We start from the raw sequence: 120,495 nt of genomic DNA on the forward strand, positions 1-120,495 counted from the left end.
TTGTACTTATATTTATCATCGATGAAGGTTTTGTACTTATATTTATCATCATTTTAATAATAATAATAATAATAATAATAATAATAATAATAATAATAATAATAATAATAATACACAGCCAAAAGAAGCAGTGAGAAAGTGAACCTTTTTCCAATCCAAAATAGCTGCACGATGCTGGGCCCCAAGCAATAAATTTATACCAGTCGTTGATGCTATTTTGCTGGAAGCATATGTTCCCAAATCTTTCGGTGCATTCCACCAGTCTTTCTCTTGCTGGCTTAAAAAATATCCCAATAAATATATCCCAAAAGTAAATAAAAGACGCTAATTAGATTAATTAAAAGCAAAAAGTAAATTACAAGCCAATTACTGCAAGTCCCATTATACACTGCATCTGACATGACCTGACCTGACACATCAAACGGATGCCAGTCCTCAAACGAAACCAAGGAAGAGCGTTCTCTTCACATCTGATGGGTTGACCGGAGGAAGAAGCTTCTGTCGACATTGACTCCGTGTGGCTTCTAGTATAAACGAACAGAAGCTTCACTGTCACTCCGCTTGGATACGCATTCGACGCGGGCTGGCTTTCGTGTTTAATACGAGTTGGGTAACGTCATTGCCTTCGCCCTTTAACAGGCGCCGCCTTATATGGCGTCTCCTCTCCTCGGTCATCCACGTCGTCGTGCGCACCAGTTGGATTAGACGCGGTGCATATCTGGCTCGCATGGAGAAGAAGAAGACGGCGGTGGTGGTGGGTTCGCCCAGAGCGAGGTCTTGCACCCGGCCGTGGAGATGGGCCAAGACGCTCTTCTTCCTGGCCACCATGTTGGCCTCCCTCCTCCTCGTCTGCGCTCCGCCGCTCCTCGTCGTCCTGCTCGACCTCCTCCTCCCGCCGGCTCTGCTCTCCAAATCTTCCCTCTCCGCTTCGTCTCTCTGCGAGCAGCTCGAGAGCTTCGTCTTCCGATCCTCCTTGGTCGACGTGCCGATCGTTTCCGCAGTCAGATCCTTCCTCATCCTGTGTAAGCACCAGTGGAGGCCCTCTCAGGATCGATCGCCAACGATTTCCATCTCCTGATCGCTGTTATGTTACCTGCTGCAGGTGCTTTCCTCGTCTGCGACGGGAGCCGGGGAGTCTACCTGGGGATCACCGTCATCTGCAGCTCCGCGTCGATGGCGTACGTTCTGCTCAAGGCTTTCAGCATGTACTCAGTGGCGGGAGCGCCGCGGCCGATCCTCGAAATCGCCGCCGGCAAGGACGCTGCCGTGATCCAAGCGTTGTTCTTGGGATCCTTAGCTCTGGCCGTCGCTCACATGGCGGTGGCGTACCGGACCAGCTGCAGGGAGCGGCGCAAGCTGCTCGTCTACAGAATCGATGTCGAAGCGGTATGCTTTCGTTTCCCCATCTCTCGTTAAGTTCTTGATCTATACCGGATTGATCATGCATGCTTTGGGAATTACAGATCATTATAGTATGTGAATTCTCTCAATTGAGGCAATCGGTAGGCATTCCCACAGTTTCCTTCACCTTCCCCATTTCTTGTCAACCCTCCTCATGTTGACCGTCGGTTCTCATCGATTTAGTCATTCATTTTTCTGACGCTGATTTCCTCGTTGACTGGTCACAGAAGTGATCCGACCAGAACAGAGCTTTCTAGAATGAAGTTATGAACGGCTACCAGCGTAGGAACGTTAACATTTCTTTCTATTTCTAAAATATATATATTTCAATCAAATGAAATATATATATATATATATATTATTGATTACGTGTAATTTACCTTCAGAAGGGGGTTAGTTAATTCATCAAGTGCGGTTGTTCGAGAGAGATAAGGTCTGAATGAGAAGAGGTCGCTTGTCCTGACTCAAACAGGAAACACAGTCCTTGGCCCTCTCGTATAGCATGGATCTCCATGGCAACAACAAAACAGTGTGGGCCACAAATTTTCTGTGAGAGACGAGCGTGTGTCGTGTCTTAGTCCAAACACCAATGTAGTATTTTCATTTTCTGTGCATCGCTTAGTGCTGTATGATGACACAACTCTTTATATTGAATTGGCAATTTGGCATCTTAACTAATGCATTCTAAGACCACCTATTTGTCTGAGAAGGTGAGAGCTCAATTCAGATCAACTCTGTGCTTTGCAGGTCAAGGGAAAAGGTGGGCTAATTAAAGGAGACATCAAACTATGAGGATGCTTATGGACATCATATAATTTAGTGCAATTTATGATCCATACATACTTCTACTGAGAAAGACATCCCTTTCGAAGAATAGGGTTTCTTCCATGATAACTCTCTGTATACATACATACACATGCTTTTGTGCTTGCATGTGTCGCATATGAAAGCAGCGTGTCAACCTCTGCTTTCTTCTTCTCTTATTTTGAGCTCTCCATGAGTAAATGTACATATTCTCCGATTTATTCTGCTCGTTTCTTAAAACAGCATTAAGATTTGATCAACGAAATAAAATGAAAATGAACAGAGGAGAAGCATATTTGCATGGAAATATTTTTTATGTTTAATTACCCTCCATTTATCTTGCTTTCTAACAGCACTGTTAATTATTGAATACAAAACCATTGTTTTTTTTATTAAAAATATAAAAGATCATATCATATCATTCCAATCACACTATCACACAATATGAGAACCATATCTGTTTATCAAGATATCCATTAATATATTATTATATAAATGATAGATCTAAGTTATGAACATCATATATATTATTATTACATATACTAAAATTATATTTTATTTATTTAAAAAATATGATGGCCACATAGATAATTATGAGAATATAATTATTAGAAGGCCTTGTCTAAGACTTCAGCAGAGGATGAAAATAAATATGAGAACTAAAAGGTATTTTATATAAATAAATATGAATTTGATTTTCTCATGTGTTAGGGATTAGAGCTCAAAACTTCCCTTCATTTTTAAATTATAACAATACATTTATGAACCTTTAATTTATTTTATTGACACAAATTTATAGAATAACAATAAAATAACATACTAAAAAATTAACATAAAATTTAACCTCATTCTATATATATACACTAAATTCTTCATTATATGATCAATTATAAGACCTTTGAATTATCCTCACTCAGACATAACTTCTCTTATATATAGTTTTATATAAATCTTAAAGAATTTACATATTCCTTTTACCTTTTCTAGAAACTTTATGGAATACTCTCTTTAGATACTTTAAAGAGAAAACATAGGGGCATCCAAAATATTCTTCACTTTTTAATTTTTTAATCAAAGTCTAGATATATATGAGATATTTATATAAGAACTAAATTTTAGAAATTCAAAAATAATTATCAATTCCAAAATTATATTTTTAAAAATTTTGTACTTCTTAAAAAGAAAATATTTTTGCTTCATGCTCTAATCTTCTTTATTTATCTTTAATAAATCTTTAATAATCAAAATTTTTAGGCTCTAATACCACTTTGCTAGAGATAGAGAAAAAATTCAAACTATAAGAAAAATCATAGAGATTAATAACAAAATAACATATCTAAAAGTTGATGTAAGATTTAATGTGATTTTACTATTCACTATTTATATTTATAGAGAAAATTAAAATTTTCACCATATTTAATTAATTATAAGATACTTGAGTTATCTCACAACTTCGTTTGTTCTAGAAAATTTTATACATTTCTAGAACACCAAATTATTTTTCATTTCTTATTCCTTCCTCACTAAAATATAGATATATATAAGATATTTATAGAAGAATTGTGTCTTAATTACTAGAGTAATTCCTTCTTTAGTAAGGATTCCTCTTCATCCTAGGATTTTTATGCTTCAAGAATCCCAAAATAATTATTTTCCTAATACTTTTCTTTTATATTATATATTTATATTTATATTTAATTTTATAATTAAAATATAATAATTTATACACTATTAATCTAACATAAACTTGAGATACCGAATAAATATTTATTTACACCTTAATATATTGTATTTGGGGTGATCTTATGGGGTGATACGGTGAAGAAAAACTATTACTTGGTTACTCAAAATCTTTAGAATAACTTTGGGGCTTTTACCATTAATTTGTAATCTTTAAGCGAGATTGGACATTAGTTGCAATCAATCCAATAACTAAGCATTAGAAGAATAATAAGTCACCAAAATTGTATATTTGTTGAAAGGGGCCAAATCTAACTAAACCAATCCACCAATTACATCTTTTCTTTCAAGAGATGTGATTTGGGCATTGTTTCCACCAAGAACAACTCTTTATTAGTCACTGGTTTTCTACAATTCCAAATCTCCATAAGCATGGATTCCATTCAAGACAGGTCTTCCATCTCTAATGGAATCTATGCTTAAGGCCAAATCTTGATCTGATGAGGGCTTTGCAGACTTGCTTTTGCTTACCATTACTATTCATGTGAAGTTGATTTATGTTTTTGATTGCTATTTCTCATGAATTGTCACACTCATGTCATTTTCTTGCAAGCTCCATGAGCTTTATAATTATCACTATTTCTCTCCTTGATGACAACTAATTAACCACTACCCAAATGTCTCTTTTATTGATCTATATAGAACTCCTAAAAGGAAAAAAAAAATATTATTATCTCCTTTTTCATCAAAAAAAATAATTGTATAATTGATTATATCATCCTTTCGAATAAGAATGATCAAATGATTATGTTTGTGTCGAAATTGAAAATATATTGCAATTAGAATCAGATTTATTAATTTGTTTTGACCAGTTCTTCAAGATCAATTTTTTTAAATTAATATTGAAGTTGATCATAATATAATATACAGTAATGGTTTAAAATATTTACTCAAATAACAAATTTATATTAAAATTTATTATAGTGATTCAGAAATTCGGGTATAGTTACTGAAAAATACTATAGCTTTATATTTCTCATATTTAAAGTAATTTAAATCTCATCATATCCTCACTCATCAATCAAAACACAACCTTTTAGCTTACTGCAAAATACATTGATAATTTGTATTATATTATGAAATTGTTGTTTATAAAAAATTCTTTATAAATAAAAAGGTTATATATAAATAGCTTTCTTTTTATAAAACAAATCTAATTTTTTTAATTTACTCATTTGATGATTTCAAGAGTGAGTATGAAATTATATAATAAAGCTTTATAGACCATAATTTATATAATTATGATCTACAAAGGCATCATGTCGTGGAAAAGTTGATAATCTATTATAAATAATAATAATAATAATAATAATTTCAGTTTCCGAGGTAAGGCTAATTAATAAAGGATTAATGTTCATATTCTTCCTCCTTTTAAGTATGTCCATAATTCCGTCTTTGATCACTCGAATCCCCATGAACGGATATTGGACCGCATTGGCACGAGCCAAACCGGATCAGGCCGATTGGTTTATGCAATGAACCGATTCGATCACGAGTCGCTCGCTTATCGCGGAGCATATCGTATTTGTGATTCAATTGATTCGAGCTGCAGTAAGCCGGACCGGGCCGTCCGCGCCGGTCTGGTTCTGGTTCGTCCGGACCATGAGCGACGCCGGTGTCCAGGTACAGTGGCGGTCCGGCGTGAGCTCCCACCGTCATGGCGGTGGGTGTCCCGGGCGGATGGATCTCACGCCAAGGTTAAGGTTAGGCGGAGGCATCAGGCGTGGAGGATGATGCGACAGGAATGGATAGCTCCAGCTCAACAGATCTGAAGATTCCACCCCCCGTCGAAATGGCCCCACCGTCGGTCGACGTCTCCCTTCCACTGACGCTGCATCCACCTGATAATAAGCTCCTCCCACTCCTCCTCACCCCCGCTAACTACTGTAGTTCTGATACATCCTCCTCACCTTATTAACCTTACACTACTGATGATTGCATCACGCATCACCTCTCGGTTATCATGATTGCGTTCGGCATCTCTGCAAACTTAGAAAGACCAGCAGTTTCTCAAAAGAAGAAGGTGAGCTTTCGAGATATGATGGATGTCTTACTGTATGCGTGTGTGGCTCACACATCTGAATAGATTCCCGACGTACGTGTTGTAGAGCATGCATGGGATGTAGCCCACATAAAATGCCTTCCCTTCATTAGCTTACACTGGCAAAAGACAAGCCACCTCTCCCATCATGTTCAATTATCATAGATATTAGAACTGTGGCCACTCCAAGCTTACACAGCCTCATTCCTGTCCTCACTTACCAAGTTCGCTGGTCATACTAATTAAAAGGTAGTCGAACTAAAGCAGAGGATGGTGTTGACCATGCTGATGTTGAAGAGACGAAAGTAAAACGCGTCTAGAGTTAATGTATAAAGAGAGATATATAGAGAGAGAGAGGATTGCAAGGGGAGGTAATGAATGGTAAGGGCAGAAGACAAGTGTTTAAGATAAAGAAAATGGGGTACGAGGTCGGGCGTGGAAAGAGAAGGACGAAGGAGGAGGACCACCAACAACAAGTAAAATAGTGTGAATGAGAGGGAGGGGAAGGAAAAGGAAGAAGAAATAAGAAGAGTAGAACATAAGAGGAAGATGCGGTCCCAAGCTTTGTCTGGTCCCCATTCCAATGGGCGTTTTAATGGGAATTAGTTGGAAATGGAGGACCACATCCCCTTTGGGTCGGCGCCAGCCCTTGTTTCCGGAATATTTCTCAGGCGCATCTATTCCACCCTTACTCTTCTCTTCTCTCTCTCCATCTACCTCGGTGTCTGACACTAGCTTTGGTGTAGACTAGGGGATGGAAGAGTGGCAGCTCAGAGACAGACCTGCAAGTCTGTAAGACCCAATCAAAGCATCAGTTCTCATTCAGACGAGAGCAGCAGCCCAACAGAAGCCCATCTGAAAAGTTGTGGCCCCCTGCTGTGGGCGAGACTGGGAGACTGCAAGCGAGAAGGAAAGAAAGAAAGAGAGCTTCCCCCCACTTTGGAGAAGTCGGGATTCGTGCCAATCCGAGATCAGCCACTCTTTCTGGCCAGGAAAAGATGCAATAATTGCAGCCGGTGTTGGGCGTTGCTGCTCTTAAGTCCACATACGCATACGGCAAGCTGAGACAGATAGAAGAGAGAGAGATAAGGTGGGGGAGCTGAGAGAGCATGGCCATGCGGCGGCTGGTAGGGTGTTGAAGGAGAGCAAGGACGGGGACCCTTTATACTTATGCTCTCTGCTTGAGAAGCTGTGATATATGATGGCTTCTTTCTAGTTGTTTCTCTTTCTCTTTGATCTCTTCCCCTTCTTATTCTCTTCTAAAGACGAGTCTACGGAAGGGGAAGATTTGATGCGGAGAGGATTTGCTTTCTTCGGGCTTTGGAAGCGCTCCTGATGCTAATATATAAATATACTCTAAAGGTTTTGACTTGCTTTGGATATCTGAGTACCGCTTCATCCTTCGGCTCTCTCTGCGCCTCCATCTCCGATCCTGGTTTCTCACCGTGTGATGTCATCATGCTCGTCGGAAAAGCCCTCCTCTTCCGTGTCTCTTGGATAACATAAGCGTGACTTGTGCTCTATACGATCGGTAAGCGCTGCTCTACTGCAAATATTCGCAGATCAGTATGTTCTTTCTTGTTGTTCTCCTTGATCTCGATCGGCATAGCTATGGTGTAAAGATAAAAGAGCTTTGACTTTCACTGCAGGATCCATTTCTTGACATACGCATAGGTCATCTAAGAAGCAGATTAGGTCAAGTTCTCTTCTGGGGCGGTAGAGGATGGGTGAGTCGCAGCATCACCAGCAAGCCTTGGGTTACACCAATTTTTCCCCCACGGCCGACCCAGTACTGATGCACAGCTTTCAACCAAGCCAGGAGCTCTACAGCTTACAGGCGGGGATGGAGATGCTCGGAGTACCCTCCAAGCCCCAGCAGAACACCGACGCCTGGAGAGCCTTCTTCCCCGTGGCCGGCAGTTCGTCCAACGCAGCTTCCAGCTTCCCGCAAACGCTGAATGAGAATCTCATGGTTACACCCGAGAGGGTGGGCGTGAGTCAATGGCATCCTCGGAATCGGATGCTGGTGGACGAATCCTCGGCAAGGTTTCTATTCCCATCATGCCAAGGGAATGGGCAGTCCAGTAGCGGATTGTCCTTGTCCTTAAACCATGCTGAAACTTCCAACTCCGGCTACGATCAGCCACCCTTCGATCACCATGGTTTAACCAGTTCTCGAGACACTCAGTTGCTTCAGAAACCTGCAGATCATCATCTCCAAGATGGCAGGTTCTTTCAGTCGTCGACTTCGCAGTCAGCTCTGATCAATCCCTACCAGCAATCGCAGCAACCGCTGAAGAGCACCAAGTACTTGATCCCAGCAAGAGAGCTGCTAAACGAGTTCTGCAGTCTGGAAACTGCAGTCATCGGTTCATCAAAGGACAAGGCCAGCAAAACTAAGCCGTGGGAGGAAGGAGGCACTTCTTCTTCCTCCATCTCATTCAACCAGTCTCTCTACTCTTTAGACATTCATGAGCTCCAGGGAAGGAAGGCCAAGTTGCTGTCCATGCTAGAAGAGGTCAGTAATTTTTCTCTAGTTTGTCATCATCGATCAAGCATTCATGATTGGAGTTCCAACATATGAGCAAGATTGATTTGCCCCACGTTTTGCTGTCTTACACCATACAAGAGGGACTGATTGATTGGTAGATAAGACTGTGCATGAGAGAAAGCCATGTCCCTGTAAGTGTAAAGGAGGAGGAGGAGGAGGAGGAGTGGGGGAATGACTGCCACTTGATCTGGGGGATCCAATTGATTGGTTTGGCAGGCAACTTGTTGAATCTGGATTCAATTATGCGGGACTGCGCAACTACCATTAAAGCGGTGCTGCGCCCCCGCAGGGACAGGTTGATATTTCCGGGAGTTCCATTTACTTTGGGATAACTCTATTCCTTTCCCTTAGGCATCTAGGCCTGCAGGTTCTCCATCCCTGTGTATTTAATGGAACCCACCATATCTCTCCTCTTGACCTTCGACTTGGGAGAAACCCCCTTTTCCATTTAGTTCCTTCCTCGACATATACTAATCATCACATGGTTCTTCGTATGCAGTACCTCACATTCTCACAAGTACCATGCCATTGTATCTATCCCGCAGCCTACACTGCCACAGTTCAGAACATAATAGAAACGCATACATAACCACTGCGTTATTCCTTCCAACTTTTTAAGTGTTCTCTGATTCGTTCAGCGTGTGGTAATAATAGGTGGACAAGAGGTACCGAAGATACCGAGAGCAAATGAGAGCTGTGGTCTTATCGTTCGAGGCGGTGGCGGGAGAAGGAGCGGCGACGGTGTACTCAGCTCTGGCAGCTAAGGTGATGTCGAGGCACTTCAGGTGTCTGAGGGATGGAATCGTGGGACAGATCGATGCGATAAAGAAGGCGATGGGAGAGAAGGACGCAGTTGCACCGGGTACCTCGAGAGGCGAGACGCCGAGGCTCAAGCTCATCGACCAGTGCATTCGACAGCAGAGGGCGTTTCAGCAGGCCGGGATGATGGAGAGCCACCCATGGCGGCCGCAGAGGGGCCTTCCTGAGCGCTCGGTGTCGATTCTGCGTGCCTGGCTCTTCGAGCACTTTCTTCATCCGTAACTCTCTCTTTCTCTCTCTCTCCCTCTCCCCTCTTCTGCGCTTCTCTTGAACACACTCAAATCACAAGTCAAAGAAACGTATGCATATATTGCACCCTAACGAGCAATGTCACATACTATATATAATATCTCATTTGATTTGAACCTACACATCCCTTTTTTTGAATGGTAATGAAACCACCACCACAGGCATTGTCAGCGAGAAGGGGGAAAAATAAAAGGATTTTTTGAGGGAAGGAAAAAAGAAAAAGGAAAAGAAGCAACATCTACCTGTGATTATAATCTGAGTCTTATACATGCAACATTGCTTGACTACAGGTACCCTAGTGATGTTGATAAGCATATATTAGCCCGGCAAACTGGACTCTCCAGGAGTCAGGCATGCAAACCCTAACATCCTTTTCAGAATGATATATGTATGTGCAACTCCTCGATTCTTTTCTGTGGCGATGATCAACATGTTGCTTTTGGTTTCTACCAACAGGTGTCCAATTGGTTCATAAACGCTAGGGTGAGGTTGTGGAAGCCAATGGTGGAGGAGATGTACTTGGAAGAGACGAAGGAGCAGGAGAACCAGACATCGCAAGAAGACAACTACAACAGCAGTGACAATGTTAATCGTAATCTTATCTATAACTCTTGCCAGGTGGATAATGTGGAAGACCGGAAGCCAGCACCGGGGCAGCTCCTTACAGAACCCGACTCGCTCTCCTGGGTCATCAGCAACTCCGACGGGAGAGAGCGTGCCGGAAGCAAGAGTTCTCAGAATCCAAACGCCAGCGACAACTTTGGTGTGGTAGATCTGGACTTCACCTCCTACAACCAGTGCAGCCACCCGAGCTTCGGCAGCGGCGTGTCCCTAACGCTTGGCCTGCAGCAACACAACGGCGGAGGCATGGGCCTGTCGTTCTCGCCGCCGGCGCCTCAGCCGTCTCTCCTCTTCTCCAGAGAACAGATGGAGGAGTGCCACCCGAGCCAGCTCCCTATCGTGGATGCCGACGCGCAGAACAGTGCCTACAGGAACCTGGTGGGAGCTCAGTTGCTGCGGCACTTCGCGGGGTAGAATGGTTCTTCGTGGAGGTCAAGGATGAGGATCCGACATGGAAACGGTAGATACGTAGTACAACCGTAGGTCGTCTTGTGCTGTTAATTCTTGCGTCCTTGGTGAATGGCGAGGATATCTGAAGGGTGCGTGCATGGATTGGGGTGGATATATAAGCTGTCAATTTTCTGGAGGGCTGCAGGAATGTTAATTTACTGTACGATGTTGCCATTTGATACAGATTTAAACTAGCTAGGAGTTTTATTTCATCAAATGGTCCTCTATATTTCTAATATACATATATATATATATATATTATTTATCTTCACTTTTTATTTTATTGCAATACACGATCAAGTTGATAGATTTACCCTTGGATTTTAGTTTATTTTATTAGACAAATGAGAATCTAGCAAGAAATGGGTTTCCTGGAAAATACTAAGATTAGTCTTACCTAAAAATATATCTAGATGAGGTAGATTATGTTTGTTGTTTATGGTATCTTATGATGTGCATTTGTGCTATAGAATAAGTTGATAGGAACTACTGTGTAATGGAAGATTAAATGGAACCGACAAGATTATTCTTTTCTTATAGTAGTTGTTTGATCCTTAGTATCACATAAGAGATGAGATATCATGTCATAATCATCTTCGGCACCATTTTTCTTTTTTGCACTTATTGGACTGTCCAGCCTATGTTAAACATGTTAGTTCTAAGATAATTGGATAGGTCTTGGACCTATATACGTTACCTACAACTCTTCAGCCTCCCTCAAAGGAAGACAAAGAATTGGAGAGGGAGTCACATATTACATCAAGAATATATTAACTTATTATTTATAATTACATGTTATTATTTGGTTCAAAGTTTGGTAATTCCTAAAGAAACCTCTAAGTTTTCTTTTTTTTAATCAAATGTATATTTTTTTTACTTTATTCTAGTAAATTACTTTTATTCTCTAAAAGATTATATTATCCTTTGTCGATTGTCTCATCATGATTATCTTTTTTATATTTTAAAAATTACCTTCATAATAAATATGATCATTATGTCGACATATGTTATATCATAGTGATGATCCCCATTATAATGGCCCTTGGAATCATCGAGATCTCTCTACCCCAACTTTCTCAACTTGTTCTCGTTTGTTTGTGTCTCCATCCAAGTTGATGAGAATTTTCTCTTTTGAAGAATAATAAATAATGTATAGAAGTAAATAAAAAGAAGATGCTTTATAGAAATAAAAAAAAAACTTAGGATTTTTATTTTGAGAATTTGCCCTTCAAAATCTCACGCTTTAGCTTAGAAAATGATGCACATTAATAATTCATAAAATGATAAAGTTACAACTTCTAATTTCACAAGGAATCTCAGTTAAACTATGAAAACAACCATACAAAAGATAAAAATGAAGTTTAAATTAATATTTTATAAAAAAATATATAAATATTTTATATATTCTGTCTTGATGTATCAAATGAATCCCAAAAATAGTACGGTTACATACATTGGTAGAGATGCAATATTCCACATTGTAAGGATAAGTACGAAGACTGCTGTAGTTGGGATAAGAATAGTTGCAATGCAACTGGTGATTCCTGTGTTAATGTCATTCATCTCTTCATGATATCTTCATTCGTAAGTTTTTATAGGTTTTCCTATATAAAATTCTAAACAAAATTTTCAGATTTTATAATTAGACTAATTAAAAAATTCAAGACCAAACCCATCAACTCGACTATTATAATTTACAGTCGAAAAATATTATCTTCTTCACAAATGAGATATTGAATTATAGATTATCACCTTTGAGACTCTAATATCATACAAAAAAAAAAGGGGAGAAATCATATGTAAACAAAACTCTTTCTCAAATAATATTAACAAGGTACTATTATTAATCCAAGATCAAATTAAAAAAAAGAGGAAACTAAGATGAAAAAAGAAATTATAATAGATTTTTTAAAAAGAAAAACACTGACTTTAACCCTATAAACTTAAACACTTAGATGGATCTACATATATAAATATTATTTATTTATAAATATAGAATAATAATTTAAATTAAGAGATCCTTATCAAATAAATTGTATCTAATTAAATTATTTAAAAATAAAAAATTAAAATTTTAAAAATTAATAACTTAAATCTTAGAAACACGAACTTATATTATTTCAACAAAGATAACTACTAAGGTACAATGAAAGATTCAACCTCGTAGAGTTCAATCCGATTCTTAATCGATGAATAATATGAGTTAGACGCTTCTTTTGTAACTCTCGGAATTTTTTCATACTAATTCTGTTTCATGCCTAATTTCATATGGAATCTAAAAGTGACTCTATTTTATTATATTTTATTTATATCTTAATTTCATTCATTTAATATCCCTGCTGTCATGGACATAACATAGACTTGCTTTGATTTAATGGATGGCAGTGAGGGAGAGAGACATTGCAAAGAGAGGACAGATTGAACTCCAACTTTGTTTGGTGTTAGGGGAGCAATGAGATGTAATTTGGGATCAGAGTTTGAAAAGAGAGAATAAATGAAGATTGCAGGGTGAGGAGAGAGATGTGAAAGCTGATAACAGTACTAATTACTGTGCTTTCCATCATGATTGGTTGAAGCACATGCCCTCCTAAATAAGCCTGGAAGAGAAATGAACCTTACAGCGATGGTTTCCTTTTGCTACTCTCTCTCCCGTCACAAGTTCTACTGCCTCAAGCTGTGATGCAGCGAACCATTCTAAACATCTATGTAAAAAGTGTTGGATTTGATAAGTATTTTAGGATTTAGGAGTAAATATCTTAGAAAAATAAGAAAAATCTAATTTATATCTTCTGTAAAAGTTTTATATGCTTTTAAATTTTGATGAGGTGTTTATGGATTTTTAAAGATGGTGAAACTCTCTAAGATATCTAGAGAGGATAAGACTCTAAAATGGGAAAAAAAACTATAAATTCTTTCGGATTATATAAAAGAGTATATAAGAATTTAGGACATAAGCATGAAATTATCGAACGGTATTAATCTTATAATATGTTCTTTAATTGTTAATCTTATAATATGTTTTTGTTTTTTTTTCATTTCGAGATCTCTCCTTCAAATAAAAACATGGAAATCCAATCCAAAAGTGTTTTTTTTCTCTCTCCATACGTTAACGAAGGCAGGGGCGGCCTCTGCTCGCTGCATTGACACGAGAGCAAAAGGCAACAGCAAAGTATGCAAAGATTGCAAGAGATGCGGCAGGGAACAATGGCTCCAATCATCATTTGCAGCACCACCTTGAGACCAATCTTGCTGGGTCAATGGCGAAAATAGGGGCACCAACGACCATTTTGAGCTCCTTCAAGCATTCTCTGACCATCACCTGGCCGTTGACGGTTGCACGGTGATGCCTTCATATACGAGTGGCAAAAGCAGAGGATGAAGTAAATGAACCGATGGAAGCAAACCATAATTGCCGCCGGTGAACATCTTGATGCTGCTCAAGTCTTTCTTCTTCTTTATTTACCATAGCAAAGCTTCGTACGCAGAGGAGAGGACAAACGCATGCACTACTTGTGACATACCAATCGATTCAAAGAGAGGCTATCCGAGGGTAAAGGCTACCCTGCACATGGCTAGGTAGCATTCATCCAAAGTTCGTATCACAAACAGGAGACAAACACTGCATGGGTAGATTTGCTGTGATTTAGGAGGATCCTCTAACCAGAATATGGAGTTCTTCTTGTCGATGCTCGCAAAGATGAGCATCCGATGTATGTGTTACTTGGTTCTGATTGAAGAAGAAAACGAAACGGGAGGTTGCTATCCAAACTGCACTCACTTCCTATACTGCACAACGCAATGCCAGAGATGGACTTGGCTTAGACAGGAAGGATGGGCAATCACATCCGCCAATGGTTGACATCAGATTGAAATGGCAGTAGCCAATGCGCGAATTTGTTGTGCTCCTGATCAGCAAGAATTCTCGCAGGCAGCGGCGGCGGCCGTGATCCTGAGCACCGGCGGCTGTTGATCGGGCTCCCCGTTCCTCCGCCAGAAGGCCCGCCGCCACCACACCTCGAAGCCCCTCTGGATGTTGGGGCAGTCGTCGCCGGCGTTGAGGAACCGGTCGAACCAAGCGAGCAGGATCTCCTGCTGCGTGGCCAGCGGCAGCGTGAGAATGGTGTTGGCGAGGCCGTCCTCGATCAGGTGGCGGTCGAGGCCCTTGCATGCCCTCCGCATCCACCCGAAGTCCTCGTAGAATGGCTCCAGCCAGGTTCGCAGCAGCAGGCATCGCGCCTCCTTGGACACCAGAATCTGACCCTTCCCAACCGCGACGAACAGCCGTGCCGTCACCCGGCTCACCTCGTACCGGTGAATGGCCGGCACCCTGGGGTGCATCTCCGAGAGCTCCGCCTGGCACGCCCACGTCCGCAGGAAATCGTCGGCGATCTGCCGGTCGATGAGGATGTCGAGGATCCAGTGGAGGTTGTCCGCCTGCCGCGCGATCTGAGCGGCCTCGATAAGGTCGGACGCGGCGGCGAGGGCGAAGTGGTGGCGGAGCGAGCGGAGGCAGCCATCACAGGCGGAGTAGAGGGACTCCTTGCTGAGGTCTCCGCCCCTGTTGGCGCCCCCACCGCCGCCCATTCCGCCACACTGTGAGGCGGTGTTGTTCTCGCGGAGCATCTTGGAGACCAGGCCCTTCATCTCCCGTCTCGCCTTCTCGTCCTTGCCCTCTAACACCACCTGGATTAGCCGGACGAGGATTTCCTCGCCTCCATTTCCGCCGTTGGGCTCCTCGGCGTCGCATGTCGCCATTTCAAGGGACACCCGCTTGAGCACCTCCTCTGCGCCCGAGCTATCCAGGTGGAGCTGAGATAGAAGCGAGGCCACCTTCTCCTCCTCGTCCTCCGCCCAGGGGGCGGCTTCCAAGTACTCGAGGCAAGATAGAACCCCCGCATCAAAAGCGATCGACGCTGAAACCTAAGGAAAATGGCTGAAACCGTGAAATGTAGGAAGCAGCAGCAGCGGCAAAAACAGAGAGGGAGGGTCAAAGGCGGCACCTTTAGAATGCCGAGGACCTTGGAGACGTCCTCCCGCATAAGGCGCCGGCGCAGATCCTTGCAATACATCAGGCGGAGGGTCTCCACATAGACCTCGACGTCGTCGCAGTCAGAGATCTCCACGATGTGCGGAAGGGAGCGCTGCTGCTTGGACCAACGGTCCGAGAGCTTGGCGGCAAAGAAGCGGCTGTGCGCGACAAGGATGTTGCGGTGGACGTTGAGGGAGACGGTGAGGCCGTCCTTGGAGCTGAGGGTGAGGCGGACGTCCCCGGACTCCGCGTCGTTGAGCTGGTTCCCGGGGCTGCAGCTACCGATGATCTCAGCCACGCGCTCCTGGAGAAGGAGCTGGCGGTCCTGGGCTGAGGCGGCCGCTAAGGCAGCGCCGGCGCGGCCGGGGAGTGGCAGCTGAGGGGGGACGGCGGGGCGGGGGTGGTAGTCCTGCTCGTTCGCCATCATGTCGAAGAGGGTTGGGCTGGAGCGGGTCTTGTCGAGGGGCGGCGGTGGCGGAGGGGACATGGGATTCAGAAGACCCGCGTTGAGGGCAGAGTTAAACTTGCTGTAGCTGGAGGGGTACGGGGGGTAGGGGGAGGAGAACGCAGCAGCAGCGGAAGCGGCGGGGGAGGCGGCAGGAGAGGCATCCATGGGCAAGGGCGAGGGGGAGGCAGACGGGGGAACCTCGGCGATCAGAACGGCCTCGGCCTGGTCCTGCGGGACCACCGCGGGGACGCGGCGGGCGTGAGGCGGTGAGGCAGCGACTGAGGAGGAGGTGGCGCAGCACCAGGGCCCGTCGGAAGAGACGACGTGGGGGGGGAGAGTCTCCCGGCGCTTCCGGCGCTTGGCGTTCGTGTTCGATCTGCGGTTAGGCTGCTGCGGCCGTGGCTGTGTCCCTGGTTGTGGTGGTGGTTGTTGTTGGGTGTGGGTTTTGAGGCGGTGGGAGGAAGTAGCCATCAATGAGGGTGAGGGTGGGGGGGCACTTTGATTAACTCGTCCTCGCCCCTCACCGCGGTTGTCGTGTTTTGATGTGAGCAAATGAAATGGGACCGTTGTCTCCGGGAAACGAGAATATTAATAGTAATACACACACCCCTATGTGATCAATTCAGCGATACGGTGCATAGCCTGCACTAAACGTGCCTGTAATGACCGGAGACCCTCGGAGGATCAAGGATCACAGGGAAGAGCAATGAATGCAAGCGGAGGTAGGGAGGAGCGAAGGGACGCATCTTGGGTGGGTCACGGCGGTGGTGGCCTGTGGCTGCCGCTCCATCATGTGCGTGCGGTACGTGCCCCTGCTCTGGCTCTTTGTCAGGCAACCCGGTGGAGTTTCCATGATTAACCGGACATGCCCTCCGCCACACTCAGATCACAGCTCCAGTAGGAGCATCCAAGAGAAGAAGAACAGACAGAGCACAAGGGGAATGCAAAAGAAACATCTACCATTCTATGTGCAAGTGCCTGCACCCACTTTCCAACTAGACATCGTGCTAGTGAATCACCAATCACTCAGGACGATGATTAAGTTATTCCTTAATGGCGTGGCATGCATTTAGGGATCAGACGTAGACAACGCACAGAAGCTCAATTATGTATTCATCCTAGAAATGCTGGAGTCGTCACTGCTCCAACTTGTAGCAGTCAAAATTGCACCGGGAAGAAGAAACAGAAGCTGTTTCAGTATTAATAATGGCAACTGATCCAATCGTTGAGGTCCTCCAATGCCATTCTAATCCGTAGATTACATCTGCCATCCATGTGAGGGGGGGGGACCCTGTCGAGTTGGCCTCTGCTCTTTTTGCCCTTTGTTTACAGACGCGGACGTCCTTGTTTGAGTGCAAGCACTTCTTTCTCCCTCTCGAGGAATTGCGGCAGCGGCGCCGAGGCATCAGGAGCGAGCCATGCCATGCACACCCCACCGACGAGGATAGGCGTGCAGTCGCTACCTTTTCCGCTTTCCACTTTTTGTGCTTTGCCTGCGACTGAATCAATGCTGCAAAAGCACCGCCAAGACTCGTCTCTCCCCAGTAACTCTCACTCCTACCGCTTCTTCTATGAGTGCCTCGTTTGGTGTTGTTTAGCTGAGACCGATGCGTCCAAAGGTGGCCGGAATACCATGGTTGCTGGATCACGAACAACAAGAAAGCAAACTAGTAAACAGACTCCTCCTCCGACAACATGTTGTGAAGATGTCATCATCATCTACCGAATGGTCTCTCCATGGTACTTGCAAAACCATGATCTTAAGGAACTGGTAATGTTACAGTAGCCTCAACAATAATAAAGCCCATTCACAAGGGACCGATGCATAATAATACTACTTTAAAGTGTCTCTTTCACTTCATTTTCTTGGCTTTTTCTTTCTCTTCTTTCCGAATCCCAACACAACAAGTGGGATGGAGCAGTCCATGGAAAAAGTAATTTGCCTGATGCATCCAAGGCAAATCTTCTGAAATGATGACTATTCTGCGGAACTACATCTTTAACCTATGCGTTGTGCAGGAAGAAAGTACATATTAATTCATTTTAGATATATTAGTTTACTGTATAAAATATTTGGCAACATAAATGCAATCAATACTTTCTAACTTAAACTCCGATAGGAAAGTAGTCGCAATTCTCTTATAATGCTCTTTAGGCAAGCTTGCGCATGAATAGATCAAGTAGAAGACGCCTCTGGCGATGATCTGGTAGGCAGCGGGTGCGTAGGAGAGGGACGGACGAGGAGGAGCTGGACTTGGAGACGGGGAAGCGATGAGTCAGCAACATTGAGGTTGGTGGCATGGGGGATCATGGCGTGGCTGACGCTTAAGAGGTCTGCGACATAGGGGAGGAGCTCGGGTTTTGGCTCTTGGGCGGTGTTTGATCGAGGAAGAAGGAAAGCTAAGAGCAAAGACGAGAGAGGAGAGAGGAAGAGGAGAAGAGAAGGTCGAGAGTGGAGAGTGGGCTCCTGTGTTGGTGCTTTGGGATGTGAGTGATAGAAAAGAAGCGGAGCATAGGAGCAAGAAGAAGTTTGAGTTCGTGGATGATTTTATTAGAAAAAAGAATAAGAAATTATGGAAGAAGCTTAATTGTATTCACATATTTTTTTTCCTATTTATGTAAGTTAGAACGGAGAATTTTCCTCAACAGATTAGAGGATTAGCGCACAGATAGATAGCTCCGACATTGTCACAATATATTATAGGAGTAGAGTTAATGTTGAGTTATTTGAATAGATTTATAACCCAATTGAGTTCTGACAGTGGCGATGATTTGATATTCAGTTTCAATTGTAGACCGTACGATTGTCTTTTGCTTCTTAGAACTTTAACTAATTAGATTAGTGTCAAGAAAGACAATATACCCCGATGTGGATGTTTGATTATCAAAGTTGTCTGTCCAATCAGCATTGATAAAGGCATGAAGCTGAAGTTGAGAGTATTTACAAAGAAAGACATCACGATCGAGAGTCTTTTTAAGATATCGAAGGACTCGTTTGATCGCAGACCAATGCATAGCCTCTGTATAAATTATGATAATTTGTTAATTGCAAATGAGATGTCGGGACGAGTGAGAGCTAAATACTGTGGGAAACAAACGACTTGCCGATATTGAGTGGGTTCCGTAGTAGAACTTCCATTAGATAATTTGATAGAGCCCCTAGCAGATAGAGGAGTTGTATCCATATTTGCATCCTGCATATTTGTTTTAGATAATAAATCTTGAATGTATTTTCTTTGTGATAGAAAGAGATTGGAAGATATGAATGTAGCCTATACATCTAGAAAGTTGTTCAGGAGTTTTAGATATTTAAGTGAGAATCGATATTATGTGTTATTTTGAATTTGATATTGTAAGCATATGAATATGTAACTAAACTTATTGAAGATGCCATGTTTGTTTATTTAATTATATTACTTGAAGGGTATAAATATGTGATTAATGCAATATTCATTCCGAATCATGATTTAGACACATGAAAAAAAAAAACAATCTAGATTTTACAAAGAGAGATATTTTTAATTATAAACTATTTGATGGATATTTTTGCTAGTGATAAGTGGTTCAGAATTCCAACAATAAAAGGAAATATGCTACCGCACAAGTCTCTCTCTTCACTCTCCAAAAACCTTTCATTTCGGGACTCATTTTAGGTTACCGTAAGAAGAATCTTATTGAAGAACATGGTGTTGAGGTCCAACTCCAATTCGAGGATCATGGAGTAATTCTCACAGTCGGAGGCCAACAATTGATTTCTAGATCACAACATGATGTACAAGTTATTTATTTAAACTTAAACCTTACATTCTAATGAGATAATTTATGAGATTGTAGTGTTGTACCGTTTTGACCTTTTTTTATAATTTTTTATGAGTGGAAGTGTGGATCACATGTGTATAATCACGTGGACAAAGGTGTTCAAAGTGATAAGTTGAATTATGATGATAAAACATGCACTTGAAATGGTTGAGTACAATGTTTTATTTATATATATATATGTGGGAAGGAAGGATTTTCTTCAATTGTCCAGCGAGATTTTCTCATGTAGTTGAGAAAATCTTATTTGCTATTATGTTTCCGTAAGATTGAACTATACTTTGGATCAGTGTTACAAGATTCTTGTACATAATTTTATTATATTAGTTCTTTTCTTTAGTGTGAAACTATTAATGTGATTTTAATTTGAATTGTGAAGCCAACCTAGATTGTATTCGAGTCCATCGCAAACCTTGTGTTGAGGTACGGATTCGACGATGAATCCTATAAAACTAGGCTAAGTGCATATTCAACAATAGTCTTTTCAATACCTATATTGATAATAGTGAAGAGTATATATTTTTTCAATCAAAGATTTAGGTGAGCCAATATAGCTTATGTCTTTTATATAGTTAGCTTTAGTAACTAATATAGATAATCCTAGCATTCCTCAGCTCCTCCTGTCATATAGGTAATACGTAAGAAAAAGCTTGGGAACCATCTACACTCTATGGTCGTCAGTAGGAGGTCACATCACCTGGCTGCTCAAAATAGGCTTGTGAAATCCACTCTTCATTGATCCTATAGTTGAAAAAGAAAATCTAATTCCGCATTAATGGTCGACTACATAACTCGACCTCATCTGCATTCCCTTCCAAACGAATGATGAAGGAATCATACTTTACCTGACCCAAAGAGGCAAGGAAGTTAGATCAAAGGTATCATCCTGATAGTCCCCAAGCACTATCCTCAGGGGCACATGTCAGCAAGTCACCCGCATTAAATGCCTCCTTCATATAGGATAAAAGGAGCCTTGACAAAGATCCGTCTGCTCCACCTAATGCCTGAGTATAAAAGCTAAGCCCCATGCTAAGCCGAGGCAAGCAAGCAAAAAAAAATCTTTATTCTCTTATTTACACTACTAATTCTATTATCTTCATCTTTCTTCCTTTTTCATACTTAAGTATTGGAGAGGTCAACCCATAACACCCACAGTGTTGAGCTATTATGCATGATTATCGGTGTAGCCCAAAGGCACAATCAGGAGGCTACATAGCAAAAGAGATCATCAAGATTTCCTACCAAGCTTTATCACTCGAAGACCGAGTCGTTCTTAGTGTACTATCTCTCTCTATAAATTCATTCGCTCTTTCCGCATTGTTTGCTCTTGATGTCAACCAAGAGGAGTCAATTAGATTGACTTATTAATCATCAGTTTCTGTGTGTTAACAATAACCATCGCTACCTAATGAGAAGTTATTCCACGTCACCGCCAGGTGTTACGTGAACATGAGAAATCACCTAAAGTAGCATGCATCGTGGTTTATAACGTGACTCATCCAATGTGTTAGTCAAAAAAAAGTATTTATATGGGTATCGGGTTAATAGTGATATCACATTTAAAGTGTCGAAATGTCAAATTTCTCATATTATCTGACAACTCTTAGGTACACAAAGAAACCGCTTGAAAAATACAATAGTATATTAAATATTAATATCCATATTTTTTTAAAATTAAATATAGGAACAAATTAATGGGGGCAATATAAGCACCTAAATTTTTATTCTTATTTCTCAATTCAGAAAATTCCATCATTAACACATTGTTGTACTCGCATGACTTGCTACCCAATAAGTGTATCTAACATAAAAGTTATTTTGCAGCCACTAAGACTATTTCCCATATTAAATGAATAAATAAAGAATAATATAATTATTTTAATTAAAATATTAAAATAAAAAAAATAAGTTTATACCTTGATCGACATCCATCCTGTTCTCCTATTTAAATAAGAAAGACTCCTCGTTTATTTTAGTGATGATCGGGAAGAATCGAATGATATGAAGTATCATGAGAGAAGAAGGTGGTATCATGACCCTTGGTGAGTGCTCCATCATTTCTTTTAGTTTATTCGATATTTTTTTTGAATTTTAGATATTAAATTAAAATTTTATTTTCAAAAATCAAGATGCATGATATATATTTTAGAATTTACAATGTTATTAAATTATCTTGAATGAATTACAAATAACAAATTTTCTAAGAATCATGCCTAAGTTAGATTATTTTTTAAGAGTGATTTTTTTTCTCAAAATATGACAAATATTTAATTAATTTTATAATGTTCATGTTTTCTTATATTTAATTTAATTGATTTTTGTTATTGATTTAATTATTTTAAATTTTGAACCATGATTTGTAAGCTATAATTAACGAACTTCATGAAGTACTGTTTAAAAATTGATTTAATTACGTATTGAATAAATTATTTACTGTTTATGTTTCCTTAGACTAAACTAAAATACTTATTATTGTTGATTTAATTCTTTTTACATACAATAAATTAGACTAAACCCGTATCGAGTCGTCCGACTAGACGAATCAAAGAGTTAGGCCCAATGTTGTCTATCCGATCAAATTAAATCAATTCGGTTTGATCAGTTCAAGTCGGTCGGTCTAAATGATTAGTTATATCTAGCTTAAACAAATTTAGGGTGTTTGCTGGTTTAAACTAATTTCAAACCAATCAATTTGATTTGAACTTGGTTCAGTATGATTTCTACATGAAGTGAAATTAAATTAGAGAAGGAGATGAGAAGAGTTTCTGTTTGTTGTGATTGAGCTCTTGTTTCTTTGTTGTTTCCAGGTGACATGTGGTTTTCATTCTGCGTTGCGTTGCTCTTACCGACAGCGCTCCACCGCATTGTTTTGGTTGTCGACGACTTGTGGAAGCCCATCGTTTGGATATCCCACGCGCTCGGCCTCGACAAACTCTTCGACATAATCGGTGTCACCATAGTCATAGGCATCGTCGACCTCTTCGGCACTGTCGACCCCTGGCCTGACCATAGCATCGCAGATGATAGCTATGGTAACGGCCAGCAGCTACAGGCGACATCAGCGACGCTAGAAATGGAGGAGGCGCTTCTCGTGATGCGGTACGAGGAACTATCGGGAATAGTCCGGTACGCCGATGACGATTGCACCGTGTGCCTGTGCAAGTTCGAGCACGGGGACGAAGTGCGACTGCTAACCAACTGCCGCCACGTCTACCACCGCCAGTGCCTTGACAAGTGGGTGGAGCTTCGCCGACGAACCTGTCCGCTTTGCCGGACTCCACTTATCCCAGTGGAGAAGCGAGACGTCTTGGACTACCATGATAGGGCGGGCTTCCAATGACTCCTGTAGCGAAAATTGCCTTCGTGTTATCGTCTTTGACGCCGAGTCCAACATTTGACACTGTCTATCAATCCGTCTCTTCTTCTTAGGCAGCTTCGAGAAGTCGTAAAGTAATTTGGTGTATTGTCCGTATAGAAGTCATCCATGGTTTGATAAAATAGACGAAAAACAAAATTGATGGTTGGTTTCATAGACTTAAACGATGACATTGTTTTGATAATTGGTTCCTTGAGCACGAAAAAGGAGTATGAATAGTCTCACATTACTACGATTAAAGAGTATATCACATGTATTAGGTTTGTTCAAGAACTTAACCCAACTCCTCCTATTCATGATGCTTATTTCACTAAATAAAATTAAATGTTTGAAAAGATACCTCATTAATCACATAATAGATGCACCAACCGTAATTATTATTTTTATCATTATTTATTTTATTTTATTTATTTGAAGATAATTTTTGTGCTTTATGAGGATTATTAAAGTATTATGTGAAATATCAAAATTACTAAATTACCTTTCTCATTTGTTACAAATTTTTATGTATCCGCCACTGTATTGTCACAAATACATAGTTCTTAATCTAATGCTTACATATGCCCATATTTTTCGATTTTATTTATGGTTTACACATGTAGAGGGCTTGTAATATTTTGATTGATTTTTGTGATCGTTTCAGACTTATAAACACATGTTGTATGCAGTTATCACACAGAGGTAAAACTATCCAGAAGTAAGCTAACTAGACAGTCATTTTGGTGGTTTTCTAGCTCTATAGAATGATATGAAGTATCAGCCAATATAGCACCGAAGAGCTACCCGAGTGGCATATGATTGGATGAGCCTTTGAGGTAGCCTCCAGGACCTGTTTATGTTTATTGTCTTATTCCATAGTAGTGTCATGTGAGCATTTGTGAAGATTTTTGACCGTGACAAACTATCTTGGACCCTTTGTTGCACGACCGTTCAAAGCTTGAGAAATCTATAGCTTATATTGTCTATCAAATCTTTAGTAAAATGTTTGTTTGTAAATCTCGAATTAAATATTTTTTCTAACATATCTTCTCTTTTTGTAGGTTTTTAAGGAATCATAAAAGATTTCGAGGAGGTTGACCTTTACGGATAGACACACAAGAGTGACAAAGTAGAATAAATTTATTTCATTCTATAGTAAAGATAATTATATATTCATTTATTTGAAATCACATAACTAAAAATTTTCTGACATTGCTTATGTGCTTGAGTTCGTACTAGAAACGAATTAGCTTGCACACTTTTTTTTGTCTCCTGTTCAAACACCATGAAACATTTGGATTGATCCATATAAATCTCATTAAAGAAAAATAGTATTCATATCCATTTAATAAACTAAGAGTTTATTGATGGAAACAAAAACAAATAAAACTCGGATGGGATGATAGTAATTTGTATGTGTCAAAATAATTAATATCAGACTTAAACCTTTGAGCTACGAGTCTAGTCTTAATTTTTTTAATTATATAATTAGTCTTAATCTTCTTTTTGAACATCCACTTGCACTTAAGAGTTTGTTGTCCGGTGATAAATTAGTAAAAATCCAAATATGATTATTAATAATTAATTTTATTTTACTATTTATCAACTTCTTTTAGAAAAGGAGAATCGGGAGAGCTTATGACCTCTTGGAATAAACTATAGATAACATTATCATCACTATAATTCCTTTATATCCTAGTTCTCTTACTCCTTCTGGGTTCAAGATAATAGGTATGTCTTAAAGGAGTTCAAAATAGGAGAAGAATCATTTGCAGGTGGGCAATCTAGATTTGAAAGGAAAGATGCATTTAAAGAATAAATCATGTTTAGATTCAAACAAAACGTCATTTGAAGTTTTAGACATTTCAGAGTTCATATTTATAGTTGTTGCTATCTAATGAATATTCTACAAAGACAACATTTATAATTTTAGGACTTGTCTATTTCCTTAAGCTCAAGAATACTCACCCAATTATTTAAACTGGTTTTGGATGATTCTAAACTGGTTCAAGCCAATTATAACCCAATTAATTTGATTTGAACCTGGCTTTGTATGTTTTCTACGTGAAATTTGATCGGCTCAAGTAACTTTAGAGCCATGATTATAGATCTTGAAGAGAGAAGGAGAGGATAAGAGTTTCTGTCTGGAATGATTGATTCATCTTCATTAGTTGTTCTTACCATCAACGCACCTTGCATTGCTTTGTTCCTTGACGAGAGTCCATCGTCCGGGCATTCGCCCTGCTCGCTGAACTCTTCAGCGAGATCGACGTCGCCAAACTCTTAGGCGTCGCCGAGCTCTTCGGCGCCGAACCACTTCGCCTGATGACCCCAGCCGCATGGATAGACATGGTAAACCAGTAATTGAAGCCGGCATCAACGATGCTAGTTATGGAGAAGGCACTTCCAGTGATGATAACGGTACGAGGAGCTGCCGGAACGCCGGCGACGACTGCGCTGTGTGCCCGTGCGAGCTCGATAACTGGTCAACAGCCACGGCCTCCACCGCCCGTGCGTCAAGGTGGGTGGGGCTAAGTCGGCGTACGTGCTCGCTTCACCGGACTCCGCTTGTCCCAACGGAGAAGCCCGATGCGGCTTCCAATGGCACCTCTTATTATTACGAAAATGACTTCACTTTATCGTCTTCGACGTCGAGTCCAAAATCTGATCCTATCTATCAATCCTTCTCTTCTTTTTAGACAGTATCAAGAAGTCGCAGATAACTCCAAAGAAATTTTGTAGAGAAGTCATCCATGGTTTGACAAAATAGACTAAAAAAAAGATTGATGTTTGGTTTCAGAGACTTGGATGATGACATTGTCCGTTTCCTGTGCTGACAACAAGAAGTTTAGAAAGAGAGTTCAGATCTTATTTCAAGTCTCACTCGCCCACTTTCGTTGTGTTAATGGTCTCCAATTGATCAAAGGTAGACAAAGGCTTGGACTTTATTGAAACCTCTGTTGCCATTACATGCTTACTTTGCTACATCTGAACTTGTGAACTCCTTCAAGACGAACCTTGGGAAACTTTGATCTTTCGGTCGTCGTTAAACCTGCATACGAAAGTTTTTGTCGAGCTTTGTCACCATTAGCGAAGCAGACAAAGAATGATGGTTAACAAATCAATTAACGAAGATGAGGATGCGGCTGCAGTTGATGGCCGTCCAGGAGGAAAGCTAGAAATAGACAGAGTCTTCGTGATACTCTGTTTGATCCCTGTGGACTCTGCTCCTGTTTGCTGCTTCATGATAGCAGCCCACCAACGTACATAAATGTACACTGGATCAACGAACGAATCTCTAAAGGAGTTTTCTCGTGGGGAGACAAGCCAGCTAAGGGATGCCATGGTTCAGCAATGATTCTGTCTATAAACATTCGAGATTTGAGCCCCTCCATGAAGAAAAGAATCAAGGATGGACTGGTTTGGTGACTACTACTATCTGGCCTGTGTGACCTCGTGCGGGAAGCCGAAGCAGTGGACACGAAATGCTAGAGCTGCGCTGTGATGGTGGGAGGTTTTGGAGCCATGTTTCGATGCATCGGTTGGCATCTATCGCACATGCACATGCACATGCAAGCTTTCGGCAACAATATGCACATACAAATTGGCCACTTGCTCCATGCTAAAGTCTAAGAACATGGCTAATTGATGGCTCCACTTGCTCCAACGCTTACTCTTTATCATTCGAAGGAAAGCATCATCTTCCAAGCTCATTTATGAGACCACAGCCCCAGAGCGTGAGAGGATTGTCTTCACCAGGTCATCGAGCCAGCAAGCCATGTGCATATAGCTGCCGAAAGCTTCCACAAAGGGAGACGCCAACTGATGCATTAACATATCCAATACCTTCATACCGTCAACATATCCAGGTTCGTCTGCCCGCACGAGCTCAAATGGCATAGACTAATTAGGAAACCAATTCCTGCTTTATTCTTTTCTTCATCGAGGAGCAACCATGACTGACTTTAGGTCATGTCTTGTTTGTTTATAGACAGAATCTTTGGTAAATCACGCACCTTTGGCAGGCTTGTCTCTCAGCCAGAAAATTCCTGTTGAGGTTCCTCCATTGATCCAGAAAACACTATATAAATAGACCACATGTGGAATCCGCAAACTGGAACGAAGTCCAAAAGGATCGCACAAAGTTTCAGAAGTCCATCTGCTTACCTCCTGTAGAAGTCCATATGAGGAATAAGTCTGCTGCTGTCTTGGTCTCTGCTCTCGCCAATGGTGGGAGATCAGATGAGAGAAGGCCTATACCAAAGCGGGGGCAGATCAAGTCTCGAATAGCCACGACCGCGATGAACTCCGTCGCGTCTGCGCTGTGGAGGGTCATCCACAGCAGCCGCATCCTCCTCGGCAATCCATTTTGAAGGGAAAGCAGAATCAGAAGTTGAGCCGGTATGACGAGTGTCAATCTTATAGCATCGATGCAGATGGAAGCTCGGAGTTCGTTTTGTTCATGTAAAAATGTTAGGAATCCTTAGAAGCGTAAATCCCCATGGCGTGAATAAATATCACTGTGTATTTGAGGAAATCTTTGGTTAGTAGAATAGATTTAGTGCTTCTGTAGCAAATGTTGTTGTTTCATCAGCCACATTTAGAAATTATGTGGTGATGAACAACAAAGAGTTCCTCTTTGACAGGAGCTGCAGTTTCTACCACTGTTTGAGAGATAATGCAGGAGCTGCTCATCGGTAATTCATCATATTTCACATGCGCATTGCTCTCCAAGAAGCAATAATAGAACTAATTCTGCATAGGCATTGAATGGGAATTTACAGACCAGAACTTATTCCTCACAAACTCCATTCAATCACACAACAGTGTCAGATTAACTGAAAGATGGTAACCTAGGCATAAAGTCCATTATAATTCAAGGGATTAACAATGAATTGGGTAAAACCAACCTTTAAGTAAAAAGTTTAAAGATTTTTTCGGAGTTTTGACAAGTTCCCAAAACCATCTCCCCCACGTTTGACGACCTTCAAAGACCTGATGATTACACTTAAGACTTCTGATGTTTTAAACACATTGTTAAAGAACAACATCACTCGTATGTTTAATCAACTGATACTGCTACTTAAACTACAAGAAGCCTCATGCCATTATTCATTTTATCATCAGAGTCTGTAAGATATTTGGGGAGCCTTTGATTCTTCCATTTTTCATAGTATACCAATATTTGGAAATATGCAGTTCAAATGCGCAGCTATAAACTAAACATACCAGCGAGCAAATGCCCAACAAGTTCATTTCTTTGTCCATTCTACAAGTTCAAGCATCGACACTACACATGACGATGTGAGATGGTATCCAGTCCCTGCCACTCTAATCATCCCCATTACTGCTTAACATCTCCAGGAATGAGAGAACAACCAAAGGGCCAAGAACAGGTGGAAGCCGTGGCTTGTTGAATGCCACAAGTGGTTCAGCCTTTTCGTTCATTACGCGATATAATCCACCAAGCTCCTCATTTTCTTGCTTATTTGGCACAGATATGGTCATCGTTCCTGCTCGCAAGATGTCTCTAGTTTATAAAAGCATGTAAAAATGGAAAAGAAGAATGAACATGAAGTATTTAAAAGAACAGGTTGCAATTACTCCATGCTCCCTTCATGGGATAGATTCGCCTGAGAATACATTTAACTGGTAGTTCAGTGAGAACCCTCATTTAGGTTTTGGACCTTTTGGCTATTTGCAGTGTTGCAAGTAATCCTGCAAAAGAAAGTTCATTGGCTATCCTTGCGAGGCATGACAGAAAACAATATACTAAAGCCTGATAATTCTTTACATGGAAAATGAAAGTGAAAAAGAAAACAATTTCCCTAAGAAAGGATAGTGTATCATAAAATATGCTTCTAACAGGCTGCTTCAATAAGATATTTTGCAAGAAAAAGGAAGAGAAAGGAAAAGAAAGGCTCTGCCTCTAGTTCTAATTCTCAGAGAATTGGTACCTTAGAGAAGTCAGATGGGTGAGTATTGGTAATTTACAGCCAATTGCTGCTCAGGATTAGTACAAACACCCAGCTTACCACAATATACATGGATTTTTAGAGTTCTTTACCAAGGATGCACATGGATTTTCGTCGAGCAACCAATAACGTGCAAAAATTAATGCTCCCTTTATTGTTTACAGAAATTTCAGCCAAATCCTACCCAAATGTAATTAATCATATGCCATCTTTCACCTATCACTTGCTGATGATTCTGTGTTGTTGTTTTGATCATAGGGCCTTATGATCACATCAAGACACACATAATCCCTAATTTGGAAAAGAACAAACGAGACAAACTATCTAGTAGTACAATCTCGCAACCTATCATTTGGGAATACTGCTAAAGATTGATCAGCAACATGTTCAAGTAATCGCTTAGTTAGTTGACAGGAAAAGGATTCAACCAAAATCTTATACATGGTCCTTCCGAATGCAACTTCCTCATTCCAAATTCTCGTTAACTTTCTGCCGATGACCACTAGTTGGCAATACACCTAAAGGGGCACCTCGATTGCCGTAAGAGCAGGAACGCAGCAATCCCTTCTGACCTTCATATCGGTAAGCATCGAACGTTTATTGACTCCCAACAACGCGACTTATCTCTATCGTGCCAATGTCTACAAGACTGCAAGATCTAAATGTTTTCAAGGTAAAGAACAAAAGCAAAAGAAGAGCTTACCGGATCGAAGAGGCAATTCGGCTTTCGAAGGAGAAGGAAGAGGAAGAAGACGAGGTGGCTGATAAACCGTCATCGTGGAGCAGACTTGAAAGCTCCCGAAACTTCCGGATTCGTTTGAAGGCTCACTGGACCGGGCTATGGAGCAATAATAGGACGATCAGGCCGGGTCGGGCCAAGCCGGGGCGGTGGATCGTGTCGACCCGGCACTTGGCGAAGCCAAGGCTCTCAAGTCGCTGGCTTGTTAAGCTGTGCTGAACCTACGCCAATCAACTTGCTCGACGCAACCGAACCCGCACTGTAGACTCGAGGTCGCACCGAACCGAGCCACGACTTGGGTTAGTTCTAAACTCGGATCAAGGCGAGCTACAAGCGGTAGACTGGCTAGGCCTGCATAGGTCCAACGAACGGTCTAACTTGGCTCAGACCTAAGTCTATTAAATTTCAAATTCAACTTAAACATTTAGAATAATTTAATTAAAAATAAAAAATAATTAGTAACATCACAAAACCATTGTTCATAAATTAAACATCAATAACTAGTATTTTTAAATTTAAAATTTTAGTAAATCGTGAATAATTTAAATCGATTCATTTAAACGTATTATAAGTTAGAGAAAATATATCAGAATAGATATATAATCAATAAGATAGATTGAAAATTATTGTTATGAATTAAAAATATTAATAAAGTCAATACTTCCAAATTAATAAATATAATTACTCAAAAAATTTAGAATAAATAAATAAAGTTCTAGAATATGTGAAAAACTTAGAAGACGGAGATATCAAAATATAATTAAAAAATCATTAGAATCAAAATGATAATAACAATTAATCTGGATTTTCATGGAATAAATCTAAATACCACAACAAATAATTCTAAAAATTATAGAATGATTTCTAAAAGTTATAAGCTTTTAATTATAAAAATATGAATTTATATTATAATAAAAAAATAAAGAATCGGAGAACCTGACGATTGCCTCACATCTCTTCAGTAGGATCCAAGTCTTGCTCTGAGAGGCTCTGCCAACGGAGGAGTCTTAATAGATTTAAGACTCATAATTTGAAAAATAATCTTTAATTAATTAAATAATATTTAATTTCTTAACTTAGTTATTTTAGGTTTAAAACTCTTTTTTAATCATCCTATCATCAAATTCAATTAAATAAATTAAATATTTTATTTGAGATAAAATAAATTTCTTAATTTCTTAATTAATTTTAAAATTACTCCTATTTTAAGATTTTTAATGACTACACTTCCTCACCATCCCGTGCGGCCGTCACGACGGGCCGGTTCGATTTCTCCTCTCTCTTTCCTCTTCGGTCAACTCGGAAAGGAGGCATTCACCACCATTATCATCATCCCGACCGCCTCCGCAGCCGCCATGGCTGCGGTTTCGGCGCTCTGCTGCGACTGAAGTGGTTGGTCAGCGGAGTGAAGGGCAGCAGGCCGCGGCTCCGAGTAGCTGCCGATATCTTGCCTAACACAATAGCAACGCCGGTATTGTGACCGGAGATGTTTGAGGAAATCCTCCTTTTCGGCCTTCTTGATAATAATAAAAGATCAAATTTCCTCTAATCATCAATCATCACAAATAGGACGGAGAGCAAACCTATCACTCAAATCTATGCCAAACCTGCGAAGAATACGACAAATACTCGTCCTTGATGGATGTACTCTTTGGCACCACCAAGGAAAAGGATGTCTTGGGCCATACGAAGTAGCAAGCAAGCAGGCATCACATGTGCCAAAGTGGGTTGGGTTGATGCCGGAGGCGAGGATTGGGCTCGTACGCCATCGACCAACGTATGTCGCCATCAAACCCATCCTCTATGGCGGGCGACCTGACGACAAGCAAACGATCATAGCATGAGGGAAGCAGTGGCATGGGGCGGGCCACAAATCGACGCCCCACAAGACGAAAGCAGCAGCAACACCACCACCACCACAAAAAGAATCGAGCCTTTGTGTCCACTGTGAGGCGAGGGAGCGGCGCGGAACAAGTAATTAAATTGACACGAAGCCACGAAATCGGCACACGCCCTCGTTCTTCCACGCTTACGACCGCAGCCACCCGTACGGTATCAACCAGAATTCTTCTTTATGGTCCATGGTAATCCGCCGCTCGACGGTGGATCTGGAATCGGGATCGGCGCCGCCGCCGGTGGCATCTTCTCGGTTCACCACCGCCAGCAGCAGAGTAGGAACCTGGGCGTGGCGGTCCCGGGCCTCGTCGGCTACCCGGCCGTCATGTCGTCCGAGGACGCCGCCAAGAAGGTCCGCAAGCCCTACACCGTAACCAAGTCCAGGGAGAGCTGGACTGAGCAAGAGCACGACAAGTTCATCGAGGCTCTCCAGCTGTGAGTCCTCCTCTTTCTCTCTCTCGTTGGCTTCTTGCGGTTCTTTCCGTGATTTGGTTTCATGTCCCTCGATCTTTTTCTTGCTGCTATCTTGATTTGGGACATCAAATTCTCGTTTTGAAATTGGGCGGAGTGGATTAAGATCAATTATTAGATGGTTTGTTTCTTGAATCCTTCATTTGTTTCTGCTAGCGCCTAATAATATAAAAGGATGGAACTTTCAAGAAATGGAACATTTAGTTGTATAACACTATAATAAGATTAAGCCTCTGGCATACTCTACAACATCCAGCTGTTGGCAATCTAGGTGCATAATTCTGATGCTTCTATCGAGGAAAACGAGAGTATTCATTCCTTTTTCCTTTTCAAGTTACTAGAATCACATCTGTTTCTTCATCCTAGCACAAAGTCAGCTGTTATAATATTTATAGTGGCCGGCCAAATGCTCTCTCCAATTGAATGTCGTTATATCTATCATATTTAATGATATACGGGGACATCGCAATGAATTACAATTGAAATTACACCTACGATTGTTAATTATGGCTCCCAAGTCGAATTGGAGGGATCTAATGTGATGATGCCAGTTTCTGTTCTTTGCATCATTTATAAGGGGGTCTTAGCTAAATGAGAGCATGGGCATACTTGAAAATTTTCCAGAATAAATTTTGGTGAAAAGAAGCTTATGGAATTTTCCTTCTTTTCCTGACTTGAGTTCATTTATGATCCTCGAGTTATTCGTTTGAGGTTTTGGTTGTTAAGCTCAATCATAGCAGGTTATAGTTGGCAAACACCATTTATGGAATCCCGGATTTCCGAAATCATGGACATTGAAGTATGTGGTTCACAACCGACCTTTTTTTTGAACAATTACTCAAGTCAGGGCTGATAAATCAACCTATGTTATCTTGGAGATCTTTGTGTATGTATGTACATATGTCTGTGTTGTAAATATTAGCAAATTGTAAATGGAGGACTTTGAAAAATACCATGTTTTGAACTTAATGGTAGGTGAAGTTTTAAACATCTTGATGACTTGAATATCTGTGAAATGATTGCATTTGACACCATCATACATGATATTTAACTGCACCGACTTCTACATGATATAACTCTAAATTGAGGGAAACCCACTTTGGTGGTCGTATTCTTCCCTTTTATGGAGAAACAACTCCTACATAGTTTGCAATATGGCGTGAAGTTACTCTTTATGACTTGTCTTCTGGCTTTCTGATTGGTGCAGTTTCGATCGTGATTGGAAAAAAATAGAAGCATTCGTTGGCTCAAAGACAGTTATCCAGGTAATTTAATGGATAATATTTTTGAGGAAGTATTGCGAGTTGATAGGTCCAAAATAATGCTACTTACGGGACAAAGTGAGGCTTGACAATGATTCTGTTAATATGCAACTTATATGCTTCAGCGTATTAGTGATTCTGTATACTTCATTTCATTGTGGGTAAGAGATGAACAATTCTCTCTTTGAATAAAATTAACTCTTGGAGGCTTGATACTTCTTTTTTCCATTATTTCTTGCTTGCTGTCTATATGTTCATGTGTGTATACTTCAATATGTTATGAGGGGATGCTATTTAAGTCTTAAGGTGTGAAATACATTCCCAGTGACACTTGTGCCACCATGAATTAGGCAAATAAGAGCAATGTAACATTTTATGGAATTACATGCTTAAAGAAGCATTACAATTATCTAGGAACACGAAAGAAAGGTTAAATGAATACTATATGCATTGCTCAACCAGGAAGGAATGATCTTGCAACAGACTTTTTTAAACAACAATTAGTCAGAGTTTATCTTCAGTAAGTTATAATTGATCTGTCTTGTTTATTTGGAAATGACTGTAGGAATTTACATTAAAAAAAAGAAAAAAGAATAAAGCTACATCAGTTTGCTCCATATCTTTCTGTTTCTCTCTTTGTTAATAATCATTAGTGTGTTTGATCTTTTTTATTTTCCATATACAACAACCCTCCCAGACCTTGTGTTGCCAGGACTCATGCATTGGCTGTAAAACTACACAGAAATTATTTATGCCCTGAATACTCGATTCATGACAATTTTTCTCTATGTTTTTATTATTCTTTCTTCAGACATAATAATAAGTGTGTTTGATCTTTTTTTTTCCATATCTTTTTCTTTAGTCCTTGTGTTGCCAGAATATCATGCATTGGCTGTAAAACTACCTGGAAATTTTTTATGCCCTGAATACTCGATTGCTGACAAATTTTCTATATGTTTTTATTATTCTTTCTTTGGACATAATAATAAGTGTGTTTGATCTTTTTTGTTCCATATCTTTTTCTAATAATTTTTCTATCCATGACAATTTTGCTCCAGATCTTTTCTGTTTTTCTCTTTGTTAATAATCATAAGTGTGTTTGATCTTTTCTTTTTTCATATACAACAACCCTCCTGGATCTTGTGTTGCCAGAATCTCATGCATTGGCTGTAAAACTACCCAGAAATTTTTTATACTCTGAATACTTGATCCATGACAATTTTTCTCTGTGTCTAATTTTACCCAAGGAAATTTTGTTTTTCCTTGGTATCTTCATTATATTGTTTCTGACATTTTGGGCCTACGTAAAGCATTAAACGTGACACAGATAGAGCATGCCAATAGGGAATCAATCAGTTAGCTGACAAGGCTGCTGGGCTTGGCAGGTCTTTTTTTCCCCATTTTTTTGTGATGGGGCAGATCCCAGATCTGCTCGATACATTTTGAATGACTAAGTAATACAGTTTTCTTTGAGATTCAAAAAAAAAAAAAATCCTCAAGGCTTTCTCTCCCCTATGGGTCTCCCACAAGAATCCCTTTCAAAGCATGCTCCTACATGGCAACTGTTAGGCTATTTCCTGGGAAAAATCCCCTTTCATCAGTTTTAAGTCAACCCTTTATTCAATGTTTAAAGCTCATTTTCCTTGGTCTTCTCTGCTTGTGATCCAATTTCCTTCTGCTTCTCCCAGTCTTAATAACTTAAATGAGTAATTACATCTTTGATCTGGAGAAACTTATGTTAGTTCAGCCTTAAATATTAAAAGGAGACCGCAGAATGCCGGAAATGACATTCTCTTTGATCTTGATTGACCAAAATTTGTCTCCTTAGGGATGGTGTAGACTAGAGGAAGGAGGTCAACTGTCAGAATGATAGAGTATTATTGATTGTAAAGATTAATTTTACATCAGGCCACATGCTATAAGTTTGGTTATCTGTTTAAATCAGGTATAGTGATATATTCTTTCTGTTTGCTGAACCTTGATTGTGTAACAAAATAAGTTCATTCTGAATAGGACCTTTTCGTGACCCAGAAATCATTAGTTTATTAATGTTTTCATATGATTTTCTATATTTGTGTTTAAATTGAATTAGTTTGATTTGTATCAGTCTTTTGGATTAGTCTTAAATAGTTCATTTAGAATTTTATTTGATTCTAGTCATTGTTCTTTGGAAAATTTTGCTTCTCTGCATGCATGTTTTATGTAAGATTAAGGACTCAGGTATCCTCTTCTAGGTATATGTTGGTTTTAGGAAGTTGTTAAGTAATTTGGGAGGATATATCGAGGACCCAGGCATCCTCTTTTTTGTATATTTTAGGTTTAGGAAGTTTTTGAGTAAGATGGGGAAATAGGAGTCTTTAGTTACATATGTTTATAGGATTCGAAAGGGAAGTCTTCTTTCATTGTCATGTTAAGTCTTCAGCAAGTATTTAGAGGGTCTTTAGGCTGAAATGATGTTGATGTATGTGAATTGTTCAAAATAGTTGTTTTAGCTGCATGCCTTTCTATTAATCCCTCTTCTTATTCTTCTTTGTATCTTTTTCCTATCTCGACCATCTAAACATTATTCTTTTGCTCTTTCTTTCAATTTTCCACCGCAAATTTTTTGCTAATATTTTCCTTGATACTGTCAATTAGATCAGTCCAGATATGTTGATTATGTATCTTTGTTGTAGCCTCTGGATCAATGAGACCACATCAATGTTGTAATCAAGGCTAGGTTAAATATAGAATTTGATGACTGCTTCTCTGTGTCCTCTGTTTTTGCTCCAGAATAGGTTATGTAATTAATGTGAGAAACAAAAAGCTGTATGAAAATTATAAAGATGGTGAATCTGGTTGTTGCTAATTTTCTTCTTAATGTAGCCCAAACACTGTAGAGCTTGCTAGTATTTTGAGCTAATCATTTTGTCCTTGTGCCTTCATAAATTTTTGGAAAATCTATGTTGGTAGAAGTTGTGATGGATTTCTCTGTATCACAATTAGAAAAAAGTTGAGAGCTAATTATATTTATACTTGTGACAATTCAAATAAGATTATAACTTACATATGCAGATAAGGAGTCATGCACAGAAGTACTTTTTAAAGGTTCAAAAGAATGGAACTGGTGCACATGTCCCACCCCCTCGGCCCAAGCGTAAAGCAGCTCATCCATATCCACAGAAAGCCTCTAAAAATGGTTAGACACAATTGACTGAAAGTTTCTTTCATGTGGTTATGTGGATAATCCAATAGCATATTCTGAAACCTTGCAGTTCCTCTGCTAGTTCACCCAAGTACATTGCAAGCTTCATTTTTGCTTGAACAAGGCTATGGTCATGGGGCAGATTCATCTACAAAGTCTAGAAACTCCTTTGCAGGTGCAAAGTTCTCTTCCTAGGTGTACCTTCTTCATTCTGTTAGTTCATTACATCAATCAATTGTAGTTTATTCATCAGTAAGTAAAGGGATCACACTTACAGTTAATGTTTTGATGGTCTTTCAAGTTTCAACTATACATTTTAATTGAAGCTATCAATATGCAGATAATAAAAGGTCTAGAGGAGCTATTGTAGTTGATAATTGCCATTCAAATAGCACTAAAAGCCCTCGTGGATCTCAGCCAAATTATGAGGATAACGATAAAGCGAACCAAATCTCATCACATAATGGTAAGTGGCTTTCTGCATGAATTAGATAATTCTATAAAAGTATTGTTCCAGAGGTTTGATCTCATATGCTAGTGTTATATTGCAAACATAATATGACACCATTTAGTTTCTTTCTTGAAATGCTTTCTAAAGGTTCTACCCTTCACAGCTTTCAATTGTTGAAAATCTGAGCTGTCCCCACTTGGAATGGTACATAGCATGAACAAAAATTAGACAAATTTATAAAAACTATTTCTATGGTTTGCAATGGCATACATGGTATTTTCTTTTATGGAATGTAAAAGGAATATCATGGTACCCATCCCTGACATCAGACGTTATTCAGCCAACATCATTGTATCGGAGAACTGTTCACTGATATCACATGATGTATTTCCTTGGAGGTTATTCAAGACCAGCTTTGAGTAATAGTTCATAAAGGCAAAGCCGTAAGGCTAGAACTGCCTAAGTGGACTACGTGGAGAAACTCATAGCTAAAACATACTTTTAAATTATGACATGCATATGCTTCATAGGGAAAATCCTAAATTTTAACTATATAGATTTGAAAGCTTGATTTGTTTAAATTTATCATAAACTGATGTCATGTGAAGTTGTCATAACCACTGTCTCGAAGCTTACCTAGTTTACAGTATTGGTTTGCTAGGTGCCTGTATAGGGTCTTGTGTCATTTGGAGACTGTGCTGACATGCCCTAACATGTGATTGGTTTTCACAAGTGATATAAGGCCCATGCCAGCTTGTGCCAGTCAATATGAAGCAATCTGCTCAAGGAAGATATTGTAGGACATGGAACTTTAGTTCCGACCAATATGTTCTAACTTCTAACCCACCCAAGGACCATTGTGGCACCATACATGACAGCATGATTCTTAGTGTCACACTTGCATATATTGTGGTTTGCTTCTTTGTGCGTTATCAAATAAGTTTCCTTCACATTGGATGAGTTCATTCACTCGGTGTAGACACTACAACAGCTTACATAAATGGGAGGGCCCAGCACCTTCTGGTGCAGGTTTGGGGAGCGTTAATGCATAGAGCTATAGCCTTGTAAACGTAGAGCTTGTTTTCATGCATCTGCATATTCTGCCTAATGTGGATCTGGAGGTCTGAAAATAGATTTTTGTAACATAGTGCCAAACCCCTGTATACTGTCATCAATGTTGCAAGTTCCAACACCTGGTATTTCAAGTTCACAATGGAGTTGTTTCACTGTGTTGTATTCAGAACTTTGTTAATGTCATCATTAAAATGCTATGAATATTCAATTTCCTTTTCTTATCTGCTTCATCTTCTCTTTGTCCATATGATGATATGAACCATGGCTTTTACTTATATATATTTTTTCCATATGAAGTTATGCCAGACTTCGTTCAGATATACAACTTTTTAGGCAGCGTTTTTGATCCAAGCACAAGTTGTCATTTACAGAAGCTAAAAGAGATGGACCCTCTTGATGTTCAAACGGTATGCAACTTACAACTATCAGATTCCATCTGCTTTTCCATACTTGTCTGGACAGAAGCTTCAAAGCGTGCCTAGTTATTCATGTTATGTGATTAACTTTATTATCCTAGATCAATATTGATTATGATTGTCATTAGAGTTCTTTAACTCTGAAGAGTGTGTAACAGAAATTATTGATACTTAATTTCCAATCCGAACAATAGTTCCAAAATCGTGCATATTTGGGAATCTATAATTGAGTTTTGTTAGGTAGTGTTGAAGGTTGGACTGTCTTAAGTTGATTTGGATGAAAGCCTAACCACATATGCACGTTTTAGAATGGTAAATTATTTAAGTATTCTTTTTCTGATTATTTTCCAAGGATGAATTATTGTGGGATTTCTTTTTCTTGCTTGTATGGCCACACAAGTTTGGTAGGTTCTCTTGCATCTTGGTTGTACTTATCTTTTACACAAAATATTATAACAAATAAATACAAGATAAGGATATTTATAGCAATATCTGAGATTTTGAAGGGTAACTAGGAATGACCACTTTAGTTAATAAAATTGAAGACTATTGTTGAAATTTGAAACCATGTACAAGTTATAAATCTATGTTAATTATTAATTGAAGTCAAAAGTATTCTGAGATTTTGAAAGAACTCCAAAAAGATTTAGTGCTAGGTCATCTAAATTAAGAGTTTGGTTGACTGTACAATTAAGGCCAAGTGAAATATGACACTCGTGCTTTATTTTGTGCTTATTTAAAGTTAAGTATATGAGATCATATGATTCATATCTGCTTCTCCTCAATATGTTTAGGCTGTATATACTGTGATCCATAGCATAGTTAAATGCTATCCAGCACGTGATGTTGAATAAGCAATTCTTAGTGCAAGCTTAGCCTTTAGATAGGTACATTAATTTACCTTTTAAATCCTATTAAGTTTCTTATTTGGTGAATGAACTACCATTGAAGAGAAGCAATTAAATTTTGATTATTTGGCATTCCTCTTCTCCATTAATTTTTTATCATCTTTTATCCAGTAAATGATCTCATGGTCTAAAATGTGTCACACATTGTTGTTTATGTTATTTTACCTCTGCTAAAAAGTATCGATAGTGTTGTATGTAAGGACTGCAATATTAACTCCATAAAAATTTCTGCTTTTCTTCCTCTTGCTTTGTAGTCTAATTAACTTTCTTACTGGTTTAGTAAATACTTTGCATCCTACATGATGCCATTAAATTTAGTCTCAACTTATATATGTGCTCTTTTAAGGTTTCCATGTTGTGTTATGAAATTGCTCCTTCAAATGTTTATAAATATTGTTTAAATATTTCTCTGTTGGGGAAAAGACTAACTGTTTTTATCATTTTCTAGGTTTTACTGTTAATGAGAAATCTCTCCATCAATTTGACTAATCCTGATTTTGAAGACCATGTAAATCTCTTCTCTATGGCCAGTTTTTCTGTGTTCAGAAAACTAGATCTCTTTATTTCAGTTCATACATCTGTTACTGCCATGCATATTTGGAGTATATCATTTTTATTGGGAAATCCAGCTTAGACGCCATGGCTGTGGCCATCATATCATGTGTTCACCAAAGTACCTAATCTTACATTTGAGCATTGCATGTGGCTCGTCCATGTTGCCCATGGCACAGGGTGGCAACCTGAAATGTGCTTCTTGATGGTATTCTTATATGTTCCAACCAAGAACAAAATTTTTATAAGTGCCACATACATACATACAAACATACATACATATATATATATATATATATATATATATATATATATATATATATATATATATATATATATATATATATATATATATATATATATATATATATATATATATGTCTCTTGCATGAAGCACATGACTGGTTAGTCCTAAATGGATGGCATGAGTTAGCTTAAGCTCTTGGGTTATATAGGTGTTCAATTACCTATATTAATGCTTGCTTATTTGATGTACTTGTAGAAGGTATATCTTCCCCGAGTTTAATTGATTCTATTGAAGGCTTAAAACCATTGGTTTAGCTTAGATGGCAAATGGTAAACTATTACTGAGTTATTGATTAAGCAGAATGAAAAGGATTATGCAGGTGTTCCCAAACAATTAAGCAGAATGAATGGGCTATGTTGGCATTCCCAAACAAAGTCATATCAGTCATTAGATAACCTGAAAAGCTAGTGGTTTGCTTGAGCTGTTGCAATAGTGTGTAGTTCATTATATTTGAAAAATGCTATAAAACACTTGGCATGAGAATTGTTAAATTTCTAAGATTGCATGATTCAATCCATTAGAATGTGATGTGTATATACAAAAAAATTGAATAGGTGTTACTTTTAGCTGTTTTAGGAGAGAATTGTGACCCAATTTAATGGAAACTTCACATGAGCAGGAGTTTGCTATAAACACATCAGATTGATTAGTTCCATAAGGCTATGATTTTGGAAAAAATAATGTTAAATGTATGATATTGCTCATTATCTAATAGTTTAGGCTTGTGTTGTAGTAGCGTAAACTGCCTATGTTAATTCTTGCCTTGTTAAGTTTATTTCCCAGAAATATATCTCCCTACTAGTTCACTCATGAGAATGTTTTAGTGTTGTATGAAATGACATTTCTCTATTATATTGCAAAATCCTACTTAGGAGGTATGGCTTCTGGTGCATGGACTATTTTCAATGCCACGAATACATTGTGATATTCAACCTGATGTACAGCCACAATATTACGTATAACTTTATCTCTGAAACTCTTAAAGTTTTATATCTTTGTTATAAGTAAGTAAATTTTCATCTCCTACTCCATCTGGAGATCATTATAGAAGTGGATGGGTCTTGTCTCAAGTTTCAAGCTGTATATGGAAAGTCAAGATACAATCTTTTTCATTTACACTAAAACAGAACCTATTACTACATGCAGTTACAATTTATATGGAAAGTTTAGATACAATCTTTTGTATTTACATTTCTATTAAACTTATTACATCAAATGACAGTTTGTTTCATGCAGATAAGGTTACTTGTGTATGATTCTGACCTAGTAGAATTTAAAGCAGCCAGTGCTGACAAGTTACTTATCACCAAGTAACATTTGTAATTCTCTATACATGTAAGCTCAACTTATTGTAAGCTTCTGATGTTTCTTTTTTTCTTATTTATCAAGTGAAAGGAAACATGTGTTTCTAAATGATAAATGTGCATATTTCAGGGTGAAAGGTAAATGATGGTTTGATTACCAAACCTTTCACATAGAAAGATGTTTGACCGTCTATACTTTTCTCAAGGGAGAATTATTAGCTCTGCAGTCGACAAAGTGGAACTGTAGGTTTCATTCCACAGACAAAGCCTTGCTATTGGTGTATATAAACAATCACATCGGAAGTGGTTATGGTGATGTTCCTCTGCTTCACATTCCAACGTCTGGAGGTATTTCTTACTGCGACTTTAGTTATGAGAACTATGTAGTTCATGATATATGTCTTGCAGACATAATGTTACCCTATCCTGTACCCATGTGCTTGTTAAATAGTCTGTTCATAGATCAACTGGTTTAAAGCCTTAAATAGTTGTTTTTTGAGGTATTTAGGGAACCATCATTTGTGCTCAAAGAGCTTTCTGTAATTGTATCGTGTTAGATTCTGGTTTTGAATTTTGCAGCGATAGTTCTTCACACTGGTTGCACAGCAAAATTTGCTCATCAAAACATAGTTAGCTTTTCTACTGAATATCCATTAGTCATACTACATACCATAGATTTCCAGCAAGGCACTAAAAAGTCAGCCTTGATAATTATACTTTTTGTATCAGTTTTGCCGACTTGTTCGAAACATCAGATGCATAGGCTTCAGCCCCATGTACATTTTCAATTCTGTGATATGATCATCAAGTTGACAGTGTTTACAATTGTGCATTCATGCATAATGAAGAGTGAATCAGAGGTTTATCTAGTCTTATTTTTTTGTCACAATTTTTAAAATTTGATTTATGATCCCTTTCTGAAAATGTAGTAAACTGACATATATGTGTTGGCAGGCCTCACTACTATGTTATCAGCATCAGTTCTTGTAACATTGGCAAAGATCTAGCTCATGGAATTGTTTGTGAAATGCCTTCTGTGAAGTCTACTCTCGTTATTCCCGAGTTCACAGCCATCTGAGCCATACTGCAAATTCTTGACAGGGCTGTTCCTGAGATGAATCACAACTACTGATGCTTATAATAGATAATGTTGCAAGTTAAATCCAAACCATTTCTGTTTTTAAGGGAAGAAATGTCTCGTTCTCAGTTGTTGGCTCTGCTACTGTCCATTTCGAGGACAGGAAACCCGATGTGCACACTGCAGATTCCTTAATACCTTATGTTCCTTATCAACTGAGGGTAATTCATGAGGTAATTTATCATGGTAAGATGTTTAAATTTCCTAAGCACCTTATGGAAAAGTCTTTGGGATGGTCTTCAACCTTTCATATGATCTTTCGACTTATTTAGTCATAAGAGCGTAAATTATCCTCTCCCATTAGCTTTCATATTCAAAATATTTTTTATTTATCACACATAGGATTTCTCTTTGTGTGGCTTTTGTGAGTTTTTGTTAACTTCAATTGGTTTAGAAGAATTCAAAATCTGGTTTGCCTTATGTTGAACGCCAAGTGTTGGTGTGTCACATAATCTCACAAAGTCATGATCATCATAAAAGGGGTGATGGATGACTTTCATCAGAAGAACATTACATCAAATTTGTCCTTGAGAAGATATAAATTTAATAGGAATTAGACAACATTGATTAACAAAGAATAGTAATTTTATTTTCTCATGTTATTTATAGGGTGTGGTTTAGGTTTTAATTTTATTCTTTCGAGTATTCATATGGATATAAAATATATATATATATATATATATATATATATATATATAAAGTATTAATAATTATCATTTTCATTAGTCTAGTGGTCTTCATCACTAGTGACTTCTAGAGATATATGAGTTGATTCCTTTTCAAACATCTTATTATTTTCGAGATCATTTTTTATTGTGAAAGTCTCTTGATGGACATTGATATGCGAACTGTCTCGACTTATGATAGCTAGAGCAACTAACAGAATTATTGCTTTATCTTTTATTGAATCAATAATAATTTTTTCTTTATTATCATGGTGATGTACGATGGTTGGATCACTAAATCGAGTCTGAATAGATGTAGTGTTGGAAATTTTAGAAGGTTTGTCATTTTCAATATCTCCTCAACTTGAGAACTAAACCTTATAGGAATATGAATCACACTCTAAGGTCATATTATGTGTATTTCAGAGAATTAAGAACATGTAGGATTAATTTTTTTTGTATTTCAGGTTTAAAGAACATGTAGGATTAACTTTTTTATATTTCAGGTTTTAGTGCAGTGCCAAATCGTGAGATGGTTTAATAGGTGGTTTTCTTGAAGGTCACATCCAACCATCAGTTTATTAAACTTGTTAATGTTCTCAGCTATAGACATTATTTTGGTGCAATGATCTAAAGTTGATCTATCACATGTAGTTGATAGTATATAGAGATATTGTTTTCTTTTAGTTTTTCTTTCATTTCATCTAATATGCTATCAAAGTTTGGCATACATGTTGAATTTGTTTTTTATTTTCAATATTGGTCTAATAGAGTTTGGCTTGACTTATAAGTTTCATTTTATGATTCGGTGGCATTGGTTATTTTCATGCATGCTCGTTGTACATATGTCATGGTAGCGCAAAGGGTGGAGTAGGAGGCCTTTCATATATTATTTCATATTTGTACTCAAAATATTATTTTACAGTGATTTATAGGATTGTTAATGTTTTGAATGTGATTTTGCTCTTGGTCCAATTTTTTATCTGCCTTTTGTATGATTTGAGCTTATTATTATTGTCCTGAGTTGGTTCTAAGGCCTTTGATATTTTAGCCTTTTTAATATATTATCATTTGCCCAAGCAAACCTTTTGTTGAGAATACACATAAGTTGATTTGTTTTTCTATCGGTTTCTTCAAGAGATCATAATAAGTTTACCCACTTCTATCAAACATGATGAGGAAACATGCTTTAATATCAAATATAATGTTGGACAACCTAAGGGAAGGCATAATATAACGAAAGAATTGAGTTGGGGTGGATAATAAATTACAAAAAGCTAAAACCGAGAGAAAAGAGGTGAGAAAAATATGATTGGCGGATATATTAATTAAAATAATATAAGTATTAAAATTTAATATAGATTAAGAGGAGGGCTTTGAGACATTCTTATTATCGGCTTTTCATGTTAGGAGGTTTATCTATACGTCCTCATTATAAGTTAGATTAGCATAGGAGAGGAAGACGAGAATAGATCTCGACTTGCTCCGAGGCTTCTGACTCATGTTGGGAAAAAATTTTGTCTAGCATTATTCACACATTACGTGGAAAATAATGCTCTTATTCATTTAAAAATTAATCATCACGTTACAATTCTTAACCTTTTTATATAGGCCCTAAATAGAAAAAAAAAATGTAATTAAAAAGGAAGAAAATTATTTCAACTTGACATAACTAACTTGTTAATAGTAATACATCTATTAGATCACTATAAGTTAATCTTAATCTTAGTTCATTTTCGATGTATGACTAATCGAGATATTATAAAAATTAAATCATATCAATAAAATTTAAATATTATATTCAACCATCTTTTGAAAAAAGACAAAACTTTTAGAATTATCCTATAAAATAATATTCCTTCTTGTGAATGTTGCATTTTGTTTGTTGTTTTTGCAAACTTTCATGTGTATAATGCTTTGTCGGTGGAATATTGACATTCTTATGAATATTTCAACTCTCAATGGTTACATACAAGTTTATAGAACATAGAAACACAGGATGCCTATGATAGGTACATGTGAGATTATCTAAATTCTTATTTCATTTGATTTTTTTCATTAGAATGAGCTCGTACATACTCACTCGATAATACCATTTGTGAATATTCTAAAAAGTTCAACATGTTAATTGAGGACATGATTCCCCAATTGATTGACACGCAATAATACCTACTACTACTTCAAATTCGATCAGATCGTGACTCCTACCATTACATAGTTGGCAGATCCAAGCAAGTAAAGATGATTCTCATATATATATTTATCTCTTCCTTTCTTACAAAATAATGATTCTTTCCCTCTTCTTTTTTATTATCAATTTAAGAATTAATATCATAATTGTTAAAAATATTATCATGTGATAATTCGAATGTATTAATTAAGTTGAACCCGAGTTCATCATCAATCTAAAATGATTCTGAACGATCATTTTTCTTTCCACATATGGAATATTTCGAGGCACTTGACATGTTATAGGAACAAACTGCATCTCGGCATTAAAGAAAAAGGGAAAAACATACCAAGAGGAGAGGAAAGCTAAGATCCGAATTTTTTAGGGTAATCGAGGCAAAGAACGGAAAAATACAAAAAGTATATTTGTGTTATATGTATGTATGTATTCTCCTCCCAAGCCAAATATAACTGCGGTGGTGCAATGTTACTCGTGCTTCTTCATGGAAATAATACTGGTGGCATTATTTTCTTGGACAATAATTCTATTTGTGTCATCCAATAAAAATATCGCTGCACGCGACGCCATTATCTGAGCGTGGAAGCAATCTCCCTTTTCTCTCTCGTCTCAAGACATTGTTCCTTCGAAGCTTGTTCCAACTTATTTCCTGGCTGTCTGTCTCTTGCAGCATTTCTTTCATAGGCTTTTTGCTCTAATGTTTCTGCCCGCTTCATTCGCGTGCCGCAACACTCATGCGCAAGAAACTACACACCCAGCGGCAGATGGAAGCTCGAATTTGAAGCTTCATACGAAATAATTGATTCATATGTCAGTACCAAAAAACAAGAATGATTTATTGTAGAGTTTCGTGTGCAAACTAAGCGTCAGTCTCGCTTTGCTTAGAGGAAAAGAAGGATGCCTTCCTTGTCACCACTAATCGGCCTGAAGCCGTGCAACATCTGCACCACCTTCTCCTCCTTTATTCCCGGACTGTCATCGGATTCTTGCAGCATCTAACTCGTGTCAACCTAAAAAGGGATCAGAGATCCATATGCTTCTTCTATTACACTTCCACTCCTCGTCACTCAAATGAGAGCTTCTTCCTCGATAGTCTAAACGATTCTATAGCTTTGAGTTAGATCATATGGATATAAAAATAAATTTTCTTAATAAAAATCTATATTTATATATATTAGCCTAAATGATTCGAAAATAAAATAAAAAATATATAAAATTTTATATGTAAATTTAGGATATTTATTTATGATCATAAATAAGCTTTTAGACAATGATACATAAAGTTTCTTGATATTATTACTACCTTCAAATTAAAAAAAATTATTGTTGACATATATATATATATATATATGAAGATAAATGAAGTAAATTTATTATATTAGTCTTATATGTGAATAATATTTTACTTGCTAATAGGGATCTTAGTTTATTACATCGAACTAAAAAATTTCTCACCAAGAATATTAAAATGATTGAGATGAATGATACAATTGATATTATTAGTATTGAGATATTTTGGAATATATCTCAAGAATTATTAGGACTTGGAAAAGATATATTGACTGAATTTTAAAGAAATTTAGTATATAGCTTTGTTCAATAAATGACAAGAGTAAATTTTTTTAATCAAAATAAGTATTTTTAAAATAACTTGAGAAAAAGTAAATTAAAAAAACATTCATTATGTATACACAATTAAAAGTCTATTACATGCTCTATTACATGCTCAAGCTTATACCAGATCATATATAAATTTTATAATCGGAATACTAGTGGTACATATTATAGTTACTTAGAAACGAAACCATAAAATGATACAAAAAAAAAACAAGATATCTAGAAGGGACGAAGAATTATATGCTCACATACATGAAATTTAATCAGCTTAAAATGATGAAATTTTTAAATATTTATTCTATAAATTACCTCAATAATAGAAAATTCACTTTATGATTTATAATTATTAGTTGAATGAGCAATTTATAGAGAAAAATATTAAGCAATGTATTATTGTCTTATCAACTATAGGAGCTTATTTTGTGATATACTTTAAGGCCACTAATCAAGTTTTTTACTATAAAATTTTATCTCAGGACTTGGTATAGTCAAATTCAATTACCAAATCACTGAAGATACTTTGTGATATATCATAATAATTTTTTTCTCTGAATAGTAATTACTCTAACAGTTATATGCATTATAATTAAAGAAAGAATTCAGAAATAATTAATGTTAATTAATAACTTAAGTTTCATTATATTGATGATTGATCCATTCACTTAAGACTTATAGCCTAAAGTGTTTAAAAGAATATATTCTTATAATTGAATTTATAAGTAACTCATAAAAGATATGGTAATATATTTTTAAGTAAATATTATAATCGATATTCTTATTTATATAATTAAAATTATTTATTTTTATTATCCTTTTACATTTATATGTGTACATATTATAATTGAATATGATAAAAGAATTATCTTGACAAGATAAATTATAATGATCATTTTGGACTACATTATAAAAGGCTAACAGTATTATGGTATATATAAGGAAATATGACATTAATGACATACAATTGGTATGACTCACATTGATAGTGTTATATTGTATTATATTTATTAGATTTATTAATATGTTTTATAAAATTCGTACACACGTGTAAAATATTTTTTTCAAAATTTCAAAATCCAACTAAATAAAATTATTTTCAAATAACTTTATATTTTATTTATTTTTATTTTTAATTTTTTTTATGTCATACCAATTAATGAGCCAAGTAGTAGAATACTATATTATGTGATATTATATAATTAGATAAAAATATATTATAGATATGATTATATTCTGATTATGATTATTAGTAATAGAAAGTAAGTACAATCATAGTAAGATTTTTTAGAAAATGATCTTAATAGGAGAGACTCTCCAAATTACCATTGTAGACCTTATGCTTTCGTTTATAAAAGGATAAAACAATGATTATAGATCTTCTCTAATCTCCCTTTTATCGTTAATCTATAGCTCATAGTGGTCTTGTAAAAGATAAGAAGATTGGAGAAGACGAGCCTAATTCTTATTGTAGATTGGCATCGCTATAGTTTTTGGATCCGACAACGGTATGCTTGTAAATTAGATAAAAATCTTTTGAATGATATAAAAAAGTATGCATCTTATATTTGATCTATTCTTAGATTATTTTAGTTTTTGACATTAATTTTTTTTTATATAAGTACAGCATATTACGGTTTTTATGCTTACACCCTCATGATCCTTAAGGGGCTTCAACCATGGCCCCCGTTGAGGCCACCCGTGTGCCAAAGAAGACTTGTGCATCATGGACATAGAGTCGCGCGTGCATGCATTCGTGCAACGTCTCGTGAAGAAGATGGCGTCGATGACCTTGGCAATCTCGAGAGAGGAAATCTGGATAAGATGATGCCGATGCCCGGAAAGTGCCTCAGCAAGGTCAAGGAGATGATGGAAACTGATGAGCCATCTCCTGAAAGGATCGAATGGAATCAACGATACAGCCATAAGCTGTTTGAATCCAACTATTGCGAGATATTAGGGTTGCTGGAATTCGATCCGCCGGTCGAGAGGTCTACGATGGCAATAGGGTTCACGGTGATGGTGACACTGAGCCTTCCGGTACCAGTCCTCGTTGTAATGCTGCATTTTGTGGATGCAGTTCATCAAATGCTCCGCCAAGATCGCGAGTGATTTAACAATATACTCATGAACACCAAGACATATAACACTAACACTTGCATTCTTACATGGAATCAGATATTTATGTCTTTTCTCGAGGAATACATCAGTAGTCATAACGTATTGCAGATGACAAAATCACCTCAAACGGATCATTATTTATATTAAATAGTTTAACATTGAGATCCAATATGATCCACAAAAATTATTCATCACACATGACTGCCTGTATGCACTGTAGCACAAGATGTCTGCACTGGAGTCGATATTTTCTCCTTCTGCTACCAAAATGAATGATGATGATGAAATGTCGAATTTATCGACACCCATTTTATACAACAATTAGTGGATAATAAATTAAGGAAAACTAAAATCGAGAGAAAAGATGATTGCCAGAAATATGATATATTATATGAATTAAATCATATCAATAAAATTCAGATATTGTATTCAACCATCTTTTAAAAAAGATAAACTTTTAGAATTATCCTATAAAATAATATTCTTCCTTGTGAATGTTGCTCTTCATTTTTCTGTAAACTTCTACATGTATAATGTTTTGTTGGTGGAATATTGATATTATTATGAATATTCCTACTCTCAATGACTATTATATAATTGACAGATCCAAAATGTATTCTTATAATTAAAGAAGGTTCTCGTATATATTAGTATCTTCCTTTCTTACAAAATAATAATGATTCTTCCCTTATTCTTTTTTATTGTCAATTTAAGAATTAATATCATAATTATTAAACATGTTGTCATATGATAATCTAAATATATTAATTGAGCAGAACCCAAGTTCATCTTCAATCCAAAATGATTCTAAACGATCTTTTTTTTGTCCACGTATGGAACATTTCAAGGCACTTAATTGATGTGTTAGAGGAACAAACTGAATCTCGACATAAAAAGAAGAAAAAAAACAGATCAAGAGGAAAGGAAAGTTACAACATAGAAGATCTGAATTTTTTAGGGTAATCAAGGCAAAGAACTCAAAATCCAAGTATATCTGTGTTGCATGTATGTATTCTCCTCCCAAGCCAAATATAACTGCGGTGGTGTAATGTTACTCGTGCTTCTTCATGGAAATAATACTGATGACATTATTTTCTTGGACAATAATTCTATTTGTGTCATCCAATAAAAATATCGCTGCACGCGACGCCATTATCTGAGCGTGGAAGCAATCTCCCTTTTCTCGTCTCAAGACATTGTTCCTTCGAAGCTTGTTCGAACTTATTTCCTGGCTCTGTCTCTTGCAGCGTTTCTTTCATAGGCTTTTTGCTCTAATGTTTCTGCCCGCTTCATTCGCGTGCCGCAACAGTCATGCGCAAGAAACTATACACCCAGCGGCAGATGGAAGCTCGAATTTGAAGCTTCATATGAAATAATCGATTCATTTGTTAGTACCAAAAAACAAGAATGATTTATTGTAGAGTTTCGTGTGCAAACTAATCAGTCTTGCTTTGCTTAGAGGAAAAGAAGGATGCCTTCCTTGTCACCACTAACCGGTCTGAAGCCGTGCAACAGCTGCACCACCTTCTCCTCCTTTATTCCCGGACTGTCATCGGATCCTTGCAGCATCCAACTCGTGTCAACCTAAAAAGGGATCGTAGATCCATATACTTCTATCGACGCTTCCACTCTTGCTCACCCAAATGAGAGCTTCTTCCTCATACTCCCCCATGATCCTTGAGGGGCTTCAACCATGTCCCCCACCGAGGCCACCCGTGTGCTGGAGACTCGTGCATCATGGACGCAGCGTCGCGCGTGCATGCATTCGCGCAGCGTCGCGCGAAGAAGATGGCGTCGATGACCACGGCGACCTCCAGAGAGGAAATCTGGATAAGAAGATGCCGATGCCTGGAAAGCGCCTCAACAAGGTCAAGGTGATGATGGAAGCTGATGAGCCATCTCCTGAAAGGATCGAATGGAATCAACGATACTGCCATAAGCTGTTTGAATCCAACTATTGCGAGGTTTTAGGGTTGCTGGAACTCGATCCGCCAGTCGAGAGGTCTACAATGGCAGTAGGGTTCACGGTGATGGTGACACTGAGCCTTCCGGTACCAGTCCTCGTTGTAATGCTGCATTTTGTGGATGCAGTTCATCAAATACTCCGCCAAGATCGCGAGTGATTTAACAATATACTCATGAACACCAAGACATATAACACTTGCATTCTTACATGGAATCAGATATTTATGTCTTTTCTCGAGGAATACATCAGTAGTCATAACGTATTGCAGATGACAAAATCACCTCAAACGGATCATTATGTATATTAAATAGTTAACATTGAGATCCAATATGATCCACAAATATTATTCACCACACATGACTGCCTGTATGTACAGTATAAGAGAGCAATCAAACTATATAATAAAGGCATCAAACTAGTTATGGTTAGTTGCCGAAGGGCAGGTGGCCCTGTAGCACAAGATGTCTGCACTGGAGTGAGCTTTTCTCCTTTTGTTAGCAAAATGAATGACGACGAAATGTCGATGCAAGAACAAATTTATCGACATCCATTTTATATAACATTCAGTGGAGTCGAAGTTGATGCAATTGACACATTCACAAAGTTCCGATACATGGTTAGTTGCATAGATATTGAACTGGTACCAAGTGGGGATATGAATTCCACGCACCAATGCATTCAACATTGCTTTATAGATACCTAAAGAGCATAAACCAAAAACAAATATTTGTGATGTCATTTCAAGCATTTCCTACATACAAACACACCATTTAATCAAGCCATCTTGTGACACCATCTTCATTCAACGCTGCAAGAATCTCGATGCTGAGATCCAAGACAGCCTGCACGATACAGAACCAGCGAAAGGATGCACTAAAAGATGCAACATGTAGAGGTTAACTAGTTAAGAAGATACCTATTACATTATTATAAAACAGCACACAAAAACGTTGATGGTTGCACATTGCTGTCTGAGCACATGAGAACATTAAAAGGTAGGTATCTGACTTGGAACAATCATCAGCATCAAGCTAACTCGATTAAGAAAAAAGATCATGCAAATAAAAAATCAACTTCCGAGTGCTATAGGTATCTTTAAACAAGTTGTGATCATAGTAGATCCAGGCATGACTTCGAAATATTGAAAGCATATTCTACTATTGTCTCTGACCAAGCACAGTTTTCTGGGTCCAGTTTTGGCAACTGAGACAATACTGGTATAGCCTGGCATCACCAAAACAATGACAAAACTACACATATGGACCAGTACCGATACATGGCCCGGTTCCTTAGTTGTATTGGTAAATACTAGGCAGTATGTACCAGTTTGACAGGTATCTGAAACCTTATTTGTCATTATTGAGCCAGTGGATATGCACATACTTCATTTAATTTGCACTAGACTGCATGTAACTTTCTGGTCAAGAATGGAATTCAACTCTAATTTTAATTATAAAGAAATATGCTCATACCAATGGGTTTCCGCAATTGACAAGCTTGCATTGGTCCAGAACTGGACCCTCCAGCCTCCAGCTCTCCCACACATAGAAACTATGACTTGCAAATATGAATTCCATTTTTCTGTTAATCTAATAACACAAAGAGAATGAATAAGCTAAACCAGGCAATAAGCAGGGTAAAGCAAAGGGACAAGAGTGACCATCATTTATATATATCTACCGGAGAAACTGATATTAGCATACTGTAGCGATGCAAGATATCAGCAGGAATAGCTTTATTAGTACTGTAGCAGTGACTGCAGCTGAACCATATTCATCACGTAATCAAGAGATAGTTCTAGCCTGCTATAGAATTATACCTAATAACGTCACTAGGTTCCGTAATATATAATAAGAACAACACAAACATACGAACCTGCAACAGTTTACCACCAGCAGCAAAAGACCGCAATCCAAGTATTTCCTGGATGAATAGCAGTTGATAAGCTGGACTTGTTTTTATATCCAGAAGGCAGAAATTTAACAGATAAATGCATTAAGAAAGACATTAGAAGTTTCGGAAAAAAGCACCTTGCTTTTAAAGCAACAGCAAACTGTGCAGCAGGATCCCTTTTTGTTACATAGGTTATTGTATCAAGGATCCAGCCACCTCCAGGAACCCTTTGTCTAGCTGCTCACAATTTTGAATCTGCAGAGGACTTTCTTTTACCCATTTCTCTGATTGCTCATCTTCATATTTGGTTTCACTTATGTCATCTTCATCAGAAAGAGCAATTTCTGGTGCAACTCCTTCAAAGAGAAAATATTGCAATACAGTGATCATTCTCTCTTATTTCCATCCACACTTCTGCACTGTAATCGGCACTCCTAGGAAGAATCAACACATTTGGCATCTCTCTCACCTGAAATCAGTCAATAATTGAGCTGGTAACGTCTCACTAGTGGAACGCGTAGTACAAACAAACTTGTCATACTTAGAAAGAGGAGAAAAGAACTTGGTCAACATATAGAGTTACTTAGAACTCAAGTAAAATTGAGCTCAAAGGCAAATGATTGCAATAAGCATGTCAACATAAGATGTTATATCTAAAAATAATGTGAACCTAGCCAATGCACTATATAATGGAAGAGTAACACTTTAGAATCTGATATACACAGATAAAAATTCTTCTTCTCTATCTGAAGTTATCCCTTACATGTACCAGTGATAATATAATATATGCTGGCCTACCATATATGTTTGTATGTGTATGTATGTATATGCATGTATGGATGCCTGCATCAGTGATATATGCCAATCTACCCAAGTACATGCATGCATGTCTATGCAGGCAAATATGTGTCTATATATAATATAGGAATACATTTTTGTGAAGTAACCAAACTTACAATTTATGGTTTAGAACTTATTTTTTGTTAAATGTGGAAGATAATTGCTTTTTTAATAAGAAAATTGAAGTAATTGCATTATTATGCTATATTAGAACAAGATATTCAACGTGCATTTTAGAAATGCAATAAAAATATGTTCAACCATCTGAACTAACTCGTATGCATCAGACAGAGGTCATACCAGTATGCAAACCCAAACACATACATATGCAAACCCAAACACATACGTATGTTGGTCTCAGCCGAAGGTAAAATTTTAGCTGGTCAAAAATCAGTTTCAACAGTATATAATTGTCTTCGTCATGCCCAATGAACCAATAGAACATTGGTTAAAGACTGGTCGAACCAACCAGTATATCATATACAACTCTCCAGATTACTTTTGTAATAATATATCTCCATCCTCCTCTCTTCTATTATGCCCAAGCACATCTCCTCTTAACCTCAGGCCACTCTGATCAGATCTGATCAACCAATCCTTCATATCAGAGCAACCCTACCACCACCACCCTTTTCGTGCAACACTGCACTGGGCAGCCCAGAGTCATGATCTCTGAGTATGCAGGTAGGTCCTCTTTGGAAAGCTGAGAAGCATTAACAAGAAGATGTGGTAGTCATAGACGCCTTCGGATTCTCAGGTTATGACCATACCATACAAGGGATCTCCTCCTACAAGATGTATAAGGCTTGGCTCAGTTTTCTTTGTTCTTGTGGCCATACAAGGGAATATATTGATCATCAGAAAAGAAAAACAAAATTCTGATGTGTTTGACAGACTAGACAATCTTTAATATGTTTAATCCACATTTTCCAAAGATAACACTTTAGCATTGTTTTGACAATATAATTCTAGATCTTAGTCTTCTCTTAACCTTTCTGAACCCTGTAGAATGACCAAAGGCCGTGCATGTGATATTAGATCAGTAATGAACCTAATGAATGTGGCCTTCTGGGAAATTGACCAAAATGAATCCCCTCCCATGGAGTTCTCTATTGCAATACAGCTTCAAACATCATGTTGTTTTTAAATCTGTTTTAACTCATCTTCAAATTAGCCGTCTAGGCTAGTTAGACATTAAGGGAGACACCTCCATGCTTTCATGTGAACCTATTCATTCTCCACCTCATACTCTCTGCCTCAGCCATCATCACAGTGTGATATCACTGGTCTCACCATTTCGCAATTTTCTCACACCTTCTAGCTATTAATTCCTCACGATTGTCAATAATGGTTTAAAATACAACTAAAACCATCTGCCAGGAAATTAAAGTCATCTTCATTAAGATCTTAATTGCTGCAAGTACTCAACTAGTCTAATTTGTTTGTACTGGAATTTATAGTTGAACCCACCTGCAAGTTTCAAATTATCAGCTATATCTGTATTTATTTTGTTGATGAGATCACATTGTTGCCAATATATCTACCATCATGCATCTGGGGCCCTCATCCATAATTGGTTGCTTGCTCAAACACTTACGGCAAGCTTACTTCAGAAAATTATTTTCTAAATTTCAACTCCATTTTTTCATCTATGGTTTTCAACTCATTTATCATGGGAAAAGAAATACAAAAACAAAATGTTGACCTTTTCAAACAAATCAAAGATCACAATCCTCATTTCTCTTTCTCATCTTTTAACTCTTCGCCTTATTGATGCCAACCATGGTAGCAGTGACAGCAGAAATGGTTTTGACATTAATAGAACCTGACAATAGTGGTGGAGGTGGCGATAATGATGATGGCAACTAAGACACCGACAATGACGATAAAGGTGGTTGTTGAAATAGGATGGTGGGATGGACGTCTCGATATTGGCAGTAGTGGTGTTGATAGTAATAGTGATGACAACAGTACGGGAGGCAACACAGACAAAGATGATAGGTTGTGGTGGCAGCTACGTTGTACAGACTTGGCTTTTTTTTTACCTAGCACACCTATGTTGACATGACACATTGCAAAAAGTCAAAAAATATTTAGAGTTGACAAAATTGACAAAGAAACAATGACATTCAACAAATCTAAACATGAATCAGCCAATTCTAACCAAGTTAGCCTTTGTGGTGAGTCCGAAACGTTATGTAAATGAGGAAGGAGAAGAGGCGGAGATGAATAGGAAGAGGAGCAAGGAAGAACCTTCAATGTATCACCCCCATTGTCATACCGCTACAAGTACCCACCACTGAAAGGTTGCTGTCCATGGTTCCACACTGTGTGTGTGCGAGAGAGAGAGAGAGAGAGAGAGAGAGAGAGGATGTCTGCCTTTAACATTTTATGTATTGCATTGTTGAACTAGCTTTCATGCGACATAGGAGGCATGTTCTAGCATTAGGTCCTTCTCATGCAAAAATAAGACACAACCAACAAGAACTTTTAAAAATTGGAACAACAAAACCAACTCCTCTAGCACAAGACCATATATTTTTAACCTTTGCAAACCAAACAATCAATTGCACCACTCAACCCAAAAATCAAGAGAATCCCAAGACATGTTCAAAATATTGAGTAACGGGTTAAAACCCTATTATCTAAGAAAATCCAATGAGCTATTCTCACTGAATAACAATGTTAAAATTGATTAGCTGTAAGTACATAAAGTTTTAATGTAAATGATAAGAGCTCTACTGCATAATATTCAATAAAAAAAGATGAAATGCTTAGTGGGAATAATAAAATCTGAAGCTAACTAAAGGACAAATAGTGGTTTAGTGTTCATGCCAGTCAAATTTCTTCATACCTAAACAACATAATAAAATGAGAAAACAATCCATACCCTAAGTCTAAAGCTCATACCCACTGTGGCCCCTCAGCACCATGTAATGCACACTTTGCACAGCCAGCTATAGCATCATCAATCAGAAGCTGCTTTAATGCACAGTCATCTATTAATTGACAGCTACCTGTGTTCACTATGAATGCCCCTATAAAACCAAATCATTTTCTTTAACTAAAAAGATCGCAAATGTCCTGTTAGCATTCATATTATTTTCTACTAATTTAATAAGGAAGAGAAATGCAAAAAACTCTAAAAACAGCAACTTAAATGAAGGAAAAAGCAAAGACCACTTTGGAATATCACAATTACCTGGCTTTACATGCTGCAAGCATTCTGCATTTGGAATTTGCATAGTATCATCTGATAGAGAGCAATGAAGTGAAACAAGATCACTTTCCGCCAACAAATCATTGAGGGTGTCCATTCTTCGAGCAGCAGCAAGAAATGTGATTGGCGAGCATCTAGATTTTCCTTTCGCCTTCACATATATAAAACAAATTCCATAATAAGAGAAGATTTTCCAATAGTGGATTCAGAAACAAACTCTCTTGCAATTCTATCAGCAAAAAAGGAAGAAGAATTAGATGTTGAGCCTATATATTATACTTATGAGGGATACAGTTTAGCTTACATATTGTTGTAACTTGTAAGACTATATATAACAAGAAACTCTTACAACTTGGCATATTTCTAGTTATGTTCAGGCACAGGAAACATGTCTCAATTTGACTGGAGAACCAAAATATTGGTTGTCGCTTATTAAGATGCACTTCTTGTATTTGTTGATTTTAACAATATATCATCAAAATAGTCTAACCTAAACTTGTTTATTAAGATGTACACAAAAGGCTAGCTAAAACTAAAGAGGGAGCTTAGAGAATAAATAATCACATGCCTTAGATTGATGAGATACTCTTACACCCATAATGATGTTAAATGTTATTTTATCTGTCACTCCATTTTTTTTCTTTTTCTTTTCTTTCACCTAGAAATCCAAACAAAGAAAATCACACAAAAGAACAAAAGAATCTCATAATTTCTTTCTTTTGGACTTAAAGCAACAATAGCTACTTGAACACCCAATTTCTCTTACTTATTTCCGACAACTACAATTATCTATAAGTTCATCTTTTTCGTAAATATCAGTAATAAAACATAACTAGAAGTTCTAGGAGCCAGCACAATTAAACCCATACCTGAAATCCATGCTATATAACCTATTCCTTTTCAAATAAAAAATAATTTTCACAAGAAATTTCTAACTTTGGTTATGAAAAATTGGCAATATACCCAACTATGAAAGAAAAGTTACTGAAAAGAGGCAGATTTACCTCGTCATGGAGATCAAAGTAGAGGACACTCATCTTGAAAGTCGGGCTCCTGGTGGCCAAGCACCGAGCAGAGGCGGACTTCCCGATGATTCCTAGCACGAGGCCACGGCACCGGCGCATCCCCCGGCATAGTGGCTGGATGGATCCGAACCACCCGGAGGCGGCGGACAACGATGAGGAGTGTCGGGACAGGAGGAGGGTCCGGCGTAGGAGGCCGAGGAAGAGGGCCATGACGATGTCGGCCACCTCCACCGCCCGGTTCGCATCGACGTGTCCGAGGCGGAGACCCAGGTCGGAAGCGAGGGCGGAGTTGACGGCGCGGTCCGGGGAGCCGAGGCAAAGGATGAGTTGCCAGGGGCGGAGACGGCGTTGGGCAGCGCGGGGGAGGAGAACGAGGGAGTGAAGGAGGACAACTGCCGCGGACTCGATAGGGCCGCCGGCAAGGCCGGAGAGGCCGACGTGCTCCACGACGGCCGCGCCGGCGAGGGCCTCGCGCTCCAAGGACGGGTCCTCGAGGCAGTTGAGGAAGACCACAGCGGGAGGTCCGCCGCCATCCGATTCGGATCCGACGGCGACCGCCGCATGCCCCGGTAGTGCATTCTTTCTCCAACGCAAGACCGCTTCTTCCACTCGGCTTCGAGAACTCGGGACCTGCCAAACGGAGCGACCGCTTCTTGATTTTAATTACGACCGTCGATCTATTCATCAACGGCCCATAGTTGCTTCAGGCAACTTCTTATCTTGATTTCGTGATTCCAAAAGCGAGAGGTTGGAGACTCATCACGGGAATAATACCTACTGTTTGTTCTCCATTTCGTAAAAATATTTTTTCACTGTTTTTTCTAAAGACGAAAACATTTTTTGTACGGTGATTCCAACTTTTAAATCTAAATTGCAACCATAGCAGGAACGGTTCTTAATTTGATTTGATTGGCATCGTGGTAATTGTACTGTTCAAACCATAAGCCTGTTGAGGTGGGGCCTTCAACTAGTACTCAGCAAAGCCCAGAGCTGGTATGCCTAACTAATAATGTTGCTCGGCACTGGACGGGCCGTCGTCATGATTGAGCTGTTGCCGATTGTAGACGACCCTGCATCTCATTCATCAGCATCAGCATAGGGAACCTTCTTATATTTGGGCCTACCTACCTATCACACTGATACATTTCAGTGTGGAGAATCTCTATCACTCTTCGTCTTGATAGCTCTTATATCATATGAATTTGTCCCTCTAAGATACAGAAATATACACAAAAGATGGTGACAACGACATGGACAGCAGAGAAGAACAAGTTCGTTTTGGAGGACATGGAGACAACAATGCTATCAGATCGAGAAGTTTCTTATAGCGCCTGCTAAAGTAATTAATCAACCACATGGTTTAACAGTAGCAAACAGAAACTTTTAGATGTGATGGCAGCAGTAATGACTGCAGTGGTTGGTCTCTGAAACCAACAAGGAAGATGACATCTATACGAGCTCCGGCGCATTGTGTTCTGCTCCCATGCACAAGCAGTGGCCATTGCTTCGACAGAATGTGCCGTTCGAATCCGCCTTGTCCTCCTTGCCCACCCTGGCCACTGCCAAGAATCCAAACTCACGGACCGAAAGTACTCTAATGGTTTCCTCTGCTTAATTCCATGATAGACTAATCTTCGTAAACAAACGGGAAGTGACAAAACTAAGATAGAACATGAACCTTAGCATTTACCATCGTGTAATTAATTCGTTGAAGAACATAGATGAAGAATAGCGATAAGATACATAGATTCTTGTGCTTGTTACAAGTGCCGAGGAACGGGAAGTCTGGTACGGTTGCGGTGGTGAAGAAGGTCGGGAGTGGTCTCGTAGCCGGCGAATACTTCTTCCCAGATCTCGGCGAATGCTCGGAGAATTGTGTCATGGTGGCGTGGTGAGTTGAGAGCAAGAAAGCGGCGGAGCAGCTCCCGTAGCTCCTCGCCATCGACGATCTCCTTATCGATGATCATCTGAAGCATTGATCTCCGGAACTCTCCCAGTGGGTCCTTCGTCTCCTTCACCACCGCCACGCTCTCCTCCACTTTCCGCCCTCCTCCTTCACTGCCGCTTCGCTGATGCAATCTCTTCTTCTCCCCTTCTTTGATATGAGCGGGGGATGGGAGAGTGCACCGTCCCCACGAAGTCACGTCCTGCTCCAGCTCGTTCAGCTGGCGCAGGAGACCGAAGAGGCTGGGCGTGCTAGCGGAGCTCTCCATCTTCACCTCCTCCTCCCCGTAGGAGAAGGTGGAGGGGGAGGACAAGGTCATGGTGTCCGCGGACGACAGCTCCCTGGCCCTCCGCGTCAATGGCGCCGGTGTCACGGATTTCGCATCGACGGAGCTCGACGACACCGACACTGACACCGATTTGGAGTCCTTGCAGCCGCAGCCGAGGCCCAGAAAGGTGCCGCTGCTGCTCCTCTTCCGCGTGGCACTCGTACTCATCTTTCCTCTCTTCTGGTAGCGATCTATTGCAGTGTGGGGACTGTTTATACCGGAGTACAACCTCCTCCTCCTCCTCCTCCCACCCCTATGTAGTGGCTCACGGATGTAATCACCTCAGTACTATTCTCCCCTTGATTCAAAGTGTGATGTTCGACATGATGATTGGCCTTCATAGAGACGTGTTAGAACTATGCTTGCATCACACGAGTACTTAAATAACAGGGAGACAATTGGATTATGGACAAGTTGAGAAGAAGCCATAAATCTTTTGCGGAATCGTCTTCAACATGTTTCTCTAAAGACACCTCTTCGGGTAGGAAATTCCAGTCACCATTGCAGGATTCGTGTACTGTTCCAATATGTTTATCCTTATATAGTTGTTTATGAGAAGAATAAAAGCCAAGATCATGAGATAAGAAAAGGATGCAGCTTGTATCGGTTAGACTACATGGCTTAGAAAATATACAGTAGTCTAAAGCAGAAACTTTTCATAGAAAATTGACATCAACTTTTTAGATTAAAGGATTCAAATGGTTTCTAATACGAAAATAAATATGCCTATGATATCGATACAGATGAACGAACTCTTAGGTAAAGAAAGTGATGCGCAGCGGACCTACCTGGCGGCTGTAGTCAGTCTAATTGAAGGCCTTTAAGCCGGCAGGTAGCTGAGAAGAAAGAGAAGCTTTTGGTTCTGTGGGTGATGATGAATTGATTGCATGATTACATTTATGTGGACCGATCTGTCTTGATGGATAAGCTAAGTTATAATAACACCTGCTTCAACCAACCAAAATAAGAAAACCTTCATGTTCGACAGTAGGCTCCTTTCGGTGAGGCTGGCTTTTCATCTAACATCCACCCAAGGGTAGGGACACTGTGTCTGCTGCTTGTATTGATCTAAGTAATAATGTATTGAGAAGGTCTTGATGATATATATCTAAGCAATAATCATCTAATTAAGAGAAATGGATGGCAAAAGTATCATCCATCACATCACAAAAAAAGCACATACACAACAATTCAGACTCAAGAGGAACCCGGAAAAGACCCAACAATTGGACCAGCCCAGATTCCATGACCTGTTTGATTTAGATCCACAAGTTGATTAGCCGCTGATAATAAACAGTAGAAATCACGAATGAATTATGAGACATACTATTCCATAATGTAAAGGAGTACCACTGTAACAGGTAGATAGAAGAACCATGTGGTAGGCAGAAACACTACCTGCTTTATCGTATGCTTCTACACCCTTGCAATCACAGACAAATAGACAAGTCTGGTGATACACAGCATCTCTCATCACAAAGCTACGTAACCAGATCCAAAGGAATAACATTGAATGCATGATGCCAAGGCTTGTGTCCTACAGTGTGGGTTACCTAAGCGTATCCTGAATCTTCTTTTCCTTGCAGGACACGTCATTGGAGTGCAAGCTCCTGTAGTGTGTTGATCACTGTGATGAAGAAAACTACGGGTCTCAACATCATGAGTCCCCTTAAATACTATTCCACTGCTGTGAATACTGTCATTAACCCTTACCATGCGCAGGATGGCTTTCACTCTTCAAATATGTACCGTAATTTGTGTTTCTTATATCAGAAGATGTGAAACCTAAACATTTTGAATCTGAAGAACAACAGGCTACAGGAGCTTTCATTCCGCGAGGACATTCTTTTGTCCAAGTCTGGTAAGGTTCATTCCAAGGAACCGTCCTGCTGACGTAGGTTCGGTGCTGTCTTCTTCTTGCAATACAATGGAAAAAGATTTCAGATCAAACTATCACCAAACTATGAACATCATTTTAAGATTGTTTTTCCACTAGAGGAAGTGCAAAATACTAGCTTTCTTGATTTCCTGAAGAGAAAGCAGCGCCAAGGTTACATGCATGAACATGAGATCGAGTTCACTGCTCACTGGTCTGCATCTTACTGAGGCAACAAGTGAGAAAGGAAGCTCACATTTTGGCTGAGAAAAACTAAAAAAAAGAAAGATGAAAAAGAAGATGCATGATCATGATATCAAATTCACTGCATAATGGCCCACATATATCTTAATGAGGTAGCGCGGAGGCTAGCTTTCGAGCAAGACTTCTTCGTCTTGATCCATGAGATGCATCAACAAATCCACAAAAGCCAGCACTATTGATAGAAAGAATAGAAGATAAAAGAATATAAGATAAGAAGAATTATTAAAGAAGTTTTATTGAAGAAGCTTTAGCTTAAATATATTAACATGTCTCTCTCCTATTTATACAAATTAGGAGATCCTTAACAGAATAGAGAGATTTCCTCAGGAAAATCTTATCTTCTATCATGCCCCCGGATGGTGCTTCTATCAAAGATACCAATCTTGGATCGATACAAAGAATGATTTATGAGCGAGAGTCGTGAGTAAAGCAAGAGCACATCGTTGTTGCTGCTGCGATTGTTGTGAGGGCACAAGCGTTCCTTTCGTTCCCCTTAAGTCCGCCCTTCATTCTCCTTAAGTCAGTCGACTGTTGGCAGATCAACGAAGACTATCAAGGTGAGAAAAATGAGGATTGGCCGCGGAGCCTCTTAGGAATTTGGCTGCAGCGGCATTGGTCGCTGGCCGAAGGCAAGGGCGAAGCTTTACTTTTCTCAGCAGCGTTGTCGCTGGCCGAAGACAAGAGCGAAGCTTCGCTTTTCTCACTGCTATGATAAAAGAATAGAAGATAAAAGAATATAAGATAAGAAGAATTTTCCTCTCGCTTAAATACATTAAGTTGTCCCTCTCCTATTTATACAGATTAAGAGAAAGGATTTTTCTCAATAGAATGGAGGATTTTCCTCAACAGAATAGAGAGATTTCTGTCCTCGTGTGCCACCACCATCTCCTCCATGGATGCTCTGAAGTCCTGGTATGGGTCCTCGGAAGATATGGTCATCGTTACACTCTCATCATAGAAGCCGGCCTTCATCTATTACCAAAGACCAAATCCTCCTCGAGGTAGATGGAGGAAGAGGTAGAGGAGGTGCAACATGGACAATGGAACGTAGAGTAGAGGTCTACATCAAAATGTATTTTGATGTAGTGGCTTATGTAAAACCGTGGTAATAGATACGATTTTACATAAGCCACTCCATCAAAATGCATTTCAACCTAAAAAAAAATCATGGTAATAGATGTGGTTTTGAACGTGACCGACATAACCTTGAAGGCTCACCAAAGTTTGTGTGGGATGAGACCATCATGGAAATTCATCCAAACAATTTATAAGTATGAACTAAAAAATTTATCTTGGACTTCTTTACTTTACTAGTGCTTTCGTGAGCGATTTCAAGTATGTGTCAAATATCGAAAATTATTTTACAAATAGACATTCGATTGAATTCGATTTTATCGAAAGCACAAAACAAGGTATTCATAGCCTTGGTGTTTAAAATGAAAGTCTTCTTCTCCAACTCATTCAAATCGTTCATCTCCAACTCATTTCAATCGTTCATCCGAAGAAAAGATTTTTAAAAATTATTTTTCACGATGTTCCATAAATTAAAATCTATAATAATTAAAAAATTCCTGTCCTTTCAATTCATGAGCTTCGAGTTGCAACTTAAGGTGGTCTCTCCTTTTATTCTACCTCTTTCCAAGGCAGTAGGCTCCCCCAATCGTTTTTCCGAGCTTTAAACTCACTTTGTAGTTACATAATGACACCCAGGAAGAAGATGAGATCGAGGCCCCCATCCATCTGTTGCGTCTTGTGATTGTGGAGCAAGCAACATGTCCTTTCCCACAATCTCCGGCAGTTTGGGGGGCCCTCCATGCGTTGCTCCAAATCCCTTCCGTGTCGAAGACTTCCCATTCATTCATTAATTCCAAGGGCGAGTCCCCAAGCTGATTGATAGCTTTGAAGAAGACTGACTACCTCAGCCAGCCCTCTTCTCCCAAGTCGTCATTGCCCCCATATACCACCGGGCCACATCTCTCTTCTCCATTCCCAAATACCACCACCACCAGTCCTGGGCTGGTCAACCGTGATTTGGTTTTCTCTTCTTGCAACAAGTAGAAAAGCAGAAGAAGAATGCAGAGAAGTCTACCCACCATATATATCCTTCTCTTCATCTTCAACATAGGGGGTAAAGCCATGTGCTTTCATATTATTAACCTCTTGCGACCAAGGGAATTATGTTTGTGTTCTTTACAAATAATATCCACAAATCCCTCAGAAAATAATCGATATGGATATAAAAATTAAGTCACGCATAGCCTAAGCTGGGCACCTCCTTTTTATTCTTATATATGATTCACGAGCTTTGAGTAACAAAGGAAGAATTATTCGATTAGTCATACACCAACGAGATGTTGACTTCCCAATCATTCATGATCACGTTGGCAAATTATTATAGAGTGCATTTTGTGGATAACAATAGACTTAAAAGTTGATCAAGTTAAAAATATGATGGAGAAAGAAATAAAAGTCTTAACTTTGTTGACTTCGAATTTTCATGGTTGTAAAACCTCTTCTCATCTGCTTATAGAAGGTGAGAGTACAATACATTCATAAAACTATCGAGATATTCTTTGTTTTTCTGAAATATTCATGCATTTTTTTAAGATGCCAAAATCTTCTTTCATCCAATAATTTCAACATATCAACCGATCTGATTCGAATAATTTGTCAAATAAAACCAGTAAAACAAAAGAAAAGGAACAGAAAATAATAGTAGATATCAAAGAATAGGGAACTCCTGCATTCCCTCTCCTCTGATCATCTCTTCTGGTCCGGAAGACGCAGGCGGTGCAGCAGCGAATTGCAGCTGAAGACTTCGGCAGATGCCCGAAGCGAAGATGGACAGCCACGCGACGACCGGCGTACCCGCGAGGACGAGGCCCACAGGCACCATCCATAGCTGCTCGTTCGACTGGTGGAAGGAGAGAGCCCACCACGCCAGCAGCGTGCCGCCGCCGACACCGGCCAGTAGCATGCAGCCGTTGGCCAACACCTGCCGAACCTTGTGCCCGCCGGCCGACGTGCCGCGGTGGCGGGCGGGGCCTCTATCCTCCTGCACCGGCTCATCCATGGATACGGTTGAGACCTTCCTCATATCTGAGATGCTGATATCCTCCGTTCAATGAAAGCCGGGGGACATGTAACATGTAGGATGCTAAGTCTGCTAATAATACAGAGAAGAACACTCACGCTGGCTTTCCTGCGACTTGTATAGGAGTCATTGTGCACTGATGTCACACTCCCTACGCTCTGGAGAGAATGGAAAGAAGACCCAAGCTTTGATGGCGATTGCAACATTTCCCAAGGTTTCAGTATTTGGATTTGGTTTCTCTTAACGGGCTGGTCCACATAAAATAGCATCACCTTTTCTTGGAGTCTAATCTGGCTGAAATAACAAAACCTGAACACAGGGAATTCACTGCAGTACTTTCTCTCGAGAGCGATGAGATCGATGCGAAGCATCGACGCTCTAATCTACAAATGGCTACGGAATTGACATGTTTAGGTCTCTACATCCCATGCACTGTGTTGTGACTCCCATTTCTGTGCAACAAGTGATTAGTATCAGAAAGTAAATATCTTTTAATCAAATCAAAAAATACAACAAAACAAAGAACATAAGCACAAGTAAATTGAAGGGCGAATTGTCCTTTTTAGGTTTTCATGGAGAAGCGTCCCATATTTTTAGAATATTCAAGTAACTCTTTTTTTTTTTTGTCTAATACATGAAATACCCTTAGCCACCTATCTCAATTTTTCATCTCTTTTTTTAGTCCTATAGATCGATCGATAGGGTGAATCATCCAATTATAATATTTTTATATATTTTCAGTAATACTAAAAAAATCATAATATATGAGAAAACAGTATGTTATAGTATTATTGAAAATAAAATTATTGTGTTATAATATTTTTGTATTGCCCTATAGTATTTTTCTAGTGTTACAAAAACACTATAACGTAGTGTAAAAACACTACAACATTATTTTTTATAATAATTATACCGATTCATTCGATAGATCAATCAATAGGAAAAGAGAGAAAAAAATGTTATTCTAAATATTAGGTAAGTATTATTTGAAAATTTTGAAAATAAGAGATGCTTCTCAGGAAAAAAAAAAAACTCTCTTTTCGAGTTTTTTGTCCAGAAATTCGTCAAAAATTGAATGCTAAATATTTGATTGGAAGTTGTCGAGTAAATCGAAGGGTTTCGGAAAACAACAAGAGTTGCTTGTTACACCCAAATGCCTTGCGTTAGTGCGACATAGCATATCATCTCTTCAGGGTCATGTCCGACCACTTCATGTGACCATTTTGTCTCGTTTTGGTCTTATCTAACTATAATTGTAATCGAGCCACGTATTGAATGAAGTGGCGCACCAACCTGTCCGAGCGTAATAGGGTGAGTCACGACGAGTCTCCCTCGCCTGAGCCATGAGTCCCATTCACAAAGGTGAGGTGACACTGAATCTTGTATGGACTCAAAACAAATACAATTATCTTATTACTTAAAAGAATTAATAGATTTTAACTGTATCTGAAAATATATCTTTGTTCTTGTTGATGAAGGATCACGAGAACCTACATGATTCTGATGTGTGGCCCATCCAAGTCAGGGAAGTCAACACTGACGGAGTGCGATACAGGTTGGTGTTGTGATCTGTAAAGGTTAAGATGACAAATCAATCCATATTATTGGGTGAGGACACGGACCGCTCTGTGGAAATGCAGCAGCATATTGGAGGAGAGGAGAGGAGAGAGCTAAAACCACGCTGAGATGACGTTGAAAAGATCATTTTAGGTTATGAAAGAGAAGCATCCAAATTGAACATTATTATTGAAGGAATCATCCATCATATATGAAGGAAAAAAAGACAAGCCCTTCGTTCTTTGTACATCAAATCTATCATAAATGTGTAAGGATACAACTGAGCGAGTTATCCTCACATCAAATCAGTTAGCCTTATGCTGTGTTTCTATAGAAGTTGTTCATGAAATCAGCATGTCACTCAACACTATCAAATCCTAGAACGAAAAATATCTAATGTTCATACAAAATCTTCTTATGTAGTTTAGCAGGCTGGCACTTTGTAGTTTAACATCAGGCTGTGGCTGCGGTTTCTCATGTCTCATTGGGTGAGAAGAGAGGATCATCTAGCTGGAAGCTAACACACAGGACTTGACACCAGAAGTTCACTGAATTGTTTTCATTAGATGAGATGAGCTTCCGTGCAAGTAAAACAATACACCAAGAGACTTTCCGAACTCTCACTGATATTATTCGTTGCTCAAACTGGATAGAAGAAACCATGTGGAACTCCACCATAAGCTCAGCTTAAGACTCAAACCGGTAAGTCCCTGTAGGAAGGTCATCTTTGGTTATGACTTCCTAAACACCAAATGGGATTTCCATCATCTGCCCACCTGCATTGCTTACCCTGTCTTATTTTCAGAATTTAGCTCACCAACACTGTACCATTAAAATCTGTTTAGAACATTATGGTCGACTTATCACACGATCGTCTCTCCAAGTATTTTCCCCTTGATTTACCATGATGTAACTTGTGAAATGTAAGCTACTATTCTTTCCACTTCTCAGCGGATTTAATGTGGTACAGATAGGTGGAGCGTTGAGTTCCTAACAAGCTTTCTTATGGGGATAAACTGCACAGAAAAATCATGGAAGTTTAATATTTGTTGTGTGCTACACGTGTGCTGATCCAAAGTCTTATATATGCTGAGAACACAATGAACCCTAATCAGGAACAAAATGTCTTGTAGTATTAGTCTAGGAGAACTTATATAGAGGCGTGAATCAGACCAAGGTAGAAGAAACCTCCGGTACTGTGAGGAAGAAGATACATAATCTGCGTACCATGGGTTGGGAATGTCGAACGTAGAACAAAGACAGTCAATGCTCTCTCACGGGCAACAGCTTCATCGAGGTCATGAGCATGTGAATCTCGCATTTATAGCACCATTTGATCGTTTCTGACATGAAACACATAACACTGACATGACGAGCATTTAATGCATGCAGACGCCGTGTTCGCATATCAATCCACGCGGTTGTACAAAAGACCTTGAAGAGCGGAATGCTCATGCAGCTCAAGGTCAATACTTCTTTCTGAATACTGTGGGCTTATAATATCTTTTCTCTGGCAAGCAAACGCAAAAGAATAACGAGAAGCTGCAAGCTTTTCGGTACTTGGAAAGAAATTCAAACTACTTAAGAATATAAAGTACAGAAAAAGAAAAAGGCGATAGTTTTTCTATTTTATGTGTTGAGATCATATCAGCGACTAGCATTGTTCCAAATCTCTTCGAGCTCTCTGGCAAAGGCTTTTTGCCGGCCGACGACGATGGTTATGTGATCCTTATCGTCAACAATCCTCACACGAGCTCGAGGGACCTTCGACTGGATGGCGTGGCTGCAGTCGATCGGCAGGAGCTCGTCGTCCCTTCCGTGGAAGACGATCACGTCGCAACTGAGCTGCTCTCTCACCACGTCGAGGTAGCCATCGACCTTGGCAGCGCTGCCACAGATGATGTTGTGGAAGGTATGCCATGAGGCGTTGTGGGTGTGGCAGAAGAAGCCATCCATCAAATACGTTCTAATCCTGCAACCACACAACAAACCAGGTACTTGTGATATACGAACTCTCAACTTAGTTTAACGGACATGAAGTCTCAACTAGGATGGTGGGGTGGACGCCATATCCGACACTTCAATGAGGTAAGTGCTTCAGAAGTACTGTACTCTGTTACAGGATCATAAGTGCCTAGTGGGATGGTGGACGATGGCTTATTAGTGAGTGAACTGGTGACCTTATTGAATCTGGAACACTTACTGTTTTGAGTATAACAAAGTATCTACCAGATGTACTTACTATCAAATTATGGAATATAACTTTGATTAATCTAACACCACCGGACGACAATGGTGGTTCAACACCACCGTTGAACTGCAATCGTAGTGACGAACTAGTGAGTTAATGGACCGTCCTTCAACTTAATTTTCTTACCCACTGGTTCATGCAGGTGCCACCAGCCATATCTAATTCTCAACTGAAACAGGGTCCGTTGACTGGACTTGAAGTTTTCTTCCTGAGATAAATTGTGTTCCGGAATTAGTGACAGACAGAGTCGAAGATGTGAACACCATATTTGGATAGGAGCACAAAGAGCCATCAACGTAGAAGTTATTGAGGCTGTGACGTGAATTAATATGGTTTTGATCTTTGAACTAAGGAACAATAGATTTGCTACAGTACCGACCTGTTGCAGGTGACGAACTTGAAGGCTAGCTCCCACCGCCGGTGGTTCTTGCACATGATGAGGCTCACCGTCCGACTGATGTGCTCGTACCAGCACAGCACCGAGGCCCCGAAAGCCATCAACGGCCACACTCTCCGTGGCGCCACCCGCCGCAGCACATACTGCGTCCTTTGCTCCCCTTTTGGCACTGGAAAATACGGCTGCCGAAACGCAGAGCCGTCCTTCCTCGTTTTAGCTTATGAGTGAAACATGATCGCAGAGCGCACATTAGAAAGTACCATGATAAAAATGGAGGAATGACTTTGTTACCGGCGAAAGAAGAGTGAGCGACTTGACGGCGCCGGGGTGCTTGACGGCCAGGGCCAGCGCGAGGATGGACCCAAGAGAATGCGCCACGATGTGGAAGGACTTGACATCGAAGCGATCCAAGACGGACCGCTCGATCATGCCGACGTGCTCCCTCAAGGTGTACAGGGAGTCCGGCGGCTTTGGGCTCTTCCCGAACCCCAGCAGGTCCACCGCGAACAGGCGATACCTCGACCTTGTAGTCTCGCTCAAGTTCGGAAACACCGTCTCTGTCCAGAACGCCGAGGACGATATGAATCCGTGAATGAACAGCACATCCTCCTCCGCCATCTTCCCGTCTGTCCAGCATCAAGCAAATGAGATCATCGTTTATGGTTTCACTTGGTTACAGAGCTGCACTTAGTGATTCATATGATTCGGTAATACCACCTTGTGGACCTTCGGCATGGACGAACAGGGTATCGCGCGACCCGGAAGGGGAACTCCAACGAGTGCAACTTTCACAGCCACAGTCGATCCAGCTCCGGGCGGCGTGCGGCTTGTGGCCGCCAATCTTGCCCTGGAGCAAGTGAATGATGGTGGAGTTAGTGGTGAAGGTGGTGGCGGTTGCCGTGGAGGACCGGACGCGGGCAGAAGCTGTAGAAACCGCACCGCGGTGCCCGAAAAGCTTGAGCTTGCGGAGCTCATTGACAGTGGTTTTCGAGACCTCAGCAACGAGCGAGGACCGAGAGTAGAGCGTGTCGGAGATATCGTCTAGTTGCAGCTTGGTGGAGGAGGTCAACGAAAGGACTTTTGAGCCACTCCTTTCAGCGACAAGGATCATATCTCGCGCGGAGGAGCAGTAACAGGGCTTCCACTCGGCCTCCAGCGCGTAATCAGCCAACTTGTACACCAAACAGAGGAACACATCCAACAAGTCTAGCAGAGTAAACACAACGAGGCTCAGGACATCGTTTATGACCCGTGCGGCGATCACCATTGCCGGCAGCCAAGGCTTGGCCTCTTTTTACGAGAACACTGCAATGTTGGTATGTAGGATGTGGATGACAACTTCCACCAGACGTCAGAAGAAGAAGCTAGGGAAGAGGAAGAGAATAGTAGCAGCAGGAGAGTGCTTGATCTCCGAGGGAGTGGGCATCTGGAGTTCTCTACCATGCAGCCAACTAATGGAAACCTGAAACAGGTGCAGTGAGGAATTAAAAGAGACAAGGTTACGGATGGCTTGCAAACGAAGCTGCCATGTGTGTAGCAGAGCGGTCGGAGATGGAGGAGGTGCAGAGAATGGCGGGGCAGTGTTCGATGATGCTGAATTGATGGCGGTCATTAACATCGCTTGTTCAAGAAAGGAGAAGGGGTAGGTGGTAGTTGAACTCCCTGGCTACCATTTGCCCTCGATCTTTCATGGTACTGTACAGACAATACACTGCAAAGACAGATGAAAGGCACGTGAATATGTAATGGGGCTTCCCCCATGATTTTAATTCGGAAACTGAACCCAACCAGCATCCAAACCAAATCAAATAACCCAATGTGATGAAGCTCGATCAATCGAATCTGGGAATTGGAATGAGGTCAAGTCAAGGGTTTGAGAAATAGAAGACAAAGGTTTAGGTGTCTCATTAGACTTATATTGAACACATAATCAGTAGATATAGAATGTGGAATGATGATTATGGAAAAATTGATTAGGGGCCAACCCTCTCTCTATTCTCAAAGGTATTACAAATTCTATGTTTCGTTTGTGGGTTATTAATTTTTTTTTAAATTAAAATTTAATTTTGTTGATAAAAAAAAAAAAAGGTTAACACTTTAATTGACGGCAGACAGGTCCAATGGATTGGATTCTCTTGTATCATCCGGGGACTACGGCGTAGTGGCCTAGTACATCCGTAGTCGATGAGTCGAGTGAATTATTACAAAGATAATAATTCACTGAGTTATAAAGAGTTCTGACAGGTATGACTCACGGCCAGCTCGATATTGGGCCTAAAGGGTCACACACGTATGGTAGGTATTACGATGAGTAGAGGTTCTGATATGAGATATCCGACGGAGCCCTTGTCTTATTGGATGCATATCCAATACCCACTAGGGGAGGACCCATTAGGGTTTGACAGGGGACCTCTATAAATAGGAGGGATTCAGAGCCTCATATGCTAGAGCCTTTGCTTGCCTCTCCTATTCTCCTCCCCCTCTCCACCTCAAAGCAGGCCTGGAGTTTTGAGGAGCGTCGTCGCAGCTTTATTGTGTGGATCACCGCTAGAGAGGATGACGCTTGACCTCCTTCACCCTCTCCTAAGGATCTGTAAAGAAACAGGGATATATAAATCTCCCTAGGTAACACAATCTACTCTATACGCAGTTTTAAGTTTTGCGGATTTTGCGCACCAATCTTCGCACGACGACGAACATCTCTTTTGGAATCGGGGATTTTGTTTTCTTGTTCTTCCGCTGCGCATGTGATGTCGCCCCCAAGATTTCCCAACAACTAGATCATACAGAGGTATGATCGGGAGCTATTGGAAGCTCTACTTCGATGAATAACACGACGATAAGAAGGGCTATGGATTCAAGGAGTGAAGGCCATGGTACCGCAGAGGCGGGTCTTCCGTGCGTGCATCGAAGGTTGCATCGGATGAAAACCTTGGTCATCAGCATATGGGGGCTGAGTTCCACCAAGGGAAAAGTTTGAATGCAAGTACCAGTGAGTCACATGGGAGGGACTTAATCATGCAGAGGTATGATCAAAGTAGCTAGAGAGTTAGACTGCTCTAGAGCTCATATTCGCTTAAGGGAGCCCAGCAAGTCAGATGACAAGGTCGAGTAAGCGAACGTTGCTACCAAGGAAGCTAAGGAGAACAGAATCAGTGCAAACCCTACAACGTGATGGCAGAGGCCATGCATGGGAGTTGTAGTCTATCTTTCCATCGACAAAAGGGAGCTGCTTGGAGAACACAAAGGTGTTAAAGCAGGGGGTCGAAAGGGGCGAGGAAGCGACGATGAGTCCAGAGGGACTTAGCTACCCAAAATCAAGCATCGGTTAGAATGAAAGTTGACTCAGAGGAGTGCCACAGAGGCATATCTACTGATTGTGAAGAAAAGGGATGCATATGCGAGGCGACGGATAGTAGTGCCATGGGCATGGCAGTGCCATAGTACCGTAGAGGCGGGACTTCCGTGAAAGTTATTGATCCCTTGCTCTCATAGAGGGAGAGCGCTTGGTCATGAAAGGGGCCGAGGAGGTGGAGCATGCAGAGGCAAACTCCAAGTACCGAGACAATGCTGAAGGGCAGAGGCTAAGGAACTTTGTAAGACCGGTGTCAATGAGTTTCTCATCAAGATAGTCGAAAGTGAAGGACTTCGGGTTATGCAAGAGTGCACGACCAAGGAACGAAGCAGGCAGTACGTGGTGTTGTACCTTCGCTACTCAGGGGAGTAGGCGACAGGGTTGATGGAGAAGACGGTACAATCCCAGAGGCGACCAAATCTATTAGAGAATTACTCCAAGTTGGGGTGAAAACTTCCTGCATTCCAGAAGTTCGATGGCATTGAGAAGGTGAATCATAGTAGCTAACTCAATGCAAGGAGTGCAAACACTTCAAGTGCTTCAGAAGTGTGAGCAAAGAGCAGGCGAAGGCCAGTAACCAGCTCGATGCATAGAGTATAACCTCGAGGAGGCGGGCGAAGTCAAGTAACCTTTGCCTTCTCAACTCTTAAGAGAATGAGCGAAACCGAGTACCCCAATTCTCTTATCTATCCAGCAGAGGAACTCTGCATATGTTCAAAGACCCTTCGAAGATAATGGAAGACAATAGTTATCAAATCCTCACCAACGGTGATGAGTGTTACTTAGAGTAGATTGTCCGCTTCATTTCCCAACGAAATGCCAATCGAAAGCGGAAGTGATGCGAACCTACTTAGATGTGACAACTAAGTGAAAGAAGAGTCAATGAGCAAATTTTGTGGAGGAAGGACCCAAAACTTCAGAAGTTTGTGAGACGATGCTCGTTAAAGCTCCGACAAGCATCCACCCAGTTCAAGCAGAATGAGACATTTGAGAGACTGGTGCAGTAAGGATGGTCTTTTCCTTCATCTGGAGGATCCGCAGGAACCAACAAGGATCAACACAACTCAACCAACTCCACACTAGAGTCAGAGTCATTGGCGAGTTAAAGCAGCATGGCGGATCAAAGGTTCGACTACTCAAAAACAGCAGCGGAGAGCAGTTGGGAGCCAAGAGACGCATTGCAGCTGGAGCAGAAGATTGAAGACTCAGCAAAGGCGAGGAGTTGCAGTGTCGACAAATACTTCGACGAGGACGTCGAAGGAATAAGTGGGGAAGAATGTCACAGACAAACTTCTAAACAGGATGTTTGATGTAATGCTTATGTATGTCCGTGTCTTTTAGTATGTTCATGCTTTGTATAGCATGTAGAGGGATGACCAAAAGCTTAATAGTCTCATTTTAGTTAGGTTGGTGGCCGCTTTAGGCTTGTAAATAAAGGTTGTGTCATGTGGACACGTGTGAGAGATTTTTGATCTGTAATGGACTATTTTACCTTTTGTTGTGCAACTGTTCAGAGCTTGTAAAGTCTGTTTATAATTTGCATTGTCTATGAAGTGTTTTCGGAAATGTTTGTTTGTCGATCCCGAATGAGGCGTTTTTTCTAACCTTTTATCTCTTTTGTGGGTTCTCTCTTTTGTGGGTCATAAGGGACATGAGAGGCTTCGGGGAGGTTGACCTTTGCGGACGGACACGCAAGGGTGCCGCACGACTTAGGTAAAACCAGTTAAATCCGTGACAATACGGTGTTTTAAATATTAAATTATTCATTGCATTTATAGTCACATGTCTCTTGTATATTCATTTATGTATGATCGGAAAGGGCAGACGTGGGGACCAAGCAAAACGCACGAATCTTTAAGTTTTTGATCTCAAATGCAACCGTCTGCATGCGTGCTTTGTGTCTTATACCGCAACGGAGATGTTATCGGGTAGGCTTCAAATTTAAATTGAAGATCCAATAATGGTACACTGTGTCAAACTAGGATGAGAAACTGAGTTGTTCACGGATATCAAAGTGCGATCCGCACCTGATCCGAAAACGTTATTGGATCCGCAGCAGTAGCAACAGCAACAACCCACAACAGCAGGGTGCATTGGAAGGATGCACAGCATGCGAAGTGCAGCTCCCTCTCCTCTCCCCTGCTCATCCCAGTCGAAGCTGCAACCATCTCAGCGGCCACCAGGAAAGCTCGACCTGAACACTCTCTCCAGCACGGTGACCGTCCAGTGCGGCAAGTCATTTTTGCTTACCTGCTGCTTGAGAGCCTCAAGCAATAAGCGCGGGTCTTGCTTCCTCTCCTGAGCTATTTCCTCACACGAAGCTGCTTGCACTGCATGCGTCACCTTGTAGCGGCGTACTTCGTCACTCAGCTCCACCCGTATGGAGCTGAGCTCGCCGAAGATGTTTTGCACACGCTGGAGTGCCTCTCCATCTATCAGAAACATCCCCATATAATTCCGCCCTCCATCCTGTTTGTGCTCGTGGAGTGGAACCCCCCTGCTCCCGCCGGTCGGGTCCAGTTGCGCCCCTTCCACCTGCGGCTGTTGGTCAAGACAGTGTAACGGGATAACAGGATACGGACGCTTTGCAGAGACGCCGGGTGTCTGCGAAATCGCAGAGAGTTTCACGTTGCTAGGCCTGACAGGATCGACAATGGTAGTCGGCTTGACGGTGGCCGTGGATGATATGGGCTCGAAGACAAGGACCGAGTGGTGGGACAGTATGAAACGCCCATTCTCGCTGCAGATGACGGGTTGTGGCACACCCCACTTGTCACACAGTTTCTGTGCTGCTCCAACAACGACGGATGCATACTCGTCAAGGTCGTCAACAACCGACATCTTGGTCTCACGATCACCGGACAGGCAGCCATCGTTGCCCAAGCAGAAGTCGCCGCCTACGTCAATCGCTTGCATGCGAGCACCGAGTTTGGCCAGTTCGCAATAGGTCTCTGTGGCCTCGGCCACGGCGTCGAATACTGTGGCAGAGGATGGCGTTTGAGAGCCGATGTCCAAGCGGAGGAGTCGGAGGCGATCCATCATATCGTGCTCCTTTAGCTTCCTTACTGCACCTCTTATCTGGTCCCTCGTCAAGCCGATGGTGGATCCAAAGCACCCTGTGTGCGATGTGCAGAGCTTACCCTGGAGTCCGATCATCGGCCGGATATTGAACTCCGGCCAGGTATCGAGTGCCAACTCCACCTCCTCTTCTTTTTCCAGGACTAGATAGGTTTTGAAGCCCATAGCACTGGCTACTGAGGCAAGGCTGATGTAGTCCTTATCCTTGTAGCCATTGCATATAAGATAGGCCTCGGAGCTACCCCGGATGAGACCGTGCATGGCGAGAAATAGCTCCTGCTTGGACTCGACCTGGAGTCCGAAATTGAACCCACAGCCTGACCGCAGGACGTCATCGATGATGAGGAGGTCGTGGTTGCACTTCAGCGGGAAAACCCCCTGGTAGTGTGACCTGTAATTGCGGGATTTCATGGCACTACCAAAGGCATTATGGAGGGACTCGAGGCGATGGCGGATGAGGTCAAGGAATTGGATGAGAAGAGCGAGCTGGTGGTGTCGCCCAGAGTGCACCAGCTTGGTGGCCGCCTCGACGACCTCCACGATATCAATCTCCTGGTCTGGACCTGTGGTGGTGCCATAGGGGCGGACGACAACCTTACCACGGCTGTTAATGTGGAAGTAAGGACGAGCCCACTCGTCAATCTTGCAGAATTCGTCCGAGCCCTCAACGGACCACTGGGAGGTGACAGTGACGACCGGTGAGACTTCTGACGGCCTCCGTTCCTGATCGAAACCAAATGAAGCGCGCGAACTCAGGACAATAGCTGAGACCAAAGAAACACGCGAAACAGGGTGGCAAGCTCACCGAGAGACGACGATAATTGATCCTCGTTAAAGGGAGGATGAGATCGCCATGCACGTAGCCGGACGTCCCTGTTAGCTGCCGGCGTATTCGAGCTGCTACTGGAGAGACCACGCTTGGATTAAGAACACGCGAGTAAAGAGAAGATTGAAGCACGGATGAGGAGATCGGTTGGCAAGAAGCAAAGCATGACGAAGAAGAATGCATCGTATGGAGTGGCCTGTTTGCATGCGATGGAGTATGATGTCTATAAATAGTGAAACGATTTACTCGTACGTTTTCCTGACTCATAATTTGCGGGAATACGCAAACATCCTCTTCGTCACCTCTCATGCGCATCTGGACGTCATGAACAGATCATGGTTGTTGCTACATCCTCTCGTTCCTCGACTAATTATTCCATTTATCCTTATGAATTCTGTGAACGAAAGAGCATCCTTAATTATCAAAATAAATATTAAATTCTTAAAAGATAAAGCTCTTTTATGTTCTAAAGTCAGCTGATTGTTTCTTAATTGCATCCGCTCTCATTGATAGAGAATTAAGAAGATTCGTGCGTATTCTGTGGTTCTACAAGTTCTTCGATTGCTTTCGTACTATTCCGCATGTAAATTAGACTCAAGTTGGCTTGGGTTTGACAAATACAAGACAGTCATTACTCAATTTCCACTTGGTTTAGACAAGATCAACTATACATATAAAGTCCATATATATATGATATGAGTTGAGGATGGCTCAATTCTTACATTTTCTTTTCATATGACAATTTCACACTTTAAGAATCGTACAAGTTATATCAATAATGAATACATGCATCTTTGCAATCCAATCCTTACTGCAAAGTTTGGGTTCTCTGATGTATTATACTCATCTTTCTATCTTCTAGATATCTTTCCTCGCAAGGATAGTTGAAATTTTGCCAAATTATAAAATACTTTAAATATAAGAAAACAGTAAACCAATCACAGAACTGCTAACCATCTACATCATAGACAGCTACTAGATGGCCGATTATTGCACATTATTAATGCGTGTAATTTCCATCAGCTAGACAGGCCGACTTGACCTGATCTCTGTGACCCTTCTAGTGGACGAGCAAAGTCAGAGAAGGTGTAGTACCAGGATGGGTCACTGAAGCTTATGCACATGTAGTTACAACCAAGGCAGTCAGAAAAGTATGATCCTTCGTAGAAGAAGTAGCAGCATCAAACGATCAAGTGTTGGCATGAGAAGATGTCAGTGATAGAAGATAAGATTTTTCGAAGAAATTTCTCAATTTTGTTGAGAAAAAATTTTTCTCCTAATTTATATAAATAGGAGAGGAAATATACTAATGTATAGAAGCATTTTTATTTCTTCAATAAAACTTCTTCAATAATTATTCTTATATTCTATTATTTTCTTCATGGTATCAAAATAGTGAGAAAAGTAAAGTTTCGCTCTTGCCTTTGGCCAGCGACCAACCGTTCTTACCTTTGGCCAACGACCAACATCGTTGAGAAAAATGAAGCTTCGCCCTTGTCTTCGACCAGCGACCAACGCCGCTGCAGCTACATCCTCACCACGGTACCCAACTATATGAGAAAATTTCTCTAATCTGTTGAGAAAAATCCTCTATTCTATTGAGAAAAATTCTTTCTCCTAATTTGTATAAATAGGAGAGGGAACATGTTAATGTATAGAAGCATTTTCATTTCTTCAATAAAGTTTCTTCAATAATTATTATTATCTTCTATTATTTTCTTCAAGCAGAACGGAGGGCGATGGATCCCCAACCATCACCTTAATGCCAAGACCACCCGTCGCAGGGTCAATTAGGAAGAAAATGGATAAAGAGATCAGTTTGCTTCTCTCTCTAACAGAGGCCTAATAGCAGGAGCTTCTCTCTCTAACATGGACCTAATCTATATCTTCTTTCCGACATGGACCTAATTTGATCTATTTGTCATGATCATTACCTTCCACCCTTGCAAAAGTATTTGTGGTCTTTAGATGTTTGTAAAAGACACCAAATATATTTGGTTATAGTCCATCACCCCAAATGCACTTGGCTATTTAACTAGCCTTAGTTACAAGTATCTTCAACCCTTTTTGCTCTCGATGGGCAAGCAATTCAAGGAGCAACTTTGAGTACCTAAGTAACAATAATAATGTGTATGTATAGTTTTGCGGTCTGAGTGTTTTGCTGTATTATTCATGAGAAAGTCTATACGTCAACAAGGATTCACCATTAAGAGTTTAATACTATTATCTTATTCATATGTTATTCTTTTTTTTTTTTTTTTAGTTTGATCGATATTTCTACTAACTTATCCCACATAATATTCCAAACTTATACATCCTTGATGGATTTAATAGCTTGGTGTTTCTTAATAGTAGTTCAGTTTGTTCTCTTATGAGAAGTAGAAGAGATCGTACGTGACCTTACGAATGATATGCAGCATTCTAGAATAGAGCTTACAGGTTAGATTGTTAGCTTTCCGCTCACTAGTCATTGCGAACTTGCTTTGTGAACACAATGAATGAATATAACAAGCAATAATAATAAGGGACTTGTGAAGATTACGTGCTTTGCTGCACCTCAAATCATCACACATATTTTCCACGACATTTCATGTGCTAAGCAACTGTAGGTTTCCGGCCTTATTCGATGCAATTTCTACACTTGGATACATAAACAGCGAACGACACAAGAAATAAGACAAAACATGGCATGGAATCGTCCCACTCATGTAGGAACCACAACTATTGACAATTCATTCGATGGCCAATAATGTTAGCTTCCTTGTCTGGGGGCGTCGAGCTCAATAATAAGATTAGAAATTTATTTTCAGATTAACAAGTCGTATCTCTGGGATGAAAATTATCCGCATGCCTACATCCATTGATATGCATTAAGCGTTTAGGTGAAAATATTTTTCAGAATTAATCAACCACTTAATTATTAAAAATAGATTAGTAATGTAGTTAAATTAGTAAAATAAGTTAATGTGTGGTTTTTGAAGTTTTGTTTGTAATAAAAGAACCACTAAAAACCTTTGTGATTTTATAGAAGGTGCTTCCATTTTTAATTTTCTTATTATATATATATTTTTTTAATAACCTAAATATCTCTCGTTCGTCGTCGTTCGTTGCTTTCGTATGGTCACATTTGTTTCATCGACTGATTGTTTTTGCCTTCTCGTTTTCATGTCACTCTTCCGACCCAATCTCATCATCGTGAAGCCTCCATCCTCAATGTTGATCATTGTTGCTCATGACATCAACAACTTATCTCTCGATTTTTCGATCTTCACATAATTTTTTTTATTTTTCATATTATCTTTGTCAAATAATAGGAGAGGACTTAAGATAGAGATAATCACGATGGAAGGAAGGTGATCAAACAAAGATCACGAGTCTTGTTATTAGAAATAAAAAAAATTAAAAATTAAAAACTAAGACACTTAAAAAAAACCTAAAAAACAAAGGACGAATACTTTTACTAATTCCTTGGTATTTATGTTTTTACAAGTATGCACTATATATTTCGTCTCACTCTTTAAAACACCTCCGTGTTGTCTAATCCGGCAGAAAAAGAGTAAACAAGAGACTTTTGTCCCCGCGACTCTACACCCTGTTAGACGCCGGACAGAGTTTCCAAAGGCTTCTCAATAGGAACCGATCAATATCTGTCACGTGGATAATTGATAAGTCATGCCTTCCATTTAGACGGCGAAATGGTGTAGTTGGGCTTAGGATAAACAGGCGATCCTCACCAATCTGACACAGGGGATGGACGTCAGAACAGAGTAACAGCCGCAGGACTTGAGAAAGAGGAGCAAAAAATAAAAAAAAAAGAGATCAAGAAATTTTCTGGAGGATTCGCGAGAGAAGAATCTCGAGGAGGACGAGACGAAGAAGGAAATCAACGGCGTTTCCGATAGGTAGGAGGTTTTCTTCTCTTTGGACTTTCCCTTCTCTGGATTCTCTTTCGCAATTCATCTCATTGTACCCGGATTCTGCAACTCGAAACACTTCCATGCTGACATTTGGATTTTGAGCGTGTTGATAGCGGCGTATAATTATTCCTGTCTTTGGTTTTGCAAAATCCGTTCTTTAGTTGTTCGATGACATCGTTCATTGCTCTTTGGTTGATAAAAACCCTAGCTTTGCCATTTGTCTTCCCCCTTTTCGTCGATTTCTTGTTTTGTGCGGTTTGGAGCTGACTCTATTGTGTTGATATTTGTGCTTTAAGTTGGATAAGGTGAAAAATGATCTTGAGGCTTCATTACAGCATGGAATTTCACGCTGAGATGTTCGTGTGTTGGTGGATCTCTTGATCTGTGATCTCAATATGGCGGTGTTTGGAGATACACAACTGTCGAGGTCCGCCGGAGTCCATATACAAGGTGGACAGCTGAGACCTTTTCATACACTTATCTGCTGTAGGTATACACGTATTTCTAACACTTGCTTGAAAATGAAAGAGAAATGTGTTCTCCTGTGCTTAAAATGAAGTGCAAGTTTAGACTGCAGCACTTTTATGAGGCCACTATCGAGTTGAAATAAAGGAGAGTCTTGCATTGTCCGTGTCATGCATGGCAATGAGCTTTTAGTTTGAATCGGTTCGTGCCGGAAGTGTTCATATGTCGTATCAGAATCTGTGAACTTTGCCTTAAACTCAAATTGTTAAGCACGACGACGTTGTTAGGGTTTGATTGTTAGTGTAGCTACCTATTGTCATCATATTCATAATTAACTTCAGATGCTTCAAGCAATAATTCATTAGATTTATAGTCACAAATGTCATTAATTTGTAAAGATAAGATGGTCATGGCTTGGTGACTTTGTTCCATATATGCAACTGAAACTGATTAAGAAAGAAAGAAATAGAAGTTCTTTAGACTTCCTGAGGTAGATTTTCTTGGAAAGTGTTGCTGCTGCATTTACAACCAAATTTTACATTGTGCACAAGGGCTAGTTCATAATTTTTGTCTGCATACTAGCTTCATTGACAGTAACCTGATTTTGGAAAAGGTAGCATTAGGAATCTTATTCCAATGTAATTATCACTGTTTTTTTATTTATGGTGATGAGCCAGATCCACATTTTTCTTCCCTAATATAGCCATTTGGACGAATTTAACTTGGAGAGAGCTTGTGACAGATAAATTTTAGTATCAAATTATTTTTTTACTGTTCCTTTCCCCTTATAGCTCGTTACTCTTTTCTGCTCATGTGCTTTATAATTTTCTTCATGAGTTAACAAATGTCATGAGAGCAACAAAGCATAATACTTATCATGTGATGTAATGTACTACTCCTTGGCATCATTGCCTATAGAATGGTGGTGTGAGCAACTGCAGATGATGGGATTTGTATCAAGGATTAGGGTTTGGTGCTTGGCGTTAATTGGGGAGAAAAATGTAGAATTGACAGTGAATATTAGGTGAGAAGGGATTTGTTGATGCGAAAAATGGGTCTTCTATTAACTGATGAGGACATAATAGTATCTTTACCTTGTCAGGCTAACCATTTACTTGATATGATGTATTGGCTAACATGACCCTAGATAAATGTACCATCATGACAGGGCATTCATGTTAAATGCCTAAGTTTAGAATGTTGAGTGTAATTCAATATTTTTGAAAGGGAATTAGCCATTTTAAGGATGTTTATATGTAAAAAAGCAATAGACACAAATATTAAATGGCAGCACATAATCTTTAACGAATTTCTTCCATTTATGTGACAAATATTGACTAGAAGATAGTAGTAGTAAAATAATTGATGAAATAAGGTATATTCATAGGTCCTCATGCTGTCACTTGCCGTTTTCACATTTTCTTGCAATTATTTGGTAGATTAAATTGTGTACGTAATGCATCTTAGACATCTCTTAATAATTTGTAATTAAATTATACTGTTTTCTTTGAGGAACAATCACAGTCTAAAACAAAACCTTTAAAGAAAAGGCAACAAACTAATTGTTAGATTTAAAATTAAACATGTACACAAAACGTAAAAGTTGTAATCTATATTTGATACTTTGCTAATAAATAAGTTAAGTCACTCATCTATACCTAACTACCTAATAAAAGAACAATAATATTTAGAGCGTTTTTTAAATGAAAACAAAGTAATCTAGTGTCATACAAACTACTGCTTGTTCTAACTTAATCCAATCTTGGGACTGTAGGGCCATGCTGACAGTCATGTGGGCATCTATAAGGTATGCTATTCTACTTATGATTACTCCTAGTACTTCTAGTCTTCCAAATATGTTGGAAAATTTAACAAGAACAGGATGTTCTTCATGTTCTAGTATTGTTGTGCAATTATCATCTATGGGCTATTACTACCATGTTTGCTATTATCTTTAACCACAACAATGTGGTTTATACAGAATGATGAGAAATTGACAAGAAGCTATTTGAAGACCTACAGAGCATGAGGATTTGATGACAACTCTTTGCTTTGCTGTAACCATGTTAACCTTCTTAAGGAGCAGAATGATGAAGAACAAAAGAAGTTAATGCCTCTTAAGGAGAGGGTGGTAATATCTGGTTGAAGTAGCTCTCTTCCACAGAACTAGTTACTCTCTTTTGCCATCAAGTTTTCTCCTATAAGCATTACATGAACTTTTTCCTGAGTGCACCTGTGCTTACTTTGTTTTGATATATATATAACCTTAAAAACATATCAACATATGTGGCTGAATGAGCACTTCTAATAAAACTTTGGCAGATACTGGAAATTTTGCATTCATCCTACAAATCAATTGTGCTTATGGATGATGTTGGACAAAGAGAAAATGGGAGACACAAGACTGATCAATATAGAACTGCTCATGCACAGGTATAATAAAAATAGTTTTCAGCAATTACTGATTCCTTTATGACACCGTTTGTATCAAATTTAGAAACTTGAAAAGTCATAAATTTAGCAAAATTAGTTTCCTGTTTGGTACACCCGATTTGGAACAGCTTTAGCTGTTGGTATGATTAGACCAGAGAATCACTTGCTTTGGGTTTCTAATTCTGATTTCAGAGTTGGCTAGCCTTTTGGCATTTAAAACCAACTTTTAGACATTTGAACATGATGAATTTTACTTGGCTTTCCAGAATCTTCTGTTCTAGTTTGCCTGATTAGAATTTTGTTTAATTATCATTAAGGGATGTTCTTCTCTACTTTCATCAGTATTAAACATGTCAACTGCAAAATCTTGGTGTTGGTGCTATGAAATATGATAATAACTTAGATTTTAAGTTGAACCTCCAAAATAAATGCATGAGCAGTCCAAGTTGTAGAATCAGAATGCAGGCCTTACTGCTCTCTGATGTTGGTCTTTTTCCTGAATCAGAATGCAGGCCTTACTTGCACTTACATTTTTGTCTAAAATCATTTTTAGCTCCACTTCATGTTTAAAAAAGAAACCTTTTGATTATACTTGCATAAAATGAGGATATGGGACTTGTGAAACTTCCTTTTTGTGTTTTATCCTGGTCAATTCATGTTTTGCAGCACGAGCACTATCCCGCCTAAAGAAAATTAATCACCAATTGTTAGCTAATTAGCCATCCACTTCATCACACAACACAATTTGAAGACTAGACATGGATCATAATACACCTTTATATAGCTTAAGTTGTTGATCTTATTATTCTATTTGGATGTGGTTACAGTGGATGTTGCCTCAACATCAGCTTAAGGAGAATCAAACCATAAAGCTCCTTATGGCTGAACGGGAAAAAGCTCTCCAAGAACGAGACATGGCCATCACTGAGAAGAAAGCTGCTCTGGTTGAGCGAGACATGGCATACCTCCAGCGTGATGCTGCAGTTGCGGAGAGGAATAGTGCCATCATAGAACGTGACAATGCGATTGGAGCACTTGAATATGCCCGTGAGAATGGCATGAGTGGTAACTGTACAACTGGGTGTCACCATGGTTCCCATGGGACAAAGCATATTTACAACCACCAGCAGCAACACCTTCAGCATATCCACTCTCCCCAACAGCAGTTACATGATGCTCCTAGCAAACAAACACGAGAGACACCAACGAATGAGGCATCTCCCGACTCAGGTGGTTCAGAAACTGGAACGAAGTTCAATAAGGCTAAAAGGTCAAGGAAGGAGAGTAAAGTACTAGCCTCTTCATCCAAAAAGATGATGAAGGCACCTCGGAGGAGTAAAAAGGGTGGGAGTGATGATTTGAACAAGCAGGTAACTATTGCAAGGACGACTGGTGAGTGGAGAGGTGAAATTGGAGTTGGAGAAGATCTAAACAAGCAGGTTTCTTTGACAAAGCATCATGAATGGAAGAGTCAGGACTTAGGTCTGAACCAGGTCTCTTTTGATGACACGACAATGCCAGTGCCAGTCTGCTCGTGCACCGGAAAATATCAACAGTGCTACAAGTGGGGGAATGGAGGGTGGCAGTCTGCCTGCTGTACCACGACTCTTTCCATGTATCCACTTCCAGTCATACCCAGCAAGCGCCATGCACGAGTTGCAGGGCGCAAGATGAGCGGTAGTGCATTCAGAAAGCTCCTAAGCAGACTAGCAGCGGAAGGCTATGATTTGTCTCTACCGGTGGACCTCAAAGACCACTGGGCTAAGCACGGCACCAATCGCTACATCACCATCAAGTGATTCTGTTAAGAGTTCTATGAGTCAGGGAATGTGGTTTGTCGTCTTGAATCTCTCTGGGCAGGTATGTAGCAGGTAAGTCACCACTGTATGTAAGCATATGTCTTTTGGCCAGTGTTGTTTTATGCAGTAGTAGTTAAAACACTACCTATTACTGGTTGTCATGGCTTTTGTTAACTGTAACATATGCATCAATTTCAAGAACCTTGGCCCCAAAAAAAAAGTTCCTTCTCTTGAACTCTTTGGCATATAGGGTCACTAGACTCATTATCACTAAGATCTTTTTAGTTATTTCCCAGTTCTCAAATCATGACTCCAAAAGTAATTGTATATTTCTTTCTAAACTGACACTCTTAATAGGAAAAAGTAGAAATATCTGGTACTTTTGTGATAAAACTAGATCTTGTTTCGGAATTTTAGTTTGTATGCTATCGATGCTATATCTGTTATTGGTACTTACATTGCTGCCAATAAATGCCAGCACAATTCATGGTGGTGTTTGTTGTTTATTTAAAGGGAGATTTCACTTTGGCCTGGATTCTTTTTCATGTATCTTATCTTCCAGAACAAAGAACTAAAACCTTCAGGATTAGCAGCTACCCTGATCTCCACTGCAAAACAGTTGATAGAACAACATTAAGCAACCAATGATTCTTAAATCCTGTTTTTCTTCTGAAAAATCTGAGTTGGTTGGCACTGGATTCAAAGAACATGAATGTTTAGTGTTTAAAGAGTTCGATCTGTGAGATATGCTATGATGATTTAGACAGCAAGGAAGCTTCGTCATCTTTGTTGGAAGCAAAATGAAGAGATTTGCACAGTTGGGGAAATCAAAACAGTGCAAATATGTTCATTTTCTTTTCAATCAAGATGATGAAACTTAATTACTGCCTAAAGCATAATAGAATATCAGTTAAATTTGCGATAAATGAGGTAAATGAATGAATGAATGAAGTTTGGAGAGTGTGTTTACAGAGATGATTCAGACTTTGAACTGATGTGATGCCTTCTCTGTGGCCAACTCGATGAACATAACTAATCATCAAACCCGTCTCTACCGGCTGTTTGTTTCCTTTCTTTTCGCTTGACTTGTGGTTTCTTTGAAGGGATTCCTCTGGCAACGAAAGCATTCATCGTATTGTGCTGCTGGAAAGAGAAAAGATTCCCACCAAGGACACACTATATTGAGTGTCCTTTACGCCAAGTCCACCCATCTCTTCTGTGTCTCATCTTGTAAAATACAATTTACAATAGTCATGTCCAATATACAGATCATTTATTTGGATAGTGATAATGTTAGACAATAATGTAAATCTGGCTGCTCAAAAGGATGCATGTGACTCCATTTTTCACTTTCATTTCTTCTCAGTCCACCATTTTTGGTGGGGTCATCTCAAATTATGATGTGGGAGTTAACACAACATCGACAGCCCAATAGAGTAATCCATCTTTAGCTGAAATGGACTCCATCAATCATTGCTCCAGAAAGGTTTCCTTTTGAGCTCTGGGTTTGGCTTGCTGGTGAGCTAAAGTCTCTAGGAATCTTATTCTATTCCAATCACATAAAAGAGTTGCCAAAGAGCACCACTCGGTTGCTGTTAATATGATGGTGTCATCTCCTGTCTCTGCTTCACAAACAAGCAACACTCTTTGTCTTTCTTAATCCCTCTTCTTTCTCTGCTTAAACAAGAACATGCATCTGTTAGAGATAAAAAAGGCATTCACCAAATAGTAGCTATCATCTGCTTGGTAGCATCTAACCAAGACAAACCAGTCATTTAGCCAACACTAAGAGAGCTTAAACCCTCTTTCTAAACACAGTAGCTGACTTCCGTTTTGCCACGTTTTTGTTTGTCTGGACCAGACACCATATAGCCAACCACAAACACAAGAGATTCTCCATTTCTAGTGCTCTCTCTCTCTCTCTCTCCCATACATTGTGACAGCCAGTATCATGCACATTTTGTTCAGAGCAGAGCCATACAAAGCTTGGTTTTCCACAACATTTGAGAAGAGGTCTACAAGTCTTCAAGCCCTCACCGTGCCTTTCGTTTTTGGCCTTCTTCCGACTCTGGCTAGGGATGGGAGACGGCATGAAACAATCAATGGTTCCACCGAGCTCGAGCAGAGATGTACGTTCACCCCCACGAACCTTTCCCCTCCCCACGCATTAATTTCTGAAGCCCGGAAAGAGGAGAAATATGGGCGGAAAGCGAGACAGAGGGACAGAAACTGGGCCTATACCACGTGCTTCCCCATCTCCTTCGGTTCACCGGCGGAACTCCCCACCAATTTAATACCGCTTCCCCCTAATAATAAACCGCTCACCTACTCCTTCCTTCCACTTTGTTGTTAATGCCACTGCTCTATTTACGCCGCACAACGGCCATGTCGACGACGGTGACCGCACCCCTCCCCGCCGCCGCCGCTAGTATAGTCCTCTCGCCTCACAGATGAACTAACCGCCGTCTAAAATGAGAAGCCGCTGTCGTTTGTTCTACCTCTTAGTCGTCTCCGTTGCCGTCGTCTTATTAGGGCCGGCGCCGCAGGGGGCGGGGGCGCAAAATGCGGCGGCGGCGGCTGCTGAGAAGGAGATACTGCTGGAGTTCAAGGGAAACGTGACGTCCGACCCCGGCGGAAGGCTCGCGTCCTGGGTGGCCGACGGCGATCCCTGCCGCGATTTCGTTGGCGTGTTCTGTAACGATGCCGGCGCCGTGGTGAAGATCCTCGTCCACGGAGCCGACCTCGTCGGGACCCTCCCCGCCTCCCTCGCCGGCCTCCGATCCCTCCAGATCATCTCTCTCTTCGGCAACTGCTTCTCCGGCGGGGTGCCGCCGGAGTTCGCTGGGATCCAGACTCTCCACAAACTCAACGTCAGCCGCAACCTCCTGTCCGGCGACGTCCCGGGGTTCCTCGGCGGTCTCCCCGGGCTCCGCCTCCTCGACCTCTCCTACAATGCCTTCTCTGGCGAGATCCCGGCTATTCTCTTCAGCAGCTGCGTCAGGACGCGGTTCGTGTCGCTCTCCCACAATGCCCTATCCGGTCCGATCCCTGCCGATATCGCCAATTGCTCGAGACTCGTCGGAATCGACTTGTCCTTCAACAATCTCACCGGAGAACTCATTCCTCAGATCTGCCAGCCGCCGGACATCAACTACATCTCCGTGAGGGGAAATTCGCTGTCGGGAACCGTCACTGATAAGGTCTCAATGTGCCAAAGCCTGGAGCTTTTCGATCTCGGGAGCAATTCTTTCTCCGGAACGGTGCCTTTCGATCTCCTTAGCCTCCAAAATCTTAGCTACTTCAACGTATCATCTAATAAATTTCATGGGGAAATACCCGAGATTAGTGTTTGCAGTGAGAAATTAAGGTTCTTTGATGTCTCCAGCAATGAGTTGAGCGGTAGAATTCCGCCAAGCATAGCGAATTGCCGGGGTCTCAGGTTTCTTGACTTAGGTTTTAACAATCTCAGCGGAAGCATTCCGCCAGAAATTGGGACCTTGAAGTCTCTCTCAATTCTAAGGCTAGGGAACAATGCTGGCATTGGGGGCTCGATTCCGGCCCAGCTTGATGGGATTGAGCTGCTTCAGATTTTGGAGGTCCAAGATCTTCAGCTTTCCGGCGAGATCCCAATCACGCTGAGCAATTGCAGATTCCTTCTTGAGCTGTGAGTTCTTCGTGGGAAAATTTCCCAATTCATGAATCCTTTCTATGATCATTTCTTCGCACAATTAATGAGTTTTAGAGCTGTGATTTTGCAGGGATGTGTCGGGCAATGACCTGACCGGAGTAATCCCAGACACCCTTTATAACATGACCTACCTCAAACACCTCGACCTGCACCAAAACCAGCTCAACGGGAGCATCCCCTCAACCTTGGGCCAGCTCTCAAATCTTGTATACTTTGACCTTTCTGACAATTCGCTCACTGGAACGATACCTGACTCTCTTGGAGGTCTGACATTGTTAACCTACTTCAATGTATCTCACAACAACCTCTCTGGGGCCATTCCTTTGGCGGCCACAATCCAGCAGTTTGGACCTTCTGCTTTCTTGAATAATTCGTTACTATGTGGCCCTCCGCTAAGTACCCCTTGCGCATCAGGAAATGTTTCTCGAAGAACAAGAGTGTTGACCATCCCTGCCATTATAGCCATTGTGGCTGCTGCTATAATACTCAATGGTGTTTGTGTGGTAACAGTCATGAACATCCAGGCGTATGGGAAGAAGGTCATGGAGGAAGAGACTTTGGTATCCGAGAGCACTCCTCCAGCTTCAACAGGCTCAAATGTGATCATCGGTAAGCTGGTTCTTTTCAGCAAGAGTTTGCCATCTAGGTATGAAGATTGGGAGGCAGGAACCAAGGCATTGCTTGACAAGGACTGCATGGTTGGTGGTGGATCCATTGGGACTGTATACAAAGCCACATTTGAGGGTGGAGTTTCAATCGCGGTGAAGAAGCTTGAGACCCTTGGCAGGATCAGGAACCAAGAGGAGTTCGAGCAGGAGATTGGACGCCTTGGTGGCCTGGGGCACCTTAATTTAGTTGCATTCCATGGTTACTACTGGTCATCCACTATGCAGTTAATTCTCTCAGAATTTGTTTCTAATGGGAATCTATATGATCACCTCCATGGCTCTCCTGATCTACACTCAGGAAGCAGTAGTAGCGGTGGCAGGGGTGAGTTGTTCTGGTCTAGGAGGTTCAATATAGCCATTGGGGCAGCAAGGGCTCTTGCATATCTTCATCATGACTGTAGGCCCCAAGTCCTGCATCTTAATATCAAGTCCACTAACATACTATTAGATGAAGAATATGAAGCTAAGCTCTCTGATTATGGGTTGGGGAAGTTGCTGCCGATCCTTGGTAGCTTCAACTTAACAAAGTTTCATATGGCAGTAGGTTATGTTGCTCCAGAACTAGCTTCCCAGAGCTTGAGATATAGCGACAAATGTGATGTCTATAGCTTCGGGGTTGTCCTGCTGGAGATTGTTACCGGGAGGAAACCAGTGGAAAGCTCAGGTGCAGCTAAGGTGGTGGTGTTGCAGGATTATGTTAGGGGTGTGCTGGAGAACAGAACTGCGTCGGATTGCTTTGACAGGAACCTGAGGGGATTTGTAGAGACTGAATTGATTCAGGTTCTTAAGTTAGGTTTGATATGCACGTCTGAAGCCCCATCGAGGAGGCCAAGTATGGCGGAAGTTGTGCAGTTTCTGGAATCGATCAAACCCAATTCATGATCCGTCTCTGGAGGCTAATCATGAATTGGGTGCATGATGACGATACAGGGACTGGATAGAACCCTCAAAATTAGAAAAGTTACATTCTTTTTTTATTTCTGATTTTTTTTCTTCGATCACAATCGTCATTGTATTTTCATGTGAATTTCCATTCGTTGCAAATTGTTCATCAGCAGATACTGCAGATAATAGCAAGAGTGGTGTCGGAACATTCATTTCTACTGGCTGTTATAGTGGAACGAGTACATTTTGACGAAGGAACCACTTAATCAACCCATGAATGCCTTCCTACAAGTGGCAATTCCTATAAATAGATAACATCTTATTGTTCATTTTAGTTTCAGAAGCATGTATTGGCAGCAGAAGCATCTTTCAAGAGAAAACTGGCAAACCTAAGATGGTTGAAGCTTGAAAGCAGTCAAGGGCTTGTAATTTCAGCTTCTTTGAGTGGGATGGGAAGCCTAAAGAAAGGTATCCAGATTCATCATCTGTCAATATTCTCCCTGGAGCAATCACATTCTTCCATTATATTATTGCCTAAACACTTTGTGGTACATGAAATACCTTATCGTTAGCATACTTTTTTATTGTGTAGGAGGTTTCATTGCATCTACTCTCAGAGTCCTTTTGATTTGAGATGGACTCTTCATCTTCCAACATACTGCTAAATAGTGAATTTGTTTTCCACCACTTGAATGTTACTCAAACAATTTCAACTTGCAGGAAAACTGCTTCTTTTTGGCATCGGGATATTGGCAAAGCCACAAGAAACTAAGTAACAGAGAATGATTCAATGTCTATGTTTATGTGGTTCCTCATCTCTCATGCTTTTTTGCCTCGTCTATGATCTTTTCCCTCTACCCAAATAGTGTGTGCTTGTGCCAGTATATTCTTTAAGTCTCGCTGTTTTACTTGCCTTTTGCAGTAGAATGTAGAAGATAATATGTATATTGAATAATCAGATATTAAGTTCGAAATCATTGAACCATTGATCGATCCGGTTTAGTCTCCATTCAAATCAAAACATGTCAGATCTACCAATCCCAATTCCAAACTGTTGGTCTAAATAATTATTTGAAGAGATATTTAGAGGATAGCATGCACGTGTGAACCAAATCGGATATTATTTTAATAATAATAATAATATTACGTGTCATTACGTCCGCCTTCCAAACCTCCTCAATCGTGTCAATCCTCCCATAGCTCGTGCTCTCCACACAACCGCGTCACAGGCAACGATACTATCCTCAATCCCCACCTACCATTCACAGCTACAGGAGGAAGATCGACCGGCCGTGGACGGCGAAACCAACAGGCAGAGAGATGGGGTATTCCGTGGTGATTGCCGCCGGGGCTCGACTCTCCTACAGCCAGTCGTCCGTGGAGGTCCTCCACCGGAACCGCGTCCCAGCGGCGGCCCCTCTCCGCCGCGGCTCCTCCACCGTCGCGGTGCGCGCGGAGGGCGTGGGGATCAACCCTGACGTCCGCAAGAACGAGGAGAAGGTCGTCGACTCCGTCGTCGTCTCCGAGCTCTCCAAGCCCCTCACCGCGTATTGCCGGTACGTCTAAAATCCCCTGTCGTCGCCTTCGATGGCGTGGTTTGTAGCTCATTGGCTTTGGATGTGCCAGGTGCTGGAGATCGGGCACGTTCCCTCTCTGCGACGGCAGCCATGTGAAGCACAACAAAGCTACCGGCGACAACGTTGGGCCGCTGCTTCTCAAGAAATAACGCAGAAGTCCGATCCTTGAAAACCTCGTGCTGAATGAATGCTTTCACTTGAATCAGAGCCAAAGAGTATAATTGTATTGGAGCAGGTGACTTTGTTGGATGCTCAATTCATACGATTCCTTCCGCTGCTTATGTTAAGTTTGTTCGTCTTTGTTTTGGAGAGATCAATATATGCTTCTTGTAATGTAGTGCAACTTCGTGCAGCGTTGGTGATTATACTCTAAGTTGCTTGAGTTGGAGGATGCTTTTCTCCCAACTTATCGATGTGTTTTGTTAATGATCGCTGGTTTATTTTATATTCTGTTCCTATTAAAACCCAATCCATCTTCGATTGCTGGAGATCTACGAATTCCGAAGCAGAAATGGAGAAAGATTGTGTTCCTTTCTACGAAAGAGTGATTGTGTTAAATTATAGATTGAAGCTCAAAAAATGAATAGTAGCAGTACTGTTAACCTCACAATATGATAAGCGAGGAAAAAGTCTGTCGTACAAATCGTATGGTTAATCACACTAGATTATATATTATGCGATACTATTTAATTAGATAAGATATATTATAACTCTATAAAATTTTGATTATGATTATTAGTCAACAAAAAAAAAGTTCGACAAGATTTAACGATCAATTAATAAAAAGGAAATATGTTAGAATTCCCTATGAGATGTTTGATGGAAGTGACTCTCCTAATTGTTTATCCTAAACATTTTGTTCTCGCATGTAAATAGACAAGACATCTTATGAATGATAAAATAAGTGATTTATTCTTGTCTCCCTTTAGTCCTATAAAAGATATAAAAATAGAAGAAGATAATACTACTGTATTCTATGGATCTAACTATAGAAGTATAATCTATGAATTAAATAAAGATATTCTGAATAATAACGAAAGGTATGTATTTTAATCTTATTATTATCTAATTTCATATACTGACATTAAATTTATTTCTCATAAATACATAATTATAATTTTATACTTAGGTATTAGAGCTACATGTTTGAAATTAAAATTAACTTAGATCGTAAAAATATTAGATATTTTGTAAAAGATCTATTCCTCTTATTATTAAAAGGGTATTTCTATTATGCTTATGTGATGATCTGTTTGTTTTCATGCGACTCATTTGAGTATGTAAATCTATTCTCTTGTTAGGTTACGAGTTTTACAAGGTTCCTCACATACACTGGGAAGCCGTGAATGAAAAGGCATTCTCAGTTTCGTTGACGACCATCAACAACCTATTGCCTATTGTGGTTGTCGTTCTTGTTAAGAGCTGTTGCTATGTAGTGACTATCCATGGTGGGGAAGTAAAAGTGAGACCACTCTATTGAGTACGATATTGTAGGCCTTGCACTAGACCATGGTTGCAATGGGCAACGACAACTACTATCGATAGTCGATAGTGATGGAAGAGTGATATCGTTATGGAGGGCAACAACCGACCATGCCCTATATAGCGCTTGCACATGCAATAGTGGCATTGTGTTCAATAGTGTAACACATCGATTAATCCTACATCACAAGTAGCTTAGATAAAAATTAACTTGTTTGATAAGTCTACTACTATAAATTTTAACTTAAGCCTTTTGATAAGTGGTTTAGGTTAAATAAAATTGATATAGTAATTAGCCCAGCAGATTTGGGTTGTGATATTTGGTATCAGAGCTGACTTAGTATTTGGGGATGATAAAGAGGCTCGAGTAGGAAAGGGTTACCTATGGATGGAGTCAGATGACTCATCACGACATGAAGCCATCATTGGTTTACGTCTCAGATGGACCATATTAGGGTTTGATCTGGGCTATATTGAATCTTGACGAGGACGTCAATCTCTTGAGTGGAGGAGATTGTGACACCTTGATTAGTTCCATATTAGAAGTGGGCTAGATTAAGATTGACTTTTTTGATGAGTATACTACTATAAATTTTATGTTAAGCATTTTGACCAGTGGTTTGAGTCAAATGAAGTTGATAGGACAATTAGCCCATCAAGCCTAAGTTGTGACTCATATATTGCTGCAGTGTCTGTGATGGAAGAATTCAGCAAAGGTGGTGGTGTATGGATCAACAATGTCGGCCATTAGATTGGTGGTTGTCGACCAAAGAAGACATCGTGATATGGATGTTGTGCAATAGTGACGATTAGTGGGTTACATCATGCTACTATGGTGGTTATGCACGGTGGTCGACAAGCGATGACACTACTATATCATCGGGCAACGTTGGTCAACGATGGATATTAATCGTAGATGAAGAGTGTGTGATCGTAATAGTTATAGGGATTTTGATAAATTTTGACTTTTAATCTGATTTGAAATTTTTTGATTTGGGCCTCTAGATTTTAACTATGCTAAAATCTAATTTGATCGATTTTTGCGTCCATCAACTTCAATTTTAACCCAAATTAATCCTAGTGTGATTTTAACCCTAAATTTGGATGTTACCTTGATTGTAATTTTGAGCCCTAATTTTGACCTCATTCAACCTTAATTTTGACTAATTTGATTGATTGCATTGGTTGTTGGGCCCAACTTAGGTTGATTGCTCATTTGGTTGTAGCTCAATTTAGGCTATCCAATTAATTAGGATTGATTGATTTTTTTCATCTTTTATAGAATTTAAAAATATATATTATAATTTTTTCTTATATGACATATTAGTAAAAAAAAATTCTTGTGATAATTAAATTTCAATTATCATTCTTGGATTTTAATATAGTTTTTGATGTGTATATATTTAAAATTATGAAATAATATTTTTTTACATAAAGGTATTATTTATATTTAATCATGGTTATAACTATCATAAGAATTTTTTTAATATTGATTAGTGTTCAATAATTATTATAATTATTATTTTATTATTATTAAATTATTTATACATCAAATAACTTAATAAAAATTTAGTAAATATTATTTATGGCTTATATTCTTAAATTTTATCTGACTACTAACTATCAAGTTAGCTTAGGATAATAGACTTATGAGGTATGAATTATAATAAATATTTTATTATTTATAATACATCTTAAACTATATTTTATATTATTGTATTAGTATTGTATCGATCAAAGTGTCATGAACTAATAACTTATAAAATTATATTAAATAATTAGTTTTAAATAATATTCATATAATAATATTTATAATGATACACATAATTAGGATATTTAGATAATATCAAAAGAGAATTTATTTCCATTAATTATGTGATAAGGTAGGATGATACCATTTAGGATATCCTTGTTGTTTAGGATTTCCTTGTACTTTAGGATTATAAACTCAAATGAAGTAATACTATTCCACAAGGATAATATTAGTCCATAAATAATCTTAAGTGAATATTAGATATATTAATATTTATTCAAATGTAAAATATGGATAATATTTTATAATGATACTTCATTGTGAAATATGTTTAATGTTAATTTCTATTTTACAATGATACTTCATTTAATGTATTCTCATGCTTTTAATATCTCTATACTTTTTTTGTTCAAATTATTTAGAATAATTAAAGCATATGCAGTTTACACTTAGTGTATTAGATCTTAACTAAGTATTGCTTGTTAAAAAATCTTCGAGCTTAACTAAAGAAAGCACTATGAAATAAATTTTTAATGAAATGAATGTTTTGAAAAGATTTAATATATTCATTCTAATGTTTATAAGAATGACAATTGTAAATAACATCAAGACTTTATTATCAACTATAACTAGTACACAGAAATATTTGAGGACCATTAAAGACAGGTTTAAATCTACTAATAAATCATTAACTGATACATTAATAAAAAAACTGATTATGACTTAGTTAGATGACACTCAAGGGATTTAAGATCACATCCTCAATAATATAATTGACAAGACTATGAAACTTAAAATATTAAACATGAATATGGATGAGGCTTTTCTTGTGTAATTTATTTTTATTTTTTTTTTCTTTAGTTTGGTCCATTTAATATTTAATATAATATAAATGAGGATAAATGAGACTCAAATAAGCTGACTAGTATGTGTATTTAAGAAGAATTAAAGTCAAGGTAAGAAAAATCATATAATAATTTAATTATTACTCAAGGAGCTAGTAATAAGAAAAGAAGGTTAAAACATTATCCACCAAATAAATTTGTTAGGACTAGAAGGTAAAAAAAATCTCATATTATTTTAGCTACTACTTAAGGAGTTAGTAATAAATAAAAATGTTCAAATATTATCCACCAAATAAATTTATCGGGCTTGAAAATACTAAGTAGGTTAATGGAAAGAAGATCTTCACAGTAAAATGTTTTTGTGGCAAGAAAAGATATGTGGAGAAGGACTGTATTGAACACAAGACTTGGTAAAAAAAAAGAAACTTAGGTATTTATATGTTTTAAATCAAATATTACAAAGGTTTTTTTTAATATTTAATAGATTGATTCTAGTGCTTCGACATATGTTATCAATAATATACAGAGATTTTTTTAACCCAAAAGTCAAAAAAATATAAAAGTTTCGTCATTATAAGGAATTGTCAAAAAGTGAAAATGATAACCTATGCTACGGGTATAATTCTGAAATAGGTAACGAATTCCATGGTAAATATAATGAGCCAGGTTAGAATCTTAACCATTTTACTATATTCTTAGAAAGATAATGTATTTATGCTCAATATATCTTTTCAGATGTGTCACAACACAATAATATTACTAAAAGGTAAAATTATATTTTTATAGATATGACTAAAAGAATAATGAATTATTATTCAATACTTGAGTCAATGTGGGTTGAGCTTTTATGATAGCTGTGTATATTTTGAATTGATTTCTTAAGTTAGTTCTATAAACTCTATTTAGGTTATAAACTTGTAGGAAACATAAGTTAGTTCTATAAACTCTATTTAGGTTATAAACTTGTAGGAAACATAGTTTGAGATATATACATATTTGAGATTATCCTACAAAGATAAGAGTTTAATTCATATGAAAAAAAAAAATTCAATCAAGAACTAGTTTAGGATATTTTATTAGTTATTAAAAAAATCAAGTAATATATATTTTATTATTCTAATAGAGTATGGTAATATAAGATTATTAGAAAATAAAAAAATTAATGGGAGTAAAAAATCTTGAAAGATTAATTTTGATATAGAGGAGATACATGTTTAGGCTCCTTTATTATTTCCTATTCAAGAGAAAACATATTATTATACATGAATCAAAAGGAACCTCTCATTATTTTCATAAGTTATAAAAAATAATGATTCTAAAAGGTGATACAATATAATAATTGAAAAGTTAAAGTTGACAAATCAAAATGATGCCTAGGAACTTATTAAATTATTTAATAACTATAAAAAAGTTTATTGTAAATAGGTCTTTAATATAAAATATGACTTAATGGATAATATCGAATGATATAAAGTTAAATTCGTGGCCAAAGGTTTTTCTTAAAATGAATGCATCGACTATAATAGGATCTTTTCTCTAGTTTCTAAAAAGGACTCATCATGGTATTAGTAGCTTATTATAATCATAAGTTATATCAAATAAAAATAAAAATAGCATTTTTAAATAAAGATCTAGATAAGAAAAAAGTATTTCTTAAAAAAAGAGAAAAGTTAGTCTTACAAACTTAAGAAATTTATTTGACTTTAAACAAGTTTCTAGGTAATGATATATAAAGTTTCATAATACTATTATTTTTTAAATTTAAGAAAAATATTATTCATTAGTATACATACTCGAATGTTAGTTTGAATAACTTTATTATATTGATCTTATATATGAATTATATTTAGCTTATTAAAAGTAATTTTGGTTTATTGCATAAAATCAAGATATTTCTTATCATAAATTTTAAGATGGTTGATATGAATAAGGTAACTTATATTATTAGCATTAAAGTATTTAGTGATAAATATCAAGAATTACTAAGACTATTTTAGAAAGAATATATTAATCAAGATTTAGAAAATTTTAGTATCCAACCTCAATAATATACCTTTTACCAAAAGTAAAAAATTCAATCAAAGCTATTGTCATAAGAATGACTTAAAAAAGAATTACATGAAGGATATTACTTATACATGTATAGTTGAAAGTCTATTATATACTTAAACCTATATGAGATAAAATATTAATTTTATAGTTCGAATCCTAGATAGATAACAGAGCAACCTGGGAATAGAATATAAGAAAAAAAATTATAAATAAAATGAATGATATATCTACAAGAAATGAAGGACTAGAAGCTTATATACAAGAGTCAAATCAACTTGAAGAGATGAGATATTCAAATGCTAATTTTATAAATTATTTTGATAGTAGGAAATCCACTTTAAAATTTATATTCATATTAGATAGATGAGTAATTTCTTGAAAATGTATAAAATAGTTATTTATTACTTCATCAATAATAAAAAATTTAGGTCATTGATTAAGCTTTATGATTATGAAATTTCTTCTTTAACAATAACAATTACTTTAGTAGTTTTAAGTATATTGAGATAAAGTACTTGATGATAAGAAAAAGAGAATACAAACAAGTATTAATTAGAATCAAAATACTACTTTGAGAATTGTTAACCCATTTATTAAAATTTTATAATATAAAATATGTAAAGAATATATTCTTAAAATGAGACTTAGTGAGCAATACATACAAGATTTGGTGATATATATTTAAGTAAAAATTATTATTAATATTTTTTATTTATTTAAAGTTATCTATTCTCCTATCTTATTTATATTTATGTATATATAAATTATGATTGAATGTGATAATAAGATTATCTTAATAAGATAAATTATAAGGTTCATTATAGATTACATTAGTAAAAATTAATAGTGTTGTGGGAGATAGAATATATTCATATTAATGATATACAACCATTATGACTTTTATTTTTAGTTAAACTTAATGAAGTATTATTATACTTATTCTACTTATTAACTTATTTTAAAACTCATGAGCATATAAAATTATTTTTATATTTTACCAATTAATAGATCAAATAAGAGAATACTATATTATGTGATCTTATTTAATTTGATAAGATATATTATAGCTTTGATGGGATTCTGATTATGGTCATTGATCAATAGGAAGGAAGAAAAAAATCTCCTAATCACTTATTATAGACCTGATCACTTCTCCTAAACCCTCTTATCTCATCTATCGCTCAAAATGATCCTACGAAAGATAGGAAGAGATGAGAATACCAAGTTCTCTTTGTAGATCAATGTTGGTGTGTTCCATAAATCGAATTATGGAATATGTTCTTCGAATTAAATAAAGATATTCTAAAAAAAATCAAAAGAAATATATTTTAATATTTTTTTTATAAACTAAATTTATATTTTGATATTAAATTAATTTTTATATATTATAACTTTATGCTAATCAATTATGGTCCATGTATTACTCATTGGATGCTTCTTTGCCCATCTCAACTCATACTGTCTTGCGGATGTTGCACCTTCGACATCTTAATGTTTGACAATGTCCAGGATCATATTATCAAACGTGGGTGAAATTGATTCCTTTCTATCCATGGATTATAAGAATGTTACTCCAACTTAACAACTGATAAAGTACGCTTAATTTCATCTAAAAATATAGCTATATGAGATAATTTAATTATTAATTTCATCATATTTTCATTCTGTCTTTTTTTTTTTAACAGACTTCAGATCTTAGAATCGGAAGAATATTTAATTGAAGTTTATATCATTATATATATCCCAAATTTAATTAAAGTTCATATATAAACAGATAAGTTAATTTTGAATATTAAAAAGAAAATCCTACAAGCTGCAATCCTTATCCGATTTGACGGGGATTCCCAATACACCCCTCAACTGTTACATGAGGGTCGTTCATTTTAGAAACGGAACTCGACCTTGCGGGTCCTAAAGCCACCGGACGCAGTCAACAGCAACGGAAGTTGACTGAGCAGCCATTGGTCAATCGACAGTTAACAATTAACATAACGGAAAGTAATTGCTCAATCGAGGAACAAATTAAGATGACGAAACGTGCTTTCGATGAATGAACCTTAGTTTCCAACTTAACTGCGACAGTGACAATAGGACATGTGAGTCAACAGTCTATGGCTTGCCGTGTACGACATCACCGTGACGAGTCGTCGCTCCCTGATTTCCACGGCCGCCCAAGTAAAATCGAAGTATGTGGACGTCGTAGGAGAATGGATGTCTTTGATACGTGGACGGCGGCATGCATGCACCTATATATGTCGACCACAAGTGAGTAGCAGTGAAGGGCATCCACCAGAAGCTCGTGCTGTAAACAACTAGTACAGAGCAAATGGCGGAGGAGGTGAAGTTGCTGGGGAGAAGGTTGAGCCCCTTCTCCACCAGGGTGAGGATCGCCTTGAACCTCAAGGAAGTAGCGTACGAGTTCGTGACGGTGGAGATTTTTGGGCAGAAGAGCGAGATCCTGCTCGAGTCCAACCCTGTGTACAAGAAGATCCCTGTCCTCATCCACCATGGCAAACCCATCTGCGAGTCCATGATCATCCTTCAGCACATCGACGACATTTGGCCCCGCAACCCGTCCATCCTCCCTTCCCACCCCTACGACCGCGCCATCGCTCGCTTCTGGGTCACCTACCTCGATAACAACGTCTCTCTCTCTCTCTCTCTCTCTCTCTCTCTCTCTCTCTCTCTCCGTTGCTAATAACCGGTTTCAATTGAGATGAGCGATTCAGCATGCTAACTTTCGTGGGTTTCTGCAGCTACTTATTACGATCTGGGGCATGTTAATGGCTGCGGGCAAGGAGGCGGCCAAGGAAGCAGCAGGGCGAGCAGCAGAAATTCTTCAGACGCTGGAAGAGGCCTTCAAACAGTGCAGCCAAGGGAAGGACTTCTTCGGAGGGGACGCCATTGGCTACTTGGACATCGCACTGGGGAGCTTCTTGGGACCGCTGAAGGCGGGGGAGAAGCTGAGCAATGTGGAGATTTTTGACGAGAAGAAGGTTCCTCTGTTGGTGGGATGGGCGGAGCGTTTCAGCAAGCAAGACGCTGTGAAGGAAGTTTTGGCAGACGCCGAGGAGTACATCGAAATGATCCGATCGATGAATGACGGCGTCCCTACTGTCTGAATTACCCCTCTCTCTCTCTCTCTCTCTCTCTCTCTATATATATATATATATATATATATATATATATATATATATATGTTTGTGTGTGTGTGTGTGTTTGTGTGATGGAATAAGATGCGTGTTGGATTTTTGAACTTTAGAAGAGGGTGAAAAAACTCTTTAAAAAAAGTTGACAATTGTTATATTTTAGATGTCGTGCAATAGATCGACCATTCTCTAATATGTTATATTTTGGGCACAATTGAGTGGTTGAATTGCCATTCATTAGATAAAACTCATCTACTACATGAACGACTAATCATACTGAGACCGCGCAATAATTAAATCGGCTGACAAAGGCTTTGTTGTCTTCTTCTTGTGAACAGTCCAAATCCATATCAAGGAGATTAATCGTGAGCTATGTGATATCATTTCAACCAAACACCAGCCAAGACTAAAGACTATGAACAGCACCATTTGGAAGATCTTTTTGCGGCTTGGACAGTCCAAGATGGGATCATTTATTAAGATCATGATTTGAACGCTAATTTGGAGCCATAGTTTCAGTTCGTAATGGCTGTCACAAACAGAGCAATGCAAATTTCGAAAGGTTCAGTTTCAAAGACATGCAAAATTTTACAACTCGCTATCAATCATAAAGTATTGGATGAAAATTTGAATTTAGTGGCAATGCAATTTTAGATCAACCCACAAAAGGTAATAACCATTGAGACAATTTTTTTTGACAAAAATAGAAATACACAAGTGATATGGAAAGATATCGAATGTGTGACTAGCTTGACTTGGTTTTCACTCATATGCTACGAGCCTTCCGATTCGCCTGGAGTGTATTCAAGTGTCTGATAGAATGAATTCTCGACGAGTTTCTTCCGATGCTAATTAAGATCCTGATGTGAATTAGAACTATGAGAAGATGAAAAGGATAAGATCTCGATAATCATGATTTGATTTATCTTTCATAGTTGATTTTCTTTGGTTAGAGAAGGAATATTCATGGGGAAAATAATATTCTTAAAATATTTTCTTTTCAATGAATGCTGCTGGTGTGACCAGTTCGATGATTGAGAGCTTTTGTTTGACTCAAGATGCTATGTGTTGAGCTCTGATCGAAGATGAATATTTTTTCTATCAATAAAAAATATCTTATTAAGTGATTGATGATAAACGAACAATATGATCCAAAATGAAAGTGGTAGGGAAATTAATTTCTCATGAGATTTAATATCCTTCAAAAATCAGTGATTTTTGTTTCAATCTTGAAATTTGAATTTAGAACATATATTCTTGTAAGATTAATAACTTATATATATATATATATATATATATATATATATATATATATATATATATATATATATATATATATATATATATATATATATATATATATATATATATATATATATATATATATATATATATATATATATATATATGGTTGTAGTTAATATTTATTTATTAATTTGCTATCAGTATAGCAAAGATATCAATATCCATTAGATAGGGTAGTCCTCTATAGATTTGGACTCCGTTGAATAAACTTCACATATGGAATGTAACGTCGACTTCATGAGCAAATCCTGAAGAGAGATTAAGGAATGATCAAGCTCGGCCAGGTTAGGACGGCAGCATGTTCTAAGTCTCGCTTACTTGGATCTCGATCATTTCATTAGAGCTCGCAGCGTTTGAGATTATCTTACCAAGTCTGGCAGCAGTGCTTCTGAACACCACACTGCTGAATTATCTTAGCAAGTCTGGCAGCAGTGTGGTGTTCAGAAGCACTGCTGCCAGACGTGCTAAGATAATTCAGCAGTGTGGTGTTCAGAACACCACACTGCTGAGGGACTGTTTAATCTTCCCGCCCAACCCCCTCGCCCTCGTGAGTCGACGATGGGCGTTTGACTCGCTTCCAGCATCTGAAGCTTACCAGAGATGCTGCCGTATGTCCTCACAACAAGACACAAAATGTACGTAATATCTTCTGAACTGACCCCACCACAAAATGATGATGTTTCGTGCCGACTGCCTACATTAAAAGTGGTCAAATAACGCGGAATACTTTCTTCTTACTCCGTGATGAATTAATGTTTGATATTTTTTTAAATTATATTTGATCTAGATGCTACTTTACAAATGCTCTTGATACTATGCTTTTTTTTTTTTTATCAAATTATCCCATAATATCCTCTAAAATCATAAGATTATCATGAGATGAAATTTTATTTATTTATAATTTTTTTCTATTTATTCATATAATTATATTTTATATTTATTATATATCTAGGTCATACGAAAATTTTTAATAAGATTAATATGTATATATATATATATATATTTATATATGTGTGTGTGTGTGTAAGTATTCACTTTTGAATATATATATATATATATATATATATATTAAAAATATTAGAAGTGTAAATTTGTTATATAGTATTCAATGAAATTTTAAAATACAATCTTACCAAGCAACACTTACATCAACATACATTTAAAAATATAATTTTTATTTATTAATTATCAAACATTCAAGATATTACACAAGTACACATTTACTCAATTTTTTTCTCTAAATATATATTAAAAATATAAATATATTCTTGAACACACCGTATGATTAACAAGTCTCTTCATAAAATTATTGTTATTTAAAAATTATGATTAGTTTGATCATTTACTTGGTTATATGTTAAGTTCATCTGAAGATGACTTTGAAGATATACACATCTTAATATAATTTTTATATCAAAATAAATTTTATCCTCGCAAGGTTCAGATCTAATTATTGGTTCTATTTGTCTCATCAATTATTACTTCGACTATTTATCACTTCTTAATCATACATAAGTGTTTTTTTTTTTTTGGAAAGGTTCCTATCATATCTTTACGCAAATTTATATTCTATATCTTTTTTTAGACTTCACCTTATATATCTTTGCAGCTTATCCATGAAAAGTATAATGCAAAAAAAATGAGCAATCAAACAATAAAGTGTAGAGAAGATAAATAAATTTTAAATATTTTTTAAAGAAAAAGTACAGTGACAGATAGTTTAAATATTTTTTAAAAGAAAATAATATTTGAAAAACACAAAAAGGAGAGTGTCTTTTCAGAAAGAAAAAAAAAAATCTGGTCAAGAGAAATCATCCAAAAAATTTTATTGACAATGAAGCCTCAAGCCTTCACAAGTACGCAGAGAGCCAATGACAACAGGACGATAGCCATGGCGACATCTCTGAAAGTACATTTATTGTCACTTGTTCAGATTGCCCATCTTTACAAAGCATCTTCATGCTGCAATCTATCAACAGAAGAAGATCTCTCATTCTTATCTATCCCATTATCATCGATCGGGATTCATGGACTTCCTCTCAAGTTTCCCTTCTCCCGTCTTCCCAGCTCTCGCTGCTGCCACTGTGATGCTGGCACTCTTCCTCCTGAGACCATTGCTGCACCACTGCTCGTCGAGTGTTCACCGAACGAAGCCAAATTACCCACCCATCGCAGGAACAGTATTCCACCAATTGCTAAACCTCAGTCGATTGACAGATTTCCAAACCGACCTCTCCCGCAAGTACAGGACCTTCAGGATCCTCACCCCCTTCTGCAACTATGTTTTCACTGTCGACCCTGCCAACGTCGAGCACATCCTCAAAATCAACTTTGCAAACTATGGGAAGGTACTTCAATCATCTCCCAACTAAAAGGCTTTTTCTGAGATGTGTGACGTATAGGGAATAGAGAATTGCTCGACGAGCGTTACCTTCTTTGCAGGGGGGCTTTATATACGATGTTGTGTGCGACTTCTTTGGCGATGGGATCTTTGCGGTGGATGGTGAGAAGTGGAGCCATCAGAGAAAACTAGCGAGCTTCGAATTTTCCACAAAGGTGTTGAGGAACAACAGCAGTGTGGTGTTCAGAAGCACTGCTGCCAGACTTGCTAAGATAATCTCAAACGCTGCGAGATCTAATGAAATGATCGAGATCCAAGTAAGCGATACTTAGAACATGCTGCCGTCCTAACCTGGCCGAGCTTGACCATTCCTTAATCTCTCTTCAGGATTTGCTCATGAAGTCGACGTTAGATTCCATATGTGAAGTTGGGTTTGGTGTGGAGTTGGATACGTTGACCGGATCGACTGAAGAGGGGAGAACTTTTGCCAAGGCGTTCGACGATGCAAGCGCTCAAATAGTGCTCCGTTTTTTGGATGTCTTTTGGAAGGTCAAGAGGTTCCTCAACATTGGCTCAGAAGCCAAGATGAAGAAGAGCCTCAAATCGATCGATGATTTTGTGTACAAATTGATCGATACAAAGATTGAGCAATTGTCTCAACGAGAAACCGGATTCGTAAGTCACACCTGGCATTGACATCTTGAAACAGGAGGTTCTACATACTGATCATATTTTCTTCATGGCAGATGGAAAAAGAAGACATTTTGTCGAGATTTCTAATCGAACGAGAGAAAAATCCTGATGACATGAGCTACAAGTACTTGAGAGACATCATACTCAACTTTGTGATTGCGGGAAGGGACACCACGGCAGGGACTCTTTCATGGTTCTTCTATATGCTATGCAAGCATCCCAATGTACAAGAAAAAGTAGCACAAGAGGTGAGAGAAGCAACCAAGATAAAGGGCGAAGTGACCGTCGACGAATTCGTCGCAAGCCTAACCGAGGAAGCCCTCAACGAGATGCAGTACCTTCACGCATCTCTGACCGAGACTCTCAGGCTGTACCCTGCAGTTCCACTGGTGAACTATCTGAAGCTAATATGCTGGCCGATCCTTGTTGGCACTCAGTGCTTGCTTACTGACTCACATGTGTCATCATAGGATGTCAAGCATTGCTTCTCGGAGGACACATTACCAGATGGATTCGACGTCAAGAAAGGAGACTTGGTGACTTACCAGCCTTATCCTATGGGAAGAATGCAGTTCTTGTGGGGTGAGGATGCAGAGGATTTCCGGCCAGAGAGATGGCTCAACGGTGACGGTGTATTTGTGCCAGGAAGCCCCTTCAAGTTCCCTGCTTTCCAGGTGAGGCCACCAAAAACCTGCAATTAGCTGGATAAGTCGATCTGAAGGTGATTGATTCTTTGGATACTCGTGGTATTGCAGGCTGGCCCTCGCATCTGTCTTGGAAAGGAGTTCGCGTACAGGCAGATGAAGATCTTTGCTGCTACACTACTGTGCTTCTTTAAATTCAAGATGTGGGAAGAGATGAGCACAGTGAGATCAAGGACCATGCTCACTCTTCAAATTTATGGAGGACTCCATCTCGCTGCTCTTCACAGACAAGGTTGCTTGAACGCAGATTAGTGTGCTTAAATCATGCTTTATGTTGTTATTTAATGTAGTCTCTACCGAAGGAGCATGAACCTCTCATGCATCTATAAATATTTTGGAAATGAACTTCTTGACTTGATGACTTCAACCCTTTCTATAGTCTTTGAAGTATTTATATTATAATAATAAAAATTTTAAGCATTTAAATTTTATATATTTTTAATCAGGATTGGTGTAGTCAAGCATAATTTATTGGACGGAAGCTATTTAAAATATTTGGAGTGATATGCAGATTATACTGAGAGAAAAAAAAAAGGAAAGACAGGCACCAAAACCCAAAATTTTAAATTTTCCCAAATAAAAATAATAACTAAAATAATTTTGAGTGATTTTTCTATAATTTTTTTTTGTTTAAAGCGTTCTTATCTTATTTCTTCTTAAACAGTATTCTTAATTCAAAAATATCCAAAATATTCCTTACTAATTCTTTCTGCTAATTTTTTTATTAGTTTTAAACAATTATAGAATTTTTATTTGATTCATTTATAGTATTTTTAAATAGTATCTATGGTATTTCTATTGAGGTACTGAAAATATTATAGAGTTTCAAAAACATTATAAGTAACATTATATTATGTTTCTTTCATTGTCATATTTCTAGGCTTGTAATTGATTTGATCGAAATAAATAGTTCATTTACATAGTGTATAGTATTTTTAAGTAAGTTTTATCATGTCTTTGTTGTCTATTCGGGTTATATTATTTTTAAATTACTATAAATATTTATTTGAATCCTAATATTATATATCAAATGGCTTATAATATATTTTGATTTTATTTAACTTATTCATATTTTTTGAAGTATATTTTATAATATTTTTATTACGATGGTCGTAAAAAATATAACTAATAGGAAAAGTACATTGACAGATAGTTTAATTTTTTTAAATTAAAAAACAATGTTTACAAAAACAAAAGAAGATTGTCTTTTCAGAAAAAAAAAAAAAAAAAAAGGTCTAGAGAAATCGCCCAACAATTTTTATTGGCATTATAATCAGAGGATAACAAATATAGTTTTCTTGTGTGTTGATCCCAACACTAGATTGTATGAATTGATTAATATAGATTTGTAAGTTTTTTTACTTATTTGTTTTCTTGATTTCTTGAAATTCATCTAAATATTTATTTTTCACATGATATTTGTTATCCTCTGATTAAGATAAAGAGGTAAAATTTGTAATCCATTATTCTATAGTCAAAATTTTAATCTATTTTATCGTGATTTAAAAAAAAGGGTTTTCCTTTTTTTTCCCAACACATTATGGTCGTGATATAGTCTAATTAGCAATTCCTCTTATTACCCCTACTACGACAGCAACGACATACACTAATCTTGGCCTTAAACGAGCAGGCCAAGAGTTGCTTTCCGCATGGCTTGAATCACTGTGTTGTACTAGCTTAAGATTTTTTAACTATACGAGGAAATCTCTCTGTTCTGTTGAGGAAGAGAGCGACATGTTAATATATTTAAGCTTTTTCATTTCTTCAATAAAGCATCTTCAATAATTGTTCTTATCTTCTATTATTTTCATCATGGTATTAGAGTAATGAGAAAAGCGAAGTTTCGCTCTTGCATTCGGCCAACGACCAATGCCGTTGTTGTTTCACAGCAACAGCAATCGCAGTAGCAACAGCGATCTGCTCTTGCTCTACTAATGAAGCACCATCTTGCCGGGTATCTCTCTATTCTGATAAGGAAAATCATGTTAAGGAAAATCTTTTCTCTTGATCTATATAAATAGGAGAGGAACATGCTGTATTTAAGTTTTTTCACTTCTTCAATAAAGTTTCTTCAATAATTATTCTTATCTTCTATTATTTTCATCACGCCCATCCCACCGAACCCGACGTCTTTGAGATGTTGTCGCCACCGAAGAACTCTTTTCCTTCGAGACGGACGCAAGAAACTTAGACCAGACTTCAAGCAAGCTATTACAACCAAGCTTAAGCAAACAAGTAGATTACATTGTCGTCTATATAAGCGGTCCAGAAGCGAGCATTGGCGCGGTCGTAGGGGTCGGAAGGGAGGAGAGAAGCCCGTCTGTTCCATACTTCATCGATGTAGTCGACGATGACCATGGACTCGCAGATAGGTCGGCCATTATGGATCAGAACGGGGATCTTCTTGTACACAGGATCGGACTCTAATAGACGCTCCCTCTTGCTGCCCTGCTCCTCCTGAAGGAACTCATACTCCGCACCTTAGAGCAATCCTTACCCTCATCACGAATGGGCTTGCCCATTATCCTATCAACTTCACCTCCTCATCGGTTTCTGCCATGCGATCTCCACAACAGTATCTGAATCGAGCTTTGCCTTTTAGAAGGACAAGGATCAAAGAGAGCAGTTGGATCTGATTCTGCCAATAGTTCTGATCGCCTCTTTTGTTTTATATTCTTCTTGACGATAGACTTCGTGGTGTATATGATGAGGGATATACCTTATTGGAGAGATGTCGCCATGGCTATCGTCATTTGACCGCCCTGTTGTCATTGGCTCTCTGCGTACTTGTGAAGGCTCGAGGCTTCATTGCCAATAAAATTTTTTGGGTGATTTCTCTTGACCAGATTTTTTTTTTCTTTCTGAAAAGACACTCTCCTTTTTGTGTTTTTCAAACATTATTTTCTTTTAAAAATTATTTAAACTATCTGTCAGTGTACTTTTCCTATATGTTATATTTTTTATTATCATCATAACAAAAATATTATAAAATATACTTAAAAAGATTATGAATAAGTTAAATAAAATTAAAATACACTATAAACCATTTGAAATATCATATTAGGATTAAAATAAATATTTATAATAATTTAGAAATAATATCACCCAAATAAAAAGTAAAAATTAACTCATTATAATATTCATGCCACCGTAACAAAGACATAGTAAACCTACTTAAAAACACTTTAAATAATCTATACGAGTTAGGTATCTCAATCAAAATAACTATAACCCTAGAAATATAATATCATAATGATTTATTCACCCCCGGTGTAGACGAGGATGTACTTGACAGAGTTGTTAGTATTGATATAGTTACAGAAAGGGGTGAACGTCCTAGAAGTTTTGTACTTACGAAAGAGGTCGATGTAAAAAATCCATCAGCCTATGGAGGTTTAGGAACTCATGAAAGATGGTTCCTGCAATTGGTGGGTAATCTAACTTTTTCTTTTTCTGAACTAATGACCATCACATAAACAGTTATTTCGGTAGATAAAATGTTACAATTATGATTACGACTATAAGAGCTATCTAAAAAGATGAGAGATTACAAACTTGAGATGGATTGCATGAAACCCAAAGAGGAAGGAAATGAGAATGAAGATTGTGTCGATCCCCTCTCGACTTTGTTGTTGGAAGATGCCACAGTAGTGGGGCGACGGAACCTAACACATTACGCTGGTATGTCGAAAGAGGATGAGTTCCCCTATCACATGATAGACATGGTGTCGGAGTCCGAATTTGTAATTTAGTATGGCTGTTTATTCTCGATTACTTTGGCTGAGATTTTATGTTTCTAGGAAGGGAAAGGATCCAAATGAATCATCATAACTTAATATTTATAGAAGTAGGACTTCCAGTCCTGGATCACCAAGTTTCATTTCCTCAATATTTAAAGATGCATAAGAGGTTCATGCTTTTTCGGTGAAGGCTATATTAAATAACAACATAAAGCATGATTTAAGCATACTAATCTGCGTTCAAGTAACCTTGTCTGTGACGAGCAGCGAGATGGAGTCCTCCATAAATTTGAAGAGTGATCATGGTCCTGTATCTCACAGTGTTCATGTCTTCCCACATCTTGAATTTAAAGAAGCACAATAGTGTAGCAGCAAGGATCTTCATCTGCCTGTACGCGAACTCCTTTCCAAGACAGATGCGAGGGCCAGCCTACAATACCACGAGCATCCAAAGAATCAATCACCTTCAGTTCGACTTATCCAGCTAATTGCAGGTTTTTGGTTGCCTCACCTGGAAAGCAGGGAACTTGAAGGGGCTTTCTGGCACAAATACGCCGTCACTGTTGAGCCATCGCTCTGGTCGGAAATCCTCTGCATCCTCACCCCACAAGAACTGCATTCTTCCCATAGGATAAGGTTGATAGTTTACCAAGTCTCCTTTCTTGACGTCGAATCCATCTGGTAATGTGTCATCCGAGAAGCAATGCTTGACATCCTATGATGACACATGTGAGTCAGTAAGTAGGCACCGAGTGCTAACAAGGATCGACCATCATATTAGCTTCAGATAGTTCACCAGTGGAACTGCAGGGTACAGCCTGAGAGTCTCGGTCAGAGATGCGTGAAGGTACTGCATCTCGTTGAGGGCTCCCTCGGTTAGGCTTGCGACGAATTCGTCGATGGTCACTTCGCCTTTTATCTTGGTTGCTTCTCTCACCTCTTGTGCTACTTTTTCTTGTACACTGGGATGCTTGCATAGCATATAGAAGAACCATGAAAGAGTCCCTGCCGTGGTGTCTCTTCCTGCAATCACAAAGTTGAGTATGATGTCTCTCAAGTACTTGTAGCTCATGTCATCAGGATTTTTCTCTCGTTCGATTAGAAATCTCGACAAGATGTCTCCTTTTTCCATCTGCCATGAAGAAGATATGGTCAGTATGTAGAACCTCCTGTTTCAAGATGTCAATGCCAGGTGTGACTTACGAATCCGGTTTCTCGTTGAGACAATTGCTCAATCTTTGTATCGATCAATTTATACACAAAATCATCGATCGATTTGAGGTTCTTCTTCATCTTGGCTTCTGAGCCAATGTTGAGGAACCTCTTGACCTTCCAAAAGACATCAAGAAACCGGAGCATTATTTGAGCGCTAGCATCGTCGAACGCCTTGGCAAAAGTTCTCCCCTCTTCACTCGATCCGGTCAACGTATCCAACTCCACACCAAACCCAACTTTACATATGGAATCTAACGTCGACTTCATGAGCAAATCCTGAAGAGAGATGAAGGAATGGTCAATCTCGGCAAGGTTAGGACGGCAGCATGTTCTAAGTCTCGCTTACTTGGATCTCGATCATTTCATTAGAGCTCGCAGCGTTTGAGATTATCTTAGCAAGTCTGGCAGCAGTGCTTCTGAACACCACACTGCTGCTGTCCCTCAGCACCTTTGTGGAAAATTCGAAGCTCGCTAGTTTTCTCTGATGGCGCCACTTCTCATCATCCACCGCAAAGATCCCATCGCCAAAGAAGTCGCACATAAGATCGTAAGTAAAGCTCCCCTGCAAAGAAGGTGACGTTCATCGGGCAATTCTCTATTCCCTATATCTCACACATCTCAGTAGAAGCCTTTTAGTTGGGAGATGATTGAAGTACCTTCCCATAGTTTGCAAAGTTGGTTTTGAGGATGTGCTCGACGTTGGCAGGGTCGACAGTGTACACATAGTTGCAGAAGGGGGTGAGGATCCTGAAGGTCCTGTACTTGCGAGAGAGGTCGGTTTGGAAATCTGCCAATTGACGGAGGTTTAGCAATTGGTGGAATACTGTTCCTGCGACGGGTGGATAATTTGGCTTCCTTCGGTGAACACTTGATGAGCAGCGCTGCAGCAATGGTCTCAGGAGGAAGAGTGCCAGCATCACACTGGCAGCAGCGAGAGCTGGGAAGACGGGAGAAGGGAAACTTGAGAGGAAGTCCATGAATCCCGATCGATGAGATTGGGAGAGACAAGAATGAGAGATCTTCTTTTGTTGATAGAAGATGCTTCGTAAAGATGGGCAATCTGAACAAGTGGCAATAAATGTTCTTGGATACTTTGCCTACCACAAAAACCCGTGAAGATATGGAGAAAGAGTTGAGATTTTTAGTCGTAGCTTTTGGCCCCATACCGTGGCCCTGAGACGGACACATAAATCCTATTCGGGTGCCGTGCGCATTCAACGAGTTCATAGTTTAAGGATCCCACCCACCCCCTTCCCCCTCCTGAGTCGCCGATGGGCGTAAGACTCGCTTCCAGCATCAGAAGCTTACCAAAGATGCTACCGTACGTCCTCGCAACGAGACACACAGAATGTATGATAAATCTTCTGAAGTGATCCCACCACGAAATGATGTGTTTCGTTCCGACTGCCTACCTTAAAAGTGGTCAAATAATGTTTGATATTTTTTAAAATTATATTTGATCTAGATGTTACTTTACAAATTCTCTTGATACTATGCTAATAATTTTTTTTTCATTTCTCAAATTATCCCATAATATCCTCTAAAATCATAAGATTGTCATGAAATGAAATTTTATTTATTTATAAAAATTATTTTATATTTATTATATATCTAGGTCATACGAAATTTTTTATAAGATTATATATATATATATGTAAGTATTCACTTTTGAATATATATTAAAAATATTAGAAGAGTAAATTTGTTATATAGTATAGTATTCAATGAAATTTTAAAATACAATCTTACCAAGCAACACTTACATCAATATACATTTAAAAATATAATTTTTATTTATTATTTACCAAACATTCAAGATATTACACAAGTACACATTTACTCAAATTTTTTTCTCTAAATATACATTAAAAATATAAATATATTCCTGAACACACCCTACGATTAACAAGTCTCTTCATAAAATTATTATTTTTATTTGAAAAATATGATTAGTTTGATCATTCTAAGTTCATCTGAAGATGACTTTGAAGATATACACATCTTAATATAATTTTTATATAAAAATAAAATTTATCTTCTCAATTCTATACTAGTCCAGGTCTAATTATTGGTTCTATTTGTCTCATTAATTATTCATTCGTCTATTTATCTTTCTTTTTTTTGAAAGGTTCCTATCATATCTTTATGCAAATTTATATTCTTTTTTTTTTTAGACTTCACCTTATTGCAGCTTATCCATGAAAAGTATAATGCAAAAAAATGAGCAATCAAACAATAAAGTGTAAAAAATTATTCTTACTAAATTACTATTTATTTATATGGACAAGTGATTTTATTAATATCTAGGTCAAACAATTTTGTAAGCCATTTTTTTGGCTCATTTTGATAGATCACAGCCTTCCTTTTGTGATCGATTAACTCTTAAATTTGTAACACATGCTTAAGTAATATAATTTTCTTTTCCAAGAAAAAATGATTTTTATCAACTCAATCATTTTCTAATAAACTAATGAATTCATTGTTTGGATTAATTAACTTTTATATAGGATGTGTTGAATCTCATATTTTGATAATGAAACTAATTAATGTATATATAAACATAAAACACAAAAATGAATGGATGTGATTTATCAAAATAAGCCAAAAAAAATGGCTTACAAAATTGTTTGACCTAGATATTGATGAAATCACTTGTTCAGATAAATAAATAGTAATTTAGTAAGAATAATTTTCTACACGTTATCGTTTGATTGCTCAGGTTTTTGCATAAACTTTTCATGGATAAGCTGCAAAGATATGTAACTTGAAGTCTAAAAAAAGATATAGAATATAAATTTGCATAAAAATAAATATATGATAGGAACCTTCCCAAATAAAAAAAAAAGCAAGACCGTGTTATGTATGATTAAGAAGTGATAAATAGGCGAATGAATAATTGATGAGACAAATAAAACCAATAATTAGTATAGAATTGAGAGGATACAGAACTAAAAGAAGAAATAATTTTATTGGATGTCTCCAAAGATGCCAAAGATTACTAACAGATAAAATTTATTTTTATATAAAAATTATCTTAAGATGTGTATATCTTCAAAGCCATCCTCAGATGAACTTAACACATAAGCAGGTTAATGATCAAACTAATCATAATTTTTAAATAAAAATAATAATTTTATGAAGAGACTTGTTAATCGTAAGTTGTGTTTAGGAATACATTTATATTTTTAATGTATATTTAGAGAAACAAATTTGATTGGATGTGTACTTGTGAAATGGCTCAGCAAACAATAAATAAAAATTATATTTTAAATATATATTGATGTAAGTGTTGTTTGGTAAGATTGTATTTTAAAATTTTCATTGAAACACTACATACAAATTTATCTTTCTAATATTTTTAATATATATTCAAAATAAATACATATTATATATATTCTTATAAAAAATTTTGTATGACCAAGATATATAATTAATATGAAATATAATTATATGAATAAATATAAAATAATTTTTAAAAATAAATAAATAAAAAATTATCTCATGGAAATCTTATGATTTTAGAGGATATCATGGGATAATTTGAGAAAATAAATAAAAATTATTAGCATAGTATCAGGAGCATTTGTAAAGTAATATCCAGATCAACTATAACTAAAAAAAATTATCAAGCATTAATTCATGGCGGAGTAAGACGAAAGGATTCCACCTTATTTGACCACTTCTAAGGTTAGGATGTCAGAAGGAAACGTCACCATTTCGTGGTAGAGTAAGTTTAGTGGCATCTTTTGTAAGTGGAAGCGATTCTTCCGCCCATCGTCGACTCGGGGGGCGGGTGGGGGCGGGGGGGAGTGCGGGGGGCGGCGGGGAGATGAAGTCGAATCCGCACGCAGCCCATCGTCAACTCGGAGGGGATGATTAAACTAAGAACTCGAATGCGCACGGCACTCGGATAGGATTTATGTGTCGGTCTCAGGGTCACTACAACTAAAAATCTCAGCTCTTTCTCCACATCTAGATGCCTTTTGGGTGGTAGGCAAAGTATGCAAGTACATTTATTGTCAGTTGATAAGATTGCCCTTCTTTGCAATGCATCTTCATATTGCAATCTACCGACAAAAGAATATCTGTAAAACATTCTTATCTATCCCATTATCATCGATCGGGATTCATGGACTTTTTCTCCAGTTTCCCATCTCCCGTCTTCCCAGCTCTCACTGCTGCCAGCGTGATGCTGGCACTCTTCCTCCTGAGACGATTGCTGCGGCGCTGCTCGTCAAGTGTTCACCGAAGGAAGCCAAATTACCCACCCATCGCAGGAACAGTATTCCACCAATTGCTAAACCTCAGTCGATTGGCAGATTTCCAAACCGACCTCTCCCGCAAGTACAGGACCTTCAGGATCCTCACCCCCTTCTGCAACTATGTTTTCACTGTCGACCCTGCCAACGTCGAGCACATCCTCAAAATCAACTTTGCAAACTATGGGAAGGTACTTCAATCATCTCCCAACTAAAAGGCTTTTTCTGAGATGTGTGAGATATAGGGAATAGAGAATTGCTCGATGAACGTCACCTTCTTTGCAGGGGAGCTTTACTTACGATATTATGTGCGACTTCTTTGGCGATGGAATCTTTGCGGTGGATGGTGAGAAGTGGCGCCATCAGAGAAAACTAGCGAGCTTCGAATTTTCCACAAAGGTGTTGAAGAACAACAGCAGTGTGGTGTTCAGAAGCACTGCTGCCAGACTTGCTAAGATAATCTCAAACGCTGCGAGCTCTAATGAAATGATCGACATCCAAGTAAGCGAGACTTAGAACATGCTGCCGTCCTAACCTGGCCGAGCTTGACCATTCCTTAATCTCTCTTCAGGATTTGCTCATGAAGTCGACGTTAGATTCCATATGTGAAGTTGGGTTTGGTGTGGAGTTGGATACGTTGACCGGATCGACTGAAGAGGGGAGAACTTTTGCCAAGGCGTTCGACGATGCAAGCGCTCAAATAGTGCTCCGGTTTTTTGATGTCTTTTGGAAGGTCAAGAGGTTCCTCAACATTGGCTCAGAAGCCAAGATGAAGAAGAGCCTCAAATCGATCGATGATTTTGTGTACAAATTGATCGATACAAAGATTGAGCAATTGTCTCAACGAGAAACCGGATTCGTAAGTCACACCTGGCATTGACATCTTGAAACAGGAGGTTCTACATACTGATCATATTTTCTTCATGGCAGATGGAAAAAGAAGACATTTTGTCGAGATTTCTAATAGAACGAGAGAAAAATCCTGATGACATGAGCTACAAGTACTTGAGAGACATCATACTCAACTTTGTGATTGCGGGAAGGGACACCACGGCAGGGACTCTTTCATGGTTCTTCTATATGCTATGCAAGCATCCCAATGTACAAGAAAAAGTAGCACAAGAGGTGAGAGAAGCAACCAAGATAAAAGGCGAAGTGACCGTCGACGAATTCGTCGCAAGCCTAACCGAGGAAGCCCTCAACGAGATGCAGTACCTTCACGCATCTCTGACCGAGACTCTCAGGCTGTACCCTGCAGTTCCACTGGTGAACTATCTGAAGCTAATATGCTGGTCGATCCTTGTTGGCACTCGGTGCTTGCTTACTGACTCACATGTGTCATCATAGGATGTCAAGCATTGCTTCTCGGAGGACACATTACCAGATGGATTCGACGTCAAGAAAGGAGACTTGGTGATTTACCAACCTTATCCTATGGGAAGAATGCAGTTCTTGTGGGGTGAGGATGCAGAGGATTTCCGGCCAGAGAGATGGCTCAACGGTGACGGTGTATTTGTGCCAGAAAGCCCCTTCAAGTTCCCTGCTTTCCAGGTGAGGCAACCAAAAACCTGCAATTAGCTGGATAAGTCGATCTGAAAGTGATTGATTCTTTGGATGCTCGTGGTATTGCAGGCTGGCCCTCGCATCTGTCTTGGAAAGGAGTTCGCGTATAGGCAGATGAAGATCTTTGCTGCTACACTACTGTGCTTCTTTAAATTCAAGATGTGGGAAGAGATGAGCACAGTGAGATCAAGGACCATGCTCACTCTTCAAATTTATGGAGGACTCCATCTCGCTGCTCTTCACAGACAAGGTTGCTTGAACGCAGATTAGTATGCTTAAATCATGCTTTATGTCGTTATTTAATGTAGTCTCTACCGAAGGAGCATGAACCTCTCATGCATCTATAAATATTTAGGAAATGAAACTTGGTGATCCAGGACTGGAAGTCCTGGATTTTTACCTCCACTCTCCCACCATTCCCTCAGGGCTTGGGGGGGCCATATTAATTATCGAAGCCCTCCAAGCAAGTGCAGGTCCTGGATTGCCTTCAGTTCCTCCAAAAGAGCATTGGCTTCTGCCATTAAGGGGCTCGATGTCTTGCAGCAGTTGCCCCCTAATAAAAGGAATTCACCATCTGCAGCTTTAAGAAGGAAACGGGAGCCTGCAGGTTGGATAGAAGAAATAGATGAACCATCGGTTAGAAGAACGTAAAAGGGATTTTACCTCCATTCTCCCACCATTCCCTCAGGGCTTGGGGGGCATATTAATTATCGAAGCCCTCAAAGCAAGTGCGGTCTATGTGTTAAGCGATGCTATTGCAATGTGCGAATCCGCATGACAAAAAAGATGAAGAGAAACTTTTGGCAGCCATTTCTTCACTGCCAGGCAACCATTTATTCACATCTCAGCCGCCAACCATCTGTAAGTGTGACAATATATCCGATATACTAGTGTAATGCGTGTAGCGTCATGTATCAGTGTCCGTCACCCCACTCCTGTGGCATCTTCATCAACACGATCTCCATTCTCATTTCCTTCCTCTTTGGGCTTCCATGGAGTTCATCCCAAGTTTGCAACCTCTCTTCTTAAATAACTCTCTCACAACTGCAATTGTGATGGTAGCATTTTATCTCCCGTAGCCACTGTTTTTGTGATGCTCATCAGTTTCGAAGAAGAAGAAAAAGGTGGAACCATCTATCTTCCATTAATTCCTAAACCTGCATAGGCTATGGATTTCTACATCGATCTCTCTCGTAAGCACAAAACTGTTAGGAGGTTCATCCCCTCCTGTAACTAAATCTACACCTCTACACCATCAACTCTGCAAACGTCGAGTACATCCTCGAGACAAACTTCGTCAACTTTGGCAAGATAAACTGAGTGAATTGTGGTCCAGGGCGGCTTTTAAGTATGATGTGATGAGCAGCTTATTGGGGGATGGGATCTTTGCAGTGGATGGTCAGAAGTGGTGCCACCGGATGCAGCAAGATTTCATGAGATGATCGAGATCCAGGTGACGGAGATTATATTGATTGTGCCACGATCGCCAACTCCTGGATGCCATGTTTCTCTTCACGATTTGTTCATCGAGTCCATGTTGGATTCCATATTTAAAGTAGGCTTCGGGATAAAACTAAATACATTATCTGCATAGAATAAAGAAGGGAGAGCTTTTGCAGAGGCATTCGATGATTCAAGTGCTCGATTGCTAAGTCGGCACTTCGATGTCTTGTGGAAATTTAGAGGTTTCCGAATATTGGAGAAGAAGCCAAGATGAAGAAGAGCCCAAAAATGATGGATGGTTTTGGGTATAAATTGATCGAGCAACTATGTCAACTATCAAGTCAAAATTGACCTTTTGTCATCGTTCTTTATGGCAGATGGAGAAAGAAGACATCTTGTCGAGATTTCTAATCGAAAGAGAGAAAAATCCTACTGGCATGAGCAACAAGTACTCGAGAGACATCATGCTCAACCTTGTAGTTGCATGCAGAGATACCACAGCTGGATCCTTTCATGGTTCTATGTAAGCATCTCAATGCACAAACAAAAAAAGAGGAGCAAGGTGAGAGAAGCTAACCATCGACGAAGAACTATCTCAAGCTAATACACGCTGATTGATCCTATAAGCACACCAAAAGCCTGCATTTTGCTGCTCGTGGTACTGTCGGCTGACCCTCAGATCTGTCTCGGAAGGAAGTTGACACACAAGCAGATGAAGATCTTTGCTGATACATTCCTACTCTTCAATTTTGATGGAAGAGACCCATCTTTCTGTCAATGCATAGGTATAGCTGAGCTGCTCGAGCACAATACAGTTTATCTAACCATTTTTTCTGTCGTTAATGTAGCCTGAATTGAATGCGAGTAATTCAAGAAATTAAAAGTGAGGAACAATCAGATGTAGAAATTTCATTTTTCTGTTCATGATTTACATGGTACAGGGGTCCACAGCACCATACCATACCTCACCTTTAAGGAAAAAAACATGAACCACCTCTGCATCCATGGAGAACAAGGA

At 38.8% G+C, this 120,495-nt stretch overlaps 15 protein-coding genes, 1 long non-coding RNA gene and 1 pseudogene across 33 annotated transcripts; 10 read left to right on the plus strand and 7 right to left on the minus strand.

Annotated features, from left to right (window-relative positions):
• Nucleotides 1-564: 564 nt before the first annotated feature.
• Nucleotides 565-2,528, plus strand: LOC103976324 (uncharacterized). Its single transcript, XM_009391531.3, has 3 exons — nt 565-1,022; nt 1,103-1,386; nt 2,149-2,528. The coding sequence occupies exons 1-3, from the start codon at nt 728-730 to the stop codon at nt 2,191-2,193; spliced, it is 624 nt and encodes a 207-aa protein (XP_009389806.2). The 5' UTR covers nt 565-727; the 3' UTR covers nt 2,194-2,528.
• Nucleotides 2,529-6,609: 4,081 nt separating this feature from the next.
• Nucleotides 6,610-10,893, plus strand: LOC103976313 (homeobox protein BEL1 homolog). The gene is made up of 5 exons (XM_009391514.3): nt 6,610-7,517; nt 7,636-8,504; nt 9,192-9,574; nt 9,896-9,956; nt 10,062-10,893. Exons 2-5 carry the CDS (start codon nt 7,710-7,712, stop codon nt 10,638-10,640), a joined length of 1,818 nt encoding a protein of 605 aa, XP_009389789.2. The 5' UTR covers nt 6,610-7,517; nt 7,636-7,709; the 3' UTR covers nt 10,641-10,893.
• A 3,330-nt stretch (nt 10,894-14,223) lies between these two features.
• Nucleotides 14,224-17,081, minus strand: LOC103976302 (BTB/POZ domain-containing protein At1g63850-like). Its single transcript, XM_009391505.3, has 2 exons — nt 15,677-17,081; nt 14,224-15,596 (listed from the first exon to the last, which is right to left on the minus strand). Exons 1-2 carry the CDS (start codon nt 16,622-16,624, stop codon nt 14,586-14,588), a joined length of 1,959 nt encoding a protein of 652 aa, XP_009389780.2. The 5' UTR covers nt 16,625-17,081; the 3' UTR covers nt 14,224-14,585.
• A 5,700-nt stretch (nt 17,082-22,781) lies between these two features.
• LOC103977750 (brassinosteroid-responsive RING protein 1-like) lies at nt 22,782-23,309 on the plus strand. The gene has a single exon (XM_009393354.2). It carries the CDS (start codon nt 22,782-22,784, stop codon nt 23,307-23,309), a length of 528 nt encoding a protein of 175 aa, XP_009391629.2.
• A 5,209-nt stretch (nt 23,310-28,518) lies between these two features.
• On the minus strand, nt 28,519-30,136 carry LOC135672535 (uncharacterized). The gene is made up of 3 exons (XR_010513005.1): nt 30,003-30,136; nt 28,929-29,042; nt 28,519-28,837 (listed from the first exon to the last, which is right to left on the minus strand). It is a non-coding gene; the product is annotated as an uncharacterized LOC135672535 (long non-coding RNA).
• Nucleotides 30,137-31,876: 1,740 nt separating this feature from the next.
• LOC103976269 (protein REVEILLE 6) lies at nt 31,877-43,056 on the plus strand. 4 transcript variants are annotated; one of them, XM_009391490.3, is made up of 10 exons: nt 31,877-32,369; nt 33,613-33,670; nt 36,722-36,845; nt 36,922-37,026; nt 37,192-37,317; nt 38,674-38,783; nt 40,149-40,208; nt 41,796-41,894; nt 41,994-42,211; nt 42,818-43,056. In XM_009391490.3, the coding sequence occupies exons 1-8, from the start codon at nt 32,113-32,115 to the stop codon at nt 41,871-41,873; spliced, it is 918 nt and encodes a 305-aa protein (XP_009389765.1). In that variant the 5' UTR covers nt 31,877-32,112; the 3' UTR covers nt 41,874-41,894; nt 41,994-42,211; nt 42,818-43,056. The 4 variants fall into 4 exon arrangements, with proteins under 4 accessions (XP_009389765.1, XP_009389751.2, XP_065031813.1 ...); XM_065175741.1 differs by lacking the exon at nt 42,818-43,056 and having other exon boundaries at nt 31,925-32,369; nt 36,934-37,026; nt 41,994-42,134; XM_009391476.3 differs by lacking the exons at nt 41,994-42,211; nt 42,818-43,056 and having other exon boundaries at nt 41,782-41,877.
• A 9,065-nt stretch (nt 43,057-52,121) lies between these two features.
• LOC135672164 (C-terminal binding protein AN-like) lies at nt 52,122-59,322 on the minus strand (annotated as a pseudogene).
• Nucleotides 59,323-60,184: 862 nt separating this feature from the next.
• Nucleotides 60,185-61,549, minus strand: LOC103976247 (transcription repressor OFP8). The gene has a single exon (XM_009391457.3). The coding sequence runs from the start codon at nt 60,969-60,971 to the stop codon at nt 60,291-60,293; it is 681 nt and encodes a 226-aa protein (XP_009389732.2). The 5' UTR covers nt 60,972-61,549; the 3' UTR covers nt 60,185-60,290.
• A 7,539-nt stretch (nt 61,550-69,088) lies between these two features.
• LOC135672536 (probable lysophospholipase BODYGUARD 3) lies at nt 69,089-71,809 on the minus strand. The gene is made up of 4 exons (XM_065181028.1): nt 70,960-71,809; nt 70,534-70,868; nt 70,225-70,424; nt 69,089-69,566 (listed from the first exon to the last, which is right to left on the minus strand). The coding sequence occupies exons 1-4, from the start codon at nt 71,507-71,509 to the stop codon at nt 69,242-69,244; spliced, it is 1,410 nt and encodes a 469-aa protein (XP_065037100.1). The 5' UTR covers nt 71,510-71,809; the 3' UTR covers nt 69,089-69,241.
• Nucleotides 71,810-75,766: 3,957 nt separating this feature from the next.
• On the minus strand, nt 75,767-77,086 carry LOC103977732 (arginine decarboxylase 1B, chloroplastic-like). The gene has a single exon (XM_009393330.3). It carries the CDS (start codon nt 77,084-77,086, stop codon nt 75,767-75,769), a length of 1,320 nt encoding a protein of 439 aa, XP_009391605.2.
• A 4,159-nt stretch (nt 77,087-81,245) lies between these two features.
• LOC135581677 (barley B recombinant-like protein D) lies at nt 81,246-86,350 on the plus strand. 15 transcript variants are annotated; one of them, XM_065175771.1, is made up of 6 exons: nt 81,246-81,403; nt 81,715-81,908; nt 83,658-83,690; nt 83,865-84,014; nt 84,206-84,316; nt 85,144-86,350. In XM_065175771.1, the coding sequence occupies exons 4-6, from the start codon at nt 83,994-83,996 to the stop codon at nt 86,113-86,115; spliced, it is 1,104 nt and encodes a 367-aa protein (XP_065031843.1). In that variant the 5' UTR covers nt 81,246-81,403; nt 81,715-81,908; nt 83,658-83,690; nt 83,865-83,993; the 3' UTR covers nt 86,116-86,350. The 15 variants fall into 15 exon arrangements, with proteins under 15 accessions (XP_065031843.1, XP_009389682.2, XP_065031835.1 ...); XM_009391407.3 differs by having other exon boundaries at nt 81,715-81,868; XM_065175763.1 differs by having other exon boundaries at nt 81,754-81,908.
• Nucleotides 86,351-88,205: 1,855 nt separating this feature from the next.
• On the plus strand, nt 88,206-91,572 carry LOC135655736 (probable LRR receptor-like serine/threonine-protein kinase At1g12460). The gene is made up of 2 exons (XM_065175779.1): nt 88,206-89,779; nt 89,874-91,572. Exons 1-2 carry the CDS (start codon nt 88,587-88,589, stop codon nt 91,351-91,353), a joined length of 2,673 nt encoding a protein of 890 aa, XP_065031851.1. The 5' UTR covers nt 88,206-88,586; the 3' UTR covers nt 91,354-91,572.
• A 1,002-nt stretch (nt 91,573-92,574) lies between these two features.
• LOC103976162 (CDGSH iron-sulfur domain-containing protein NEET) lies at nt 92,575-93,276 on the plus strand. The gene is made up of 2 exons (XM_009391370.3): nt 92,575-92,912; nt 92,983-93,276. The coding sequence occupies exons 1-2, from the start codon at nt 92,677-92,679 to the stop codon at nt 93,080-93,082; spliced, it is 336 nt and encodes a 111-aa protein (XP_009389645.2). The 5' UTR covers nt 92,575-92,676; the 3' UTR covers nt 93,083-93,276.
• An 8,059-nt stretch (nt 93,277-101,335) lies between these two features.
• Nucleotides 101,336-102,414, plus strand: LOC135672537 (glutathione S-transferase U18-like). Its single transcript, XM_065181029.1, has 2 exons — nt 101,336-101,709; nt 101,822-102,414. Exons 1-2 carry the CDS (start codon nt 101,392-101,394, stop codon nt 102,185-102,187), a joined length of 684 nt encoding a protein of 227 aa, XP_065037101.1. The 5' UTR covers nt 101,336-101,391; the 3' UTR covers nt 102,188-102,414.
• A 3,050-nt stretch (nt 102,415-105,464) lies between these two features.
• LOC135672538 (cytochrome P450 704C1-like) lies at nt 105,465-107,596 on the plus strand. The gene is made up of 6 exons (XM_065181030.1): nt 105,465-105,867; nt 105,962-106,177; nt 106,248-106,535; nt 106,607-106,942; nt 107,024-107,227; nt 107,309-107,596. The coding sequence occupies exons 1-6, from the start codon at nt 105,547-105,549 to the stop codon at nt 107,507-107,509; spliced, it is 1,566 nt and encodes a 521-aa protein (XP_065037102.1). The 5' UTR covers nt 105,465-105,546; the 3' UTR covers nt 107,510-107,596.
• Nucleotides 107,597-111,075: 3,479 nt separating this feature from the next.
• LOC135655767 (cytochrome P450 704C1-like) lies at nt 111,076-113,301 on the minus strand. The gene is made up of 6 exons (XM_065175780.1): nt 112,869-113,301; nt 112,559-112,774; nt 112,201-112,488; nt 111,794-112,129; nt 111,509-111,712; nt 111,076-111,427 (listed from the first exon to the last, which is right to left on the minus strand). Exons 1-6 carry the CDS (start codon nt 113,187-113,189, stop codon nt 111,227-111,229), a joined length of 1,566 nt encoding a protein of 521 aa, XP_065031852.1. The 5' UTR covers nt 113,190-113,301; the 3' UTR covers nt 111,076-111,226.
• A 2,799-nt stretch (nt 113,302-116,100) lies between these two features.
• Nucleotides 116,101-118,439, plus strand: LOC103976134 (cytochrome P450 704C1). The gene is made up of 6 exons (XM_009391336.2): nt 116,101-116,662; nt 116,757-116,972; nt 117,043-117,330; nt 117,402-117,737; nt 117,819-118,022; nt 118,104-118,439. The coding sequence occupies exons 1-6, from the start codon at nt 116,342-116,344 to the stop codon at nt 118,302-118,304; spliced, it is 1,566 nt and encodes a 521-aa protein (XP_009389611.2). The 5' UTR covers nt 116,101-116,341; the 3' UTR covers nt 118,305-118,439.
• The last annotated feature ends 2,056 nt before the right edge of the window (nt 118,440-120,495 follow it).

This window comes from Musa acuminata, chromosome BXJ1-4 (genome assembly GCF_036884655.1).
Source record: "Musa acuminata AAA Group cultivar baxijiao chromosome BXJ1-4, Cavendish_Baxijiao_AAA, whole genome shotgun sequence".
NCBI lineage: Eukaryota > Viridiplantae > Streptophyta > Magnoliopsida > Zingiberales > Musaceae > Musa > Musa acuminata.

Excerpts from the sequence above, each read along its gene's own strand:
- LOC135672536 (XM_065181028.1), bottom strand. The coding sequence starts at position 71,509 with ATGGTGATCGCCGCACGGGTCATAAACGATGTCCTGAGCCTCGTTGTG. Across the intron at positions 70,869-70,959 it reads CCATGCCGAAGGTCCACAAG|ACGGGAAGATGGCGGAGGAG; the intron begins GTGGTATTACCG and ends GATGCTGGACAG. Across the intron at positions 70,425-70,533 it reads CGCTCACTCTTCTTTCGCCG|CCGTATTTTCCAGTGCCAAA; the intron begins GTAACAAAGTCA and ends GCGTTTCGGCAG.
- LOC135672537 (XM_065181029.1), top strand. The coding sequence starts at position 101,392 with ATGGCGGAGGAGGTGAAGTTGCTGGGGAGAAGGTTGAGCCCCTTCTCC. Across the intron at positions 101,710-101,821 it reads TCACCTACCTCGATAACAAC|CTACTTATTACGATCTGGGG; the intron begins GTCTCTCTCTCT and ends GGGTTTCTGCAG.
- LOC103976313 (XM_009391514.3), top strand. The coding sequence starts at position 7,710 with ATGGGTGAGTCGCAGCATCACCAGCAAGCCTTGGGTTACACCAATTTT. Across the intron at positions 9,575-9,895 it reads TTCGAGCACTTTCTTCATCC|GTACCCTAGTGATGTTGATA; the intron begins GTAACTCTCTCT and ends GCTTGACTACAG. Across the intron at positions 9,957-10,061 it reads CTGGACTCTCCAGGAGTCAG|GTGTCCAATTGGTTCATAAA; the intron begins GCATGCAAACCC and ends TTCTACCAACAG.
- LOC103976162 (XM_009391370.3), top strand. The coding sequence starts at position 92,677 with ATGGGGTATTCCGTGGTGATTGCCGCCGGGGCTCGACTCTCCTACAGC. Across the intron at positions 92,913-92,982 it reads CCCCTCACCGCGTATTGCCG|GTGCTGGAGATCGGGCACGT; the intron begins GTACGTCTAAAA and ends TGGATGTGCCAG.
- LOC135672538 (XM_065181030.1), top strand. The coding sequence starts at position 105,547 with ATGGACTTCCTCTCAAGTTTCCCTTCTCCCGTCTTCCCAGCTCTCGCT. Across the intron at positions 105,868-105,961 it reads ACTTTGCAAACTATGGGAAG|GGGGGCTTTATATACGATGT; the intron begins GTACTTCAATCA and ends CCTTCTTTGCAG. Across the intron at positions 107,228-107,308 it reads TCAAGTTCCCTGCTTTCCAG|GCTGGCCCTCGCATCTGTCT; the intron begins GTGAGGCCACCA and ends GTGGTATTGCAG.
- LOC103976269 (XM_009391490.3), top strand. The coding sequence starts at position 32,113 with ATGGTCCATGGTAATCCGCCGCTCGACGGTGGATCTGGAATCGGGATC. Across the intron at positions 32,370-33,612 it reads TTCATCGAGGCTCTCCAGCT|TTTCGATCGTGATTGGAAAA; the intron begins GTGAGTCCTCCT and ends TGATTGGTGCAG. Across the intron at positions 36,846-36,921 it reads ACAGAAAGCCTCTAAAAATG|TTCCTCTGCTAGTTCACCCA; the intron begins GTTAGACACAAT and ends GAAACCTTGCAG.
- LOC135655767 (XM_065175780.1), bottom strand. The coding sequence starts at position 113,189 with ATGGACTTCCTCTCAAGTTTCCCTTCTCCCGTCTTCCCAGCTCTCGCT. Across the intron at positions 112,775-112,868 it reads ACTTTGCAAACTATGGGAAG|GGGAGCTTTACTTACGATCT; the intron begins GTACTTCAATCA and ends CCTTCTTTGCAG. Across the intron at positions 111,428-111,508 it reads TCAAGTTCCCTGCTTTCCAG|GCTGGCCCTCGCATCTGTCT; the intron begins GTGAGGCAACCA and ends GTGGTATTGTAG.
- LOC135655736 (XM_065175779.1), top strand. The coding sequence starts at position 88,587 with ATGAGAAGCCGCTGTCGTTTGTTCTACCTCTTAGTCGTCTCCGTTGCC. Across the intron at positions 89,780-89,873 it reads TGCAGATTCCTTCTTGAGCT|GGATGTGTCGGGCAATGACC; the intron begins GTGAGTTCTTCG and ends GTGATTTTGCAG.
- LOC103976302 (XM_009391505.3), bottom strand. The coding sequence starts at position 16,624 with ATGGCTACTTCCTCCCACCGCCTCAAAACCCACACCCAACAACAACCA. Across the intron at positions 15,597-15,676 it reads AGGTCCTCGGCATTCTAAAG|GTTTCAGCGTCGATCGCTTT; the intron begins GTGCCGCCTTTG and ends CATTTTCCTTAG.
- LOC103976324 (XM_009391531.3), top strand. The coding sequence starts at position 728 with ATGGAGAAGAAGAAGACGGCGGTGGTGGTGGGTTCGCCCAGAGCGAGG. Across the intron at positions 1,023-1,102 it reads CAGATCCTTCCTCATCCTGT|GTGCTTTCCTCGTCTGCGAC; the intron begins GTAAGCACCAGT and ends TACCTGCTGCAG. Across the intron at positions 1,387-2,148 it reads ACAGAATCGATGTCGAAGCG|GTCAAGGGAAAAGGTGGGCT; the intron begins GTATGCTTTCGT and ends TGTGCTTTGCAG.
- LOC103977732 (XM_009393330.3), bottom strand. The coding sequence starts at position 77,086 with ATGAAATCCCGCAATTACAGGTCACACTACCAGGGGGTTTTCCCGCTG.
- LOC103976134 (XM_009391336.2), top strand. The coding sequence starts at position 116,342 with ATGGACTTTTTCTCCAGTTTCCCATCTCCCGTCTTCCCAGCTCTCACT. Across the intron at positions 116,973-117,042 it reads ATGAAATGATCGACATCCAA|GATTTGCTCATGAAGTCGAC; the intron begins GTAAGCGAGACT and ends ATCTCTCTTCAG. Across the intron at positions 117,738-117,818 it reads TGTACCCTGCAGTTCCACTG|GATGTCAAGCATTGCTTCTC; the intron begins GTGAACTATCTG and ends GTGTCATCATAG.
- LOC103976247 (XM_009391457.3), bottom strand. The coding sequence starts at position 60,971 with ATGAGTACGAGTGCCACGCGGAAGAGGAGCAGCAGCGGCACCTTTCTG.
- LOC135581677 (XM_065175771.1), top strand. The coding sequence starts at position 83,994 with ATGCCTCTTAAGGAGAGGGTG. Across the intron at positions 84,015-84,205 it reads TGCCTCTTAAGGAGAGGGTG|ATACTGGAAATTTTGCATTC; the intron begins GTAATATCTGGT and ends AAACTTTGGCAG. Across the intron at positions 84,317-85,143 it reads ATAGAACTGCTCATGCACAG|TGGATGTTGCCTCAACATCA; the intron begins GTATAATAAAAA and ends ATGTGGTTACAG.
- LOC103977750 (XM_009393354.2), top strand. The coding sequence starts at position 22,782 with ATGTGGTTTTCATTCTGCGTTGCGTTGCTCTTACCGACAGCGCTCCAC.